Here is a 144,179-nt window from a genome sequence, read left to right as displayed (position 1 = left end):
CGAAAGATGGCAAGGCTTTCCATATACAAGTCTATAAGTAGACATGCCAATAGGAGTCTTATATGTCATCCGGTAAGCCCAAAAAGCATCATTTAACTTCCATAACCAATCTTTCCGGGTGGTGTTAACCGTTTTCTCAAGATATGCTTAATTTCCCAGTTAGACACTTCTACTTGCCCACTTGTTTGAGGATGGTAAGGAGTGGCCACTTTATGAGTAACGGAGTACTTAAGAAATAAATGCCTTAAGAATTGGTTACAAAAATGCTTTCCTCCATCACTTATCATAGCCCTAGGCATACCAAAACGAGCAAAGATATTGGATTTGATGAATTGAATAACCACGGAATGGTCATTTGTTTTGGTAGCACACGCTTCCACCCACTTGGAAATATAATCAACGGTAAGGAGAATATATTGAAAACCATAGGACATAGGAAATGGACCCATAAAATCAATGCCCCATATGTCAAAGATTTCTATAACAAGGATATTGGTTAAAGGCATCATATCTCTTCTTGACATTGATCCCATCTTTTGACATCTCTCACACAACTTACAAAAGTTGTAAGCATCTTTATGGATAGTCGGCTAAAAGAGCCCACTTTGAAGAACCTTCAAGGCGGTCTTCTTTGCACTAAAATGCCCACCGTATGCAAGCGTATGACAAAACACAAGAACACTTGGAATTTCGATCTCCGGAATGCATACAAGACAGGGTCTTCCTAATAATAATTCCGGATGTTGGCAAAGAAAAAATTCTTTTAGTTCTTTGACCAAGAAGTTGGAAGCTTGCCAATTGCCAAATAATTCCCAATGTCAGCAAACCAAGGCATTTGCCTATTGGAGATTTGAAAGAGTTGTTCATCCGGAAAAGAGTCATGAATAGGTGGGCTAGGGGAAGGTTCTATCAATAACCTTGAAAGATGATCGGCAACCATATTTTCGGTGCCTTTCTTGTCCTTGATTTCAAAATCGAATTCCTGAAGAAGTAAAATCCATCTAATCAATCTAGGTTTTGTTTCCTTCTTTGTCAAAAGATGTCTCAAGGCAACATGATTAGAATAGACAACAACCTTATACCCTAAGAGATAGGACCGAAATTTATCAAGGGCATATACTACGACAAGTAACTCTTTCTCGGTAGTAGAGTAGTTCAATTGAGCTCCCGAGAAAGTATTGCTTGCATAGTATATGGCATATGGAAGTTTTCCTACTCTTTGTCCCAAAACTGCTCCCATGGCATAATCTGAAGCATCAGACATTATTTCAAACAGTAATGACTAATTGGGAGGCTGCATAATAGGAGCGGATGATAACATGTCACGCAATTTATGGAAAACGTCAAGGCATGCTTGATCAAAGACAAAAGGAGTTTCCTTGGCGAGAAGATTGCACAAGGGTCTAGCAATTTTGCTAAAATCTTTGATGAAACGGAGAGAGAAACTGGCATGACCTAGAAAGGAGCGAACTTCTCTCACCGTAGAAGGTAGAGGTAATTCATAAATGAGCTCAACTTTCGCTTTATCTACCTCAATTCCCCTTTTTGAGATGACGTGACACAAAATAACATCTTCTTAAACCATGAAATGGCTCTTTTCCCAACTAAGAACAATGTTTGTTTCACGACATCTTTTAAGTACCAAGTTTAAATTCTTGAGGCATGTATCAAATGAAGACCCAAAGACAGAAAAATCGTCCATAAAGACCTCTAGATACTCTTCCACCATGTCCGAGAAAATTAACATTATACACCTTTGAAATGTGGCAGGGGCATTGCACAAACCAAATGGCATCTGTCTATAAGCAAATGTGCAAAAAGGACAAGTAAATGTGGTTTTCTCTTAGTCTAAGGGGTCAATGGCGACTTGATTGTAACCCGAATAGCTATCAAGAAAGCAATAGAATTGTTGCCCGACCAATCTCTCTAGGATTTGATCAATAAATGGCAAGGGGAAGTGATCTTTCCTAGTGGCGGCATTCAATTTTTGGTAATCAATGCATACTCGCCATGAATTGGCGGTACGCTTAGAAATTGCCTCACCTTTTGCATTTTCAACCACTATAATTCCTGATTTCTTGGGAACTACTTGAGTTGGACTCACCCATTTGCTATCAAAGATTGGATAAATAATATCGACATCTAAGAGCTTAACTACCTCTTTCTTAACCACTTCTTTCATGTTTGGATTAAGTCTCCTTTGGGCATCCCTAAAAGGTTTTGCATCCTCTTCCATAAGTATGCGATGCATGCAAATAGAAGGGTTAATTCCCTTAAGATCCATCACACTCCATCCTATGGCTTCTTTGTTCTCTGTAAGCACATTTAAGAGTGTATCTTCTTGGTTCTTTTCAAGACTTAAAGAGATGATGACCGGAAGAGTGTCTTTTGGGCCTAGAAATGCATACTTGAGATTGGAAGGTAGAGTTTTAAGCTCAAGAGTTGGTGGAGAGACTAGAGATGGGACTGGTGGAGTGCTAGAGAGTGGAGGAAGAGGTTCTATTGGAGTTTTCCAAGGTGGAAAATCCAAACTTGCAACAGATTCCATGAGATTGCTTACTTCATTCATTGATTTTTCATCATCAAACCTACAATTGCAATACATTTCAAGAAGATAAGAAGCAAGAGGATCATCGGATAGGAGAGATGAAAGGTTATCCTTGATTGGTTGTTTCATAACCATGGTTAGAATTGACTCTTCAACAACCTCATCCAACACATCTATAAGACAACACTCGTCTTCATCTATGGGATGTCCACTTGCATTGAAAACATTAAGCTTGACTATCATATTACCAAAAGAAAGGTCCATAACCCCGGATCTACAATTAATGGCTACATTTGCGGTGGCAAGAAATGGCCTTCCCAAGATAATTGGGATGTGGTTGGTAGGATTGGCAGCCGATTCAATGTCAAGAACTACAAAATTAACCGGGAAGTAGAGCTTATCAACTTTGATGAGAATATCCTTAACCATGCCCCTAGGTGTTTTGAAGGATCTATCAGCCAATTGAAGCACCACCGAAGTTGGTGTCAACTTATTCAAACCTAGTTGGACATTAATGAAGTAAGGAATCAAATTAACACTCGCTCCTAAGTCAAGAAGAGCTCTACGAACTTCATGGTTTCCAATCACACAAGAAATGGTCGGAGCACCGAGATCTTTGAACTTAGGTGGAGTGTTATGTTGAATGATAGAGCTTACTTACTCTGTGAGAAACACTTTTTTAGGGCCTTGTCCCTTGCTCTTCCTCTTTTGTGTGCAAAGATCTTTCAAAATTTTTGCATAAGGCAGAATTTACCTAATTGCATCCAAGAGAGGAAGATTTATGTTGACTTGCTTAAAAACTTCCATCATGTCATAAATTTTTCTTTCTTGCCTCCCAAAAGGCGAAGTATCTTTTAAAGCGTAAGGGAAGGGAGCTTTTGGCTCGTAAGATCTTGCAACTAGAGGAATTGATGAAGAAGATTGAGAATTCCGATTAGGGACATTTTCATCCAAATAAGTAAGAGTAGGATTAGAAACAACGGGTGACAACTTTTGGTTGCACCGGTTCACTATCTTCCTTTGGTTATTCAACCCTATTGTCAACTTGTCTACCACTTCTCAAAGTGGTAATGGCTTGCACTTGTGCCTGGGAAGAACACCCCGAGGTAGGGTTTACTTCTACACAAAATTGGGATTTTGGATTCGTCTCGGGTTGACTAGGTAATTTACCCACTTCTCTTGCATTTAATGCATTAGCTATAGTCCCAATTTGGGATTCAAGCTTTGATATGGATTGAGAATGAGAATACAACAAATTGGTGTTCATTTCTAAACTGCCCAAAGCCACCAAAACCTTATCTTCGAATGTAGGATTGTTAGAAGGTGCATGAGGATAATGAGAACAAACTTGGGAATCATACATTTGAGGATATGAGACGTGATTCATTCTTTGGTGATGAGAAGAAGAAACAAATCCTTGGGAACCTCCATTCCTTTTTTGAGGTGGAATGTATTTGCTTCGAAAATTTTTAGCTTGATAAGGACTTGAGTTTTCATTGCACATTGGAACATATGCACTTGAATAAGGATGAGCAAATGTATCATTGACTTGTTCAAAATGTTCATTAAACACATATCCATGGGGACAATTGGAAGTAGTATATAGAAAACTTGACCATGTCATGCAAGGCTCAGAAGGATGAGAAACATGATGAAGAGGAGATGATTTGATAGCCGGTCTTTGACTCAACAAGAATTGATCAAGTTTTTTAGAAAGAGTCTTAACCTCGGCTACAATTTCCTTTGATTCTTCAATTTGACACACTTTTGCATTTTTCTCCTTTTTATTAGAATCATGATCAAACCTAGAAGTGTAATATTTGTGCAAAGAGTTTTCACTCATTTTCTTAAAAAAGGTGCCAAATATCATCTTCATGTTTTCTAAAATATGAACCTCCACATGATGTATCAACTATGTCCTTATGCATGTCGGATAAGCTTTCATAGAAATATTAGACAACTTGCCATTTTGGAATACCATGATGTGGACATTTTCTTAGAGAGTCATTCAATCTCTTCCAAGCCTCATGCAACAACTCCCCTTCCCTTTAAGAGAATTCTCTAATCGAAGCTCGCATTACATTGGTCAAGCTTACAGGGTAAAAAAATTTTAAAAACTCATTTTGCATTTGCATCCAGGATGTTATTGAATTTGCCCCCAAAGTGTTGAACCAATACTTTGCTTTGTTTTTTAGTGTGAAAGGGAAGAGAAGTAGTCTAAGAACTTCTTCCGAGACATTCATGTACTTCACGGTGGAGCATATTTCGAGAAATTCATTGAGATATTTATATGGCTCCTCACTATCTAAGCCATAAAATAGTGGACACATTTGAATGGTCTCGGGCTTAATTTCATATTGATTGGCCTCAAAATTAGGAAGCATGATGCAAGTTGGTGCATGGTATTCATGAAGATTATAATGATCACGAAGGATCATTAGAGGAACTGGAGCTCGAACTCTGGGAGGAAATTGATTGAAAGGAGGATGTTCCATGAAGTTTAGGTCTAAATAACCAAGATGACCCTCTAGATTTTCTATTGGTTATGATGGAATTGGTTAAGACCGCATGAAATTCAAGGAACAAAATAATAAAATCAACTAAGCAAACACTTCGCCCCCGCAACAAATCAATCAACAAACCTCCACATACAATGATCTCATAATCCCATGCTTAAACACCATGCAAAGATTAATAAAATTGCCTCCACGTGGGCTCACGATTTATCTAAGAATTGAAATACAAGCCTTCACGCGGACCGACGATTTCACTAAAGATTGAGTTAAGAAAGAGCTCACAAAGGGTCCTTTAGCACTTCAATTCAATTTTCAATTTTAGCCTTGCAAAATTTTTTTAGATTTTAGCTTTTTCCTTGCTTTTGCTTAGCTCCTTGCTTGAAATGCTCCTTTGCTCACCTTCTAGCTCAATGCACCTAGTCAAACAAGAACCAACACAATAAGTAACCAAAATGAAAATGAAAACAAAGTAAAGACACGATTAAAAGAGTACTAATTCTTAATTGATTCCACAAATACGACGTTGCCTTCAATCAATCCCCGGCAACGGCGCCAAAAACTTGGTGGTTTGTTATCGCCCACCCAAAGTTTGTGCAAAATAGAGTGTTGGACTATGGTAAGTGTGGCCAAGTTTTACATTTATAATTTGCCACTACTACCTTTCACTAAAAATATAGTTAGGGCGAGTAGGGATCGTCCCAAGGGATTTGTAGGTCGTATTAGGTTGTGGAATCGAGATCAGGGTTAGTAGGTCAAGTGATCAAAAGATTAGTTGGTGGTTGAATTATACTAAGATGCAATTTAAACTAAAGTAAACAATTAAATGTAATGGAGAGAAAATAAGAGAAAGATCTTGGGGTTTAGAGATCACCACTAAGCATAACTTTTCTACACCCTTAATGAATGATTAATGAGGGGAAAAACATGTATTGCAACATAGTGTGTGTGTGTGGTTGTTTCAACAAGCATGGATGACAAATGAAGCATATATTGTCTAAGCAACATGGTAGATAACACAATATATCAAACTAAGCCATTAATCCTTTCTTTAAGCTCACAATCCAAACACTTCACAAGATTAGAGACATATGCTACTTGCTTTCATAAGTATGGAACATCAAACAACAAGCATAGATTGTCCTCCTTTTTAACATCTAAACTATAACTACACTACAATTAAGCTAATGACATGAAATTAAACTAATTAAACTAAGCGAGAGGAACAATCCATCAAGAAATGAGTATGAACCATCAAATAAACCACAAGAGCATTCTATTAAACAGTATGTCTTGACAATCTCTAGATCTATAGTATTAATACACATAGACATGCATCAATAACACAAACTCTAGAGACAAACACATGAACATCTATTCTAGCATACATAGACATATGGATAGAATAAAATAATCAATTGGAAGCATTAAACCACACAAATCATTGAATAAACAAGATATATATATATATAAGTGTATCATAATACAAATCCCTTCAAAAATACATAAATTAAGATGTAGAAAGCATGCTTAGGGCTAACTCTAGCCCCAAGAGGATGTCTAGCCACTCATGGATGGTGTTCTCTAACCCTCAAGGGCTAACTCCATGGTAGAGATTGCTCCTCTTCTTGGTTGATGGAAGAACTCCAAGCTTGTGTCTCTAGCCTCCTCTTTTCTTTTCTTCCTCTCTAAGAATATGGAAAATGTGTCTCTAGTGTATGTATCTATATCTTTTAATATATGGCTCATATTCCTTATATAGGTAGGTTAAATATTACCCCCAATGAGCTGGGCTCATACACCAACATTCCCCCCAATGATTAGATATGAGACAACTTTTAATGAGCTGGAAATTGGATTTTCTTGCGCTTTGGGAAGTTCGATTGATCGAACTTGTGGTGAGATCGATCGAACATGGCTGAGATCTATTGAACTTAAGCTGGATCGATCCTCAATGGCGGCACCTTTTTGGATAAAGACAAATCTAAGATTTTAAAGATATTTTTGGGAAAGAGACAAATGTGGTAGGTAGGGTGATACAACTGGATAAGATGGAATCTTTTCGATCGATCAGAAAAAAGTTGGATCGATTGAACTTTGTGGGATCTTTGGATAAGGACAAAAGAGCTTGGATCCATCTAGAAATGCTGAGATCGATGAACTTTCGATCGATCAAATATTTTATGAGATCGATCAAACTTGTTGAAGTTCCACCACTTGCTTCCTTTTGCTCCCACTTTGCTCCTTTCTTTGATTCATCTCAAGATTGCTTCAATTATGCTCTTATTTAGCTGAGTTAGCTTATTTTGGGGATAAGTACCTGAAAATGGAAATAATACAAAATCAATCTAAAGCGAGAAAATAAGATAGATAAAGGTTCTAGAATACCTAAGCTTAAGGGGTTTAAATGTGTAATTTTCAGCACTCATCAAAGATAGTGATGCTAAGATTGAGGAAATTCTGGAAGAATGTGAAAGACTTGCAGTGAAGTGGAATCAACAGAAGTCTTAAATTAGAAAGCTGAATTCAAAACTACTAAAGTCAAAACAATTCTCATCTAACACTTCAAACCAAAGCTGTCAACCTTATGTTCAATCTCTCTTATCTTTCTAGGTCTGCTTAAGTCTCAGGTTAACACTCAGTTGTCTACTAAAAGGTGCAGAGAAGAGCTGCCTCTTATACTTGAAGAAAGGTCTTTGAAGAAGGCTGAAATTTGGAAGCAATCTACCAAGCAAATTGGGAAGACTGGAATTGGTTATGTGTGTGATATAGTAGCAAAGATCAAACAAAATCATTCTATTTTTGTTAAGGCTACAACAGGTGAAGTGTATGCCAAGTTTCCTATCATAAAAACCCTGAGATCCAGGCTTGATCTTCTTGACAACAATTTAAGTTTCAATCAAAGAGATTTTGTCACCTCAGCCATAAGAAACTACAAAGTTACTAAAATGTATGTGAAGAAGTTTGACTTAACTCTAGTTCAGAAAGCCAAGGATAATGGGTCAATTGTAAAGTCTAAAATGATGTGGATCCCTAAGAAGTTGAATTATGTGAGTCTTTTTGTGTACACAGGTTTTAAAGCTTGTAATTCACAAGATAAATGGTATGTTGATAGTGGATGCTCAAGACACATGACTGGTGATAATTCAAAGTTTAATTCTCTAAAGTAGTTTGATGGTGGAAATGTAATATTTGGAGACAATCAAAAAGCTAAAATTGTGGGTATTGGTACTGTGACCAAGACTGAAGAATTACCTAAAATGCAAGAAGTTTTACTGGTTGAAGGACTTAAACATAATCTTCTCAGTGTGAGTCAATTGTGTGACAGTGGAAAGAAAGTATGTTTCAATAAAGAAAGATGCAATGTAGTTGATCTTAAATCAAAACAAGTTCTATTCTCAACATGTAGATTTTCAGGGAATGTGTATACTGTCACTGATGATAGTCTACCCACTCAATGCAACTTAACAACTTATGATGAAGCTAAACTGTGGCATAAAAGGCTAGGACATCTTCACTCAAAAAACCTGTCCAAGATTCTGAAGCTGAAAGCTATCAAAGGGTTGCCTGAGGTGAGTTTCAAGAATGATCATCTCTGCAAGGCATGTCAGCAAGGAAAGCAAACCAAAGTTTCATTTCCTTCTAAAGAGATTAACACCTCAAAGGCTCTTGATTTGATACACATGGATCTGTGTGGTCCTACCAGAACTACTAGTATTGGTGGAAGTAAGTATTTCATGTTTCTCATTGATAATTTCAGCAAAATGGTGTGGGTTTATTTTTTAAAAGAAAAGTCTGAGGCAATTACTCATTTCATCAAGTTTGTCAATCTTGTGGAGAATGAAAGAAACTATACTGTGAAGAAACTCAGGTCTAATTTTGGCTCAGAGTTTACTATGAAAGAGTTTAAACATTATTGTGATGACAAGGGAATCAAGAAGGAATTCTCTGTTATAGCCACACCTCAACAGAATGGAGTTGTGGAGAGAAAGAATAGGACAGTACAAGAAATGGGTAAAACAATGTTACTTGAAAAAGGTTTGGCAAAGGGATTTTGGACAGAAGCTGTAAACACTGCTGTATACATTATAAACAGAGTTCTTCTTAGACCAAATTCAATAAAGACACCTTTTGAGCTGTGGTATGGAAGGCCTGCAACAGTACACTATTTCAGGATATTTGGCAGTAAGTGTTATCAAGGGCGGAGCCAATTAAGGCCCAGAGGAGCACGTGCCCCCCCTCCCTTTGCTCTAACCTACTATACATAGGTATATATTTTTGGTATATATATATATATACTTACATGATAATTTTATATAGTGCCTCCCCTCAAATTTTCAAATTCTTTTAATTTCCTTTTGAAAAAAAAAAAAATTACATATATCCCTTCTTCAAATATACAATATATTTTTCCTTTTCTAATTTTTGTTTTCTTTTTCAAAAAATTTCTTTTTTCACTTATGTATAATTATGTATTTTTCTATTTTTTTAAATTACTTCTTTTTATCGATGACATTTGTGATTGTATTTAATCAAAATATTATTAATTAATATTTTGATTCTTATATTTGTAACTATATTTTTTTACAGTATTTATTTAGTATATTATTTTACAACTATTTTTTTCTTTTAAAAAATTATATTGTCATATTTATTAATTTTTTTTTTTTTAACAAGTGCATTGTGCTCCCTCTGAAATAAAATCCTAACTCCGTCCCTAAGTGTTATGTACTTAATCACATTGATAGCCCAAGGAAGTTTAACTTAAAGGCTGATGAAGATATATTTTTGGGTTACTCTACAAAAAGCAAAGCCTACAGATGCTATAATCTTAGGTCTTCTAAAGTGGTTGAGTCAATCCATGTGAAATTTGATGAGAATCCTCAACTGACTATATCTGAGGACAGTTGCAATGTAATTGGCCCAAGTGAAACCAGCTCCTCTGTAACTCACCCTAAGGATTTAAAGGAAGTTACTTATCCAGTGTTGCAGAAGCAAGTTCAAGCTGAAAACATAATTGGTTCACCAAAGGCTGGAGTTCAAACAAGAAATAAAAAGTAACTAACTGAGTTAGAAGCTGAAGATGGTAAAAAATACAGTCACTTTGCAATGTTATCTTGTATTGAACCTAAATCCTACCTTGAAGCTCAGAAGATTGAGGATTGGGTTGTAGCTATGCAAGAAGAACTTGATCAGATTAACAGAAATGATGCTTTGACACTTGTTCCTAGGCCTATAGATGAGAATGTAATTGGCACTAAATGGATTTATAGAAACAAGTTAAATGAAAAAGGATATATTATTAGGAATAAAGCAAAGTTGGTGTGTAAAGGCTATTCACAGCAAGCTGGTATTGACTATGATGAAACCTTTGCTCCTATAGCTAGAATGGAGTCTATAAGAATGCTACTGTCCTTTGCATGTCACAAACAAGTCAAAGTGTACCAAATGGATGTCAAATCTGCTTTTTTAAATGGAGATCTAAATGAAGAAGTTTATCTAGAGCAGCCTGAAGGTTTTGAAGATTCTAGATACCCTTCACTTGTATTCAAACTGAGTAAGGCCTTGTATAGCCTCAAACAAGCTCCTAGGGCCTGGTATGAAAAACTTCATTAGTTCTTAATTGAACAAGGCTTTCATAGAGGCAAGGTTGATAACACATTGTATGTCAGAATTCATCAAGAACAGTTTCTGATTCTACAAATCTATGTAGATGATATCATGTTTTATGGATCAAACACTTCTTTAGCATCAGAATTTGCCAATCTTATAAAGACAAGTTTGAAATGTCACTCTTGGGTACTCTCAGGTATTTCTTAGGGCTGCAAATTGCTCAAACATTCAAAGGGATCTTTATTTCACAACAGAAATATGCCTCGGAGTTACTTAAGAAATTTAACATGAGTGATAACAAGTCTGTTTCAACACCATTATGTCCCAATACCAAGCTGTCACTTGATTATACTTCAGAAGTAGTTCCTCCAACACTATACAGGTCTATCATTGGGAGTCGACTGTATCTCACAGCCTCAAAACCTGATATAATGTACTCAGTGGGATTAGTAGCAAGGTTTCAAAGTAATCCAAAAATGTCTCATCTTCAAGCTGCCAAACGAATTCTCAGATATATTAAGGGCACAATCTCTTATGGCTTACACTACATTTGCTCACCTACAATGTCTATAGCTGCCTTTTCGTATACTAATTGGGGTGGATCCTTACCAGATAGAAAAAGTACATCTGGTTGCTGTTACATTCTTGGTTCTAATGTTGTCTCTTGGCTCAGTAAAAAACAAGACACAGTCTCTCTATCTACTTCAGAAGCTAGGTATATAACTATTTCTCAGGCTGGCTCACAATTATTTTGGATGCAGTCTACCTTGACAGACCTTGGACTTCACTTCTCTATGCCTCCCAAGCTCTTTTGTGATAATCAAAGTGGTATTGCCATCAGTAAAAACCCCACCTTGCATTGGAAGAGCAAGCATATAGATATCAGGTATCATTTTCTCAGAGATAAAGTTCAAAAAGGCCTACTTGATATAACTTATCTTCCCACTGAGGATTAAATTGCAGACATCATGACCAAACCTCTTCTTCCTCACAGATTTTTAACCCTTAGAGCTCTTCTTAGGGTTGTTCCCCCACCTCTTTGAACCTAATATTGTTGGTCCTACTCCCCTTTTCACCTTCAATGTCAAAATGGGGGAGAAAATGACTGAAATAAGGATAGTATTAGGCTATTCTTATCATTTAATGAGTGTTTGGTTGTATTATGTTTGTTATCTGACTCTCTATGGTCGAGGTCTTATTTTACATCAAAGTTTTTGTCATTAAAGGCAAAAGGGGGAGATTGTTGAACCTAAGGTTCTCTAAAGACCTGTTTGCCTGTTAATGCCAAAAAGAAATAAAAAGGTGTTGGTTCAGTGAGTTTAAGTGCCTTGTCCATCTACATTGTGGCTTAATATATGTTCTGGGGCAACAGTGTCATTTACATGGTAGTGGCAGATCTTTCTCATTGATTTAGCTAAATTGTCATTTACATGGTAGTGCCTGTACACTTGATTTAGCTAAATTAGATGATTTCAGTAGAATTCAGTATATAAGGATCTTGCTACAGGTGTTTACAGGGGTATTTTAGTACTTTCTCAGATGTATTTTATGAAATCTCGTATGCCTATCTAGCTGTATTGCACTGAAGAGCAGTATCTTGGACTACATTGTGACTAATACAGCTTCAGCAAATGTATTATACTGAATGTTATATACAACTATTGCATGGGTGGTTTTTAAGCTTCTCTGGTATACTCAAGAGTGTGACATGTGGTTGTGATCCATAAATATAGTCCTCCAATGATGCTGCAGAGCTTAGAGGCTAAGCAAAGAAATGTACTTCAGTGTACCTCACCTGTATAGTGTATTTCTGCTGGTGCACAAGGTGTCACTTTATGGTAAGAAATCAAAGGCAATAATGTCCTTTTGCCGAGAGAATGTCAGAATTGCTCATGTATAATCATTGGTTGAAAGGTGATAGTAAGAGATGAGATGAAAAGTAGCCAATGATTTGCATTGTTCTATATATATGCTGTTATAAGAGTCTCTAGGGTTGAAAAAAAAAAGCCTAAATAAACATACTGAGATTGACATTGCAACTAAGAACTCTCGAGAAAAAATGTTGAACAATTTTTTCTGAGCTAATTGATGATGATTCCAAGCTAGGAAAATTGATTGACTCATCTCCTGTGTGAATTCCTCTTGCTATAATATTACTGCTGTTGAAATTGCTGATGGAAGGGCTGGTCTGAGTAGTGAGATTTTGTCCCCTATTTTTGAAGACTGTTACAGGTATAATTAAGCTTTTCACACTTGCTAACTACCTGTTTTTGAACTGAAACATGCTGAAATGGTTTTTGGATTCTTAGATCAGTTATTAAGCTTGATTTTTTGATATTTGTTGTGATTCAAGTACAAAATGATTAAGGCCAGCTATTTTATGGACTATCTATGTGCTACCAAGTTTATTTTGATGAATCTCAGCTGTTGAAATTGACTATGATGCAAAACTTAGGCAGTGCCTGATTGTGACCTTGCAAAACTCCTTGAACAGTATAGTGGTGTGTTGTTCAAGACCTGAGATTGAACTTTGATATATATATATATATATATATATATATATATATATATATATATATTCATGCTATGATTGATTGTTTAAAGTTATAAACATGAATAATTCAGTGAGACAAGACTGTGGAAGCTACTGGTGAATTAATCTTGAAGAGAAATTCCAATTTTACCCCTCAAATCCTAACTGCAGCAGTTGAGTGTCTTTGAGGCAGTAACTTGGTGTTTTGTGCTAAATGATTTGTTTTCACTTGTAGAAGGAAGCTAAACATTGTGTTTACAACTTGTAAAGATGTATGAGATGAGTTGAAAGAGCTTTGTTGGTCCAAGTAAGGGTGCTTAGGACAAGGGGAGTGTGTGTGTGCACTGATATCAACTAGTGTGTGTATTGGTTGTGAAAACTAGCTTTCATTCTTGTGCTTGGGTGTATGCAAAGGGTGAGACAGCTAAGTGTGTAACAAAATACATACAGCTAGTAGTGGACTTTATTGGTTAAAGCCAAAAATCAAGGTTTTTTCATTATTGGAAGGGTTTCCTTGTAAATCTTGTTTCAATGCTAAAAGTTTTTTTTGGGAATCAATGATGATACTAATCATTGATTGTTTAACCCTCTCTCTTTAATAATGAAATAATAAAAATAAATAAATACTAGAACTATATCGGCTTTCTATTTTAATATTTTTCTTGTTCAATTAGTTGATTGATCATTTCATACTCCGTCTTATCCATATCTACTTCCATAGTACGGGACACTGTTCAAATAATTTAAATACAGATGCATAGATACACACACTTTTTGTTGCTAAAATAATACAAACGTCCCTTTGATAGATTTGAGTGGACATGTTGTTTGGTCTGATGGATTAAAATAATCAGAAACTATCGGTCAACGCGCTAACATGTGACAATGCCAACTTTTCTTCGTTGCTCGGCTACTGCTTGTTATGTGTCTTTTATATATGTGTGTCTAAATATATATATATATTTTTTAATTCAATTTTCATGCCATGGTAGGTATTTTTTTAATTATTTTTTTGTTATTGATTTGAAAAAAAAAAAAAAAAAAAAATTTGGTGTGTTTGTTGATTAAGACACTGCATCTAATTTCATGAACCAATCAAACAAAGGACTAACAAACAAGAATAAAATGAAAGGACAAGTGTGTGGTCCTTCACTTTTAATTTTTGGCACAAAATTTTTGAGAAAAAAAAAAAGGCACAAACCCACTAATTATCAGATTAATGCAAAGTGATGTGATAATGACTAAAATGTCCCGAATAGATTCAAGATAATTTGATAGTCTTTTGTAAAACTTAATTCATAACGGATTAAGTATTTATTAATTAAGTTTTTTTATTATAATACAACATAGGACAAATTGTATAAAATTCTCCTTCACTTTTAATTTTTGGCACAAAATTTTTGAAAAAAAAAGGCACAAACCCCTGAACTATCCTATTATTGCAAAGTGATGTGATAGTGACTAAAATGTCCCTTTATATATTACTTTAAAATGTTAGTTCCATTTAAAATGAGATAAAATTTTAAGTATTCGATAGAAATTTCACTCATAAAAAATATATTAAAAAATTAATCTTAATTTTATTACCGTTTAAAAATTTTAGTACTTTAGGGCTCCGTTTGTTTGGATGTAAAATATTTTTTAAAAAATATTTTTTAATTTTGTGGTGTTTGGTTGTAGTAAAATATTTACGAAGAAAAAAAAAATTTAAAAATTTAACAAAAATAATTTACGTATCAATTTTCAGTAAATTATTTTACATTCCCCGCCCAATTAACTTATCTTTAATCTTGGCCTAAACCTTTATCAAACACCAAAAAAAATAAATAAATAAATAAAATATTTTACTTAAAAAAAAAAAAACTATTTTTTAAAAAAAATATTTTATATCGAAACAAACACGCCTGAATGTCATTCATATTATCCCCTTTTTCTTTTTTTGTCATCCATCTCTCACAATTTTGCAATATTGAGAGTGAGTGTGATACATAACCGCAACTAACACCCAAACATGTAGACAATTTTCACCTTATCCATTTCTAGTAGCTAGCCATTAATACTCACGCGCGGGAAAACCACCGGTCCAAGTCAACCTTCTCTTCCTTCATAACAGATAACAAACTATTTTGCCCTATTATATATGTCCACCACCACTGCTCATATCTAACCCACTCTCTCTCTCTCCTTTCCCCCGTTCTCTCTCTCTCTCTCTCTCTAATATAGCTACTATGAGGAAACCTTGCTGTGAGAAGCAAGACACCAACAAAGGAGCTTGGTCCAAGCAAGAAGACCAAAAGCTCGTCGAGTACATTCAGACTCACGGCGAGGGTTGTTGGCGCACACTACCTCAAGCTGCAGGTTTTGTAACTCAATCCAAAAAAGTCATTAAGAGAAACAAAGAATTGGGAATCAAAATACATTTGGAAAGATGTTTGTCCGTTTAGAAAACTATTTTCTGAAAACTGATCGAGTTTAATTAATAAGTAAATTTTAAAATAACATTTTTCTTTTCTGCTTTCATAATCCTTCAACCTTATTCAAGAAGCTAAGGGAAACAAGCACACGAGTTCATCATTTTAGAAGATTAATAATTCTCTAAGAACTTCGAAGAAAAAGTGATATATGAACATTTTATTGTTTTCTTTTGAATCTTCTTGCAATTTTCTTACTAATTATTTTTCATTTTCATGTTGATCGATCAGGTCTACTTCGTTGCGGTAAAAGTTGTAGGCTGAGATGGATAAACTATCTAAGGCCAGACCTTAAAAGAGGCAACTTTGCTGAAGATGAAGAAGACCTCATCATCAAACTCCATGCACTCCTAGGCAACCGGTGCGATAACCTTAACATTAACCCTCTCCTTCTACAATTTTTCCTTAATTTGCAACCCTAATTCAAAAAATTAAATTAGTATATACTATATATATATAGATACAATTGAACCATAATTAGTGTAACTAGATCTAATTTAATATAGTACAAAAATAGGTGCCTACAAACTAAATTCACTTCCTAGTATTCCTATTATTGTTACACATATACATATATTACATATAATATTGTAACACTTTTTGTACAAAGTGTTGAATTTGCCAAATTTGTTCTCAGGTGGTCACTGATTGCTGGGAGATTGCCAGGACGGACCGATAATGAAGTGAAGAACTATTGGAACTCTCACTTGAGAAGAAAGCTTGTGAAAATGGGCATTGATCCAAATAATCATCGCCTGAGCCACAATCACCACCGCCTTCCAAATGCCGGTACTGCCTCTGGTAGCGCGACAACGTCTGCTTCAAGAAGCCATGCATCACATCCACCAGAGAAAATCCAAGGCGAAAATGATCAGGCGTTGTCCGATGCTGGAAGTTGTCTAGAGGCCGAGAACCATCGCGCCATGGTAGATTTGAACCTTGATCTCTCTATTACCATTCCTTCTCCTCAAACTGCTGCCATTGTTGATGAAGAGGAGAGAAGACAAAATGAATACACTATATCAAGGGAGCTCGAATTTGCCCCATCGTCCACACTTCTCCTCTTTATGTGATAAAATTAATGTACCTTCTTCTTCATTTTTTTTTTTTTTTTTTTGTTGTCTAGTTGTATTCACACACACATGCCTCCACCGAGGTTCGAACCATTTACCTCCCTTTAAAAAGTAGGAGCCTGGTACCGTTAGGCTACTATTCCGTTGGTGTGATAAAATTAATGTATATGGATCATAAGAAATATTTTAGGGGTGTTAGAGAGTTTGGTTGATTCGGACTCACTTTTTTGATGTTATTGTCCATGATTAATCTTTGGAATTAAGTTTATGGCATTCCAATTAATTCGTGGGAAGTCAATCAAAAAAATAAAAAAATAAAAAAAAATTCTGATGAATTTGAACCTCCAAATTCATAAGATTAGAGCTATATATACTTAATTCATTATGAAATTCTTTTATTATAATTCACAAGGAAGTGGTATAGATACTCAATTTATTGTGAAATTATTGGCATAGACACTCAATTTATTGTGAAATTATTGGCATAATAGATACTCAATTGATAAAATAGATGTATTATAATTAGTTGTCTATATTGTGTTAATCGATCTGTATGTGTGTGTGTATATATATTAACTTTTAAAATCTATATGTTCTCTACTGCTATTGTTGCGACAAAAAAAGAAGTGAATGAAAAATTGCGTTACATGAACAGCTGGATTTGCGTACTTGTGTGGGTTTCTTGTCTTCGAATGTGTAAAATTTCGAAATAAAAAGGTACATAAACGCTTCTACGTGTTTATATTATTTAATATTTTATTTTATTTTTAAATAAAATAATATCTTTAGATAACATAATATTTAATATTTATATTTTATTCATTTTGAAACAATAATATAATAAAATTAAGTTACTCGACATTATTTTTAACCACAAGTGCATGTAGGGTATATATCTCATACTCAGATCTTAACTATGTGTTGGACACAATAGGTTAAAGACCATTATTGAAGAGTCAGGTAACATAACAACCAAATGCGTTGTCACTGAAAAAATGTATATATGTATATATATATGTAGATAAATATGCACACATATATTGTCGTGCATGTGTAGGAAGACTAGCTAGATTACCGTGGGGGCATTTGAATACCCCTTTTAGCAGAATATAGGCCAGCCATATATATTTTATTGCATATTATCAATACTTAATTATCTAGCAGATAGGGGTAAAAAAAAAAAACCCCTAGATTCTGTTTTGAATTAGTATAGTTTTGAATTATCTAGAAGAGTCTGAGGCTGCCCACTTGAAGAATTTTAAGGTAATGCCGTCACTTTCCTTGTTTGGTTTATGGAAATTATATCAACAACCAAACATTCAGAGGAAAACTCATGTATGGGGTGTGCGTGCGTGTGTGTGTGTGTGTGTGTGTGTGTGTAGCTACATGTGAATCAAGCTGCCAACTAATACACAAAAATCACGAGACGCATTACATTATTAGATAGAAATTTTCATTTCTTGTCTTTTGCTTCTACTGACAACTTACAAGATCAAAATCTGACCGTTTCTTCTCCACCAGCAAATACTTAACGTGTTTACTACTAATAATAATAGTTTTGTGCTATCGAAAAAAGTTTTTTCCATTAAAAGATCAACGCCAAACGGAACCTTAACCTTTGAAAACTCGAAGAAACACCATTAAATGGCTAGCTACTACATATAGCAGAACTTTGAACACATTTATACCCATCTGAACTTATTGTTTTGAAATTTTATCATTTCTTTCTCGTAAACTAAATTATATAGAAAAAGAAGAACAAAAAAAAAAAAAAGGAAAAAAAAAAAAGGGAAACAAACGCCTATTGAAGCTACAAAACAACAAAAAAGAAGAAAACAAAAGTGAAATTCAGTAGTAAGGAACCAGTCTTTGAAGAAAACTAACAGGGTGGAAGGTTTCAACTTAAGGACATTTGAGTAATTTTGCTGATAGCAAACCATGTTAATTTAATTTTCTATTTTCATTATTTAGATTTTATTTAAGAACTCAAAAGATAATGGCAATGCTCAACTGGACAAGTGTTACGGTGAGGAACCTGTCTCTCATTGGATCCAAATTGAAAAATATATGAATATAAATGGGTTGGTATGCAGCACTATTCGATATTTTAAATTTTTTGAATAAATGGTCAAGCTTGGTATCAAAGGTAAATTCAGTTCTTAATTCGATGTCATGCCAAACGTCTAGACTCACAAGGTGTGCGGGTGAGACACCTGAGTAAGCAGAGTGACCCGATCACAACAAAAACATTACGAATTCAAGTGTAAATGAGTAGGTATGAAACGTGACAAAATTTCAAGTTGAAGATTAAAATTGCAGTCAAAGGTGAAGAAAATTGGCAAGAACTAGATTATTTTGTAAAGCAATTTATTTGATTGAAAGCTCAAGTCTCGATTCCCAAAAGACTTTGGGACCCACAAACAACTTTTTATGTTTTTTTGGCAAAACAAAGCACCATTGACGACCCACAAAAAAAATGAATCACACAATTTTGAGGTCTCTAGTGCCATTGACTTGCCCCTTGAACCAAGTTGATTAACATTATAAGGGTATAATTGTCAATGAAAAGGTTAGAAATCACATTGGCCTTGAAAAATCTTATAAATCTTATTTTAAGGAGTTTTAGCCGCCTAAAAGATGTGTTGTGCACGCCTTAATGTGTGTATTCCAGTAACTAAACCAAATCTTGAAAAGTTGAAGCCTAAAGCATGACTTGTAGATGTCTAGTTGTGATTTCAAGTATCTAAGTCCAAGTCCAGATTTAGGCGGCTAAAACAAATTTTATAGACGTTTAGTTGTGAGTTCCACTAGCGTAGGCTAAAGTCTCAAAAGTCGTTTTGGACATCCATATGGATCTTCTATACACTTAAATTATAATTATTGTAATTAATTGATTAAGATAGAATTATAAAATAAATCATTAATTTTTTATTTAATTGGATTAGGATAAGGAAACTTTTTGATCCTTATGCACCAATGCCTTGGCAATACAAAATATTCTGAGAGACAAAGAGTCTAATAGAGAGTTTTCACAAGCCAGGCCATCTATTGAAGGAACTGTAATGGGTAGCGAAAATAATCACAAACCAAATACAAGATTTACGTTGGTTCACCTAAAATTTGAGCCACGTGCATAGAGATATTAAAACATTGGAGAATTTTTAACAGCAGGATCATGTACACAAACTCTTCATCTAGAGTTCTTCTCTAAGTACTTAACAAGACTCCCTCTCGTTAACGTATTCCCTAGTCAAGTTACATGTCTCTTCTTCTGATCCTTATGTACCAATGCCTTAGCAATACAAAATATTCTGAGAGACAATGAGTCTGATAGAGAGTTTTCACAAGCCAAGCCATCTATTGAAGGAACTGTAATGGGTAGCGAAAATAATCACAAACCAAATACAAGATTTACGTGGTTCACCTAAAATTTGAGTCACGTGCATAGAGATATTAAAACATTGGAGAATATTTAACAGCAGGATTATGTACACAAACTCTTCACCTAGAGTTCTTCTCCAAGTACTTCATAAGACTCCCTCTCGTTAACGTCTTCCCTACTCAAGTTACATGTCTCTTCTTCTCATAACTCTCAATAATAACTTAGGTAATTATTTGTTAGACAAGATTTACAATTCCTTGGAACAAGTCTTGTCTTAAAAAAGCAACCAATGTAAGCATCAAAGACAGACTAGCATTGGCACGACCACAAACTCAGAGAAAGTTTTAATTACATGTAAGAAGACGAGGCATGACCTTCGATCAACAGTAAGACATTTGAAGAGACTTACAGAGCTGGAAAACAATTTCAGGAAGAAGTCTAGTAAAATGGTAGAGGCGGTAATTTTGCAAGTAAACTGGTGATTGTTGCATGGTGGGGCTTTTAGCTAGTTTAATGTTGAAGGGGAAAAAAGATAAAACAAAAATTGTAAAGTTGAACATAGATGAAATTTTCAATCATGAATTATGAAGATGCTAGAAAGTAGGAGTTCTTCCTGATCAATCATGAATTATTAAGATGCTAGAAAGTATTAATAGCCTTAAATTGAATTGGTTACTTGGGTTATTTGGTTAACCAAAATATTACTTGTGTCATTGTGTGAAACTAGAGAGATCAATAATGACATTCATAAGTATTTAGTAATTTGTGTATTATCAAGTTCTTGTTACTAAGGTCAAATACATGAATTTTCTTGGAGCAACATTGAGAAGAAACTAAGAGAGATGAATAGGAATAAACCACCCAACCATCTTAAACTGCCCTTCCACCACACCCCAACCTACGGAAACCACCATTCCCCTACCCACTTTCACCTAAAACTCGCTCTCATGTCCCACCTCCACACAAATGCTTAGCTCGCAAGCCTCCTACATACCCTCTGAAGGTCCATAATGATTCAGCCACACCCAGATCAAAGAGTACGGAGATATGGCATCCATATGGAGCTTAGCCTGTCAAGCATGGAAGATCACTGAAATCTATAGGTATTCATGTACAATTCACTATGTTCTCACCCACACAAGTTGATGTGCAGCAGGACAACACCACACCAGCCGTTACTTCTCCTAACAAGAGTAGACTCTATGAAAACAGTGTTAACGCTGGGTGCAGAAGTTAATAGTTGATTTTAATTATGATTAACTCCTTTAATGACTTAGATCTGATTATTAGGTCAACTTGCTCAATTTATGATTGATTAAATTATATGATCAATTTAAACATCCACAATCACAAATATAACTATTGTAAAGTAAAGCAAGTTAAGGTTAGAGAGATTGCACCAGGATTTTTTGCGAGGAAATCCCAGTTGATAAAATACATCAACTGTTTGCATGGAAAAAATCTCGTGGACTATACAATCTAAAGTAAACCGATCCACTATATTTGAAACAAAGTACACTGAACTTTGACTCTAACTCACACCCTATCGTTCTCCCAAACACCAATTGCTAACAATCTTCTAGTTTTACGACGTCTTGTCCGACAGCAACATGACCTCAGGCTTATGCTTAATCTTTGTAGAAGAGTAGCCGGTAGATCAAACAACACTCCAAAAATGCTTTGAACCTTTCAAAGTGTGATCACTTTTGCTTCTATTCTTCAATATCTGAACTCGATGTTGAAGAATTAAATCCTGTTTTTTCTTTGGAATCTCTGAATCTTCAATATAGTTCCAATTCTAATGAGATAGAGAACAATACTATTAAATCACTCGTGAATATATGTGTGTGCTCTCAAAAATATATTCAGAATAATCAGATTTGATTTTTTGAATTTTCTCTCTAAAGGCTTTCTCAAAATATATAATTGATGTTCCTTAAAGCCATGAATAAGCCTAAATGACTAACAAGGTTTATATAGACTTTAGTATGCCCTAATCCCTTTGAAATATAGAAAATTTCGTGCATAGGACTTGGAAGGAAGTTTGGTTCAAAAAGGAAATAATCAGAATAAGGAAACTGAAAGTTGGAAAGTAGTCTGGACTTCTTGAACTGGTTCAAGGGTGTTGAACTGGTTCAAGATTGGCAGACAAAAATTTCGACCAATCTTAAAGTCTTTGAATCGGTTCAAGTCTTGCAGACTTGAATCTTTAAGGCTATGAAGACTGAAACACTGATTTTGGTATGTCTGAAACATATACCAAGTGTAGAATGTGTCCTATCCTTTTTAGATTCCTTCCTAAAATGTTATTCTTACCTTTTCTTGAATGATCTCATTTATGGTAACTTTGAACAACCTTCCAATTCAGCAGTCGCTGTCAATCCCGATATAATAATTTGAATTATAACTCGACTAGGACTTGTTTTGTTTTCGATAATTGCCAATTACAAAATAATATCTCACAATCTCCCCCTTTGGCAATTTCATGACAAAACCCTCAAAACAAATGTATAATCTACCTAAGCAGAAAAAGAAGATTACAATCTGTTAAAGGAAATAAACCGCGGATTTTTTCTTGAATCTCATGAATCTTCAACACATGTAGCAACCTATAATCTGCACATTATTTCAAACACAATTACCCGTGAAGCTTAATCAAGAAAATAAACACAAGCATAAAATAGAAAAAATTTAGTGCGTGAAAATCAACGCAATGTAAATGCAATGATCAATGGTTCTCCCCCTCAGTGCAAAAAGTTCTCCCCCTTAATGCAAAAGTATCTCTCCCCCTGAATGATAAGACTCTAAACTCTCACCCCCTTTTGTCACAAATTAACGAGGGCATTAAGGAAGAAATATCCTAGAAGTAGGAAACAACCAACTATGTAAATTTTGTAAATTGAAACCAATGAGAATGTAGACTCCACAAGACTATATATATCAACACAAATAACCAAAATCAATTCAATGAAGTTCCACAAACTCAGTAAGTGTAGTAAAATCACCACCAAGTTCTAAAAACATACGATCTATCAACTGTTCAGATTTCAGATAATAAATCAATGATATCACATATCCTTAGAAATCAAACAATCAACATGTGTAAAAGAAAATTTTTAATTTTTTTTTATTTCCCTCTTTGTGTTATATTTTTCTTTTTGCACATTGGCAACTTTTACACTTGAGGGCAGCGAGCTCTTTCCCTTATTCCCATTTGTTTTGAGTTAAGGTAGCTTCGGACAATTTCCAAAGGTAACTTTTCCATCTCACCTTTTTCTTTTTCAAAATAGCAATTTTATTTTTTTTTTCACTCCAAGCTGTTTTTCAATTTTCTTTTCTTTTTACTCTTTTGGTCTAAAACACATAAAGGAAGTTTAAATTCTAAGAGAATGATTAATCATATCAACATTATCATTGACCAAAACAATGACATCAAACACAAGTAAATGTACTATCTATGATCCATTTACTATACGAATTAAGTAAACAAAACCAATTTTCATCAATTCATAGCCATAGTAGGTTTTACAATCCATGTGTCATTTAACTCCTTGTGTTCAATATACTCATTCAATATGCTTTGCTTAACTTCCCAAAAACATAATTTAGACACTCAAGATATGCATGAAAATCCTTTCTAGACATGTATTTGCAATGCATCTAATCAATACAAACAACGCCTATAGATTTCTTAAGATGAGAAACTTAGGAGCATCTAATGGCTTAGCGAGAATATCAGCTAAATTCTTATCAATATGCACTTTTTCCAAAGATGCGACATTTTGTTCAACAAGTTCCCTAAGAAAGTGATGTCGAATGTCAATGTGCTTGGTCTTAGAATGCAAAACTGAATTCTTTGAAAAATTTATTGTACTAATATTATCACAAAAGATAGCAATAGTACCTTGATCAACTCCATAATCCAGAAACATATATATCATCCAAAACAATTGTGTGCAATAACTTCCAGCAGCAATGTATTCAGCCTTACAAGATGATAAAGATATGCAATTTTGCTTTTTTCTGTACCATGAAACAAGATTAGTACCAACATAGAAACAACCACATGATTAGCATCAGTATAGCCTGCAATCTCAGAGTTACATTCAAAAGAATAACATAATCCATAATTCAATATACTATTGACATAACAAATAATGTACTTGATTGCAAGAACGTGTTGTTCTCTAGGATTAGCTTGATACCTAGCACAAACACCTACACTAAATAAAATATCTGGCCTACTTGTTGCCAAATACAACAAGCTACCAATCATACTCCTATACAAGAAAGGATCAACCTTGTTAGGATCAAAGTCTCTATCCAATTTGGATGAAGTAATCATAGGAGTTTGCACATGCTTTGAATCTTTCATACCAAATTTCTTAACTAACTCCTAATTGCATATTTTGATTGAGATATGAAAATTCCATCATCAAGTTATTTCACTTAGAGACCTAGAAAGAAAGTCAATTCACCAACTATGCTCATTTCAAAAGTATTACTTATATCCTTAGCAAAAATATAAATAAGTTTATCATAAGTAGCACCAAAAATAATATCTGATGAGCGCTAAAAAGTAAGCAGTTAAACCCCTTAAGCTTAGGTATTCTAGAACCTTTATCTATCTTACTTTCCCGTTTTAGACTAATTTCATGTTATTGCCCTTTTCAGGCACTTATCCCAAAAATAAGTTAATTCAGCCAAATAAAAGCATGAAAGAAGCTAACTCAAGTTGGATGGAAGAAAGGAGCAAAGTGGAAGCAGAATGAAGCAAAGTGTGGAAATCAGCATGTTCGATCGATTTCAGAAATCCTTCGATCGATCGAAGCAACATCGATCTGGACACTTCAAGATGGATCCAAGCCCTTGTCCTTATCCAAAAGAATCCACAATGTTCAATCGATCCAACTTCTCTTAGATCGATCGAAAATATTCGATCTTATCCACACCTACCACCCCATTTACCACTTTTGTCTCTTTCCCAAAATATCGCAAAATATCTCAGAGATTTGTCTTTATTCAAAAAGGCGCTGCCAAGGATGGATCGATCTCTACAGTATTCGATAGATCTCAGCACAGTTCAATCGATCTCATAATAGTTCGATCGATCGAACCTCCTCAAGTCCGAAAAATAATAAGTTCCAGCTCATTAAAAGTTGGTTCATGGTGCAATCATTGCAAGGACCCTAGTGCATGAATCCAGACCATTAGGTGTGACACTTGACCTACCTATATAAAGATTTTGAGCCTCTTTTGCATATATCTCATATATCATCTCATAGAAATGAGAAAAAACATTCTTAGAGAGGAAGAAAATAGAGGAGGAGAGGCTAGAGATACATTCTTGGGAGTTCTTCCATTCTTCTAGGGTTTCCATCAAGAAGGAGGTCATTCCTACCATGGAGATAGCCCTTGAGGGTTGGATGACTACTTCAATGAGTGGCTAAACATCTTCTTGTGGCTAGATTTAGCCTTAAGCATGCCTTCTAGACTCTAATGCTTTATATTTTGAGGGGATTTGTGTTGTAATCTTGTCTTGACACTTATTTTATATATGAATCTTATTTATTCAATGATTTATGTGGTTTAATTCTTCCAATTGATTATTTCATTTTATCCATATGTCTATATATATTATAATAGATGTTCATGTGTTTATCTCTAGTTTTTGTGTTATTGATACATGTCTATGTGTGTTGATGTTATGGATCTAGAGATTGTCAAGGTGTAGTGCTTAATAGAATACTATTGTGGTTTATTTGATGATTCCTACTCATGTCTTGATGGATTGTGCATCTCCCTTAGTTTGTTAATTTAATTTTCATGCCCTTAGCTTAGCTGTAGTGTAGTTTCCTTAGTTGTTAGATGGGAAGACAATCTATACTTATTGTTTGATGTTCCATACTTATGAATGCAAGTAGTGTTATTCTCTAACCATGTGATGTGTTTGGATTGTGAGCTTAAAGGAAGGAATAATAGCTTAGTTTGATATATTGTGCTATTCGCTAAGTTGCTTAGACAATATATACTTAATTGGTCATCCATACTTGTTGAAACAATCAATCACACACTCTCAAATTGCAACACATGTTTCCCCTCATTAATTATACATTGAATGTCTAGAATGGTGATGTTTCGTGGTGATCTCTATACCCCAAGATCTCACTCTCTTGTTTTCTCTAAATTTCATTTAAGTTGTTTATTTTACATCGAACTTGTTTAGTTTAATTTGTAGTCTAATAAACCAACCAATCCACTTTTGATCACTCGACCTACTAACCCTATACATTTTTTCCATTGCTAGTGCACCCATAATCCCTTGGGACGATCCCTACTCACCCTATTTATATTTTTAGTTAGTGGTAGTAGTGGCATTTATAAATTTAAAACTTGGCCACATTGCACACTCACACTCTTTTGCACATCTTTAAACGTTGGTGCAACGACAACACCAATATCATCTACATATATTTGAGCAACAAGAAAATCTTTTCCTTTCCTAAAAATAAACAGTGTTTTATCTGTTCCTCCTCTTCTGAAGCCCTTATGCATTAAATAAGAAATTAACTTCTCATACCATGCTCTAGGTGCTTGCTCTAAACCATAAAGAGCCTTTTTAAGATGAAACACAAAATCAGGATTATATGGATCAATAAAACCTTTTGGTTGTTCTACATAAACTTCTTCCTATAAAATACCATTTAGAAAAGTACTTTTAACATCCATTTGAAACAATTTGAATTTAAAATGACATTGAAAAGCAAAAAAAAATCTCGAATAGACTCAAGTCTAGCAACAGGTACAAAAGTTTCATCAAAATCAATTACTTCAACTTGAGTATATCCTTGTGCAACCAATCTAGCTTTATTTCTCATCACAAGACCATGTTCATCAAGTTTACTTTTAAAGATCCATTTGGTCCCTATGATATTAACATCACTAGGTCAAGACACTAATTCCCAAACATCATTTTTCATAAATTAAAGCAATTCTTCTTGCATAACCATAAGCCAATCAGAACTTTGAAGAGCTTCATTAACATTCTTTGGTTCAAACTAAGCCATGTGACATGAATGTCCTATGTCATCTAAAATGCATGAGTGTCTTAGCTAAGTGATTTTTGACTGTACTCCTAGTACTTGGCTTATCCCATAGACCTATCACATTATCAACTGGATGACTCAATTGAATCCTAGAACTACTAGATGTGGGAATATCTAGAGACGGTGCAGGAATTCCTATAGGTTCATCAGTGGTGACCTCTAATTCCTCATCATCATCCTCTTCAACCTCTTTATCTTCTCCACCTAAATTTTTAACTCTTTCTTCCTCATGAATTATAAGTTCTTTTTTTTCTTCTACAATTTCAAAATTAGTTTCTTCTACAATTTCAAAATTAGTTTCTTCCTCATCAAGTTGAGAGGGATATCTTAGATTTTGTATCATCAAATACAACATTTATAGACTCCATGACCACTTTGGTTATAAGATTAAAAAATCCTATAAGCCCGAATTTTTTGTGAACAACCCAAAAACACACCTCCATCACTTCTAGAGTCAAATTTTCCCAAGTGTTCCCTATCTCTAAGGATATAACATTTACTTCCAAGGACTCTAAAGTATTTAATAGTGGGCTTTCTATCAAACCATAATTCATATGAAGTCTTTTTAGTTCCAAGCCTAAGATAAACTCTATGTAGGATATGACAAGTAGTATGTACCGATTCAGGCCAAAAATGAGTAGCAATTTTATTCTCATGAAGCATATTACGAGCCAATCATGTTATTGTCCTATTTTTGCTTTCCACTAGACCATTCTATTGTGGTGTTTTAGGTGAAGAAAATTCATGCTTAATGCCATACTTATCACAATATTCAATAAACTCCTTAGGTTCGAATTTACCTCTATTGTCGCTCCTAATCCGATTAATTTGATATCCCTTCTCATTTTGAATAAGTTGGCAAATAGACCTGAAATTCACAAAAGTATCAGCTTTTTCTCTCAAATATGCAACAAAAATAAATCTAGAAAAATCATCAACCATAACAAGCATATATCTTTTTCCTGCAATGTTATCTGGTGTTATGCGACCCATTAAATCCGTACGAATCAATTCTAAAGGTTGAGAAGTGACTTTATGAATAAGTTTCTTATGTAACACTTTAGTTTGTTTTCCTAATTGACATGAACCACATATTTCATTCTTAGGCATTTTCAATTTAGACAAACCTCGAACAAGATCATTGTTAAACAAATTCACTAAATCATTAAAATTTACATGTCCAAGTCTTTTATGCCATAAAACTGCTTCATCAGTAATTGCAAAAAAACACATTAGTGAAGGATCTGAAAACACAACATAGCAATTATTAGAAGTTCTAGTTCCTTTCGATACATATTCACCTTTTTCATTAGTTACAAAACACCCTTGTTGAGTAAAATTGACTTGAAACTCTTCATCATAGATTTAACTAATACTCAACAAATTAGCAGTTAAACCTTTAATATATAGAACATTTTTTAACTTCCCAATTCCTGAAAATTTGATCTTACCTTACCATTTACTGTAGAAGCATTACCATCACCAAAAGTAACAGTACCAACTGAGCATTCCTTTAAAGTGGTAAATAATGTTCTATCCCCTATCATATGCCTAGAGCAACCACTATCGAAGTACCAAGCACATGGACCAAGTGCTCTAAGTGCAGTGTGCATGGCAAGGCATTTAAATTTTTTTTTCTTTACCCAAACAATTTTAGATTCATTATGCAATGATTTACTTATTGTGCTAAGCAAAGTGTCACAAGACTCGGAAATCATAATCCTCTTCTTTTTCAAATTTGAACTCTCTAGATTTTTCAATTTCTTCCCAAGTTCAAATTTTCTTTTTTGACACTTATATTTGATATGCCTTTTTTCACCATAAAAAGGACATGTTGAAATAAGTTTGTGAGAACTAGAGATAACACAAGTTTTGGATTCAACTTTCACCAATATATCTTTAGATTTTTTAAAATACAAATCCTTTGAAGTTGATGCCAATTCTTTGTTACTACTAATATTCTCAACTATTTTCAACTTATCAATTTTGCAAGTGTCAATATCAACTTTCTTAAAAGACTGTTTTGATTTAACAAATTCACTACTCAAATTCTCAATTTTTAGTTCAAGTGATTTATTAGACAAATTTACCTTCGTAAGTTCATTTTCCAGAAAATCAACCTTTTGAAGAAGATTCAAATTTTTATGGCCAATTTCTTCCAAATTTTTATTAGAGATAGAAACTTCTAACTTATAAATATCTCTATCAAGTTCTGCAAGATTCAATTTCTCTAAAAAAATTTTAAAATCCTTTTTAAACTTAAACCACTCAATTTGAATACTTGTGACAGAATAAAAAAACAAGAGTTAAAGACAACACATCAACAAAAGCTGAATTTTCAGACATGATGCAAAAATCAACAATAAATTAACAAATTTAATCTACTCAGTATATCGAGTATCCCGCTGTGATACCAAATGTGAAAACAGTGTTAACGCGGGGTGCGGAAGCTAATAGTTGATTTTAATTGTAATTAATTCCTTTAATGATATAGATCTAATTATTAGGTCAATTTGCTCAATTTATGATTGATTAAATTATATGATCAATTTAAACATCCACAATCACAAATATAACTATTGTAAAGTAAAACAAGTTAAGGTTAGAGAGACTGCACCAGGATTTTTAGCGAAGAAACCCCAGTTGATAAAATACGTCAACTGTTTGCATGGGAAAAACCTCATGGACTATGCAGTCCAAAGTAAACCGATCCATTATGTTTGAAACAAAGTACGTACATTGAACTTTAACTCTGACTCACACTCTATCATTCTACTAAACACCAATTGCTGACAATCCTCTGGCTTTGAGACATCCCATCCAACAGAAACTTGACCTTAGGCTTATGCTTGATCTTTGTAGAAAAGTAGCAAGTAGATCAAACAACACTCCAAGAATGCTTTGACCCTTTCAAAGTGTGATCATTTTTACTTCTGTTCTACAAGATCTAAACTTGTTGTAGAAGAATTAAATCCTGTTTTTTCTTCAGAATCTCTGAATCTTCAATATAGTTCCAATTCTAATAAGATAAAGAACAATCCTACTAAATCACTCATGAATATGTGTGTGTGCTCTCAAAAATACATTCAGAATAATCAGATTTGATTTTCTGAATTTTCTCTCTCTAAAGATCTAATTGTTGTTCCTTAAAGCCATGAATAAACCTAAATGACTAACATGGTTTATATAGAGTTTAGAATGTCCTAATCCTTCTAAAAATATAGAAAATTTCATGTATAGGACTTGGAACAAAGTTTAGTTCAAAAAGGAAATAATTAAAATAAGGAAACTGAAAGTTGGAAAACAGTCAGGACTTCTTAAACCGGTTCAAGGGTGCTAAACCGGTTCAAGATTGGCAGACAAAATTTTTGACCATTCTTGATGGCCTTGAATCAGTTCAAGGATGCTGAACCGGTTCAAGTCTTGCATACTTGAATCTTTAAGGCTCTAAAGACTGAAACAGTGATTTTGGTATGTCTGAAACATATACCAAGTATAGAATGTATCTTATCCTTTTTAGATTCCTTCCTAAAGTGTTGTTCTTACCTTTTCTTGAATGATCTCATTTATGGTAACTTTGAAGAACCTTCTAATTCCACAGTCCCTGTCGATTCTGATATAGTAACTTGAATTACAACTCGACTAGGACTTGTTTTGTTTCCGATAATTTCCAATTATAAAATAATATCTCACAGACTCAAACCAAGAGCCCCCACCATCATTGGCTTCACTAAAGCAAAGGTTATGAATGCACTTCAGCAGGACAAAGTCCTTAACCCTTCTAACATGGCCATTGATGATGTTGTGTACCTTCCTGATGGCATTGATTCCTCCATTATGGATGCCTCAAAGTTTGAACTCATTGAAGAGGTGGAAAAGTTAAAGAATGTGATTAAATGCATGGAAAAAGAGCTCAGAGCATCTAATTCCATATTCTCTCTCTTTACTTCACTCTCATCTGACCTGATCTCTCTCAATGGCATTTTTGAAAGATTGGATGCTTCTATTGGACACGCACCACCAGGTTGCAATGCAGGAGGACAAAATGATGCCCATGTACCACCAGATTTCAGTAGGGTATTGTGGGTACCATACCAACAGCTCTAAATTCAAATTCAAATTGTATGCTAGAGCCATCCCCATATTTGGGGGATTTGACTAACATTTTACCTACTATTATAGTGCACCCTAACCAAGGTACTGATGTATCTTACCCATCTAACAGCCCATCCTTCTCCTTCCATCCCAACCAGATGTGTACCACGCCCCAACCAGTCTAACTAGATGAGCCAGCTCAAGTTATGTCAAAGGACAGTGAATATGCCCACATGTTACCTAACTAAGCTACTGAGCTTACCAGAGGCAATGACACAGATGATAAAATGAATAACTCTAAGAGCTAATCCTCTGTGGCACAGGCACCACATGACAAATGGGACTTATAGTTTTTTGAGCCTGTTACCATGAATAATGATTTGTAGGTGGATCCACCCGAGGATGTCTGTGATGATGGAGCTTCTTACTGGAGTAGGTGCCTGTTGGGCACATTTCAAAAGAGGATTCCTTTTAAACATACTTCTCACCTGGCACATAAATTTTGGGATAGTAAAAGGCTTCAGAAGGTGGTGGTCAATAAGGAAGGGGTGTTTTTCTTCACATTGGACACTAAGGAGAGGTGCAAAGCTATGCTTGCAGGTAGGCAATGGTTTCTTGCTGAGAAGGCCATCAATTTGAGGCTCTGGAAGAAGGATCCTCCTAGCTCATTTTTTAATACTTTTCATCCTACATCCTCTAATGCAATCTCATTTTGGATCAAGCTGCTTAATGTACCTTTTGAATTGTGTTCTCTAAGAGGTTTAAGTTATATGGCCAGTGCTATAGGAAAACCTTTATTTGTAGATGCCAACACATAAAATAAAAGCAGACTTGATTATGTTATGGTTTGTGTGGAAATTAATACAACCTTTCCACTACCGAAATACTTCTTGACCAGGCTTAAAGGTGGCAATCTTGTTTCAATTAGTGTCAAGTATTCTTGACACCCTTTTTTTTTTTTTTTTTTTTTTTTTTGTACAAAGTGTAGTGAATTTGGTCATAATGATGAAAGCTGTAGAAGAATTAGCTCCAGTAAGGTTAATGTTGCTAATGACAGTAGGGTTCAGGGGTATTGAGAACTACCTTATAATCAGTGGCAGCTTGTTATAAGGAAGAAGAAGGGCATCAAGGATGCCTTGTGATACCCCTCGATTCTAGAGCCACGGGTGATCAAGTCCGAGTACAAATCCGAGGGATACCAACTGTTAATATATAAACAAGCAGGAATAAAACTGATTTAAGATTAAAATAATAATGCGCAAAAAGAAAACTAAAATGAAAATCCTCAAACCTTAAATAATAAATTAATATACTTTAAATTCGTACAACTCAGGAATCCACCTAGTGGACCCCTAATCCCAAATATTTAAAATAAATTTACAGACTTAAAATCCAAAACCAAAATAGAAACGAAATCCTATGTAACCGGAAGAGTGAGTGTCTGTATCTGCACCAACATGATCAAGCTCTAAGCCTGGTACTGACGAACACCTGAAAAATAAGAAAGGGTCAGACCCATATGCAAGTTCCAATCTACTACAATCCGTACATAAACCCGATATGCAGATACATCCTAGATAGCTCGGCAATATCTAAACATAGTCCATATATATATATACACACTATAGGATACTCACTAACCATAGTCATCACACCTGAGTAGAAGGTAACACGCAAAACGCCGTCGCGTCGTCATGCACACCCAGACCTACTAAGGAACGTCTTTAGGTCCAGTTATCCCTCCATGTGATATACGCACCCTAACCATAATCAGGAGACTCAAGCTCGTACCACGGTACCATAAGTATATATATAAATTCCTCATAATACTGAAAAGTAAAGCAAACATCCGTCATGTCGTTCAACTGTCTTAGTTGACAAGACATGCATCCATGTAGGATTTAATTATTTTAGTTAATCCATTCCATATGTATGAATGGGTAGGAATTAGCATTGTGACCTAATCCATCCCTCCGTATGACACCATCCCATACCGGTGCATACATGCAAATGATCCGTAAATAATGCAACATTATAAACAATACATCAAATAAAGTCCACATTATCCATATAGTTGGTAAACACAGAATTTAAGCAAGTCGTCAACTAAAAATCCAAAATCCATCCATGTAATTAAACGAGACAAAGTTTACTAATTCGTCAAGTTAAATTCTAGGGTCCATCCAGGTAATTGACAGAAAATATATATTTAATTCTTCAATTAATTCCAAGCCAACGTCCAATTAGATTGATAGAACCTAAGTACTAGTTCAGCAATTTAAGTCCAAACTCTAATCCAAATAATTGCAGTGTAATGCTTAAAATTACCGCAATTAAAATTCTAAGCTTAAGTCCATGCATTGCAGAAAAGTACTTAGTATTTTAACAATTAACATCCAGGATATGCATAGCTCACACTTGTTAATTAAATGATCCTAGCATGCACCTACAACCAGATTTCTAAATATATACATACTCTATTAAATTGCTAAAACTAAATTAGGTAATTAAACTTCTTCCATCCGTTAACAACCTGCACTGCTGTATCCCCTCCTATAGTTAAATCCCTGAGTACAAAGACATTAATTTATTAAAAGTGGCTCTAGTGTAGCATGATATAATGTTTGGAATCCATGTTCCAACTCTTTTTAATTTACAGACCCAGTTTGCACAATTAAATCATTTCGGTCAGCTAAGTCCGTAAATTGCCTGCGACTTGCCTTAGACTTTCCTACAGTTTAAAACATTAGCCTATAAATAAATTAATGCATCCTAGGGCTTTAATACTCCATGAAATTAGTGTTACAAACCATCCCAGTAGCCTAAACACACTTCCGAAACCCACAGTTGAACCAAACAAGGCCCAAACTGCTCCAGAACACATATAGGATCATAGAGCCTGCTCTTAGAAATAAAAAGCAGGCTCTAACCTGCCTAGAGCCAGATCCTATAACCTTAGATCTGGCTCTAATAGAGTGGGAGCCGGCTCTTTGCTTCCTAGAGCCTGCTCTCCCTCTTTGAGAGCCTTCTCTACTTCCTATGCTTTGTCCGGTTGTCGTCTGTGATTCCGGCGAAATCCAGTGTCCTATTCCAGACCTTTTTAAGATTATTAGGGTTCAATTAAAGTTCTTAAACCCCTAGAGACTCCTCCTATTCCAGTGTGAACCGATTGACAAAAAGCTTAAACTACACACAACAATTTATGCAAGAAATACCAAATTCAGTTTAACTAAGCATACGACTAGTTTAAAGTCTGAAACATGTATCAACAAATCGTTTTAAAGTTTTCAGTGTTAGATTATAGTCCAAACCATCCTAGAAACTCCTTGAATTCCCTTACAAACTAATTTACAGAAGTTTAAAACCATACTCAACACAGTTTTATGCAAGAACCAAATTTCAGTGATCTAAGCCATAAATAGATTACAGTCTGATACATTATGCATCAACCATTAATTTTTAAAAGTTTAATTTGTCCCTGGAGACTATAAAGAATGCACAGAACACAAGTTTACAGGAAGGAGAGAATGAAACTTGCCTCTAAGTTTCAGTTTGAAACCTTTCGTCGTCTCTAAATTACAGAATTTCTAAGACTGTATTTTCTCCTCTGATTACCGTTCCCTTCCTCTACTGCTTCATGGTTTCATCCAGAAGTAACTCTTTAATAAATCTCTCAAGACCCTCACTGTGTATCTCTCTTTACATCCTAGAGCCTCTGTTTTCCTCACAGGTTAATATTATGTGAATTTTGAACCCTAGGAGACCATACTGTCTTATATATATATATAGGTTCCTTCTAAACCCTAATCCAAATTCCATGACTCAGTAACAGTCGGCTACCCTAATTATAAAATAAATGTTAAACTTAATTATACTAAACCAATGAGCACAACTGTAGATAGAATTTAAAAAAAAAAAAAATACCATTAAAACAAACACATAAAGTCACGCAAATAATAATTACATTTAAAATAAATACAAATAAATAATATCAAACCAATACATAATTATAAATTAACAAATCATGCAAAACAAATAAATAATTAATTTACATAAAACCATAATTAAACAATTAGCAACTACACACATAAGTCCAATTCCCATTAGTAAAACAAAAAGCACATAAATTAAATTCAAATTCCCATTTTATCCCTTTTGAAAACTAGGGGTATTACATGCCTCTACATGTCACCCCATGCCAAATCCTTTCACTTCTAGTATCTTTATTGGTTCTGCAGCTCAAACATCCACTCGAACCATTTCAAAAAAGGTGGTATGTTACCAAAGGCCATTGATAACTCCAGAAGTTAATGATTCATGTCCCAACTCAATATTAGTCTAGATCGAATCAATTCCAATTGTTTTTACCAGCTCCTTCCAATGAGACAATCTCAACTCATCAAGAGAAAAGGAAGGTCATTACTCTAGTAGTAGATTTATCCCCTCACAAGAAGTTGACAACTCCTAAAACAACACCTAAATCTCCACTCCTCTCTGCTATGAACTCTGCAACTCCAGTGCCTCATATCTCCAAGTGTGTGGCCCCACTTGTTTTTGTTCAGGAAAGGGGGATGAAAATAATTCCTCCTACATCAGAATTTGACTCGGAAGAAGAAGAGGACCTATCCAGATCCTCACATGATCCCTCTTACTCACTTGTTATGAATAAGGCTCTCAAGCTTAGAAAGCCAAAACATACAAAACATGCTAAGGTGGATAAGAGGGGTAAGAATGGGAAGTCTAAAGTCAACAATGCAGCAAATGCATCTGAAGGGGTTTAGAGGGTTGTGTAGCCTCACATCATTATCATCCCAATGAATTGGGTAGCATGGAACATTAGAGGGTTGAACTCTCCCCTCAAGCAAGTAAAGGTGAAAAATCTTATTAGGGATTCAAGGTTATGTTCGGTAGCTCTATTGGAGACTAAGGTTGGCTTTGAGAATGTAAATGATATTCATTGGGCCATTGCACCTTCCTGGTTGATCACATGTAATTATGGTTCCTCTATAATGGGTAGGGTTTGGATTTTAAGGAATCCTATTAAAGTTTCATTGGTATTAATCTCTGAAACTAACCAGGTAATTCATTGTTCCATTGTGCTCATTGATTTTAAGGTCAAATGCTTGGCCGCTTTTGTGTATACATTCAACACTGCAGTGGATAGAAGGTTGACGAGCCCCTTTCTATGTGATAGAAAACTGACTTTTTATGCGAGAGGTCACTTCACAAGGCCAATATATGATTGTGGCTTCGAAAGCCTTTATAAGTCAAATTTACATTTATAAAACCACTACTACAACTAATAAAGTATAACGAGTAGGGATCGTCCGCAGAGATTATATGTGTTGGAATTTAATTTCGACTCTAATGTACCAAATGATTGCAAATGAGGGTTGGTTGTTTGATTACAATAAGATGCAATTAATTAAAATGCAATAAAATTAAGCTAAAGTGAGATATGAATTTAAGAGATGAGAAGAGAGCCTTAGGGCGTCAGAATCACCACCAAACCCATTCACTAATCCACTTCCTTCAACTAATTGGGGAAAAACATTCTTGTGAACAAAATACGACTACCAATTGCGATAATAAGCATGGACCATTAAAAAAAAGTATGAATTGCCTACCTAATCGATAAATAAACTAAGTGTAGTACAACCCATCAATTCTAAGCATAACCCATTAAAGTAGTCAACAATTGTAACACACATCAATCTAGAGAATTATGGAATTTGTAACAATAAGCCGTGGAATATCAAATCAAGCATAGATTGTCTACCTACCTACAAGTATGAATTAAATTGTAGAACAACCCATCAAGCCTAAGTATAATCTATCAAATTAATTGACAAACACATTCAATGAATACCATGCATAGCCATCACTAGATCCTTAATTAATCACACATAGACATGCAACCAATATAGAGAAACTAGTGTAGAGATCAATTCCCAAATAATCACACATAAGACAACATGTAATCACAAAGAGAATCAATAAGAAAAATTAAACCATATGAATCATATGAGATATAATTCCCAATTTAATCACACATAGACATGTAAATAAACTAGAGAATTAATAGGAATAATTAAACCATAGAAATTATATAAATAAACCAAGATTTATTTTATTCACAAGGCTATAACACTAATCACAAGATAAATTTCCCAAAAAGTCAAGAGAACTGATTTAGTTTACAAGCTTGGTGCTTATCCAAGCCCCAAGGAGAAGTCTAGCCAATCATGGAGGAGATGGGTGTAGTCATGAAGCCCTTAAAGGCAAGCTCCAAACATGGCTCCATTTTCTTCTTCTTTTTCTTTAAAGCTCTAGAGATAGAGAGTATGTGGATCTAGAGATGTATTCTTGAGATGTGACTCCACTTTCCTCTTTTCTTCTAACCCTAATCTCTACCTTTCTAGAGAGAGAAAATTACAACAATATAGAAATTACAATATAAAAATATGAATCTCTCTTCAAAAATGGTTCAATCTCTCATATATACAAGGCTTTTTTAGCACAAAAATGTGAGAACTCGGCCCTAGGATCTCCCCTTTCAAGTACAGCCTGAGTTGGTTCCAAATAAGCTTTAGATCTGCTTTTTAGTAGCTTCAGCGAACAGTTCGATCGATCATAGCAATAATGTGATCATTTCAAAGTTATGGTTCGATCGTTCAAAGGTATGGTTCGATAGTTCAGACGATCGTTCATAGTGTGATACCCCCGGATATCCGGATGCGGGTTGGCCAGGCCCATGCCCGATTACCCGAGGATATCAAACCAATTGGCAATAATCGAACACAGAACATAATTAAGATAAACATGAGTAAATAAAATTCGCTGGAAAGAAACTAAATGAAAATCCTTTATTAAAAACTTCAGAATAAATCTTATAAATAAGAACTAGTCTGTTACATCCAAATTCTCTATTTCTAATACAACTCGGGAATCCATCTGGTGGACCCCTAATAAAATCATCACTGAGAAATGAACCACCGAAAAAGAATTCAATGCTAAATCATACAGGAACCGCCTACGTCATCGGAAGAATGAGAAGACGTCTCTGCTCAGCACGAACAAGCTCTAAAACCTGGAACCGTCCGTTACCTAAAAAATAATAGTGGGTCAGGCCCACAAACAAGTTCTATCCTAACTACAATCCAAACAGAGACCCGATACGCAGATACATCCTAGATGTCTCAACCATATCTATATAGTCTGTAAATAGATAAATATATATCCACACTACAAGACTCCCACTAACTATGCTGAGGGTCTCAACCTGAATAGAAGGTAACATGCAATACGCACCTGAGTGGGCATGATTACCTAAGCCTAACAGGGTATACCTCAACCAACATAGCTAGCTACGCATCCTACTGCATATACGCACCCTAACCGTCGACTGTGAGACTCAAGCTCAAATCGCGGTACCATAATTTATATATATAAATTCCCATCTAAACCAATGTAGTGCCGCTCAACTGATTCGTTGCCATGACACGACATAAAATTAGGATTTAAGTGTTTTAATCAAATCCCTACTCCAATTATATATATAAGTTCCTTCCAAATAAAATGTTGAGCCAGTCAACTATTCGTTGCCAAAACACAACATATAATTAGGATTTAAATATTTTAATTAAATCCCTATCCTTCCTATTAACAGAAAATATAAACAACCATCCAATATGTCGTTCAACTATTTTAGTTGACAGGACATGAAACCATGTAGGATTTAACTGTTTTAGTTAATCCATTTCGTATGTATGAATGGGTTGGAATTAGTGTTTTGATCTAATCCGTCCCTCCGTATGTCACCGTCCCATACCGGTACATACCATGCATATGATCCGTAAATGATGCAACATTTTATGCAGTACATCAAACACATCCATATATTCCAAATAGATAATAAGCAAAATTTAAATAGTTCATCATCTATAATCCAGAATCCATCCACGTAACTAACAAGACAAGGTTTAATAGTTCATCAAATTTATTATCCAGCATCCATCCAAGTAATTGACAGAAAATATATATAATTAATTCTTCAATTAATTCTAGGCCAACATCCAATTAGATTAACAGAACCTAAGTATTAGTTCAGCAATCTAAGTCCAAACTATAACCCAAATAATTGCAGAAAGATGTCTAAAGGTTCAGCAATTTAAATCCAAGAGTTAAACCGTGTATTGTTTAACAATTCAACGACTAACATCCAGAGCATGAATATATCAGTTTTAATAAATCAATAACTCTATCATGCATATAACTAAGTTTTAAAATCATAATATTGTCCAAGAAATTGCTAAAATTAATTCTAGCTATTCAGTTCCTTTTATCCATCAATTGCATGCTAGGTTGCATCTTTGCATACTATTTTATTGTTTTAGCACCGAACCATAAACTATGCTACAAGTCCAATTTGTTAATTAAAAGACTCCCTCATACATCTAAAATTTAATTTAGAATCATATTATAGCACCCTAAATTGTCAAATTAAAATTAGACAATTTAACTTCCTTCCAGCAGTTAACCGCGCACAAGTTGTTAAATAACGCATTGTTAATTCCATTAATACAAAGAGGGTATTTTATGCAATACAAGACCTTAATTACATCCTAAATTAATTATTGAAACCCCAATTAAAGTTTTAAAACTGTTCAGAAACCCCAAGAGCCTAAATAGTTTCTGAAAACTTACAGTACGCATCAAAATTGAAAGAGCCTGCTCTAAAAAAAAATAGAGCAGGCTCAAACCAACATTGAGCCGGCTCCAAAAACTTTTGGAGCAGGCTCAAAGTGTTTGGAGCCGCCTCCAAAACATTTTGGAGCCGCCTCCAAAAAGGGGGAGCCCACTGTTCCGCTTCTTTCTTCGTTTCCGATGATCTGCTTCGACCCCGGCCACTTTTTACTCTTCAGTTGGTTTCTAAAACTAATCCTAAGGGTCTTATTAATACCAAATAGCATCCCAATGGTTTGGTTCGACAATTGAAATTTATTATAGTGATTTAAAACCTCTACCGATTCCTTATGCGTTAACATACAACTTGATCTTCGATTTGCAGACATAACTACAGGTAATACTAGAACATATACAGATAATCAAAACTGATCTTAACCATCCTATATATATTCCTTGACATCCTGATCCCTTGTTTATAATAATATGAATTAAATTATTCATTAAAACTGAACCAATCTGTAAGCTTAAAATAAACCAAACACACAAGTCATTCAAGAATTGTTTTAAACAACCATATATATACTGATAATCAACTTGACATATATTTCGCATGCCAGATTAGATTAAAATTCAATTAAAATCCTAGAGACATCTAGGTATGCACAGAACACAGGACAAAGGGATAGAGAGAGAATAAAACTTGCCTGTGATTTCAATTATGAAATCTCGGCGTCATGTCCACTGTTCTGGCAACACAAACCTCTGTAAAGCCTCCTAGTGCTCTGGAATAGTCCACCAAAATCCCACCTTGATCCCCTCTGTTCTTTTCTTTGCCACCCATACAGTGTTCTATTCTTTCTACCCTCTGTTTTTACAGAATTATCTCCCCGTTTTTGTGCTATGAGGTATGAGCGTAAACCCTAGACTACAGCATAATGGTTGTATTTATAAACTTAAATTCTAAAATCCTAATCCTTGTAATAATAGAGACAGAGCCCTAATGTTACCCCAAGTCAGCCCATAAAGCAACCAAGATGTATCCATATCGGTTAAACACACTGTCTTCCTAGAGACCCTAGTTAACTAAAGTAATAACCAAAAACTCATTTAACTTATTTATTTCAAGATTAATAATTACTAAATTAATCCATTTAAACACACAAGCCAATTAATTTAATTAAAAAAAATACAAGTAAAGAAAATAATCTATTTAAATCAACCAATAAAATAAAACCAACAATTAATTAAAATAAAATCAAACAAATAACCAATTTGACACATAAGCACATAGCCACAAAAATCAATTCAAAAATGCATATTAAACACTAAAAAAAAATAAACAAAATTCCAATTATATCCTTTTTAAATTTAGGGGTATTACACATAGTTGGTTCGATCATTCACAAGATCGTTCCAACTAGGCAGTTTTCAGCATCAGCCTCCTTTTACTCCAGATCAGCCTCCTTTTGCTCCAGATTCTCACCAAAACTTAGTTTGACTCCAAAAAGGCCTTAATGGACCGAAATTAGCCCGTTTGAACCTTATTGACCTAAAAATGGACAAAAACATAAATTAGTACTAAAACGAGAAAATAAGATAGAATAAGGTCCTAGAACACTCAAGATTAAGTGGTTTAAATGCGCACTTTTCAGCTCTTATCAAAGGTCCTTGTGGAGAAGTCTTAATCTGCAAAGGGACACAACTATACAATGGATTCTAATATGGGATTTCAATGTTCTTCTTCATATCAATAAGTCTTTTGGGAATGCCCTAAGATGGACTATTCGAATGCATGAGTTCACAGAATGCCTTCATAGGAATGAATGGAAGACCTAAAGTTTACTGGAATTTACTTCACTTAGTCGAATGGCAGTCTTGGATGTGTTAACATCTCAAGAAAGCTTAATAGGGTTCTGGTCAACCATATATGGATGAATCAATTTCCTCAAGGAGAATGCAATTTCCTTCCACATGGCATCTCTGATCACTCACTAATGGTGGTAAAGTTTGGTGTTCTCTCCCCTCATAAGGAACATCCCTTTTAGGTTATTCAACTTCTGGACTTTAAATTCAAATTTTATGGATATTGTGTCACAGGGTTGGCAATTGGAGGTGACAGGTACTAAGAAGTTTTGTGTTATCAAATGACTAAGGGCACTTAAACAGCCATTTATACTTTTGAACAAGAATGATTATAAAGCCATCTCATCTAGGGTGGAGGTCTGTAGGGAATAGCTCTACCAATGTCAACAATGCCTTGATCCCAATCCTGTGGATGGCCAACTAAGGGTGAATGAGAAGGAACTTGCTGCTAAATTCTCTAAACTATACCTTATAGAGAAGATGTTTTTCAAGTAAAAAATACAAATTCATTAGCTTAAGGAGGGTGATCAGAATATATCATATTTCGTGAGTGTTTCTCATCTAAAGCTAATAAAATAAGGGTCTAATCACTAGAAGATCCACTTGGTAATGTGATCCAAGCCAGGAACTTCATAATGCACTACTCAACCACTTTCAGGGATTGCTGGGTCAAAGCTATTCTGATTTTCCAGGTATGACTTCCTTCTCTAATCTTATTTCCAAGTTTGTTCCCTCTCACCTCCTACCTTCTCTCATGTCCATCCCTTCAGACTTGGAAACTAAAATTGCATCATTTTTTTTCATCCCTTCAAAAGCCCTGGACCTAATGGTTTCAATGCATGTTTCTTCACACATTCTTGGACTATTATTGGGCATGATATCATTGCTACTATAAGGGATTTTTTCACATCTGGAAGGATGCTTTTTGAAGTCAATTGTTCCTACATTACTTATGTACCCAAAAAACCTAATCCCATCTACTGTCAATGATTTCGAACCAATTTCTTGTAGTAATATCCTCTATAAATGTATCTCAAAACTATTAGCATACAAAGTTAGCCTGGTGTTACCTTCACTAATTAGCAACTCTCAGAATGCCTTTGTTAAGGGAAGGAATATGTCAGAAAATATCATTTTGGCATATGAGCTTTTGAATGGCTACTATAGATCAAACCACACTCCTAATTGTGCCATTAAGGTGGACCTCAAGAAGGCATTTGACTCTATTCACTGGAAATTCATCTTGGATACAATGTTGCTATTTGGATTTCTAGAAGAGTATGTGCATTGGATTTCACAATGTATTACAACGCCATCTTACTCAATTTCACTGAATGGGGAAATGTTTGGTTTCTTCAAAGGCAAGAGGGGCCTTAGGCAAGGTGATCCCTTATCACCAATGTTGTTTGTACTTGCCATAGAGGTCCTTACATTGTCCATTAACAATGCTATCCAACAGAATCCCAACTTTGTTTATCACTGGAGATGCGGTAAACTGTCACTAACCCATCTAATTTTTGCGGATGATATATTCTTGTTCTCTCGTGGGAGCCTAAGTTCTGTGTAAGTCCTCTCCATAGCTCTTGACAGATTCTTCTTATACTCATGGTTATCAATCAATTGCTCAAAAAGTTGGGTTTTCTTCACAGGGGTTAACAGTCAAGCCAAGGCCTCAATACTCTCTCTGTTGCATTGCGAATCTGGTTCACTTCCAGTTACATATCTTGAGCTCCCTCTCTCATCTTTTTCAATTAATGCTAGGGATTGTCAAACCCTTGTTCAAAAAATTACAGCAAGAATCAGTATGTGGACTTCTAGATTTTTATCTTATGCTGGAAGGGTTGTGCTCATCAAAGCAATACTTAGCTCAATGTAGGCTTTCTGGTCTTAAGTTTTTGTTTTACCAAAAGGGGTCATTGATTAAATTAATCAAATTATTAGATCATTTTTCTGGTCTGGAATTGAGCTAAAGAAGGGGGGTGCAAAAGTTGCTTGGGCTGCAGTCTGTAGGCCTAGGTGTCATGGTGGATTAGGGTTCCTTGATATTGGAATGGTTAACTTAATCTCTAACCTTAAACACATTTGGAAGATGTGCTCTGGAAAGGACAGTTTTTGGGTTGCATGGACTAAGAGGTACCTTATTAAAGCCAACTCCTTATAGACTATCAAACCTACTGCCCTAAGCTAAGGGTTTTGGAGAAGATTATTGAAGCTGAGAGGGATGTCAAAAGGACTCATCAACCACAGAGTTGGAAATGGCATTGACACTAGTTTGTGGCTGGATTACTGGCTTCCAAATGGCCCCTTATGTTATCAACTACACATTACTGATATTGAAATTCTTCAACTTAATCCAAGTATCCAAGTTGATAGCCTAATTCCACTAATCAGTTGTAATACCCCGTAATTTTAAAGAATGTATTTAAATTAATTTTGTGTTAGGTTAATTAATTTTATTTATTTGTGCATACTACATTATTTTATTAAATTCATTTAATTGTGCATGTAAATTAATTGTGTATGTTAAAATAGTAAATTTATTCATTTAATTGTGCATGTATTATTTTAATTACTTTTATTTGTTGATTATGTTTAATTAAGCAATATTAGTTAATTAGAGTATTATATTTGTGTTATAAAGTATTATGATGATATAATATATTATTTTGTAATAACAATAATAATAATTATATTAGTTTAATAATAATAATAATAAGAATATAATAATAATAATAATAATAAAAGTTTATTAATAATAATATTAGTAATAATAATAATAATAGTTATAATAATAATAATAGTATTAAACCAAAGTCATGATGAAATTAGAGATTAGGATAGGATTGCATCAATGGTTATGGTTGGAATTGAAGCCATATGGTTGGGAGGATGGTTAGTTGATGAAAAAATAAGATATTTGTAATATTTATATTATATATTTTGTATATAAATTAACTAGCTTGCCTTAGAAGAAAATAAAAGGGAGTTAGAAGCAAAGTATAAATTCTAGAGAGCTATTTTATAAGAGTGAAAGGAAAAGAGAGAGAGAAAGAAGCTTGGACCGGTGTAGGCGATTTTACCCGACTACGCGCAGACCGGCGGATTTATTTTAAATCCAAAAAGGCAAGTTATTATCTACTTTTCCCCTTTGAATTAATAAATTAATTGTTTAGTTTAGTTTTATGCATAGAGCCAAGGTTTAGAGGTTAATAAATTATTAATTTTATTTTATTCAATTAATGGAATTTTAATTATATAGGATGGTATATATTTATTTAATGTCCTATGAAATTTATAATGGCTAAAAATAATTAAATAAGACTTTAGGGATTTTTCTAGAATTTTCTAGATTTTTCCGGGCATTTTCTGCAATTTCCGGCGACCTTCCGGCGAGTTTTCCGGTCGCCGGCAGTGGGGGAGACGACCGGAGTGATCCGGTGCGACGCGGCGCACCATAGGAGGGTGTACGCGCGCATCCTGGCCATTAGTGGAGTCTGATTGATCCGGTGCATCGCGGTCCATGATACCGCGGTACACCCGGATCCGTGGACGTTGGATGGAGGAGATGTAGATGGATTGATCCGGTGTGGCGCGCACGTACGAAATCTGATGCAACCGACCAACCAGCACACGCCGCGTCAGCAAGGCACCCCTAGTGCGCGCGTGGCAGCGCGTGGCAGCGCGTGCGCGCGCGTGGGACTCTCCAGACGCGCGTGGGAGCGCGTGGCTGATGCCAGACGCGCGTGGAGGCGCGTGGGAGAGTGGGGAAGGTTGGGCTGCGCGTGGGGAGGCTCTGTGGGGTCCCTACAGCTGCTGGAAATTACCAGAATACCCCTAGGGCCTGTTTTGTAAATTCCAGAACCTTAAACTTGGATTTTTAGGTACTGTGTTGGTAATTACGGGTTTAACGGGCCATGAAATTATTATTTTAACACCCGTTACTTATTCTTATGGCCGATTAATCTTTTCTAAGCATTTATTGGCTCGTTCGCAGTACGGATACTAATGTGATTTATTTAACGACATTGTTAAATATAAATAGTGTTATTATCGTATTTAATGGTATCAAACATTACTGTTAAATTAAATAAGGCCATGGTTTTAGTCAGATAAATTATCCATGATATCTTATAGGATGTTTATACTGTTAATTGATATATAAACCATGATTATTATGCTGTGTGCATTTCAGGAAATAAATGGACTGTTTAATTATGTCGCATTTATATTATATGGATGTGTTGCCATATAGAACCATATGAGCTGGCTAATAAGTTTAGACTCATTTATACCTTATGCATTCGTTGCGATAGACAGATGTGTGGCTGTCGGGGTATGTGGTTTAATATTATTGGCATGTGTTGCCTAATTGACATACTCGGTATATTTATTAATATTGTTGGCATGTGTTGCCTAATTGATATGCTCAGTATATTCATCAGTACTTTGCGAGGTGTTATCACTGTGTAGTTCGTTATAGTCTGTGTTGTCAGTACCGTGCACCATGTATAATAGCTGATTTCCCGGGTAGGGAAAGGCGACACTTGACCACCTAGTGTGAGTCTAAGTGATCACCGTCTATTCTGGTTGAGGTCATGTTATACATTGGATAGTTCCCATAGGATGTATACAGATATAGTACTCATCCGATTCATAATGATTAATTTATTTGATTCTCTGATTTGGGTCATAGTAGAGAGGACTTGCTCGTGGGGTTGACCCACCATTGTTGTTATTTCAGGATACGGTCAGTATCCGTTTCAAGGCTGAGGTTAGCAGTGTGGGACCATCATCCGAACTCATCTACTCCTACAATCCAGTGCAGGGTAGAAGTTTTATGTAGTATTTCAGTTTCAGTTTTCATTTACTTTTGACGTTGAACTCTCAGGGTTATATTTAGGGATCCCTGACGTAGGATTTCCAAGTTGTAACGAAGTACTGTATTAAATAAAGGATGGATGGATGTTGTATTATTTAATGTTTCTTTCCTGTCTAAATTCTTTTATTTCCATCATTTTGTATTCCATGCTTGTATATTGCCAATTGTTTTTGATATCCCTCGTTTTTCGTGTATAAGCCTGATCAACTTATGCGTGGGAAATGTGGGGGTGTTACAGTTGGTATCAGAGCATTCCAGGTTCGAGTGTCTTAGGGATCTGTGATTACTATACTTCCGCGTTGTGTATTCTGATAATTAGAGCCTAAATATTAGGGTTCTTTGTATTCTTTTAGTCGGTCCATTGTAATGTACTGACGTTAGATTTTTCTGAATTTAAAAGAAGGATGTCTCGGCGTGGGACAAGGAATGCGAACCGTCATCGCAGTATTTCCCCAACTCAAAATGAGAATCAGGAATTTTCTCCTCAAGTTGCTGATATCATTGCACGAGCGGTGGCAGCAGGAGTAGCATCTGCTCTACGAAACCAGCAACCTCCTCCGATAGTACCTGTTCCTGAACCAGTGGCACAGCCAATGTCATGGGACAAAGTTCGTCACTCGTTCATCCGGGGAAATCCACCGACATTTGCAGGGTCCACAGATGTCCTGTTAGCATATCAGTGGAAACAGGAGAGCGAGCGTCATCTTCGGATGGTAATCTGTACCGAAGTGCAGAAACAGATGCTGGCTACGTTTATGCTGATAGGCAATGCATTGCAGTGGTGGGAGTCTATTACTACTGTCGATGAGAGGACCAGATTGACGTATGCTGAATTTCAGACTCGCTTTGACGACAAGTATTTTCCTATGTCAGTAAGATCAGCGATGAAGACTGAATTTCTGGATCTGCAACAGGAAGATATGACTGTGGCTGAGTATGAACAGAAGTTCATTAATTTGTCATTATTCGCACCAGAGGAGGTCAATACGGAAGAAAAGAAGCGAGACCGCTTTGTGAAGGGGTTGATATGGCTGATTAAAGTGGTGATCATAGGTAGTCCTGCATATACTACTTATATCCAGGTGGTTAATGCCGCCTTACAGCACTGCCAGATGAGGAGTGATTACCGGAAGTCCAAGGGAGATAAGCGGACTAACCGAGACTACCAGACAGTGGAGAAAGGAAGCAACAGTGGTGCCAAGTCCAATGATCGGGGCAGATTTCAAGGACATCAACCTTGGAAGAAAAACAAAGGAAACCTAGATGTGCAGAGGGATGGAGTCCCTAATCAGGGTAGACAAGGTGGGATACCTCAGACCGGACAGGAACAGTGGTCGGGAAATCAACAGAGAAGGCAGGCAGGTCCTTTTACGGGACGTTGTTATCACTGTAGAGAGATTGGGCATCCGGCCAAGATGTGTCCCAAAACTAAGCAGGGACAGTATGGGCAGCCGAGACCTAATCAGCCGTTAACTCTACCGGCCCCACCGATGCCACGTGGGCAAGTTCAAAATGTTCCGGCACTTCCAGCACCACCATTTCCTCTGGGACAACCTCCACAGCAGTTACATCATGGCAGAGTTTATAACTTCATGCCACATAATGCGCAGGCTCCTCAGGCCATTGAGGGTATGTTTTCTATACATGGTAGAACTGCTCGTATACTGTTTGACACTGGTGCATCACATTCTTTTGTCTCTAGATCTTTTGTTATCTTATCTGGTATGATGACTCAGTTATGTGACCAACCTCTTAATATTTATACACCATTGGGAGTTGGCGCAATTTTACGAGAGTATAGCGGTGATATCCTTATAGATATGGGCCGGCTTCGATTTCTTGCAAATTTGTTAGTGTTAGATATGCATTCGTATGATGTTATACTTGGGATGGACTGGTTATCTCAGTACCATGCTCAGGTTAACTGTTACGAAAAGTCTATTGTATTTTCTATACCAGGACAGGAGATGTATCTTCTCGTTGTACCATAACCTGATAGAGGGCCTAGCACTTATTTATTCGTTCTTGAGGAGGACTCACAGGAAGCGACTGCGGTATCTCTTGACAGCATCCCGGTAGTACAGGAATTCCAGGATGTATTCCAGGAAATTCCAGGCTTGCCACCGAGTCGAGAGATAGATTTCGTTATTGATTTAGCTCCAGGCACTACGCCTATTGCTAAGGCGCCGTACCGAATGGCACCAGTGGAGATGCGAGAGTTGAAAGATCAAATTCAACAGTTGCTCAGCCAGGGATTTATTCGCAGAAGTACTTCACCATGGGGAGCACCAGTACTGTTTGTAAAGAAGAAGGATGGATCTCTTCGTCTTTGTATTGATTACAGAGAACTGAACAAGGTCACTATTCGCAACAAGTACCCGTTGCCCAGAATTGATGACCTGTTTGATCAGTTGAAGGGAGCTACTTACTTCTCAAAGATCGATTTGAGGTCTGGTTATCATCAGCTACGAGTCAGAGAACAAGATGTTCCAAAGACAGCATTCCTCACAAGGTACGGATCTTATGAGTTTCGTGTTATGCCTTTCGGTTTGACGAACGCTCCAGCTGTCTTTATGGACTTGATGAATAGAGTATTCAGAGAATACTTAGATCAGTTTGTCATTGTTTTCATTGATGATATTCTGGTTTACTCTAAGTCGGAGAAGGACCATGCCAGACATTTACGCACAGTATTGCAGACACTTCGAGAACATCAGTTGTTTGCGAAGTTTGAGAAGTGTGAATTTTGGCAGAAAGAGGTCAAATTTCTGGGTCATGTAGTGTCAGAAGAAGGGTTAGCAGTAGATCCAGCCAAGGTTGCGGCCGTTATGGAGTGGGGACAGCCTACCTCACCGACAGAGATCCGCAGTTTTCTGGGATTGGCAGGGTATTATCGCCGGTTCATCCAGGGATTTTCCAAAATTGCGGGTCCACTTACTCATTTGACTAAGAAGAATGTACCATTTGTATGGGATGATTCTTGTCAGACTGCTTTTGCTGAATTGAAGAGTAAGTTAACTTCTGCACCTGTCTTAGCCACACCTCAGAGTGGAATCGAGTATTTAGTATTTACCGACGCTTCTCTGAAGGGTTTGGGTTGTGTGTTGATGCAAGAAGAGCGACCAGTTTCTTATGGGTCTAGGAAGCTTAAGCCTCATGAGCTTAATTACCCGACTCACGATCTAGAGCTCGCCGCAGTGGTTTTTGCCTTGCTTATTTGGAGACATTATCTTTTGGGGGAGACTTTTCGATTGTTTAGCGATCATAAGAGTCTACAGTATTTGTTCACACAGAGGGAACTGAATATGAGACAGCGCAGATGGTTGGAATTCGTGAAAGATTATCACTTCTCTATTCAGTATCATCCAGGGAAAGCGAATGTTGTAGCAGACGCACTCAGCCGCCGACCCTATGTCAGCCTTTCAGCTTTGTTTACAACAGAGTGGGATGCTTTGAAGACTGTTGATGAGTTAGCAGACGCTTTTATGGCATGTGTGGTAGTAACTCCTTCTATCATTCATCAGGTCATTCAAGCGCAACTCTCAGATCAACAGTGTATTGATCGGGTTTCGGAGTTAGCCTCCGGAGATGTTCCTTTTTATTCTATAGGGACTGATGGAGGATTGAGGTACAAGGGACGTTTAATTGTGCCTTCAGCTGATAATTTGAGAAATGTTGTGATGAGAGAGACACACACTTCTCAGTTCTCTGTACATCCAGGGGGAGACAAGATGTATCAGGACATGAAACGCCAGTTTTGGTGGGCCGGCATGAAAAGAGATATAGCTATCTTTGTCTCTAAATGTAGCACCTGTCAGATGATTAAGATTGATCATCAGAGACCGCCAGGATCGTTACAGCCACTTCCCATACCAGAGTGGAAATGGGAGAGTATTTCCATGGACTTTATAGAGGGATTACCTACTTCACAGCATAATCACAACTCTATTTGGGTCATTGTTGATAGATTGACCAAGTCCGCTCACTTTCTGCCTGTTCGTTCAAACTTTACGTCAGAACAGTATGCTAAGCTGTATATTGCAGAAATGGTGAAACTTCATGGTGTACCATTGTCCATCGTATCAGATAGAGATCCGAAGTTTGTATCAGGATTTTGGAGGAGCTTTCAGCAGGCTTTGGGTACAGAACTATATCTTAGCACTGCTTATCATCCTCAAACAGATGGACAGACTGAGCGAGTTAATCAGATTTTAGAAGACATGTTGCGGGCATGTGTTCTTGATTTTAAGGGCAATTGGGAGGAATATTTGCCGCTTTCAGAGTTTGCTTATAACAATAGTTATCAGAAAACTATTGGTATGGCACCATTTGAGGCTTTGTACGGCAGACCGTGTAGGTCTCCTGTCTGTTGGCTTGGAGTTGGTGAGAACAGCTTTCTGGGTCCTGAATTTATTAAGGACACGTCAGAAAAGATCGCTATCATTAGGGATCGGATGCGTACAGCTCAAAGCAAACAGAAAAGTTATGCTGACCGTCGAACTCGTGCTTTGGAGTTTAAGGTTGGTGATCAGGTTTTGCTTAAGGTTTCTCCCATGAAGGGAGTAATGCGGTTTGGGTCAAAGGGTAAGTTATCGCCTCGTTTTGTGGGTCCTTTTATGATTACAGATCGGATTGGGGCAGTAGCTTATCGTCTGGCTCTACCAGATAATCTTCATAGGGTACATAATGTTTTTCATGTATCTATGCTGCGAAAATTTCTACGGGATGAAGATCGATACCAACACATTGATGTGGGTGAGATTGAGTTGCAACCCGATGCAACCTATTTGGAACAACCTTACTGTATTCTCGATCGTAGGAATCAGATACTGCGCACGAAGACTATTCCATTAGTACGTGTACAGTGGAGTCATCATAGTGCTACAGAGTCTACTTGGGAACGGGAAGATATTATCCGTGCCAAGTATCCAGAACTTTTTAAGACAGGTATGTAGTGAATTTCGGGGACGAAATTCCTTTATTAGGGGGGGAGAATGTAATACCCCGTAATTTTAAAGAATGTATTTAAATTAATTTTGTGTTAGGTTAATTAATTTTATTTATTTGTGCATACTACATTATTTTATTAAATTCATTTAATTGTGCATGTAAATTAATTGTGTATGTTAAAATAGTAAATTTATTCATTTAATTGTGCATGTATTATTTTAATTACTTTTATTTGTTGATTATGTTTAATTAAGCAATATTAGTTAATTAGAGTATTATATTTGTGTTATAAAGTATTATGATGATATAATATATTATTTTGTAATAACAATAATAATAATTATATTAGTTTAATAATAATAATAATAAGAATATAATAATAATAATAATAATAAAAGTTTATTAATAATAATATTAGTAATAATAATAATAATAGTTATAATAATAATAATAGTATTAAACCAAAGTCATGATGAAATTAGAGATTAGGATAGGATTGCATCAATGGTTATGGTTGGAATTGAAGCCATATGGTTGGGAGGATGGTTAGTTGATGAAAAAATAAGATATTTGTAATATTTATATTATATATTTTGTATATAAATTAACTAGCTTGCCTTAGAAGAAAATAAAAGGGAGTTAGAAGCAAAGTATAAATTCTAGAGAGCTATTTTATAAGAGTGAAAGGAAAAGAGAGAGAGAAAGAAGCTTGGACCGGTGTAGGCGATTTTACCCCACTACGCGCAGACCGGCGGATTTATTTTAAATCCAAAAAGGCAAGTTATTATCTACTTTTCCCCTTTGAATTAATAAATTAATTGTTTAGTTTAGTTTTATGCATAGAGCCAAGGTTTAGAGGTTAATAAATTATTAATTTTATTTTATTCAATTAATGGAATTTTAATTATATAGGATGGTATATATTTATTTAATGTCCTATGAAATTTATAATGGCTAAAAATAATTAAATAAGACTTTAGGGATTTTTCTAGAATTTTCTAGATTTTTCCGGGCATTTTCTGCAATTTCCGGCGACCTTCCGGCGAGTTTTCCGGTCGCCGGCAGTGGGGGAGACGACCGGAGTGATCCGGTGCGACGCGGCGCACCATAGGAGGGTGTACGCGCGCATCCTGGCCATTAGTGGAGTCTGATTGATCCGGTGCATCGCGGTCCATGATACCGCGGTACACCCGGATCCGTGGACGTTGGATGGAGGAGATGTAGATGGATTGATCCGGTGTGGCGCGCACGTAGGAAATCTGATGCAACCGACCAACCAGCACACGCCGCGTCAGCAAGGCACCCCTAGTGCGCGCGTGGCAGCGCGTGGCAGCGCGTGCGCGCGCGTGGGACTCTCCAGACGCGCGTGGGAGCGCGTGGCTGATGCCAGACGCGCGTGGAGGCGCGTGGGAGAGTGGGGAAGGTTGGGCTGCGCGTGGGGAGGCTCTGGGAGGCGCGTGAGGGCGCGTGTGGGGTCCCTACAGCTGCTGGAAATTACCAGAATACCCCTAGGGCCTGTTTTGTAAATTCCAGAACCTTAAACTTGGATTTTTAGGTACTGTGTTGGTAATTACGGGTTTAACGGGCCACGAAATTATTATTTTAACACCCGTTACTTATTCTTATGGCCGATTAATCTTTTCTAAGCATTTATTGGCTCGTTCGCAGTACGGATACTAATGTGATTTATTTAACGACATTGTTAAATATAAATAGTGTTATTATCGTATTTAATGGTATCAAACATTACTGTTAAATTAAATAAGGCCATGGTTTTAGTCAGATAAATTATCCATGATATCTTATAGGATGTTTATACTGTTAATTGATATATAAACCATGATTATTATGCTGTGTGCATTTCAGGAAATAAATGGACTGTTTAATTATGTCGCATTTATATTATATGGATGTGTTGCCATATAGAACCATATGAGCTGGCTAATAAGTTTAGACTCATTTATACCTTATGCATTCGTTGCGATAGACAGATGTGTGGCTGTCGGGGTATGTGGTTTAATATTATTGGCATGTGTTGCCTAATTGACATACTCGGTATATTTATTAATATTGTTGGCATGTGTTGCCTAATTGATATGCTCAGTATATTCATCAGTACTTTGCGAGGTGTTATCACTGTGTAGTTCGTTATAGTCTGTGTTGTCAGTACCGTGCACCATGTATAATAGCTGATTTCCTGGGTAGGGAAAGGCGACACTTGACCACCTAGTGTGAGTCTAAGTGATCACCGTCTATTCTGGTTGAGGTCATGTTATACATTGGATAGTTCCCATAGGATGTATACAGATATAGTACTCATCCGATTCATAATGATTAATTTATTTGATTCTCTGATTTGGGTCATAGTAGAGAGGACTTGCTCGTGGGGTTGACCCACCATTGTTGTTATTTCAGGATACGGTCAGTATCCGTTTCAAGGCTGAGGTTAGCAGTGTGGGACCATCATCCGAACTCATCTACTCCTACAATCCAGTGCAGGGTAGAAGTTTTATGTAGTATTTCAGTTTCAGTTTTCATTTACTTTTGACGTTGAACTCTCAGGGTTATATTTAGGGATCCCTGACGTAGGATTTCCAAGTTGTAACGAAGTACTGTATTAAATAAAAGATGGATGGATGTTGTATTATTTAATGTTTCTTTCCTGTCTAAATTCTTTTATTTCCATCATTTTGTATTCCATGCTTGTATATTGCCAATTGTTTTTGATATCCCTCGTTTTTCGTGTATAAGCCTGATCAACTTATGCGTGGGAAATGTGGGGGTGTTACATCAGTGGGTGGTTCCACCTGATTTACAACACTTACAGTTCTTCCATTCAAATGTGTACACATCCCAGTTGTATGACATTCCTTTACCCATCTTAGAGAATGACAGTATTGTTTGGGTACCAGGGCCTACAAACCAGTTTTCCCTCTCCCATACAATCAAATACTTGACTGCACCATCAATTTTCTTTACTTAGTCTCCCCTACATACTTTGGTTTAAGATCAACATTCTAAAGCATAGTTGTATTACGTGGCTTGCTTGTAGAGGCAAACTATTTATATTGGACTCTAAGGCAATGAGGAAGAAGTACTACACCAATGCATGCTACCTGTGCCTCTCTGGATATGATTCACTTGATCCTATTTTCTTTAAATGCAATTTCAGTGCACAAATTTGGAGGTTCATTCAGCATATTGCTGGATTTTATATTGTGCCCAATAGTTGGATGGAGCTCATCAGCTGGTGCTCTGTTACATGGAATACAGGATAGTTCAATGTTCATAAGCTTCTCTTCAATGCTGCAATTTACTTCATATGGTTGGAAAGAAATGCAAGGGCATTTAGGAACAACGCAGCATCACCACAACATATCATCAGCCTCATCAAAGGTTGTATTAGGGCCAAACTTGCATCCCTGAAATTGAGAAGGGGTGTTGAAGTTAGGCTTATGGGAGAACAGGAGGATTTATTGCAGTTATTCCTGACGACGGCCGTTCCAATATGCCAAACTGAATGTAGTGAATGTGTGGTTCAAGAAAAGCCTTTTATGTCAAATTTAAATTTATAAAAACCACTACCAACACTACTACTAACGTAGCAAGAGTGAGTAGGGATCGTCCCAAGGGATTATACGTGTTGGAATTTCAACTTCGACTCTAGCGTACCAAATGATTGCAAAAGAGAATTGGGTTGGTTGATTACTTCTAGAAAAGAATTAATTAAAATACAATAAAATAAAGAGTAAGTAAGAAGGAAAGGTCTTGGGGTGTAGAGATCACCACCAAACAATATTATTCCAAACCATAATCAAGTGACTAATGAGGGAAATGAATGTGTTGCAACAATGTTGTGTGTGTAAAAGACATTCAATTGGTAAGGGTGACTCAACAAGTGCAAATTGTCTCAATCAACATGTGTGAGGCCACAATACATCTATTGGTAAAGGAATATATTGTCTAGACATCATGTGAAGAGAACAAAATATCAAATCAAGTCATTGAACCTTTCATTAAGCTCATAGTCCAAGCAATCCATAAGGATAACTTAGTTAAACATGCATTATCTAAACATCATGTGAGAGGTACAAAATATCTATTGGGAGAGGAATAAATTGTCTAAACACATGTGAAAGATACAACATATCATAACTAGTCATTAATCCTTCATTAAACTCACAATCTACATACAACACAATATTAGAGGAATATGCCATTTGGACTCACAAGCATGGAACATCAAACATCAAGAGTAGATTGTCCTCCCATCTAGCATTACACTACCACTACACTAAATCTACACTACTAGTATGAAAATAAAGCTATCTAGACTAGGGGAGAGGCACAAACCATCAAGAATAGGCATAAACCATCAAATGAACCAAAATAGCATTCATTAAGCATATCATCTTGATAATCTCTAGATCTATAGCATCAATACACATAGACATGCATCAAAAACACTAAATCTAGAGATAAGCACATGAATATCCTACTCTAGCATACATAGACATATGGATAGAATAGAATAGTCAATTGGAAGCATTAAACCATACAAACCATGAAATAATCAAGATTTATATATACATGAATATCAAGATGTATCATACAACACTGATCCCTCAATAATACACAAGATTAGAGTATAGAAAGCATGCTTGGGGCTAACTCTAGCCCCAAGAGGATGTCTAGACACTCATGGTAGTGATGATCCAACCCTCAAGGGCTAACTCCATGGCTGCTCCTTGTTGATGAAGATCTCCTCCAATGATTGCTCTAGCTTCCTCCCTTCTTCCTCTCCAAGATGATTTTCAATGTGTGACAAGAGACTCTAGACTCCTCTCCAAAAAGTGTATCATATTCCTTATATAGGTAGGTCAAATACACCCTATGATGAGCTGTGGTCGTGCAAGGAATATTCTCCAATGATTGGGTGAAGGACGGAATAAATGAGCTGGACTTTAACTTTTTCTCGCTGGAGGAAGTTCGATCGATCGAACCTTAACTTGGATCGATCGAAGATGGGTTCGATTGATCGAACTGCATCTTGGATCGATCGAAGTGGTCTGACTCCTCCGGATAAGGACAAGGCTGAGATATTTCGAAGATATTTATGGGGAAAAGGACAAAAGTGGTTGGTAGGCGTACAATTGTGGATAAGATCAATCATTTGAATAGGACAAAATAGGGTTCGATCGATCGAAGGTGATGTTGGATCGATCGAACTTGGAATTTCAGCAAAGGCCAAGGTTGGATCTATCGAGAAGTACTGCGATCGATCATAGATGTTCGATCGATCGAACTCTAAGTTGGATCGATCGAACTTTTCAGCTGCACAACTTAATTCCTTTTTGCTCCTTTCTTTCTCCACTTTGCTCCCTCCTTTGGTTTATCTCAGGATTGCTTCAATTAAGCTCTTATTTGGCTGAGTTAGCTCAATTTTGGGATTAGTGCCTGAAAATATAAATAACACGTAATAAGTCTAAAACGGCAAAGTAAGATAGATAAAGGTACTAGAATGCTTAAGCTTAACGGGTTTAAATGCGCACTTTTCAGTGCTCATCAATTCCTATATGATTGTGCTTTTGCAGGAAACCAAACCTGGTGTGCAACTACCTTTTCATGACCTTCAAGAGTTCAGGTGTAGCAGACAAAAATGTTGGATGGATGTATGATTCCAAAATTTGGTTATGTCTAATTATGTTAGGTTGGATTAATCTGGAAAGTTAGGGTGTTGGTGTTATGCGTATATTTTGGGTTTGGCCTTGTGCTTGTTTAGTCCTTTGTGGACTCTTTCCTTTATACATTCTTCTTTTTATTTTTATAAAGCTTACCTTTTAACCCAAAAAAAATAAAAAATGCCTTGTCTAACATCAAATTGCCTAATAAAATGCTATGCTAATATAACCTAGTTAGACTATAATTTGACAGACAATTTTTAACAATCTCCACATTATCATCATTTTCCACGGCAATTGAGTCGGACCACTCATGCGGCTTCAATCCTGCACAATTCTAAATTGTCCCTATGTTACTTGAACAATCAACCAACTAGGCCCCACCTTAATTACTTGAGCTCCATGCCATATAACACATCACAGCTTCTAACCATCGTGGTCAAAAAAGCAGACTTACATACTCTACTTGCAACTGAAACCCTGTTTTTTTTCTAGACCTTCGTCGAATAAAAGCTAAACGTTTCAAGATGAATCAACTCTGATACCACTCATTGGATAGAGAATGCGAAACAACAAAGACCATCACAAATTAAAAACTGAATTTATGTGGTTCACGTTACTCAAAACTTGAGTAATGTCTATGGGCGAGAAAAGAATCACTATAATTGATGAAAAATCATATGATAAAGATTGAGAAATTTCTTGAATTGCTTTTGTTTTTCTTTTACCTTGTACCTTATTAGATGCCTGTTTCTAAAGTAAACAAAACAACAATATTAATAATAATAATAATAAGTTTATTTCACTTGTTATTATTAGCTTGATGTAAAAGAGGGTATCCTATGCACTAAATGTTTTTATTCATTAATGGAATCAACCTCATTTAAGAAAAGAAAAAAAAATGTAAAATAAGTGAACCAGCTGATAATTTTTTTTGGTTTGGAGCTGCATCATACACGTAGGCATTACATGCATCACATGTCTTTATTTCTTCAAGGTCAAAAATAGTCCATGAATATCTTTATTATTATTTTATTTTTTCATTATTATTTTTAGGGAGAAGAAACGCATTTACATTCACTTATTTTTTTTCCTCCTCTTGAAAGATTGTAAATTAAATTATATTTCATCTGTTCTAAAAAAATATCTTTTTTGAGAAGTATTACACTTTAAGAGTATAATTTTTTATTTATTAATAAAAAAAAAAAGTAAACACTTTTTATGAGATTATCATTCCACTAAATATTCCTTAGAATAACATTTTTATTACTCCAAAAACATCGATTATAAATGAAATATATTGTAATTTATAACATGGCTGATCCACCAGACAAAGAAGCCTAATCGTCATTATAACATGACTGATCGATCCTCCAGACAAAAGAAACCTACTCATTACCTACCTTAGTGCACAATCTTTCAAATCTTGCATTAATGTTTCTCAACCTTACGAATACTTACAACAAGTTCTCATTCTTATAATTTGGTAGACAACCTTATTTTTAAATTGGATGTTAAATAAATACTCTCTTTTTTACTGTATGTGTAGGTGACTAAAATCAAGTAGGTGGTCGATCTATCGCTACACTTTTTCGTTACCTAGTTAGTTGACATGACAGTTGAGAGAAAGGGCATAAGAATCATAAGATATATATATATATATATCAATGGACGGTGAACTTTTTTATTAGATTCCTCAAAGAAGGGCCCTTAAAGAAGTAAGGAGTATATACAGAATGATAGATATAGTCTTCGAAATTATCTGTATACACAATGCTAGCTGTTGAACTCACCTTCTCCCACTAGCTCTTGCTACTCAAACTTTAAAGAAAAAATTACCACTAAATCCTGGTTTTTTTGTAAAAGACAAATAAATTGTACATATTTTCATCAAACTAATAAGTTATACTTTTGAAATTCTTTGTCATTTAATTTCTAAGTCACTCAACTTTTCACTGGTACCCTTACCAAATTAGATCTAAAATTTTTTAATTATAATTTATACCAATTATGTAAGCCAATTTTTTCTATTTGATTATTTAAACATGTTTAAAATTTGTCTATTAGCGACTGAATCTTTTTCATATTTACTTTTTTATTTTTAAAATAACTAGTCTATTTTTCAAAAGGATAAAATTTTATTCAAATTGCTATAAATAAACAAATAAAAATTATAATATTTCATTAACTTTTTTACCTAAATTTTAAATTTTTTGTATATTAAAAATTATTAAGGTAAAATCTAAAAATATTTTGGGAATCAAACGTCAATTAGATTAATTATAATTTAAATTATAATATACTATTCATTAATTAGCTAAAACTTAAAAGAACATAGAAAAAATAAAATAAAAATCATTACTTATCAAATTTAGAATAGAAACTATAATTGAAAAACTTAATTTACTTTATGATGTAAGGTTATAAATGAATTTTTAAGTTGTTTATTAGACCTTAAATTGAAAAGGATTTTAAAAGTAGGACTCATTGATCCTATGAAAAAAATGTCAGAATTATTTGTGTTTTTACAGAAAAGAAGTACGACTTAGTAGTAATTTTTCTAAACTTTTAATGACCCCTGGAAAGGGTATTTGTCAATATATATATATAATAGTCCTGAAAGTAAAGTTATATATATATATAAAAATATAAGCAAAAGGATACAGCCAGGCCTATAGTTTCCTTTAGCTCCATCAAAATGATGCATTGTTGAGTTGACAGGCTATGAAGAACTCATTGTGCAAATAGCTTGGACAAAACATAAACAAATGAAATGCAATTCACTTGCGCAACCTACTCTATACGGAGACCCGAACCTTAACTTTTTTTAAAAAAGTAGAGCATAATACCGCTGACGTTAAAACCATACAAATTTTTTCAAGAATAAGAGCTTTCATTTGGTGATAAGCATGCATGCGGTGGTTAACTCTGTGTGAACAGGACATTTTTACCCTCCTGAACTACAAGTCTTCAACTGAGGAATACTTGTTGTTTGGTGGGGTTTGAAGCACCTGTGAAGCTTCACAAAGACCATTTATATCTGCAAAAAGATCCCAACCCAAATAATTTGGACCTTAGCTGGATCGCCATTAATGAACTTTGGATGCTAGATTGGAATGAGTTTCACCTGTCGGCAATGGCCCAATGGGGGGTCATTTGAATGCCGTCTGGTGTTGTGTTTGATAGAGGTTTTTTTTCCAATTTTTCTCATGATAAGGACAAGTGAAACTCCATCAACCACATAGGTAGAAGATTAACATTTTTATCTATGTGCGCCTCGAGTTGGGTGGGTCATGGGCTCACCTAACCCAAGAAATCCTAACTCGACATGAATGCTTTGCAGGATTGGATAACATTTTTAGGTTTTAGGATTTGGATCAGGTTGAAATTTAAGACCCCAAATTTATTTTCATGGATTTTATTGCAAACTTTTTAATGTTGTTCATCTTAATTATGATAAATAGTCTGGTTAATTGATTTTATCACAAGTTAATATGACATATAGTATGAACACTTCTGGTGGAAGTTATATGGATACAATTCTAATATTCATACATAATTAAATAATGTTTTTTTCTCTTATGTTTATCGGCGGGTTGGTTAAATTGTTGTGAAGAGTCAAAGACATTTTTGTCCGTATGATCGAAAAGACAATTATACCCTTAACTCACGGCATTTTCTTCAATCTAATTTATTTTGTTGGGAGTATTTAATATTTGCATTTGGACTTCTAACTAATGTCTAGCTTGAATAACTTGTTCCCCGACCAGTCCAAAGCAATTCTAGTTCCGAGTCTTGATAATCTTCTTCACATTCCTGAGTTTCTTTAACAACCTATGCAAAGCAGTACCATGTACCTGTATTTCCCAATCTTGTTGAACCAATGGAAGGACTAAATCCTGCATGCACCAAACCTTCAACAGTTTGAAAGGTTTTGGTCCAGTTGCAAAATGTTGAGCAAAATTCTCTAAAACCCCATAATGGTCAGAACATCCAGCAACTGAGTAAGACAACTTGGTACCCGGGAGTTCATCCAAACAATTTGCATTAATAAACACTCTATCTAATTTAGCATATAGTCTCTTGAAACTCTCTGTCTATTGCACCAGGACCATTCACCATTAGTGGAAGTTAACTCTAAAAGCCCAGCCTAATGAAGAGTATCATTAAACTTGTCTGATAACCTTTGAGGAACGTCCCTACAACCACCCCTTTTGTCCCTGTGAAATCTTGTGGCATTCCAATCCCCCAGAGTTATCCATGAACCATTAACCAAACCAGAATAATAATTGATACAATCCCACAACAGTAACCTATTAGAATGAGCATCTACATCATAAACAGGTGAACAATAAAACATTTTCCCTGATTGTACAATAGTAAATTGGAGCAGCATACAATATTGATCACCCTCCTCCATGACAGTGACATCAAACATGAGAGGGTTCCACCACACCCAAATCCTACCCAGGCAATGAGAAGCATAATTATTAACTCAATATCAATTCGTACAAATTTTATTAGAAATAACAGCAAACTTACCAACCTTAACCATTGTCTCAATCAAACAAGCAAAGAGTAAGGAATTTTCTTAAATCCATTTCCTCACTTCCTTTTGCCTTGTGGGCTTATTTAAGCCCCTAACATTCCAACAGCTTAACATCAGATATTAGGAGGGTGGGCCTGAACCCCTACATGACTCCTAATAACCCTGTTAGCGGTGACAACTTTAGTTTTTAATTTTTTTTTTCCACCGAGAGATCTCCTTGCCCTTATGCTTACCCACAGCTAACCCTTTGGTCTTCCCATGGTCAACAGACTGAGACCCAACACCAGTACCTCCATCAGGACTTAGAGGGACACATTTCGATCCCCTCAACAATAACATCTATAGTAGCATTAGGGCCAACAATATTGACAACAGAAGTAGTATTTCCAGCAATTAAATCCTCATTCATCTCAACAGTAACCTCTACAATACCTGTGTCATCATAAACCCCAGTAGTTGTCACTGCCTCATCCTCCACAACAACATCCAATGAAACAACAGTGTCATCGACCATCACATCCTTACCACCCTCTCCATTGTAAGGAACACCTTCTACAACAACACTAAGCAATGTAAAGGAATTGGAAGTCTCGAAACCAGTCAAAATACCATGAGTAATACATTACACATTCGGTTCACGCACACTATTAACCACATTATCTACATTATCACAATCAACCAGCTTCCCCTTCTGTTTGACTACCCATCGATCAATTGTTTTCTTAGGTTTAGCTTGCAATATCTTTTTCGAACATCTTTCCTCTTGATGGTCCACCCGTTTAAATAGAGAACACAATTTTGGATTCCATTCATATTCAGAGTTGAGGCAACAGATTTCACCATGAATGTCAATCTCCAAAGAATCTGGAAGATCATCTTTAATGCCTATCTCCACCATAACCCTAACAAACCCTACTTTATCTCAATGAAGAGTAGGGTCATCCATATATATAGGTTTTGAAAAGGAGGATCATACCTTGGAAATCACCACAGCCTTATGACAGTAGACTGGTGGTAAGTCATGGATACGAAGCCAAACCGAAATGGTTTCCAAAACATCCTTCTCATGATACATGTTCTTGCACCACTTCCTGAGTATGATCGGCTGACTTTCAAAGGTATGAACCCTAGACAAAACTTTCTTAACATCCTCCTCGGCCTGAAAACGCACAATGAAGAATCCTTCCTTTACATACACCACCGTAGCACTTTTTTCCCACAACCGTTCCAAGTAAGTTTTAAAGCAATGGTATTAAGGTCTCATACCCATAACATAACCCACCATAGATGTATTCCAAAACTCGATTTCATCAGCAACATCCTCCACTGAGATTGAAACCGTCAACCCACGGCTGTCACTATGGAACTGCAAGTTTGTGAACTGTTTCATAGTGTTACCAAAACAACTTCGCCATGATGGCCTTTGATGAGTGCTCAACTGTAATGCATCTTAGCACCTAAGTTAGAGTATTTTAGTCCATTCATCTATCTTTATTTTTTCGTTTTAGTACTAATTTATGTTTTTGTCTATTTTAAGGTCAATAAGGTTCAAACGAACTAAAAATGGTCCATTATAGCTTTTTTGGAGTCAAACAAAAGTTCCGAGAAGATTCCAGAAAAATCTGAAAAAATGTCAAAAATGCATAATTTCACCACCAGTGGGTTTGGATCGATCGCAGATTTCTTCGATCGATCAAAGATACGCTAGCAGCCAGCTGTTTATTCCTGCGCGCCCGAACTCCACCTACCACATAACTGCGGGATTAGATATTTTAAAGACTTATTTTCTAACTTGTTCACTACTCCAAGGACCTTGTATTTAAATGGAATTGAATCATTTTGTAAAATATCTTTTGTATTCAATTTATTTTACATTTATATTGTAATAGTTAGTTTCTTTCTCCAGAAAAGTTAGAGATTAGAGTTAGAAGAAAAGAGAAGAGTGGAAGCACCAAGAACATATCTCAAGATTTACACACCCTCTCTCTCTAAAACTCAACAAAGAAGAAAAAGAAGAAAATGGAGTCATGTTTGGGGATTGCCCTTAAGGATTCCAAAATCACACCCACTTCCTCCATGATTTACTGGACTTCTCCTTGGGACTTGGATGAGCCCCAAGTTTGTAAATCTAAACATCAATCTCTTTCATACTTTTTGGAGAATAATATCTTGTAATTAGTGTTTTAGCCTTGTGAATTTAATGAATCTTAGATTATCCTTTGATTTTTATGGATTAATTCTTTCTATTGATTCTCTATGTGATTACATATTGTCTTATATGTGATTATTTGGGAACTGTTCTCTATACTAGTTTTTCTATATTAAATTCATGTTTATGTGTGGTTGATTGAGAATCTAGTGATGGCTCGACATGGTTTTTATTAGATGGGTTTGTCAATTAATTTAATGGATTATGTTTATACTTGATGGGTTGTTCAACAATTTAATTTATGCTTATAGGTAGGTAGACAACCTATACTTGATTTGATATTCCATGGCTCATTATTGCAAATTACATGATTCTCTAGATTGATGTGTGATACAATTGTGACTAGTTTAATGGGTCAAGCTTAGAATTGATGGGTTATGCTACACTTAGTTTAATTGTTGGTTAGGTACACAATTCATTCTTGAATTTGATGGTCCATGCTTAATATTGAAATTGGTACACAATTCATTCTTGAATTTATTCACAAGAAGGTTTTCCCCAAATTATTTTCAAGTGTGTGGTTTGGTGAACAAGCTTGGTAGCGATTCCTATGTCCCAAGACCTCACTTCTCATCTCTTAAATCCCTATCTCACTTTAGCTTGATTTTATTGCATTTTAATTAATTGCATCTTAGTGTAATCAAATAACCAACACTCCTTTGCAATCATTTGGTACATTAGAGTCGAAATTAAATTCCAACACGTATAATCTCTTGGGATAATCCCTTTTCACTCATACTACATAGTATAGGTATTAAGCGGTTTATAAATTTAAAGTATGATACGCACTTGACACTAATTTCTAAACTCAAAGTGTTGTGCATTATTTTGTGCATATGCTCGGGTCGCATCAGCCTTGAAAGGGGTTCATTGTGGTCTAAAGAAATCACTAACGGATGTGAGGAGGAGGTTTTGACCCTACTCCATGAGGAAATCAGTCCCAGTCCCAGGCAACACTATGCATGCAAAATCCTAACCCGAGGTCACCAGTATCGCCTTTCGAGATAGGAAAAAAAAAAAAAAATCAATCAAGTAATCATGTAAACACATAATTTTCAAAAAACTTGTCAAATCCATATTTCTCCTTTTTTCAATTCATTGCACACTTAATTGTGGAATTTGATTACATTCTAACAATCTCTTAGACTTATACGGATTCACTTATGCCGACTGGCTGGATGCCCTATCACGCATAGCTTGACTACAGGTTTTTGTATCTACTTGGGTGGTAAATGTATCTCTTGGTCCGCAAAAAAGCAAGTTATAGTTGTAATAAAGTGTCGAAGCTGAATAGGGCCTATACCTCTATAGTTGCTGGAGTTACATGACTTTCCTTTATTTTGAGAGACATCATAATCCCTCTGCACTAACCACCAACAATATTTTGTGATAACATGTCAGCACTCTACATGAAATTTAATCGAGTGTTTCATGCCCGGACAAAACACATTAAAGTTGATTATCATTATGTCTGCAATAAGGTTGCAATTAACTCATTGATCAGTTGCTATGTTTTGTTCTACCAAGCAAGTTGTTGATATTTTCACCGAGGGTTTACCATGACTAGGACTGCAAATGAGTCGAGCCATTAATTCGAGTTCTTTTATTTAATGAGCAAACCGAGCTTGAGCTGAATTATGAGGCTTGATTTATAAATGAGCTGAGTCGAACATCAATAGAGTTAGCTCGTTTGCTCATGAGCCGTTCATGAACTAAACTCTATAATGCGTTCATGAAAATTTTCAATTATAAAGCATTTACATATATATATATAATTTAATATAATACATACAAAAGTATCTAAAAATTTTAACCTCTCTGGTACCACCTACATGATCCACCCAGCAAAAAGCTTTTCTTTCACTCTTTCAACCCATGTGACACGGAAAACAAAATTAAAACCAACAAAAGTCTTTCTTTGTCATCATAATCTACGTATCCTAGCCTCTAATTTTGACACTACCCATGTGACATACACAGCAAAATTGAAAATTTTCACCCACTCTTCAGTTATCACTCCTTAATATCATCTTGATCTTGATCTTGCTTTGCACTCTAATACTCTCTCTACTCACAATGGTCAAGCCCATCATATAAACCCTTTCACTCTCTCACCCGAATTCCATCCCCAACCTTAGGAAGCATTTTTTTGTTTAGACCAAAGCACTACTGACAATCTACTCTTCAACACCCGTAATGGTCGCATACTTCATCATGCCCAAAATACTTGGTTATCCCTATCCTTCTTTATCTCTGTCATATATCAGGCGATATTGCACCTCTCAATTTCTCCATTTGGACAATGAATTGGAAGTGAATATTTAAGTAACAATCAAATTTGGATGAAGGATACAAGAAAGAATATATACTTGTGTTTGTGTGTGTGTGTATATATATATATAGTGACTGTGAGATAACAAATTTGTTTGTACCGTGTTTATATATAGTGAATATACGCTCTATGATCTATTCGTACTTCATTTGTATCGTCTATATATATATACAAATGTATTGTAAACACAGTTTATCAAATTGAGCTGTCGAACCTAGCTCAAACTTTTTTGAACATGATCAAGCCGAGCTCGAATGCTGATGTAGAAGCTTGAACCGAGCTTGAGCACCATTGGTACATGATTAAGCCGAGCTCGAACTAACCCCTAACCGGCTCGACTCGGCTTAAATTAATTGCAGCCCTAACAACGACAGGCATTTATTCGTTTATGTGTCAAACTAAGTGAGTCTTTTGAATTATTTACATCCCAGTTTGAGGAGTAGTAAAGACATAATCACGGATTTGAATAATTTCAAATCATAATTGAAACCCAGTTGTGCAGAGATAACTTGAATCTCTCTCCATGATTTTCTCTAGGCTACATTCATGAATACGTTTTTCTCCTAAAATTAAGTGTAACGATTGTACACATTGTTATATATAGTAAAACAGTCACACACATTTCCAAGCAAGAAGAATTGGGATCGGGACTTCCACATATCTCTTTTCTAAAACCTTCATCATGATCCAACCCTCCCCAAGGTCCACCCTTACCTTAAGTTGTGAGCTCGTAGTTGTTGGATTTTGTCAAGGATTGGGTTAGGGACCAATCTCATGGGTGCATTACTGAGTATATGTTCGTCCAGTCTATGCAGGATCTTAAAAGGATGTATAAAGTAAAATTTGACCCAACTTTAAAATTACATATGCAAGTATCAATCAAAATAGCAATAGATTTATGTAGATCAGAATTTTCCAAGGACCTCCTATTCTTGTGCATAGGTTTTACGGAAATCATGGTGATTTATTTTTGTTGATCCTAGGGTCATTTTGAGGTTTGCTCTTTTAATGTCAAAAACTTGTTCTTGCATGTTTAAGTCTTCTATTATGATCAAGGGGCATTACAGTCATTTCCTCAGTATGGTAGGCTCGTTACAAGAGTACTACATTCACGGCAGTCTCAACAAAGAAGGTTCATTGTGCTGTCAAGGCTTGTCACGGGCTAAGAAAGCTTAGTTTGCTGGTTCACCACTCATGGCCTAATTATATTCACTCTCAGGGGTAGGTTTGTCGTTATACATATAAGTGTGAACTTATTTTATATGCTTGAGATACTATATTATTCCACAAAAGTCAATTTTAGGATCAAAGTACATATATACATGCTGCTGTAAACAGGTTTTTGGTCTAAGTGACATGTGGTCTCATAAATGGTATTTTAGTAACCTTATCTACATCCTCAAGGGTATTTCGGTCAATTTAGTTGGAAGAGATAAAGGTACATTGTAACAATGGTCCTTGTTTTCTTGTTGAACGTTGCTAATTCTCCTATATGCACAACAAGTGTCAATCTAAGGGTAATTCTGGAAGTTCATGTACAATTCTGTTGATGAGAATGTACAATGCCTTTCCCACTGACACGTGTATATAGTGGTCCTTGTGAGAGAGTATGGTAACAGCCTTGCTTTATCCTTAGGCTCAAGTTTACATAAATATTTTCTGATGTGTATATATGTGAGCTCTGAAATGAGAGTGCACTTGAAGACAAATTGTGTGTTGTTCAAGGGGTATTGTGGTCCTTTTATCACTAAAAATATTTGAGTATTTCTTATTAAATGATTGGTTGATAATGTCTCACACTTATCCATTCTAGGGCAATAAGATTACAGTATAAATATACTGTTATAGCAGCTGCAAAAAGTGTGTATAAATATTAAGCCTCTTAAGCTATATGTGAGCTATTGTACTTCAGGGTATTCTAGGGCAAAGAATGAGGGAGGTTCTCTGAGGTTTTGAATGATAATTTGAGCAGAGATTCAACTTTGAATTTAGTAATAAGAGTATATGCCACATATGTTCAAGAAGAGAGCTAATTTGAGACAATTTTCTGGTGCAAATGAAGGGTTGAGGAGGTTCAAAATTGCCGCGGTCATTTCTGGAGCTGGAGCAAGGTTTGAGAAAGTGTATTTGTCTATTTTAGAACTGCAGAAGGTACCTTAATGTTCAGAAGTGAGCTGTAGTAAATTTTCATGTCTTAAACCTACTAAAACTTGATTTTTTGGTTTATGACTTTGAATCTATGCTTATCATGTTAGAATCATGCTATACATTGACTGTCTATCATTTGAGCATGTTTGATTCAACGATTTGAAGCTCATCAAGTTGAGACTTGACTAAGAAAGTGACCGTTTCAATTTCAGGTATTGTGAACTTTTAAGGTTGAGAGCCTAATTTTGTGATTTGTGAACTGAACCTTATAAATCATGTTTACATCATTGTGCTTGACATCTGAGAATCAGTATAATGATGATTCAAGACTATGAGAGCATTGTTCAGGCCTGAGACATTGTAGAATTCCATTTATACCCTCGAACCTGTGACATTTCAGTTGCAGCTTGTATGTTATTATTTACTATTTTGAGCTACATTATATCATACTTCCTTGTGTATCTTGACTATTCATCTGAGAAAGTGTAATTCATTGATTTGAAGTTATGGGAGTCATTGGTTGAGGAGAATTTGAAGTGTTCCAAAGCTGTGTTAGTTGTACCTTGTAAAGCTAGGGTTTATCCTTTGTATTGCTGATTTGCACATTAAATGTTTATATCTTTCTATACTTATTTTTACTATCTATTGAGTAAGATTTTCTAATTGTATCAAGACTGTGGGAACCATATTCAACTTAAGTTTCAAGTGAAATTCTAGTTTTACCCTATTGTGCCTGAAAGTAGGGTTTTTGGTATAATACAAGGTTGTTAAGTTCTTATAATGTTATACCTTGATAAATTTAGTATGAGTTACATTTGTGCAAGTGTATCTTGGCTATTGAAGACTGTGGAATTGAAATTTTGGTTCTCTTTGTAGTTACATTAGAGAATGACAACTTGATCCTTTGAAACCTAAGGTTTATTAATGTTAAGCTTTTTCAATGGTTATATTGTTATACTTTGCTATTTGAATTGTCGGCATCGAGTAATTGTACTTTGGTGGTACAAGGCTGTGGAAGTCAATTGCAGGTCTGAACTGAAGCTGCATTGTGATGTGACTAATCTACCCTCACATTTGGGGTTTAAGCAAGTTGAGTACTTACACTATGCTACCTTGCTCATCTAATTGTGTACAATTCATTCAAGCAAGTGTATATGGTTATGACAAGGGTGCTTAGGATAATGGGAGTGCTTGTGAGCACTGTGTTGAGCTAGTGCATGTGTAGAGGCTGTGAAAACTAGAGTTTCAACTTGTGTATGGGTGTGTGTATGGGTGTGTGCATGGGTGTGAAACAGCTGAGTGTGTAACTACTTGCTTACAATTAGTGGAGATTACATTGGTTGAGGCCAAGAACCAATATTTTTCCTTATTAAAAGGAGTTTTCCTTATAAACTTTGTGTAATTGTGGTTTGACTATTCTTATGTTCTTAAGTGTGCTTTGAATTGATAAGATTGATCAAGAAAAGTGGATTGGAATTCACTTAGACCAAAATACCCCTCCCCCTCTTGGTCTAACAATTTTCTTTTTCTTGAAACTATGATGATTTCAAGAGCAACCTTATACACTTAAGTTGCACTCTTTTGGTGTGTTCTAATGGGTTGCCAAATGCTCCAAATACAAGAGAATTTGATGCGGAGCTCCAAGACATTTTTTTTAATGAATAATTAGCCCACTCGCTAGCCATTTGAACTCTTAAGTTCATATGATAATTACTTTTTTATTATTATTATATACAGGTTAAAAGGTTAAATCTTTACAATTACTATGAAAAGAAAAAATTCTCTCCATTTTCAATTTAATTGTCCATTTTTTATATTATTATTTTTTTTAGAGTACATACATTTAATGCATATATTGTCTCATTTAAAGTTTATATTATCAACCAGATTTTTATTTTTATTTTAATTTTTTTGAAAACTTCAACAGTATTTATAAAAGATGCATTTATCTTACTTTGACTTCAAATGAGAAAAGTATAATGGAACCGTCTCAAAATTAATAATCAATAAAAAATAATAAATGGACTCTTAAATTGAAAGATGGCACTTCTCCACCGAAATCCATGTCCTGTTGAGAGTATACATTATGATAGGTGGAGATAGATTTTAGATGTTAATGCTATATTTGGCGGTATCGAATCGATGTTTTAGATTTGGGATTAAATCAAATTTAGAATAAATTTTGAATTAAACTTTCTCTGATTTCAAATTCAATACACGAATTCCATGCTGCCAAACATAACATGAAGGAATGTATTTGTTGTGGATGTTCTATATATCCTTCCTTGCTTGGCAGATTAAAAATAATAATTAATTGATACGTAAATAAATAAATATGCAAGTGAAGGATGGTGAAAGTAATAATTGGGCCACTAAGCTCTTGATTTTGCCAAAGCCTTGGAAAAAAATGTTCATATATGGGCCTAAACTTACATATTCTTTAGACAAGCTTTTAACAATCGATACAAGCAACCCATCACTACTGCCCATAGGACCAGAAACATGTGGGCTCACCTTCCAAAAAACAATTATTTGTTCTTCAACAACAGTTAGCCCAAACTCTTTCTTACTACCCCTATTTTCTGTTTGCAACTAGAATACTTTAATCAAATGGGCAATAGTTCAATTGGTACAAACTCACTTTTACACGAGTTCAAGCCTCAAGACTCATTTTGAGTTTTGGGTTATAGGAGGCTTCAGTCAGTCAGCTTTATTTGTTCAAGGACGGGCACATGGGTTTTGGTTCCATTCGAATTAAGTTTTAATTTTTTTTTTTCATAAATATTATACGATAATTAAACACTAAAAAATAAAAAAAATATTTATTAAAAAGTATTTTACTTCCAAACAAACAAAGACTTTGTCAGCATAACAGATCAATATCATGCATCTAATTAAGTAAATCTTTGAAAAAATAAAACTTTGAACATCATATAAGAAAGTTTCGCAATGGAATTCACGTGGAATCTTGGGAAAAATAAAACTTTGAACATTATATAAGAAAGTTTCACAATTGAATTCACGTGGGACTTAATGGATGCAATCAATTTGTGGATTACTTCAATAAAATAAAATTAAAATTAAAATTAAAAAATAGACACTGCCGAATGAATGGCCGTCAGAGAACCAAATAAACTACTAGTCGTTGAGACCACGTCAGGGAATACATATCCTTATAAAGGATTGAGGATGTCAATTTTGGACTTGGGTATTTTGGAAAATCATAATATTTGATGCTTTTCTTGGCAGGCAAAGACTCTATGTTTGTGTGTGTGTAAAATATATATATATATAATCGGACATATCGGTACTCAAACGTACTTATATAATATATATATATATATACACACACATAATATATACTAGTAATATATATGTATATAATGTGAAACAGAGAAAGGTTAGCTCCAAGTTAAATTAAGTACATTTTTAACATTTTACTATATTGACTTTACCTTAATTTTGGGTAATTTCTCTTTGTTTTGATCTATTGGCCTGTTCAGATTTTGTTTGTTTAAATCAAATGGGTTAAAAATCTGAAACTACAACAATTACTTATGGACAAGGACAGTAGTCTTACGAAATAATACAAAGTTTTTTTTTTAAAAGAAAAAAAAAAAAAAAAAAAAAAAACAAGCAACTGAATAAAATAATCCAAAGTTCAAATGCAGTAAGAGAGCAATAGGAGAAAACAATGCAAAACAGTTTTGTTTATAATCCTACTGTAGGAAAATGAGTGATGAATTTGAAATGAATGTTTGGTTTATGAGGTATATAAATAATTGACGACACTAAAATTGATTCATGCATGAATTTTATAATATTAATATGAGATTATTTATTTAGTAATTTTGATTTTGTTTTTTTTGGTTATTTTTTGGAAGGTGGGGTTTCTGGCAAATAAATTGTGCAGTACTAACTTGAACCCTCTATCTTTTCCTTTGAAAGAAGATGAGATACTACTAAGCATGAAATGAATGAGTCTTCTGCTTCTAAATTTGTGCAAAAAACTGCACTAAAACTAAACAACCCCCTACACTAAAAAAAAAAAAGCTATCAAGTTACCCCAAAACTGATTACTAAGTTGTAAAATGGCAAAATGAACCTTATTATTTAATGTTAAGTTAAAAACTAATAATTATAATTTTAAATTACTAAACTACCCCTTTTAGTGAGTCGTCTTCCTCTTCACCCACCAAATCATAGATTAGGATTTGAAACCCGCACCCGTGAATGGTCTTCCACATTAATACGTACCATTATTATCGCAATCATGAATTATGTCCTTCAACTTTGTACACCCCAAATCCAAATAGAAAACCGATCACGATCACCAGGACAGAGCCAATTAAGGACCAGGAGGGGCACGTGCCCCCCTAGATTTTCTCCCTCTCTTATATTCTATATATATTTTATAATATATATATATATATATATATATATATATATATATATATTAATGAAAATATGGAAAATGGCCCCTCTGAATTTTCTCATTCTCCATAGAATTCTATATATGTTTCATATTTTTTTATTCTAAATTGTTTCCTTAATCCTTATATTTTATATCTATAAATTAATTTCATTCTAAAAATATCATTATCTCTTTCTATATATATATATATACTCATAAATATTGACTTATATACATATACATTATATTATAAATATATGGTATGGTATACAATACCATAATGTGCCCCCCCTGAAATTTTTTTCTGGCTCTGTTCCTGACGATCACCATTCACCACGAGTATCAAAGGTGTGCATAACATGCAAATCTTGGTCCCACAACACATTTTAATTGTCTCTCTCACTCTTATATATATATATATATATATATGGACTCTATTTGTGAAATCAAATGACCACCGGAGAGAAGACGTTGTCGGTTTGACGGTACCGAAAGACGTAGAGGTTATCGCAGGGGCAGTAAAGGACGGCCCACCCTAAGAACTCATGGGTCTTAAAGGATCCGATTAGAGTGGGAAGAAAAGAGTGTGTCGGGATAAATGAGACAGAACGGAGAGTTCCCATCAAGCACGACGATTAGCGTCGAGCTTGGTGTCGAGGCTAGATTTTTCAACAACCTTGAGGGTGAAGGGGCAGTAAGCAGGGGTATAACAATCATGGATTGATTATTTCACCATATTAATCGATGACAAAACCTTCCGATCGCACCCGGCCTAGCCAGTAGATGATAGAGCTCGAACACTGAGTTCATCGCCATTGCCTCCACCTCGCTCGGTCAAAATTTGAATCCCCATACTTTAAATTCTATATCAATACGAACAGGGTCGGTCCTAAGATTGAAAAAATCTTGAGAGGCTTTAGGCGAACTTTAAAAATGAGGCCCTCTATATAGAAATTTTTTTTTTTTTTTAGGCCCCTTAAATGACTTGCTGCATTTGGTTACAAATTTTTCTTTTTTTTTTTTGGTGGCCCATCATTCATGAGCCTATAAATTTTGGGGGCCCTTGCATTTGGTTACAATTTTGTTTTGTGGCCCATCATTTATGGGCTATAAATTTTGAGGCCCCTTAAATTCTGAAGCCCTAGGTGACCGCCTTGGTCACCTTGGATCAGGGTCGGCCCTGCTGAATACGAACTAAAAAGTACATCAATTTCAGTGAGATGGAACGCTAGAAGGGCTTCGATACGTAATGTGAGAGCTTCCATCAACGTCGGCCACTGCATCCCCTGTTTTAAGCTGAAATCGATGTTGTGAACCCTATTCGCTCCTGCAAATGCTTCGAGGATAGCTTGATTCGCTGTGAAATGAGCGAATTTAAGGTATGAACAAGTTTCGTAGAAGTACATCTGAAGCAAATGGTCACTAAACAGCAACCAAAGATCTATGTTCCATTACCAGCAAGGTCGCTGGTAAACGACCACTGAGGTCGTCACCTACTACTGTGAAGATGACAGGTCGCGTGCCGATCATTGAATCATTTAATTACTCGCCCGTTATTTTTATTTTATTATTTATGTACAACATGTATAGACATGCGATAACCCTCAAATCTAAAGCCACGGGTGATCAAGTCCGAGCACAGATCTGAGGGATACCAAACAATTAAGTATATAAATAAATATAAAATACAAAACGAATAATAAGAAATGATTAAATGTAATACCCCTTATTTTACAAAGGATAGTCCTAAAATTTCATTAATTATTAATTGCAATTTTTTTTTTAAAATGATCAATTGTTTAATTGCTTTGATGGTTGTTATTTTATGTACTTGTTTTAATTATTGATTTAGTTGTCGTAAATTTTATTTAATTGCGTTACTGTTTTACTTATTGATTTAATTGTATTAATTATTTAATTGTTATTTAATTATTTGGTGGTACTTCGTTGTTTTAATTATTGCTTCAATGTTATGTTTTAATTATCTTTAATCAGTTTATCGTGACTGTAGGATTGGTTGTATATAGGTTAGCCGACATTGAATTTAACGTAGTTTTCTATAGGCCGAGTATTTCAATTAGGGTTTAAGGGAGCCTAAGATTAGTGTGGCCTATAAATATTCACCTATGGTGTCTACCTAGGGTTTTAGAAATATATTACGCCATAGTAAGACACAGGAAGTTTGGAGACGTCTGGGAAAACAATCAAGTGAAGAAACAGAGGTTTCGCCGGAAATTTGAGACAAACGTCGGTGTAAGGCAAGTTCTATCCTTACTCTCTCCCTTAGGTCTTATGTTCTTTGCATTCCTAAATAATTCTAGGAATAAATTGAATCAATTAAAACAAAAGATGTTTTCTGTTCGTGCTAAAAACTGAAACATATCAGTATGTGTTGTGTGCAGGAAAACCTGTTAAAACATGAATTTTACTTGCATGTTTGGCTATTTAAATTCATGTTGGTGATGTAATAAGGACTTAAACACAGACTAGGAATGTTTAGAGGTTTAGTTTCAACCTCTGGAAACCATAGTAGAAGGATATAAAGGGTGCAGAAGCCATCGGGATCGGAGAAGACAAGGCAGAGAGGGAGAGAGCCGGCTCCCTTTTGATGTGGAGGCGGCTCCAAAGAGTGGAGCTAGCTCCAAGGTCTAAAGGAGGCCGCTCCAATTTTTGGAGACGTCTCCTTGCTGTAAATTTTTTTTTTTTTTTTTTTCGTTTCTAGACAGTTTTTCATGCAGTGGATGGTTTTAGAATTTTTCAGATGAGTTTAGGACTGAATATGGAAGGTTTAGAAGAGGCTCAGGTCTAGGTTAAGGTTCCAGAAGGAGTGTTAATTAATCTATTCACTTAGCATAGCTTGGACAAAAGTGGACTTGAACAGATAATTACACTGTATTGGAGTTGGATACTTGCAGTGTTTAGTTCTCTGCATTGTAATGTTCTGAGTTGGACAATAGAATCAAAACATGCTTCACCCAATACCATGGTCATGTGTCTGAATTATACATGAGTAAGATGTGTTAGTGTCGAATGAAATTAAACTTTAAATTTAACATTAACTGGATTTTGTGATTTAATCTGAACAAGCATGTCTATATACATACTAAAAATTCTATTTTGATGCTTGCACTATTTACTGTTAGTGTCAACTGTTGGCGGTATGGACTTCGTTGATGGTTACTCTAAATGTCTGTAATATCAACTGCTGAGTATTGAATGCTAGTTTGAATTAATCTTGTCACTATATCAGTTTTTATGGAAGAACCTAAATTGTGTAGGTTTATGTATATACTGTGATTATGTGAATTAATGCTTACATTAAAATTGTTAGTATCAGTAATGGATAAAGCTGGACATGATTATATATATAGTTGACTGTGTTCCTAGATGCTTACACTATGATTTTAGTATCTGTGATGGAGAAATGGATACAGTTGAGGTCTACTTTAATTGTTAGTATTATCAACTGTTGGATGATGGGATGGTATAAACCGGTATGGGACGGTGGTATACTAGGGACGGTTTGGTTCCAAAATACCAAAACCTACCTACTCTGGATTGAGAATTTGGATTAACTAAAAGTTAAGTCCTATTGAATGTAGTGTCATGGCAACAACTAGTTGAGCGACACTACTAGGATTCAGGATGGATTTTAAATATATTGTTATGGTACCTCGATATGAGCTTGAGTCTCAGGATCGATGGTTAGGGAGCGTATATGCATTGGGATGCATAGCTGGATACGATGGTTAGAGGTGTACCCTGTTTAGGCTTAGGTACACATGCCCACTTCGTGTGCGTTTTAACATGTTACCTTTATTCAGGTTGAGACCGGCCTGTAGTCCAGTGAGAGTCCTTTAGTGTGACTATATATATATATTTACGGACTATTAGCTATTGTTGAATTGCTTAGAGTGTACATGCGTATCGGGCCTCTGTTTGGATTGTAGTAGTATAGAACTTGCGCGTGGGCCTGACCCACTTTTATTTTTCAGGTACACAACATTTCCAGACTTAGACGTGTTCGTGCTGAGCATAGGTTTCTATTCACTCTACCGACGATGTAGGACTTCTTTCCAGATGTTAAATTTGGATTCTATCTTTAGTTTTACTTTCATACAGTTTAAAGTTTATTAGGGGTCCACTAGAGATGGATTCCCGAGTTGTTAAAATATAGAGTTTTGGATTACCGAATTTAAGTATTTAATTATTAAAGGATTTTTTTATATTTTAGTTTCTTTCAGCTTTAACTTTAATTCTTATTTCATTTTGTAATCTGTGTTCATTATAACATATTAATTGGTTGATATCCCTCGGGTTTGGGCCTGGGCCTGATCAACCCATGTCTAGGATCCGAGGAGTATCACAGTTGGTATCAGAGCTCTCCAGATTCAAGTGTCTCTAGGATGTTTCGTATTAAGTCTTCCGCATAGCGTTTTCTCTTTATTAAAGCTTAAGCTAGGATTCATTGTATTCCTTACAGTTCGTATAGAAATGGTACTAATGTCTGTCTTTTCATGTTAACAGATGGTTAACGCTAGAAACGGACAGATCATGCAAGGAACTAGGAAGGAAAGGAGAGTGGCACGTAGGTAACAATATCTCCTATGGCGTCAGCAAATGGAGGAAGAACAGCAAAGGCTTGGGTTTCAGGATGACATGGGTCAGTTTCAGGAGGAACAGGAGACTGTTCAGTAGACTTTGGACCAGGGTTTGGGCCTGGGCCTGATCAACCCGTGTCTCGGATCCAAGGGGTATCACATTAAATAAGCTGAAAAGAATTCTAAATAATAATAATCCTTAAAAATGCTAATTAAATAATCCTCCAACAGAATCTATAAAATCCTCCAATAAAAGAACAACTCGGGAATCCATCGAGTCCCTAATAAAAATCCCAACTGAAAATAACTGAACTAAATAATAAATCCAAAACTAAACATAAATAGCAGGCCTACGCAGTCGGAAGAATGAGTGACTGTCTCTGCTCGGCACGAACAAATTCTAAGATTGGAACCGTCTAATACCTGAAAAAATAATAGTAGATCAGGCCCACGAACAAGTTCTATTCTAATTACAATCCTAACAGAGACCCGATACGCAGATACATCCTAGATAACTCAACAATATCTATCTAATCCATACATAGATTTAACCATACCAAGGAACTCTCACTGGACTACAAAGGGGGTCTCAACCTGAATAGAATGTAACATGCAAAACGCACTTGAGGTGGGCATGAGTACTTAAACCTAACAGGGTACACCTCAACCATCATAGCCAGCTATGCATCCCAATGCATATACGCTCCCTAACTATCGATCTTGAGACTCAAGCTCATATCGTGATACCATAAATATATATTTATAACCCATCTATAACCAAAGTAGTGCCGCTCAACTGTTCGTTGCCTTGACACGATATATAAGTAGGATGTAACATTATTGTTAATCCATTCCCTTATTCCAGAGTAGGTAGGACTTAGTATTTTGAACTAATCCGTCCCTAATATGCCACCGTCTCATACCGGTGCATACAATCCGTAGCATCCATGTAATTGACAGAACAGATTTTAATGGTTCATCAATTTAAAATCCAGAATAAGCATAATAAAGATCTGATATGTATATAACCATATTATGCATCCAAAACAAGATTTAAAAATCATGTCACAGTCCGTTAAATTGCTGAAATAAAATGAAGCAATTAAATCCTTTATATCCGTTAACAGCATGCAAAATTATTTAAACTTTCATACTGTTCAAATCATTAACATATAGATTAAACCATGCATTATGGGGTTTTAATATACCATGAAATAATATTTAGAACCCTCATTATTAACCCAGAACAGTTCGGGAAACCCAAATCAACCAAACAGTGTCCAAAACCACCTCCAGTATGCATCAAAACAAGAGAGTCTGCTCTCAAATATTAGGAGCAGGCTCAACCACACATGGAGTCAGCTCCCTACACCTTGGACCCATCTCTATACATGAGAGAGCCAGCTCCCTAAACCATAGCACTTGAGGGAGCCGGCTCTCACTTCCATGGAGCCGGCTCTCTCCCCCTCTGAGAGCCCTGAACCCGTTTTACCTTTCTGCCTCGTCTTTGGCAAGTTCCAACCCTTCTGAACCTTTTTGTTACAGTTACTAGGATCCAATCCATGTCTAAAACCAACCCAATAACTCATTAAAACTACAGTATGCATCAATACAACAATTAACACATATAATGAAACAATTGATACAATAAATAAATTTCAATTGAACAACATACAATCTAGTTTAATCGTTGAATAAACATGCTTACAAGATTAATTTTAACGTCCGATTAAGTCCTAGAGGTTCTCTAGGCATGCACATAACACAAGTCAAAAGGAAGGAGCAAGAAATAGAACTTGCCTTTGAGATTTCAGAATAAAATCTCGGTGTAGTCTTCCTAGCTTTTCCGGCAATCCTTCACTGCTCTAACTCCTCTGTTGCCCCTTGGTTCAACCCACGAGCAACACTCTTTCCTTCTCTCCTTGATTTAGCCTTAGTCTTAGCCAAACCCTAGTCTTCTTCTCTCTATATCTCTCCACCATTATGTTTCGTGAATAGGGTTCTAAAACCCTCGGCAGACTTATACAAGTATATTTATAGGCCAATTAACTTTACCCTAATTCTAATCTTGTGACGAGACGGAACAGAAAATAGAAATAAAATATTAAATAAAGTCGGCAATTTCATACGTATAAAACCCTAAATTAAAAACATTTAATTCAACACTTAATTTAAACAAAGAAAACAATTTTAAAGCTGATATTCAATTAAACAAATAAAGAAGCAATTTACACAATTAATACACTGTCACATAAGCATATCATTAATGAAAACAAATAATTAAAACAAATAATTCAATTAAATAAAAATAATTAAACAATTAGGCAAATAAGCAAATAAGCAAACAATCAAATAAAAATATAATAAAATAATTAATTAAAATACCGAGACTATCCTTTTAAAATTAGGGGTATTACAAGACACCTTATTTTTTCCCTCCCTCTTTATCATAACAATCATAGTAATTTCCGCAACATGGAAACATGGAACACATTGTGCACCCGATCCAAATGATCCGGAAGTGCCAACCGAGAAGCTACAGCTCCAACTCGATCCATAATCATGAATGGACCGATAAACCGCGGTGACAACTTCCCTTTCTTACCAATGTGCATTACTCCTTTCATAAGAGACACTTTGAGGAGAACTTGATCCCCCAACCTGAGACTCCAATGCACGAGTACGACGATCTGTATAACTCTTCTGCCTACTCTGAACAGTACGCATGTGATCCCGAATAAGAGCGATCTTTTCGGAGTTATCCTTAATGAACTCAGGATCCAAAAATCTGCTCTCGCCAACCTCCATCCAATAAACAGGAGATCGGCTTGGTCGGCCATACAATGCCTCAAACGGTGCCATACCAATAGTCTTCTGGAAGCTATTATTATATGTAAACTCGATGAGTGGAAAGTAATTCTCCCAGTGGCCCTTGAGTTCAAGAACACAAGAACGAAGTATATCCTCCATAATCTGATTAACCCTCTCGGTCTGACCATCTGTCTGAGGATGATAAGCAATACTAAGATGTAACTCTGTACTCAAAACCTGCTGAAAACTCTTCCAAAATCCTGACACAAAGCTCGAATCCCTGTCCGATATAATAGATAACAGAATGCCATGTAGTTTCACAATCTCTGTAATGTAAAGTCTCGCCAACTGCTCCGAAGTGAAGTCAGTGCGAATAGGCAAGAAATGAGCTGATTTAGTCAATCTGTCAACGATGACCCAAATGGAATTGTGATCCTTGAATGAATTAGGCAATCCCTCCACAAAATCCATAGAAATGCTCTCCAATTTCCACTCCGGTATAAGTAGTGGCTGTAGAGCTCCTGGCGGCCTCTGATGATCAATCTTAACCATTTGACAAGTACTACATTGAGAGCCAAAAATAGCAATGTCATTTTTCATACCTGACCACCAAAACTGTCGCTTCATATCCTGATACATTGTGTCTCCTCCTTGATGAACAGAAAACTCTGAATAATGAGTCTTAGTCATCACATCCTTCCTTAAATTATCAGGAGAAGGTAATACTAAATGCCCTTTGTACCTCAACCCTCCATCAGTCCCAATATAGTAAAATGGAACCTGTCCAGAAACTATCTCTGCAACTTTATCAATGCACTGCTGATCCGTGAGTTGTGCCTTCAAGACCTTGTGAATAATGGAAGATATAACTACCATGTAAGCCATAAAAGCATCAGACAACTCATCAACTATCTTCAAATCATTCCACTCAGTGGTGAACAAAGCAGAAAGACTCGCATAGGGTCCACGACTGAGTGTATCAGCCACCATATTCGCTTTCCCTGTATCGTACTGTATAGAGAAATGATGGTCTTTCACGAACTCCAACCATCGGCGCAGTCTCATATTCAGCTTCCGTTGAGTGAACAAATACTGCAGACTCTTGTGATCACTAAATAATCTGAAGGATTCCCCCAACAGATAATGCCTCCATATACGTAAAACAAATACCACAGCTGCCAACTACAAATCATGTGTTAGATAATTAAGCTCATGAGGCTTACGCTTACGAGATCCATACGAAATTGGTCCTTCCTCCTGCATCAAAACACACCCAAGACCTTGCCAAGATGCATCTGTGTAGACAAGGTACTATATCCCGCTCTGTGGAGTAAACAGAACCGGTGCAAAAATCAATTTGCTCTTTAGCTCCTCAAAAGCTTTCTGACAGTGTTCATCCTACACGAACCGTACACCCTTCTTAGTTAAGGGAGTGAGTGGTCCCGCTATCTTTGAGAACCCCTTAATGAACCTACGGTAATATCCTGCCAATCCGAGGAAACTCCGAATCTCGGTAGGTGATGTAGGCTGTCCCCACTCTACTACTGCTGAAACTTTAGCTGGATCTACCGCTATTCCCCTTTCTGACACTGCATGACCTAGAAACTTTACTTCCCTCTGCCAAAATTCACATTTCTCGAACTTGGCATATAACTGGTGTTCACGAAGCGTCTGCAACACTATACAAAGATGTCTAGCATGATCGTCCTCCAACTTAGAATAAATCAAAATATCATCAATGAAGACTATGACAAATTGATCTAAGTAAGCCCTGAAAACTCTGTTTATTAAATCTAGGAAGACTACTGGTGCGTTAGTCAATCAGAAAGGTATGACACAAAACTCATAAGAACCATATCTAGTGAGAAACACGGTTCTAGGAACATCCTGCTCCCTAACCCAAAGTTGATGATATCCAGTATGAAAATCAATCTAAGAGAAGTATGTAGCTCTCCTCAACTGATCAAAAAGATCATCAATCATGGGTAAAGGATACTTGTTCCGAATAGTTACCTTGTTCAACTCCCTGTAATCTATACACAGGCGAAGTGAACCATCCTTCTTCTTTACAAATAAAACTGGTGCTCCCAGGGGTGAAGTACTCCTGCGAATAAAACCCTAACTAAGCAATTGCTGAATCTGATCCCTCAACTCTCGCATCTCCACTGGTGCCATCTTATATGGTGCTCTAGCAATAGGCGTAGTGCCTGGAGCTAAGTCAATCACAAAGTATATCTCTCGACTTGGTGGCAATCTTGGGATCTCCTGAAAAACATCTGGAAATTCCTGTACAATTGGTATGCTATCCAATGACACAATAATCTCCTCCTCCGTATCCTCCTCCACATAGAACAAATAAGTGCTAGCAACCCCGTTAGAACGTGGCATGGCGACGACGTACATATCCTGACCAAGTATGGTAAAAACAACAGACCTATCATAACAATTAATTTGGGCATGATAGTGAGATAACCAATCCATCCCAAGTATCACATCATAAGTGTACATCTCCAAGACCAATAAATTGGCTAGTAATCTTAGTCTACCAATATCTAGTGTCACATGCCCGTCATTCTCACATAAAATGGCAGTATCGCCTAAAGGTGTAGAAATACCATGAGGTCTATCGCAAACTCGCGTCGTCATGCCAGATAATGCAACAAAAGATCTAGATACAAATGAGTGTGTAGTACCCGTATCAAACAAAACATGACCCTATGTACCATGAATAGGAAACATAGCACCTGTATCAAACAAAACATGACCCTGTGTACCATGAATAGGAAACATACCCTCAACAGCCTGAGGTGCCTGAATATCATGTGGCATGGGGTTGTACACCCTGTCATAATGCAACTGCTGCGGTACTTATCCCTGAGGTTGTGGCGGTGCTGGTAAAGCCAGATATGTCTGTCCTTGAATCTGTGGAACCTGTAGAGCGGGTAAAGGTACCGGTGCCCTTTGTCCCTGCTACACATGTTGTCCCTGTCCCTGTCCTGCTTTAGGACACTACCTGGAAGTATAACCAAACTCTCCACAAGTATAGCAACCACCCTGGAAAGGGCCAAATGGCCTCCTCTGTTGGTTAGCTTGTGGTTGACCCTGTCCTGCCTGTGGTCCCCCATCCTGCTGCCTCTGAACAGGTGCCCTATTCCTATGAACATCATAACTACCCTTATGCTTCTTCTAAGACTGCTGTCCCTGGAATTTGCCCTTGTCATTGTGTCGATATCATTTGTCATTTTCTTTCTCAGCTGACTAATTAGCAGAGTCTCTGTCACCCTGCTTCTCACCCTTAGCCTGTCTGAAGTCCACGGTCAACTGAAACTGCTGTAGAGCGGCGTCTACTACCTGAACATAAGTAGTGTAGGCTGGCCTACCTGTAATAGCTCGCTTAATAGACCACATAAGTCCCTTAACGAAACTATTACATTTCTTTTCCTCTGTATCCACCTCCTCTGGTGCAAAAAGAGACAAGCGTGTAAATTGCTGCTTATACTCTACCACCGTCATGTTCCCCTGATCAAGATTAAGGAACTCTATCTTCATAGCTGTCCTCAATGCATATGGAAAGTATTTCTCATCGAAGCGAGTACTAAACTGATTGTAAGTCAATGAAGTCCTCTCCTCTGCGATGGCAACTGACTCCCACCACTGTAGTGCATCTCCGACTAGCTTAAAGGTAGCAAGCATTTGCTTTTGAACCTCTGTACACTAAACCATTCAAAGATGTCGCTCGATATCCTTCTTCTACTAATGAGTTATTTTCGTATTGGTGGAACCTGTGAACTCGGGTGGGCTCCCCTTTGTGAAAGAACTCCTAGCCTTTTCCCAAGGATTAGTCGGAACCACTGGTGCTGGTACAGGGGCCTGTTGAACCTGTGGATGATTCTGAAGTGCAGTTGTTACTCCTGCTTTTATAGCCCGAGCAATGGGGTCATTGAGATGAGGAGGATATTCTGGATCACTTCCCTGACCCTGAATCTGCTGAACTTCCTCCTGCTCTTCGTGAAACTGACCATTATCATCCTGAAACCCAGGTAATTGCTGCTCCTCGTCCATTTGTTGACACTGTAGGAGATATTGCTGCCTACGTGTCACTCTCCTTTGCCGCCTATTTCCTTGGAAATTCTGTCCTCTTCTAGCGTTAACCATTTTGTTAACATAGAAAGACAGACATCAGTACTATTTTAAACAGACCCTAAAGGATTACAACGAATCCTAAACTTCAGCTCTAAACAAGAGAATACGCTTCGCGGAAGTCTTAATATGAAATACCCTAGAGACACTGAACCAGGAGTGCTCTGATACCAACTGCGATACCACTCAAATCTAGAGCAACGGGTGACCAAGTCCGAGCACAGATCCAAGGGATACCAAACAATTAAGTATATAAATGAACACGGAATACAAAACGAATAATAAGAAATAATTAAATAAGCTAAAAAGAATTCTAAATAATAATAATCCTTAAAAATGCTAATTAAATAATCCTCCAACAAAATTCATAAAATTCTATAATAAAAGAACAACTCGGGAATCCATCGAGCGGACCCCTAATAAAAATCCCAACTGAAAATAACTGAACTAAAGAAGAAATCCAAAACTAAACATAAATAGCAAGCCTACGTAGTCAAAAGAATGAGTGGTCGTCTCTGCTCAGCACGAACAAGTTCTAAGGCTAGAACCGTCTGATACCTGAAAAAATAATAGTGGGTCAGGCCCACGAACAAATTCTATTCTAACTACAATCCAAACAAAGACCCGATAAGCAGATACATCTGAGATAACTCAATAATATCTATCTAGTCCATACATAGATATAACCACACTAAGGGACTCTTACTGGACTACAAAGGGGGTCTCAACCTAAATAGAAGGCAACATGCAAAACGCACCTGAGATGGGCATGAGTACCTAGACCTAACAGAGTACACCTCAACCAACATAGCCAGCTATGCATCCCAATGCATATACGCTCCCTAACCATCGATCCTGAGACTCAAACTCATATCGTGATACCATAAATATATATTTATAACCCATCCATAACCAAAGTAGTGTCGCTCAACTGTTCGTTGCCTTGACACGATATATAAGTATGATGTAACATTATTGTTAATCCATTCCCTTATTCCAGAGTAGGTAGGACTTAGTATTTTGAACTAATACGTCCCTAGTATGCCACCGTCCCATACCGATGCATACAATCCGTAGCATCCATGTAATTAACAAAACAAATTTTAATGGTTCATCAATTAAAGTCCAGAATAAGCATAATAAAGATCTGATATGTATATAACCATATTATGCATCCAAAATAAGATTTAAAAATCATGTCACAGTCCGTTAAATTGCTGAAATAAAATGAAGCAATTAAATCATTTATATCCGTTAACAGCATGCAAAATTATTTAAACTTTCATACTGTTCAAATCATTAACATATAGATTAAACCATGCATTATAGGGTTTTAATATACCATGAAATAATATTTAGAACCCTCATTATTAACCCAGAACAGTTCGGGAAACCCAAATCAACCAAACAGTGTCCAAAACCACCTCCAGTAAGCATTAAAACACTGCTCTCAAAAATTGGAAGCAAGCTTAACCACACATGGAGCCGGCTCCCTATACCTTGGAGCCGGCTCTATACATGAGGGAGCTGGCTCCCTAACCCATGGAGCCAGCTCTTCACTTGAGGGAGCCGGCTCCCACTTCCATGGAGCCGGCTCTCTCCCCCTTTAAGAGCCTTGAACCCGTTTTACCCTTCTGCCTCGTCTCTGGCAAGTTCTAACCCTTTTGAACCTCTCTGTTACAGTTACTAGGATCTAATCCATGTCTAAAACCAACCCAGAAACTCATTAAAACTACAATATGCATCAACACAACAATTAACACACATAATGAAACAATTGATACAATAAATAAATTTTAATTTAATAACATACAATCCAGTTTAATCAATGAATAAACATGCATACAAGATTAATTTTAACGTCCGATTAAGTCCTGGATGTTCTCTAGGCATGCACAGAACACAAGTCAAATGAAAGGAGTAAGAAACAGAACTTGCCTTTGAGATTTCAGAATAAAATCTCGACGTCGTCTTCCTAGCTTTTCCGGCAATCCTTCACTGCTCTAACTCCTCTGTTGCCCCTTGGTTCAACCCACGAGTAACACTCCTTCCTTCTCTCCTTCATTCAGCCTTAGTCTTAGCCAAACCCTAGTCTTCCTCTCTCCATTTTCTCTCAGACCTCTCTGTATCTCTCCACCACTATGCTTCGTGAATAGGGCTCTAAAACCCTCGGCAGACTTATACAAGTATATTTATAGGCCAATTAACTTTACCCTAATTATAATCTTGTGACTAGATGGAACAGAAAACAAAAATATAATATTAAATAAAGTCGGCAATTTCATACGTATAAAACCCTAAATTAAAAAATTTTAATTCAACACTTAATTTAAACAAAGAAAACAATTTTAAACCTAATATTCAATTAAACAAAGAAAGAAGCAATTTACACAATTAATACACTGCCACATAAGCATATCATTAATGAAAACAAATAATTAAAACAAATAATTCAATTAAATAAAAACAATTATACAATTAGGCACATAAGCAAATAATCAAATAAAAATGCAACAAAATAATTAATTAAAATACCGAGATTATCCTTTTAAAATTAGGGGTATTACAAGGCACCTCATTTTTTCCCTCCCTCTTTATCCTAACAATCATATAAACCTTGAAGAAGGAACGACATTTCCATCTCCCGAGACCGGTTCATCGGTAGGGCTTACTTACGGTAAAAAACTAAGAATTGAGAACCAGACCATCCGATCAGTTATCAAACTTCACCATCTCACTTAGAACATTACGAAACCATAGGAAATACTTCAATCGACCACATCACACACTTCCCGGCACCCAATCACCAATTTCCCGAAAATGGCAAAATTAGAATTTTACATTGCATCTATGTCATCTAATTTCAATAAAGACAAACGAACTTCACCATTGACTTTAGAGCACCCAAAAACACTAGGGTACACCTCCCTTCGAAGTCTCTATCCTTTTCCACCACCTACTTTGACCAAATCCTTCGGCGGGGCCCAAACAGTCAACCTCGAGTTTGACATTTCACACCGATGGTCAAACTCACCCATAGACCTCACCATTATGCTTAGAAGTTCCAAAAACCTTAAAAAAACACTGTAATATTCCCTACCTTCCAGCCCGGGCCCACTTTTGATTAAGTTTCTACGACAGAAGCCAAACAATCAACTTTAAGGTTTGACTTTTCAAAATAAGAGTCAAACGAACATCACCAATGGATTCATAGGGTCCAAAAACCTTAGAAACCGTTATATATTGGCTATGTTCCAGTATGGGGCCCATTTGACCTAAATACTACTCCCAATGGCAAATCAGTCAATTCACCACTGTGTAGATGATTTTCAGCCCACACAAAAGGATAAAATATTCCACATCAGATGTGTGATGTTAGAGTGAGGTCAAAAATCCTAAAAAATGATCATAAATTGCATAATGGCACCAAAATGTAATTTTTTGAACTACAGGGGCATTTATGGGATTTCACAGCATGATTTTTCAAAAAGTAAAAGAGGTGGTTGCGTGAATTCACACAACCCTCCACCCCCCCCCCCCCCCCCGGGCCCCTATTTTTTTTGAAAATTGTGCTCCACCCTTGATGCCATCCTCATCATGGAATACTTTATCTCCACTCTTTGATCATTTTGTACCTTTTTTGAATTACACTTTAATCCATGGAAATTGCACTTTGGTCCTCTTGGAATTACTTTTTAGTCCCCTTGAAAATTAGAGTTTAACCCCTCTTTTGTCTAGAAATAGGACCTATTTTCTTCATGTTTTAGGGTTCACAATTTACACTTTAGTAGAAACTCTTTCTTTCTAAAATTACTCTATAAATATATATGCACGCACACACACACACACACACCAAGAGCACACACTAAATCTATACACATTTCTCTCACACTACTACACACACCTTTCTTTATCTTCTTCCTTTTTCTCTCTCTCTCTCTCTCTACACTTTGGAGAGAGAGATCTCTTGATCATCAAAATCTTGAAGAAAGGAACAAGAAACGCAAACAAAGGAGCAAGCTAAAACAAAGTGGGGTAAAAAGTCACTTTCTCTTCTATTTTCCATTTATTTTGCTTACTTTTTACATTCTTGTTCATTTTTTCTCTCTTTGTTATAATCTTGTTATCTTTGTCCATGGTTATATGATTGAAGCCCCCATCTCTACGGGAATGGTTTCTAAAAGGATGGTATACGGGGATCCGATATCGCTCCTCTAGAAACCAAGATCGTAGAAATGGGTATACTTTGTCTCTATGATGGAAATGGGGGAGAAATATGGGGTACGGTATTGTATGTCATATAGTTACTCATGAAATGCCTTGATACAAAGTATTCTTTGCGTTTTTCAATTTCCAACCATTTTTATGTGTTTTAGTGTTCATTACTTTACTTTTGTAATAAAAAGGGACACATACACACGAGGACATGCGTGTTTATTTCAGCAGGATGACTTTCTTGTCAAATCGTCGTTATAATCGGCATTATACATGCAAAAGATAGTTTACGTGAGGTTACTACAATCTTTCAGAAGCTAACCAAAGTAATTTCCCTTTACGGGATGCACCGATAGCTTTTCCAGTTTTGGGACAACCACCGTTGGCTATTTCACACATAACACATGCACTAATCATAATCTTAGGCATTCCCAACATTTCCTTCATTAAACAATCATCTCGCTCACTTTCTACCACTTTCGCCTCAAAATTGACTCCTTCAAAATGGTCGTTTTATTTAAAAGAGGTCGTTTTTTTCATTTTTGACACTTTTAAAACCTATTTTTGCTAAAATGATCATTTTTGTCATTTCCAACACTTTTTCATTAAAATGGGCATTCACCTTTGACACTTTACAAACCCACTTTTAGTTAAGTGGTCATTTTTGCCCCTTTGGCATCCAAAAATATCTTATATATCAAATTAGTCTTTTTTTTTTCATTTTTGACACCAAATCATCTTTCACATCAAGGTGGTCATTTTGGTCACTTTTAACACCAAATTATTTTTCACTTCAAAGTGTTAATTTTTGGTCATTTTTTATACCAAAACATTTTGCAAAACAAAGTGACCATTTTGGTTACATTTCGAGTCATTAAAAATCACTTCAAGTGAAGTGTGCATTTTTCGATTCTTAGAAAACTATGAGTCATTAAAAATCACTTCAAGTGAAGTGTGCATTTTTCGATTCTTAGAACACTATCTCTAAAGAAAGCGACCATTTTCGAGTCCAAATTCACTTTGCCTCTCTTCTGAAATATTCGTTTTAAAACAATCCAAATCAAATATACCATTAAAATAAACTAATGCATCCTTCAAAAATAAATCACAAGCACTCACACACATGCACTTCCCGAGAGCACATAAGTTCTCAAAATCATTCCTTATTTGAAGTTACTCGGTGAGAATGAATCATTGTCAATCAATGCATCTTATAACACTGTAATGTCTAGTTAAGTTCTATCAATCGGCTTACGGGCCTATTGTTTATGGTTTTTAAGTGGGACCAATGTGACTCCTCCATCTACCTGGGAGTTTTTCTAGTCGTAAATTATTGAAACTTTAATTGATAATTTAGAAATGTCCCTTCAAAGTACCTTCAAACCCCCAAATATATCAAATCATGAATCATCATTTTCTAAACATAGAAGTTCACTCCGATAGCAGATCATCGTTACCACCGATGAATGTTTTAACTCGCACAATATCTAGGAAAATGTTCTGTAAAAAATAGGTGATTACGTCATCTAGGGAGTTTAGGTCTTAAGCAAGATTATAATGATCTCGCCCATCCTTTCCGAGAACACTCTTGGTTGTGCGCTAAAGGGATCGCAGTTGGTAATTTGGAAACATCCTCTGAGTAAATGAACTTTCAGTTTAGGATCAAATGAACCCAAACTTCTATCACCCCTTCATCAATCATCACACAAACCTAAAACATATCATAGGCTACACTCGGTCCACTTAATCTCGAATCTAAGGGTAAAGACCCTATAATACTCAACCATAAGCACCATAACACTCATATTCTTTTTATGTCCATCCTCGTACATCTTTTTGGGTGAAGACCCGATAATACTCAGTTATGAGCACCATAACGCTCATGTTTCCATCATCTTCCTTTCATCTTCCAGGGGTGAAGACCCTATAATACTCATTCATGGACACCATTGTAACGACCCAGGTTTTTCAACCTGGTGCGTCAGTAATGACCCGTAAGTTAACCCGATAACGGATTCAAAATGCGGAAACAAAGATGAAACTAAAGTCTCTTGAGATATAAATCATCTCTAAGACACCAACGTGATATTCCATGAAGCCACGGAAGTTAAAGAAAGCAAAAAGGGAACTGAAAGTCAAAACGGGCAAAATTCGTCAATCAAGGGCAAAATGGTTAATTTACAATTGAGAAGGGAAATTTGACTCTAAACAAGTCAAACAAGGTTAATACAACCTAATCTAATCATTTCACAATATTCCAAGAGGTTCCAAGAACTTTGGACAAAAATCCCACAAAACGCCCTTTCCCGGTTTAAGCGAAAACTGACACTATCCCACTAAAACATTAATAACTCCCACTGTGATTTGAATCTTAGAATTATATTTATATCATTGGAAAGATAACTCAAAATCCTTGAGTTTAGGCTCAAGAATCACCCCATTTGGGTTAGAAATGAAGAAGTTATGGCCTTTCGAAGTTGGACCATCAGTGTTGGAACAAAATTTGGAAGACAGGCGCAGAGGGGGACTTTCGGTAGACCGAAATAAAGGTTCAGACGACCGAACTGGACAGAATACTTTCTGAAGACATTTTTTACTGTTCATTTGGTTTAGTAAACCGATTTGAGGCCAACGGTAGACCAAAATAGAGTTTCGGTCGATCGAAACTTCTCGAAAAGCTGCTGAAAGGTCTATTGCAAGCCCAAGGTATTAAGGTTCAACCTATACTTTGATTCCCATGATGATTTGGTTCAAAATTGAATGTTTAAAACTGATTTTCATGAAGATTCTAGAATGTGAGTATGTGTAATACCCCTAGTTTTCAAAAGGACAAAATGGGAATTTAATTTTGCATTTTGGTTTTTATTTCATTTTTATTTGATTATATGACTTAGTTGTTTGAATTGATTGTTTTATTTGGGAAATTTATTTTATGTGTATTTGCTTAGTTGCTTAATTATTAGTTGTGTGTATTTAATTTAAATTGCTTAATTACTGTTATGTGTGATTTAATTTAATTATTTTATTAGTATGATTTAATTGACGTGTCTTGTTGGTTAGTTTATATAATTTATTTGTTAATTGTTTATTTAATTTTTTTTTTTGCTTTATTTACAGTTATGCTTAGGTGACTCATTTGGTTTATATTTTAAATGGTCGTGGATATAGATTAGGGTTAGGGTTTTCTTTTACGGGGAGTATTTAGCCGACTTGTAAATTAGTCAAAATTTAAAAGTAGGTTAAATATAGAATGAAGGCCTATATATATTGAACAAAATAAGTCTACTAGGGTTAGAAAACCCTATGCACGTATTAGTTTTGAGAAGGCAAAACAGAGGAAAAAGGGGCAGTGACCAAAGGAGGAAGGGAATGTATTAGGTTTGCCGGAATTTGCAGACGAAGGTTGAAGGTTTCAAACTGAAACCTAGAGGCAAGTCTCTGTTCTATTATTTCCCCTTAATTCGTGTTCTGTGTATGCCTGGTTAGACTTTAGGGTTTTAATAAAAGATAAAACGGATTGACACAAACATAATAACATGTTTTCCATGCAGATATGAATTTATTTGATCTCAGTGAGTTAACTGTTTTGCATATTGGTTGATTTTATGCTATCTGTGTCTTTTACGTTTAAGCCTGTTTTAGTGAGATTAGTAATATGATTGGATGCCTTACAATTATTCTGAGAATGAGTTTAATCCCTAGAACAAGATTTTAGAACAGTATTTAATTGCATCAAATTAATCTGAACTAAATCTATCGCAGCTTGCTTAAAATTGGTTAACAGAGGTGTTGTAGTTGTTACTTTAGAACTTGTGTTCCTACACATGTTAGGGTTGGATCTCAGTGGTTTAAACTTGTTTAGGACTAATATTGAACCTAGAATAAGAATTAAAACATACCACAGAAGCTCTGTAATCACCGGAGTTGGAGAAGAAGACGCAAAAACAGACGACGGCATCTAAGAGAGGAAGAGCAGGCTCCTCCTACTCTTAGAGCCGGCTTCCAAGGATGGGGGAGCCGGCTCTTACAGCCCTAAAGCCGGCTCTTGGAGCCTAGAGCCGGCTCTCCCTTTAAATAGAGCAGGCTCTCAAATTTTGGAGCCTGCTCTTGCCCAGAAATTACATTACTGTGTGATTTTGTGCGTGGTTTTGACTGTGCAGTGTATTAGGACTTCGTTTAAATTATTTTAAACATTGTATGGAGCTATTTTAAACCTAAACTTAGTCTTTAGGAACATTAGTTTAAACTGGGATTAATTGAGGGAGAAATACAAAGTCTAAATGAAACTTAGTGTAGTGTACACTGTTGTATCCACTAGAACTTAATAAGTCGTATGGATGATTTAATTGGGTAAAATTGTATTTTTCCACAATGTTAAGTATGGTGAATTAATTAGAAATCAACTATACTTAGGTTGGGTTTAATTAATACTCAAATTTCTATTAACTGTATTAATTCATGGATTATATTGGAGGATTTGGTAGGTTTATATACCGGAGCTTGGCAAGGTTGTTATGTATGATTTAAATATACATATAAATCATATTTCTATAGTATTTGAAGTATTGGAAATTAACTAATTTTCCTTATGCTTAATTTGGATTTATTTTATACTTAAATGGTACTAAATTGTATCAATTCATGGATTATGTTGGAGAATGTAAATGTGTGCAAATTATGTATCAATTTACATTATTGGAGTTGGATTTTGGGCTCTGCATTAAATGTCTAATATTTATGTACATGAATTAACTTGTCTTGTGCATATTATGGATAATGGTTAATGGTTATTTAATATTGATTTATCAACTATGTTAGCTGGAGGATTGTATGTACCGGTATGGGACGGTGACATACTAGGTAAGGATTAGTTCAAGCACTAAGTCCTACCTAATTTGGAATGAGTTGAATTAACCATAAAAAGGTTAAGTCCCACTTATATGGATGTAAATGAACCGGTATGGGATGGTGTCATATTAGGGATGGCTTAGTTCAAAACACTAAGACCTACCTATATTGGGAATGGATTAGTTCAAAATACTAAGTCCGACCCAATTTGGATTCAGGTATGGATTAACCATATAGGTTAAGTCCATCACCTACATGTGTCATATCAATTGTGAATTGAATGATTTACTATGGTTTCAGGATGGATTTATTATACAGATATCAGACCACTACACAGATGGATGATATTCTATATTAGGAGGAGTACGGACTTTATATATTTATTATATGTGCCATGGTATGAGCCTGAGTCTCAGGACCATGGTTAGGGCGCGTATATCGCCTAGGATGGATAACTGGACATAGGTGTTGTCCCCTGGTAGGTCTAAGTACTCATGCCCACTTTAGGGTGCGTATTTGCATGTTACCTTCTATTCAGGCTGAGACAGACCTACTGGACTAGCGAGCGTCCTATAGTGTGTACTATATATACATATATGGACTACTCTAGATATTGTTGAGTCTTTCTAGGATGTATCTGTCTATCGGATTACTGTTTGGATCGTAGTAGATCAGGACTTGCATGTGGGCCTGACCCACTCTATTATTTTTCAGGTGTTCGACAGTACCAGTCTTAGAGCTGGATCGTGTTGATGCAGATACAGACACTCACTCTTCTGGTTACATAGGATTTCCTTTCTATTTTAAATTTTGGATTTTAATTCTGTAAATTTATTCAAGGATTTGGGATTAGGGGTCCACTAGGTGGATTCTCGAGTTGTACGGTTTTAAATCTTATTAATTTATTTATTTCAAGTTTGAGGATTCTTATGTTAGATTTCTTTCAGCGTATTATTAATTTGTTCTTAATTCAGTTTTATTTCTGCTTGTTTACATATTAATTGTCTGATATCCCTCGGATCTGTGCTCGGACTTGATCACCCGTGGCTCTAGAATCGAGGGGTATCACAGTATGCCAACAACCTTAATATGAATGAATGAATGTAAAAATAATGGCTCATGGCCTCATACTCTTCATTTATAAGATTCTCATATGCTAAACTTCCAAAGTTAGTTAAAGTATGCTTTTAAGGCAAACTAATATACCAAGTGTATACAAGTGCTAAAGTAAACATGTTTGGCCCTTGGTCTCATTACAAACACATCCATAGAGTATCAAAAGGTGCACTTAAGTGCACATTACATGGTTTGAATAATAAATACATATTTTGTCGTAATAAGCAAAATGAAACTAAATATGCTAACAAGTGCATATTCTAACATAGCAAAAATACTCCAAGTAGTCTAGCAAGTCTAAGATTGTTGTACATCCCACAATATTGCTTCTTTACCTGAAAAACACCCAGTAACTTCAGGGTGAATAAACAAGTTTATTCGTAGGGAATGAGCATGCATATGCTTAATTTATCACAAGGTTTACAATTCAATATAATGCAATCCATGCCATTAAAGTACATTAGAACTTTCGACATAGCATAATGAGATACAATTTCACAAAGTTATCATCTTAGAAATCAAAGTGCGAAATCAAACCAAAGTGGATACTTGGATATTGCCCGGATTAAAACCGTACTCTTGAGATCACTTTAGGGCTACTAACCCACAGGTACCTTTCCCCTAGTGCACGCTATAATGTAGGAGGACAATCCCCCGTACTAGAACCAAGTCCTAGCCTAGTCAAGTTCTTGATAAAATCCCAAGTTTCCAAAATCAACAAGTTGAGTAACAAGTCATGACATGTGATACAAACACAATAAAGCTCCATGAACTATGACTAAATCATTAAATCAGTAAAGTAGAAATTAAGTAGGCTAACTAGTTAATTTCTCTAGATTTCAAGAGTTGTTCAAATGATTCCAATTTAATATATAACAAGAAGTAAATTATGGCCATGACATGTATCAAGTCCAAATTAAAATACAAGCATGGTACAAATAAGTAGAATTTAAATCAACTTAAATTAATTAATTCTCTAGATTTAAAAGATCATTTAAATCCTATCAAATTAATATACAACAAGATTCAAGTCATGGCCATGCCATATATCAAGTCCAAAGTGAATTATAAGCAAGCTACCATTAGTCATTTATTTCTTAATTTAACATATGTCATGCATATAACTTGTATATTATTACAAGAACAATGTATTCACTTAGAAAAAATAAAGTAAAACACCCCCTACCTCAATAGAGAATTGAATCTCTATAATCTAATGCAACAAAGCTTAAAATGGAAAACCAAGCTAGGGTTTTATAGAGGATAGTGAGATGAAAATAAAGTATTCCAAGTTCAAAACTCTAAGGTGAGTGAAAGGGCTCCAAAATGAAGTTTAAAGCTTTAAACCAAGCTTAGCTTCAATGGTAGTTTTCTTAGGGTTCTTGAGAGGAAAATGGTGAATGAATTAAAGTAGAATGGAAACCCTAAGTTAAAAGTGGTGGGGATCTCCACTCACTAGGTGTTCTTGCACTACCTTTCACACACATACTAATGCAAGACCAATTGTGAAGCCTACACTTGTCAACATCCTATGTAAATTTCCAAGATTAAGTATCCAACCTACACTTGTCAACCATCCATGCCAACAAGTGCTCCAATCCTAGGCCAACAAATGGGTGAATCTTCACCCTCCATGTGTCATCAAACAAGGCTTCCAAGTGGTTTCACCACAAAATCCACAAGTGGCACCTTAGGAATGTGACACTTGTCACATTTTTCAAAAATTACAAAAAGATCCTTTTTGAAAATATCTTCCAAATTAAATTGTAAAATAGTAAGATAAAAAATAATTACTTTATTTAATTACACAAAACCCCTCAAGTTTAGGGTAATTACCAAAAGTTATACATTCATGCCCTTTACAAGAAAAGTAAACATTCAACATACTTTTCTACAAAAGTGAAAATGTAGATATCATAGAATTTAAATATCATGGATGTATGCAAAGTCGGAATCAAATCCGAGCACAAAAAGTGAGGTTATGTAAGGAAAAATGAAAAACGACTAAAGGACGAAATAGAGAAAAGACAAAAAAAAAAAAAAAAAAAAAAAAATCCACCGAAAAAAGAAAAGAAGGGAAATGACCTGGTTATTACAGCCATAATGTCTATATTTATCCTCATTTCGCTCTTTGTGGGTGGAGACCCTAGAATACTCATTCATGGGCGCCATAATACCCATGCCTATCCTTAATCCACTCTCTGTGGGTGGAGACCTTAGAATACTCATCCATGGGCGTCATAATGCCCATGTAAATCTTTAGTCCACCCTTTGTGTGTGGAGACCCTAGAATACTCATTCATGGGCGCCATAATACCCATATCTATCTTCAGTCCACCCTTTGTGTGTGGAGATCCTATAATACTCATTCATAGCGCCATAATGCCCATGTCTATCTTCAGTCCACCCTTTGTGGGTAGAGACTGTAATACCCCTATATTTTAAAGGCTTATTTAATTTAATTTAATTGCATTATTTGTGTTGTTTGTTTTATTTGATTTAATTGGTTAATTTAAATTGTTTTATCATTTGTTTAATTTAAATATATTATTTAACTTATGCATATGTGTTTAATTGCTTGAGGTGTAATTACTTGGTTTATTTAATTATTTGTCTTATTTTAATTTAGTATGGATTGGGCTTAGAGTTAGTAGAACCCAAAGTAATGGGTTTGGGCTAGTTGGAAGAGGCCTAGGTATATTGAGAAGGATTTGGGCCACAAGGAATGTGTTAGTTATATATAGAGAAAGAGAGATTCTCATGATATATATATATATATATATATATATATTTATTTATTTATTTAACTATTATTTTATTTAAATTAAATTATCATATATGTCATGATATATATATATTTGTATATTTGTATGTTTGTGTGTGTGTGTGTGTGTGTATATATACATATATATATATTAGAGGTATGATTATTATTATTATTATGTTAATTGGATTTCGGTTAGAATTTGTGGATAGCTTATATATGTGTGTAATAGTTAGAGAAGAGGGTTTTTAGTTTCTACATGAGTTTTAAGAGAAGAATAAAAGAGGACTTGGCATAAGAGGAAAGAGAAAAGGAAGAAGGTGACTGGAATTATTGCCGAAGTTGAGTAAGACGATCGGAGAAGTTGTAATTGATTTTTTATCTGAAAATGAAAGAAATAAGTTCTATGTTCTACTACTCCCCTTAGTTCTTATAAATTATATACATTATACTTGACTTTAGGGTTTAACTATAATTAAATGATTAATCTGTTCTATACAATTATTAAGAAATAATCTTTAGACGATGCAAGTCGTAATTTTGAACAGTAGTTCGATAAATATGTTTTCGAGTGGATAGTAGTGTTTTTTGGGTGGAAACAATAGATTGAGAAAACCCCACTTACTCAAGCTTGTGGCCCATATAAGTTTATAGCCAAAAACCATCTTTTAGGGTTTCGAAATCGCGTTTTGTAATTGTTATAAGGCATCGTAGTATTTTTGCAATTTTGTTGGAGGTTGAAATGAAGTCTGATTGTCCTTATATTTTAAATTTGGTTGTTTTTATTGATTATGTTTCTTAGTCAAGTTTTCCAGAATATTTAGAGAAATTTGATTTTTAGGCTTATTTTCGGAATTGCGTTCGTCGCACTAAAACTAGGTAAATTTTAAATGATGAGTTAAATATATGGTGTATGTTTGATAAATAATATTAATCATATTGAAAATATACTGAGTATTGTATTAAAAGATAATAATCATTGTTGGAGTACATGGTGCAATGTGATAAACGCTATTAAGCGTAATTATTTACTCTCGTTGATAAATGATATTTATTATACCATTGTTATTATTGGATATTTGATAAGTAATATTGATCATATTTTAAATTATGTTAATCATAATGTGATTTATGATATTAATTATATTATAAATAAAATTTATCATAATCGGATTTAAAGGGATTTATGATATTAATCATGTTACTTATAATGATTAATCATAATGAGATTGTAGTTTTGTTTATGATACAAATCATATTGGAGTACTATGAGATATTGTAACAAATGATGCTAATCATGCATTTCTATTCTTAAATGATGATTATCATATTAATGATTTATACTATGCACAAGGACGAGCTTGTTTAACTTATAAGTTGTAAATGATTATAATCATTCATATATGAGTTGTGTACATTGTGGAGAGCATGTGGGTTGACTAATAAATATAGACTCGTTTTTATTATCTGGTTTGATTGATTGTTCTATTGGAGCCATTGTCAGGATATGACTATGTTATATTGATGAGTTTAAGTGAACTGGCTAATAGGTTAGATCCATTATATTTTATGTCATTGTCAGGATATGGATATGTGATATGTGTTGTCGGGTGAGCTGACTAATAAGTTTAGACTCACTCTATGTTGTGTCATTGTCAAGATATAGTTATGACATTTATTGTGCCATTGTCAGGATATGGTTATGATATTTTATATAATTGTTCGTGACATTGTCAAGATATGGCTACGATATTTTATATATTTGGTGTGTCATTGTTGGAATATGGCCATACTATATATTTATATAAATGCCCTGATACACGGTTGAGGTCTCAGGATTTGTGGTTAGGACTGAGGCGTATATTGTCGGTTGAGATCGGTACTTGGATATAGGAGATGTGTGTGCCCTGGTAAAGGGGGACTCTAGACCACTTTGTGTGCGATTTTTCTTGAGATACCCAATATCTGGTTGAGTTTGCCCTATAGTCCAATGAGAGTCTTTATTGTGCGTGTGTGTGTGTATATATATCTATCGACTATGTAGTTATAGCATGAGTTTGGCTAAGGGCGTATCGTTTATCGGTTCTCTAATTGGGTTATAGTAGAAAGAATTTTTTTATTACTCTGACCCACTATTTATTTTTCAGATCCACGTCAGTTCCAAACTTAGAGTTCGTTTGTGCTAATCAGAGAGCATTCATATTCACTCTTCCGGATTGTCAATATAGGACATTACCCTATATTTCATTTATTGTTTAGACTTTATTAGTATTTCAATTTTGGGATTTATTTAGGGGTCCTGTATTTATTGATTCTCGAGTTGTATTTTAGAGGATTTTTATTTATGGTTATTTATGGTGATTCATTATCATGGGATTATTTCTTGGAGATTATTATCAGAGGAGTTTATTTATTTATTATTTAGTTTCCCTTTCAGCGATTATTTATTTATTTTTATTTATCTCTTGTATTTTATGTTCGTTTATTACTAATTGTTTTGATATCCCCAGTTCTTCAGGTGCAGACCTGATCAACCAGCGTTCAGAAATTGGGAGATATCACAGAGACCTTAGAATACTCATTCATGGGATCCATAACGCCCATGTCTATCCTCAATACATCTTTCATGGGTGAAGACCCTATAATACTCAACCATGAGCGTTATAACATTCATATTCCTTTAACTCCTCTCATTTCACCCTATGTTGTTGGAGATCCCAAAATACTCAAAAATAGGTGCCATAATGCATGTGTCTATCTTCAGTTCAACCCTCATGGGGGAGGCCCTAAAACTCAATTCAAACCACATAAGATTCACATCATCCTTTTTCCATGGACGGAGGTCCCTAAACTCATTTATAGTTACATACAACTTATTCCCTTTCATCTCCTTTAAGCGGAGTCCCTAAAACTCAAATCGATTCCATCGCGATGCACCTTTCTCATCGAATCCACCGTGATTCAGTCTTCTCATCGAATCCACCGCGATTCACCCTTCAAATCGAATCCATCGTGGTTCACCCTTTTCTAGTGGACGGAGGTCCTTAAACTCATTTCCTATTCTAAACTACGTTCTAACTTTATTCCCATGCCATGGGATACGTACGCAGCTTAAGCCAACCTTGAGCTCAGTCAAGTCCCTCATCACTCTTCTCATTCCTCTATTGGGACCATCTTTCGCCACATCATCATCATTTCTCCTCCATATCATCACCATCGCCATATAAATGTAAATAATAAACACGACATCATCGCTAATAAGTCAAAATAAACACAATAATAAAATATGTTTTCTCTACACTAACAATATAAATGATACTTCTGGCCGTGAGTAAGAAATTTATCTACACCAACAATAGTAACAGTTGGATATGATTACTATGTCTTTTTAGTAACTATCTCTTTTGATCACATTTCTTACTAATATTTATGTGGATATTACATTTTCCTAATTTACTCACTACTATATTTTCACTCCTAAACTACCGAAATCAACACAATATCACATCTGTACTCAGCTCATTCTTTCAGACCAAATACAATATTTCCAACTTAAGTAACCCCCAAATGTCATCTTTTATCATTTTTCATGCATAAATTATAGGGTAAAAAGAAGAAAAAAGAATTTCCTAAATTATTGGTAAACTTGCAACAAACCCCATGAACTATAAAAATTGTAAAAAAAACCCCATGTACTATACATTTTGTTGCAGATAACTCCATCCGTCAATGCTCTGACACATATGCTATCATGTGACCAACGTTTTAAAATTAAAAGACCATGGTGCCCTTATGAACATTAAAAGACAATAATACCCTTATTTAAACACAGACCCAAACACCTTATAACACACATAAACACCCCCTAACCATACATAACCCAATTGCTTACTTCACTGTCTATGCCTAAATTGCTACGTCACTTTTTCCTCTCCTTAGCCATGGCAGTGTTCGCATTGCCACCACCCCACCACTTACACCACCACCACCTTCCCTCAAAGTCAATCAATTCAACCACCACCATCTCAATTAAACCATACATAGTCAAACCCAATGAACCCCAAAACCCACTGAATCTAGCCATCGCCATCACCCACCACTTCTACAACCACCATCACCACCATCATAACGCCAACCAATCGAGCCACAAACTTCTTTCTCCATCATCTTGAGAACTTAGATAATTATTTAATCAAACCCTACAAACCCACTGCAACCACCGTCATCATCGAAGCAATTGAACCACAATTTTTTGGAAATTCAAATAATTCATACTGAACCACCCCAACCACTACAATCACCGTCACCATAACGTCAACTAATCGAGCCACACATTTCTCTCAAATAATTACCCAATCGAATCCTACAAACCCACCATCACCACCATCATCACCGAACCAATTCAAAAAATTCATATTGAACAACCCCAGCCACTGCCATCATTGCCACCATAACGTCAACTAATCGAGCCACAAAGTTCTCTCAAACATTTACCCAATTGAATCTTACAAACCCACCGTCCCCACCATCATCGACAAACCAATTGAACCATAAATTTTTGGAAACTCAAATAATTCATACCAAACCACCCCATCCACCATATTCAATACTGTCATAATGTTAATCAATCGAGTCACAAACTTCTCTAAAACAATTACCTAATCGAACCCTACAAATCCACTATGACCACCATCATCATCAAACCAATTTAACCATAAATTTTTGGAAACTCAAATATCAAACTGAACCACCCGAGCCACTACCATCACCCACCACTTCTGCAATCACCATCACCACCACCATGACTTCATCGCTGGAAAAAATGGTGAATCAGTTCTAGGGTTTGGATTTATTTTCTACGTGTGATTAAGTATTTCCTTTTACGATGATTCATTATGTTGGAGGAGTTCGCTGAAAGAGATTGTTTTTTGGAAGGTGATATATGAAATAAAGAATATGGCAGTGATGAAGTTGGATGTGTTGGTGAAATTCCATTGGTAGTTGAGATTTCAGTAGCCATGTCTGCAACTTAAGACTCTAAGGATTAAAGCTACGTCATTTTATAGTAAGGGCCAAATGGTCTTTTGCCTTTTCCAGTGACCTGATGGGGTGAATTGCAACAAAATCATAATTCCATTGGTTGCTGAGATTTCAGTAGCCATGTCTACAGCTTAAGAGTCTAAGGATTAAAACTAAGGGCAAAATGGTCTTTTGCCTTTTTCGATGACCTAATAGGATAAATTGCAACAAAATCATAATTCAAAAGGGTTTCTTGTAGTTCAAGGGGTTTCTTGCAAAACCTCAATAGTTGAAGGGGGTGTTTTTTGCATTTTACCTAAAATATATGACTGGTTTCACAAGTCAAGGACTAATTGGGCATTATGCTGACAAACAAGGATAAAACAGTATTTTACATGGCGCCCATTGGTATGGGAATTCCGTAACAGAAAAACCAACGACTTTTCATTATATATATATATACAATATAATTGTGTGTGTACATATATATAATATAATATAATATACAACTTTGTAATAATTGGACATTGCCAATAAAATGCAAGGTATGGGTCATTAGATAGCTCTTTACAGCCCAAAAAACCTTATAGCTACTTAAAAAAATAAAAAAAGAAAAAGAAAAAGGGCGTGAGTTGTTATGTTATCCAATTCACAATATTCCAAATCCAACTGTATTACTTTGTTTTCTTCTCTCTTTCATTTTTTAATTTATGCTAATGTATACTTTTCTTACATCGTTTCGAGCATCTCGCTTTCTTTCCTTCCCCCTTCCCCCTTCCCCCTTCCCCCTCTCTCTAAAAGCACTCTTTCTCTCTCTACAATTACTATATATTTTACACATATATATATATATATATATCAATAAATCAATAAATAGTAACTTATTTATCCAAGTCTCAAATTATTTATGAAAGTCTCAACGTCTTATTTAGCCCAGTCCTCCATTTAGAGTAGAGATATACACACATATATAGATATAGAGAGAGAAAGTACCACCACCAGCCATGGCGGACGGAGACGCCAATGTCGGCGGCGAGGTGACTCGAGCACCACTCCGCCTCGTCCGGGAAGTCGTAGGGATGTCCAGCGGCGGATTTGGCGGTGCCTTCAAGAGGGACTGTACGGATCTCTCGCGGAGGGTCGCGCTTCTAGCTCACCTGCTCGAAGAGATCAGGGATTTCTTTGGAGATCTCAGGCCGCTCGATGCTTCCACCTCTTCGTCGTCTAGATCTACTTCCCTTTCTGATCTCACGGTGGCGCTTCAGGCCGCTAAGCGACTCCTCTCCGCCGCCGGCAACTTCAATTCCCAGATCTCATCTGTAAGTCTCATAAGCATATATATGTATATGTGTGTATGGATATTTACATTTTTGTTCCTGAATTTGAAGGACATAGATTAATTGGTTACTTTATATTGTGAAATTATTGATACTAATATCGTTAGTTTGTAATAATTCTATGACAATTAGTATATGACTAACACAATTAGTTCATTGAATATGATGAGAATAGGTTTTAGGTGTAGTTTTGACATTGTCATTCTCAATTTAATTGCAATGTGCAAGTTGTTGGGATTGTTTGATTGGGTAATTGATGATCTTATCCACTGTTCTTAATTTAGTTCAACATTGTAACACACTAACACCTCAATTGTTATTCATTAAGATCAATTGTTTCTGGTTGTGGAAAAAGAGTCCATAAACCATTTATTCATGTATTTTTATGTTGGGGTCGATTGGTGTAGAAATCATGATTTTTCTAGCTAGGCTTCGTCTTCAATCTTCTCTATGTAAGTTGGATGAGAAAAGAACTGGTTGTTATGCAGATTGGAGTTTAGTTTTAACCTAGGGATTTGTTGAAAATGACCCATTACAACCTGATCATTCATCAAGAAGCAGTGTTGTTGGGATAGGTTGGATCATTTCACAATACCATAGACTTTGTTAATGATTAGTTATGATAAAGGTCTTAAATTATATGTTAACCGGGACCCCAACAACATATTAACTTGATTTTTCTCAAATCAACAAGCCATTCTCAATTCTACTTGGGTTTCGCTATTGGGATTTATTTTATCTTGTTAGTTGACTTAGTTCTTTGTAAATCCATGTCCTTGTTTAAGCCCAAAGGATCCTTGTCCCTTTTCACAATCTCAACTCATATTCCTTTTGTCTTTCTTCTATGAAATGTACCTTCAGCTCGAATCAAATTAATCATAACCACTGATGCATTAGCTGATTTATATTGAATATGACAAAACTATCCCAACAGACTTGTTATAATCTTATGATAAGTACATTGTGCAATACACATCTTTTTTTTCTGAGGAAGAAAAATATTTTATGAACCAGCAATAAATATCTGAATGCCTCCTGCAGTACTTCTTAGGCCATGGCTGTGCCAACAGGATAATTAATGGCACTGTGATTTTTGACAATCAGTTGAATAAAGTTCAATGTTTGGGTTTTTGTGAACAAAAAGTATGTTTGTTTGGCAGGCATATAGTTTGTTCTGTTGAAGCATTTTCAATCATCATCTTAAAGATGTATGCCTCTTGTTTATCATTAAATGTTGCATTTTGGTACTATTCAAATGTTAACAGATGCTACATTAATAGAAAATTTACGCTCCTACCTTGGAGAGAGTGATGTAGGTATACCGTCTAGTTTTTTGTCTAGTTGTTACCCTCGAACAACATACGCTTCAATTGTCATGTTAATCATAAACTAAAGTAACTATTGATAAAATTCATCGTGCTCATTCTCAAAGAATTCCTAATTCTTGTTTTAAGGATGGAGCTGCCAAGAAAATCGCCTTTCAATTTCAATGTGTGACATGGAAGTTAGAGAAAGCATTGGGAAGCTTACCATATGACCATTTTAACATCTCAGAGGAAGTTCAGGAACAGGTAGGATTTGAGTTGCATCATGTGTGTTGTGTTCTTGACTTGACTTAATTTGCCCACATTATTCTCTTTTTCCTTCCCAGGTTGAACTGGTAAGGGCACAGTTGAGAAGAGCCACAGAAAAATATGGTGGGCCTCTTAGTTCAACAATACTATCACGTGCCTTATCTCAGCCACTGGACAAAGAAATTGATCTGGCACAATCTGGCAGTAGGATGATCGGAAGCTTGCATATAGAGAATGCAGGTATTATTGACCATGAAGTTAAAGTAATGGTGGACACTATTCCAAAAGGCAATGCTTCGACTGGTGATTGTGTTGATCAGATGATTAATGAATCAGAAAGGCCGAGAAATGTTGATGCTGGCAGAGTAATTTCAGCCAGCAATGGTCTAGATGAGAATAAGAAACCTGATTCTCCTGTAATTCCTGTTGATTTTCTCTGCCCTATATCTCTAGAACTTATGAGGGATCCTGTTATTGTGGCAACAGGACAGGTATCCTCCGACATTCATATGCAATTTAATATTTTTATCATCTCTTTCTGGTATCTCAAAATCCTTACATTATTCTTGACTTCATTATCTTTCTGTTGATTCTGCAGACTTATGAGAGATCTTACATTCAGAGATGGATAGATTGCGATAATACAACATGCCCCAAAACTCAGCAAAGACTCCAAAATCTCACTTTGACCCCAAACTATGTGTTGAGAAGTCTAATTTCCCAGTGGTGTGCAATACACAATATTGAGCAACCAATGGCATTAACAAATGGAAGGATAAAAAAGACTGACGGATCACTCTGTGATGTTAGTGGGGACGTAGCAACCATTGAGGCACTTGTCCGGAAGCTCTCAAGCCCATCCGTTGAGGAACGCAGGGCTGCCGTGGCTGAAATTCGATCATTATCCAAAAGAAGTACAGATAATAGGATACTAATAGCAGAAGCAGGTGCTATTCCAATTCTGGTTCATCTATTAACAGCAGATGATGGTTTAACCCAAGAAAATGCCGTCACCTCCATTCTCAATCTCTCAATATTCGAAAATAACAAGGGTCTCATCATGCTTGCTGGTGCTGTTCCTTCTATTGTGCAAGTGCTCAGGGTTGGAAGCATGGAAGCAAGAGAAAATGCGGCAGCAACCTTTTTTAGCTTGTCACTTGCAGATGAAAACAAAATAATAATTGGTGCATCAGGCGCCATCCCGGCTTTGGTAGATTTGCTTCAGAATGGAAGCGCGAGAGGGAAGAAGGATGCTGCGACAGCACTGTTCAATTTGTGTATTTATCAGGGAAACAAGGGCCGGGCTGTGAGGGCCGGGATTATTTCAGCATTATTGGAGATGCTCACAGATTCAAGCAGTGTTATGGTGGATGAAGCTCTGACTATACTGTCAGTTCTTGCCAGCCACCAAGAGGCTAAGATCGTGATTGTAAAAGCTAGCACAATACCAGTCTTAATAGATCTTGTGAGGACCGGTCTTCCCCGCAACAAAGAAAATGCTGCTGCCATTTTACTTTCCTTGTGCAAGAGAAACACTGAGAATCTTGCTTGTATAAGTAGGCTTGGTGCCGTTATACCCCTGATGGAACTTGCTAAAAGTGGCACGGAGAGAGCCAAGAGGAAGGCTACGTCCTTGCTGGAGCTTCTGCGAAATCTGCAGCAACTCTAATTGGTTGCAGCATTGAAGAATTCATCATTTGCTTCTTTGATTTTTATCTCACAATTAATTTTACACGATTTTTTTTGCGCCTGAGAACTGAGGATATAAGCGTGAGAAAACAAAGTCATTCTCACCGCTTTCTCTCCATTTATTCCTTCTTTATTAGTGTGCAAAAAATTCATTTGATCTGGCTTTTGTTGAACTAGCTTTCCTGTTTGATATATTTGTTGCATGAAATGTATATATATTATCAAAATGTTTGACACATATTGAAAAGCAAGAGAACTTACTCATACCATTACTTCCCTGTTTGATATATTTGTTGTGTCAATCTCTATATGCTTAAGGTCTGAGAATGATGTATACAAAAAGCTTCTTTTACTGGTGGTGGTGAAGTTTTCATGGGAAAATTTTGGTCCTTGTGGTTGGCTATTCAAAAAATTTATAGGGAGTAATGGGATGCTCATTATATTTTCTTTTTGGCTATTGCTCAGTGTTGTTTGTTAAGAGTGTTAGGCTCAATAAAGGGTATTTAGGTCTTTTGGCCATTTTGCTTCGATCTTACTGTGAGAATTCTATCAAAATTTTGAAGTGTAATGATTCGATAAAAGTAAAGAAATGAACATACACCAATTAGAGCTGATATGAAATTAAAGAGAAGTAACATTTAATTAAAGTAGAGAAAAGCTACACTAAGGGCCTGTTTATTAACAGGAATCATTCCTGTTTTAAAAATATAAAGTAAAAGTACAAATTATGTTTATCAAGATGATTTTACTTTTCAGCTTTTAGAAAGTACTTTCACATTTAATGAAGGAAAGAGAAAGTAAAGATTTGTTACTTTCTCTATTCTCTCCACTGTACACAGAAATACTTTATGTTACTGTAGCATTCATTGACCCAGCCAAGCATCACCCATCATCCTCTCCTCTCCCTCTCCCTCTGTATCATCATCATTTCATCCCACCAACCGGCAACAATGGAAGACACTAACCACCGACGACGATGGAAGACACCACCCAGCCACCACACTCTCTCTCTATCAGTATCGCTCTCTGTCTATCTGGACGAAGACGACGATGCCGAAGAAGACGATGATGTAGCTTCAGTTTCTCTGTATTCGATATTGGATCAAGCCCCAATCACTCTTTCTCTGTATTCAAAATTGGATTGAAGCACCAATCTCTCCTCTCTCATACACACCATCAACAATATAATACCCAAATCCATCAACCAGTCACAGAAGAAGAAGAAAAAAAAAAAAAAAAAAAAATTCCCTAAAGGGCAGACCCTCGCCGTCGACAACCACCACCACCATTGCCATGGCCGACAACCACCTCCACCATCGCCACATCCGAAATCTTCTTTGGTTTATGTTAGAACGCCTCCCTCCTATGTCTCTCTTTCTCTCTCTACAAACACTTGCAAAACCCACCATCAATTGCAAGGCAATTCAGGCTTCAATTGCAAGGCAATTCTTCAGTCCAGAATTTCTTCCCATGCCTGGTGGTGGTCCATTCCGGCGTCAATTGCAAGGCAATTCTTCAGTCCAGAATGAAGACTTATGAAAGAGAATTTTCGAAAGGGTTGAAATAGTCTCTATTGACCAGAGAGACTTGGGCCAGACAATTGACAAAGATTGGAGCATAGATAGACCCAAAAAGAGGGAGAGAGACCTATGTCTATAAAGGCGAGACGCAGGTTTAGAAACCAAATACTCTTAATTTGTATAACCCTAGGATTGGAAAGCAATTCTTCATGAACTTTCAAGTTTCCAGAATAGAGAGGTACGGCATGATATTTGACCGATCAAGAAATCCCGATCAAGAAACCCTAGGATTGCAGCAATGATGATGATGATGATGATATATATATATATATATATATATATATATATATATATATATATATATATAACATTAATGGTTAAATAGAAAGCAAAATCAAAATTATATAATTATTAAACTTACTTTTTAATTTCTTACTTTAAAAATATTGAAAGCATAACGAATTAATAAACATAATTTTACTTTATATTTCAACTTTAGAAGTGAAAAGTATAATTTTACTTTTGAAGAAAGTAAAAGTAAGAAAGTGAAAGCGTTAGTAAACGGGCCCTAAGTGTAACAAGTTTGAAAATGAACTGACATGAAATTAAGCTAAATCTAAAGATAAGAAAATAAAGCTAAAGCCTAAAAGCAAAGTGTTGGATTCTGGTTGTTGCAAAAACACTTTCTCCATTTTGGCGAATTGAAGTCCATGCTTGGATGAGCGCCACGTGTAAGGTAGTGATGGGAACCTAGTCGAGCCAGAATATTCGGCTTCTCTTGTGAGGATGTGACACAGTAGGTCGGGCTATTCTTCGATGTGAGAGGAATGAATCTTACCTGAACTATCATCTTGTTAGTATTGGGAAACGTGCTAGTTTTAAAACTTTTCAAGGGATTTTCATTCACAGATCTTGATTCATCACATAGAGACAAGTTTTATGCAAAAATAAAACATGATGTATCATTCAATTAACAGATTAAATCCTTACATCAAATGTCTGAGTAAATCTTTAAATCTTTCCTCTAAAGTGAATGTTCTCACTTATTATAAACCCCTTAGTAAGATGCCTTCTCCTTGGATCTCCATCTTCTTGGTAATTGTTTTGCCTTTAGGAATCACTCATAAGCCTCCATGAATGACCTTGGAAAACTAGGCTTGTGGGAGCCTCCATTAGATGAGAACATTAACCCTAATTTTCTAGAGAGAGAAAATATATTCATTTTTCCTTCTACTAAAAATCACCCCTAAAATATACATAAACCATGTATATATATAGGCAACATAAAGATAAAGAAAATGAAACAATAAATCATTTTCAATCTTTAATTCACATGTCTCAAATCTAATAGGATTCCAATATCAAGTTGGGTTATGAGTGAGAATCATTTGGGCTTATTATTTTATTGGCTACAATGAATTAATAATTGGCCCGATCCTTAGACCCAATTCAATTAATTCATAAATTAATTTCTACTCCACTAAAATAAATTAATTGAACTCCAATTAAATAATAAATAACCTCTAAGTCAATATTGCACTTTGACCCCTCTATGCATAATTAGTTATCGGATAAATAAAGCTATCAATCCGACTACTTAATTAATATATTTATTTTGATACCATTGATTATTTCTGGCTTGATCACAATAAAACATTTGTTTGACAAAAATAATAATTTAGATACATAAATATATAATAAATCATTTTGTCTAAAAACACACGAAGGCCTTCGAATTTACTTTGTGATCGACCATAATCAATACAAAATAAATGCAAGTAGCAATGATGCAAATATTGAAAATACAACCCTCTAACTATTAATTACATAATTACCCAAAGTGTCGGTCTAAGGATTCCGAAAATTCCGCCGAACAAATCAAAGTAATTACTAATTAATAAAAGAGTCTATACTTCTCTCACGCTTAAGAGTCAAATGCCATGACGGTGATAGGGAGCAATTGTATATGACGGCTCTCGCAATATATCTCAACCTAACACGGATCCAGTTCAAGTCTTAATTAATTATGAGTCCATCCATAATTACCGACTATGAACAATTTATGATAACTATTTATATTCATGTATTGATCGCCATCACATACATATATAAATATCTCTTGTAATCAAGTGGACACTATCAATTCTATAATGAATCGAAACATAATACATTGAATTTACCAATTGTATAATGCATAAATATTTCAGAAATATCATAAACATATGTCACTATAATCCAAATAAAAATTTGCTATGCCAGGGCATATAAATCCCTCCCATCACCTATTATATGGAAAATGTAATAAACGCTTCACCAATTAGGAGAATACATTAATAACGTATCACATTCCACATCATTACATTAGAATGTTGCATTCTTGACATAATGTTATTGTAACTATTTCATTCCCAATGTAATAGATGTTACATGTGACATGCATATTATATATATATATATATATATTGCCATTAGTAGTGGTATTTGTCGTCTAGAATATGTCCCTTTAATTTGGTGTTGATCAATGTATAAGACATGACCTCAAGGTTCATGCCACTATTGACTGATCAGTCCAACTGAATTATAATTAATTTTTTGAAAACGGAGCCTTCTAACTACGAAATTTTTGGACTTAAGATTGTAAAGTAATAAATTTTGGATACATGCAATTACTCGTCGATTATATATATCATTTGTATAATGTGAATCGAACTCAGGACATTCGAGTTTACGATTCGCCCTCTGAAACCTCTTAACGACTGGGTCACCCGAACGTACAGATTAACATTATAACTTCAACCTTTTCTTTCAATTTTCATAGGTTTAAGTACTTACTTTCCATTGCTTTGTGAATTTTGCATGCTCAAAACAAAATTTCCCATTGAAACTCAGCCAAGCTAATACAGAAACTTGGTTGGTAAGCAGTGTCGCAAGTTAGTGCAGTCCGATTTGTGAAAAGAAAGAAAAGAGAAGCTGTTTCAAGGAAACACCATGACAATCACAACCCGAAACCATGATGTGTTTGTTTGGATATAAAATATTTTTTATTTTCTATCGTTTGATTGTTATAAAATATTTACAAAAATATATATATTAAAATCTAACAAAAATAGCTTACCCATCAATTTTCGACAAGTTATTTTTGCACGTTCTGCCTAATAAACTCGACCTCTACCTCAACCTCAACCTCAACCTCAACCTTGACCTTTGCTAAATACGGAAAAAGTAAAAATAAAAAAATATTTTTACCTAAAAAAGGAAAAAAAATTCCAAAAAAATTATTTTACATCGAAACAAACAGGAGCGTTAGTTCCAAAAATTTTCAATGTGTTCTTAACTTGGTTACAAGATAGGGTTGCTTGGAGAAAGGGAATGAGTTTTCCAGAAAAAATGATCATCTTCAACAGGAAAGAATCTTCCCGAAAATATGAGCAGAGCAAATGGGAATCCATATCACAGTTTGTATTGCAGTAGAATGTGAAGTGGAATATGTGCAGCCTTTTTTGTAACTCGGTGGTGGTGACAGTGGCAGTGGCAGTGGCAGTGGCAGTGGCAGTGGCAGTGGCGGTGGAGATGACAATGGTGGTAGTGGAAGACAATAGAAGGCGGCTGTAGTGGTGTGGTGGTGGAAGGCCGCGATAGTGGTGGCGGTGGCAGTGACAAGGGTGGTGGTGGAAGTGGCAGTGGTGGAAGGCAATGAAGGTGGAAAGCTATGGTGGTGGCGGAAATGAAAACGGTGGTGATGGCGGAAATGAAGACGGTGGTGGTGGCAATTACGGTGGTGTAAGGCCGTAGAGGTGGCAATGGTCGAAGGTGGCAGTGGTGAAAAACAATGGCAGTGATGGAAGACGGTGGTGGTGGAGGCGACGACGGTGTGGTGGTTGAAGGCGGCAACAGTGCTAGGAATGGCAATGACGGTTGCAGAAGGTAATGGAGATGGCGGTGGTGGTTTTTGAACTTGAAACATAAGGATTTTTTAAAAACTTAATTTTTATTAAAAGAAATTAAAAAAAAAAATTTATTTGGGAATCAAATGGTAATTTCATACATTTACTTGTGAAATGGATTTTTATTCTTTGAAATAAATTTTCTTTCTAATGAAATAGCCATCTCAACTTAAAATTGCATACCAAACAAAAAAAAAAATAATTAAAATAATTATTTCATTCGGTTATATTCATGCAAGTCAATCGCAACATAAAACTTTATAAACTATTTGGCATATCAAAAATAATTTTCATGTCACCGTGAAATCTGATCATTTCCAATTTTAACGTCAAAGTCAAATCTCCCACGTGATCGTGAATGGAATATATGTGTTCACAAGTTTTGAATTCACACCGTGATTATCGCATGTCATTTTCATATATAGAAAATACAGACAAGTAATTTAATCTGATTAATGTAATCATGCCTCTCACATATCACAAAACTTTGAAGAGCTTGAAACAATCATGGTCCCCACCTTAACAACACAATATGTCAAAAATTGAAGAAAAACAACAGGTTTGGTTAGTTTAGATTGATATGGCAAAAGAAAAACAAAACAAAAAAGACAACTCCTCTATCCCCACAAACGTTTAGAAACCCCCGCCCCGTTCACGCTCAAAATTGTTTAAACGGTAGATCTTTTCACCTCATTCCCAAACCCGGGACGAGTACCCGTCCCCATGGGACAAATTGTCATCCCTACCCGTGAGTATGTCATCTGTATTGACTACTGATATGGTCTAATCACAAATACAAAAATAGTTCGTAATTACAAAATTTGAAAAGTAATAAATAAAGATAATAATTTATTTTTTAGAATAAATGCAACAACCCTCTCTTGTTTTTTTAAAAAATAATAATAAATAAAAAACAAAAATTTTGTTTAGATTGATAATGAGAGAGCTAGGGTCACATACTTTTCTCTTTTGTCAAAGAGGGAGCCAATTTTCAAATTCACAGTCTTTCTTTGACCCCAAACAACAACTACCCATAAACTGTATCTCTAATTGAACTTGTACCTACCATGTCATGTGAACTCATACTGAATATTAACCAAGAAGAGATCATTTTGTTTCTTGCCAAAATACAGCACAAGAAACCCTAATGGGCAACACTTTAGGAGGGAAAAAGAGTGCAAAAGTGATGAAGATAACCGGCGAGACGTTCAAGTTGAAGACTCCCGTCCAAGCCGGGGAGGTGGTGAAGGACTACCCGGGCCACGTCCTGTTAGAATCAGAGGCAGTTAAGCATTTTGGTGTTAGGGCAATGCCATTAGAGGCTCACCAAGAGCTCAAGCCCAAAAGGCTCTATTTCTTGGTGGAGCTGCCAAAGTTTCCGGAGGAGAAGGCTCCAAGAAGAGTCCGGTCCGGGATAAATATGAGCGCCAAGGACCGGCTCGAGAGCCTGATGCTGTCTCGGAGATCGGCTTCGGACCTCTCGGTCATGAGACCGAGCGGCATTGTGGTGGGGGAGTCGAAAGAGAGGGCGACGAGGGTGAAAATGAGACTGCCGAAGGCGGAGGTGGCTAAGTTAATGATGCAGAGCAAAGACGAGGGCGAGGCAGCCGAGAAGATTATGGAGCTTTGTGTGGCGAATAGGAGGGCGGCGGCGGCTGGGGGTGTGAGTGGTGGTGCACCACCCGATGGTGGTGAGTTGGGCTCGTTGTTGCACCAACAAGTGCGTTGGAAGGCTGGTCATGGAGGGGTTAGGGATGGTTTTAAGGCGCGTGAGGTATGTAATTCTTTCTTGTGAGACACTCATCCAATTTTTGTGCCATGTCTCGTGAGTTTGACTTTTTTTTTTGAGAAAATTACATATAAATGGAGTCAAAATTTCATATTTACTTAGAGGCTGAGTCAAAGTTTCATATTTCTCTAAAATGGATTACTGAGGTGGCACATAGTTTTTTACTGTTTAGAAATTGTGGTGCCTAAAATACCCTTCCGCGAAGGTATTATTTTTTCTTCGAAGGTACTACTTTTTTGAACTGAAAGTACTACTTTTTGGTATCCAGGTACCATGTTTTTTAAACACCCGCGAAGGTACTACTTTTTCTCCGAAGATACTATTTTTTTGAACTGAAGGTACTACTTTTTTGCACTGAAGGTACTACTTTTTTGTTAGAGAAGGGCATTTTAGGCACCACAATTTTCTAAACAGTAAAAAACCATGTGCCACCTCAGTAATCCATTTTAGAGAAATATGGAACTTTGACTCAGTCTCTAAGTAAATATGGAACTTTGACTCCATTTATATGTAATTTTTCCTTTTTTTATTATTATTATTTTAATAATAATGTGGATGGAAGACATTGCGGTACGTTGGTGGACCAAAAAATGGGTAGCAGACATTGCGGTAAGTTGGTGGGCTGAAAAATGGGTAGCTTTAATGAATCTAACATTGACTTTTAATAAAGCGTAAGTACTCGTGAATACTACGAGTGCAGTTTAGTTGTGGAAAACTTGTACAATATGGGGATATTTATTATGGAATATCCTTTAAAAAAAAAAAAAAATTTGAAGCGTGAGATATAAAATAATATAGTGGAGGGTTACAGATAGGCAAGTGGCCTAACGGTACAAGGCTTTTATTTTTTAAAAGAAAATTAGAAATTCGAACTTCAATGGAGACAGTGTGTAAGTACCAATTAAAAATATATATATATAGTGGAGAACACGCCTCATGAAGCAGAGGTTATTGAATTGGCTTCCTTTCTTAAGGCGGACCGGCTTTTAAAAATTACTTTTTTTTTTTATTCTTTTCCTTTTAAAAAAATAATAAAAAAGATTGATTGGTCCTGTTAGGATTGATTTGTTCCTGAATCCAAACACCTAACCCAATTAGACTAGACGAAGCTTTTGACTTTAGAACAGATATTGCAGTGCAATTCCCAGTACCTATTGTGTACATCCTCCGTCAAAGACCTCTCCTACCTCACTATCCACTTTTATATACAGAGAAGGCAAACCTAGTGCACAGAATCCGTCATTGCGACGTAATTTAGAGATAATAAAATGCACGCAGTATTTTCTGTGCATGTAAAAAATCGATTTCTTTATTTCGAATCAATGACTCTGAGATAAATTTTTAAAAACAAACTCTTGTAAAATTTTCGTAAGACAAAAGTGTCTTACACAATAAATGTAGTTTCTTTTAGTATTATAAATTTACTTTGATTTTCTTTCTTTTGTTGATTTTATTATATGCAGAAGCGAGGGGATTTTCTACCAACCAACGATGGAGAGATCCAGTTAGCTTTGGCCTCATAACAGCAAATAGAGAAATCAAGTTCTCACTCAGTCACTCTCTACATTTTACCATATTGAATTAGTTCTTAGCAATTGATGTGCTTTTAGTCACATTTGTACATGTAGTAGAAATAGAGCTAGGTTGAACCCAGAGAACAATAAATGTGCAACAATTCCTTTTTCATCCTTCAAAATAAAAAATAAGAGTTCATTTCACCTTCCCATGATTTGGATAGTGTCCTTTTTCCCCCTTAAAGCAACCTCCCTTTTATTTATACTTTCTCCTCTTCACAACAATATATATATATATATATATATATATATATATATATATATATATATATATAATTTAATAGTAACCTTAATGGAGAAGAAAAATAAAATTAATATTAATAATAGTAAATGTCTATTTGTAGTCCAAGCGACTCAAAGAAACTACTTCTTTCCAAGGAAAGCTTGTGTACATGTACAAAAAGTACAAAGGAATTTCCCAAGGAACTTCGTTCCCTCCTTTTTATATAAACCTCTTCTCCCCCAATAACCATGTACAAAATAATTGAGAAAGGGATATCTTATATAGCTCCCCATTTCTCTCTTCTATATTTTCCTCCCTTTTCCTTATTAATTAACAATGTTCGGGGAAAAAAATGCAACAATGCAGGTTCAAAATGTCCATTGATCGGGTACCGTAAGAAAATAGGTTGTCATCGCTTTTCGGAATCTTCTCTTGTATTGTTTTGGAGAAATAATGGTTGGGGGAGCATTCTTCCGACCGCCAAGTATGCCAGAAGCCTTCACCCATGTCTCCAAATGCTTGTCCCAAGTGTATTGTCTCATGAAATCAATGATCCCCAACACTAGCTCCTTGCGCTCCTCATCCACCCCGACCAACAAAGAATAGTCCATTACATCAACAGACTGCACAAAAGCAAGAAAGATTAACAGTGATCATTAAGAATCAGAAGACCACAGTCCTCGGCAATCCTACGTAAATTTATCAAATACAAAAATACAGAGTAATAAATTTTGTAGGTCTACTAAGTGGGGGGAGCCTCGTGCACTGGGCTAGCCCTTAAGACCTCCTAAGTGGGTTTGGGCTTTCAGGAATGAAGTTGGATTCAAAATCTTGATGCAATGATTAGATTGCTAAAACAACTTACTGCTAAAAAGGATGTATCATTCCAAACAGCTCTCTCTAGGCTTCTCTTTGCCTTGCTTCCAAGAAATATGGGATCTGTTCGTAGTGCTTCTAAAAGATTCATATCAAGCAGTACTTTGTTTGCCCCTGTAGTATCCGAGTTGTAGCGAGATCGTGAAGAGCCCTTAAGATCATAAACCCTTGAGATATTTCTTTTGAAGAATAGATTCTCCATGATCATCAAATCCATTTTTGTTTCCTTGCCACCTTTCAGGTGCTTGACAGTGACCTGACAATTAACCAATATATTATTAGACAAGATCACAAGAATACATTATATTTTCATTCAACATTCGACACCTTATCCCTCCCCAGCCAAAATATATTTTCATTCAACACATTCGCTGACGCATACAAAAAAGGCATTACACACAAGGCTGTATAAAAGAGCTCTAACCTGATAAATACCGAGAATTTTAGCAAGACACGTTGGACTTCCTGAACCAAGTGAATCTGTCAAATATTTGAAGTACTCAGGTGCAAATTCCTCAAAAGATTCCAACTCAGTCTTTGTCACTTGTTTTATAATGAATCTCTCATCCAATGACTTGGCAAAATACACATTGCTCTTTCCACCTTGTGCACTCCATCTCCGGCAACGGCTTAAGGAACATACAAAATCCACTTTGCTAGGGCAGCATTTCTTTCTAAGTGCATCAAAGTGCTTTGCAAAATAACAGGTGACAGACAACTTCACTTTGCTCCCAGCAGTTGATGAGTCATCTTCAAAAGTTATTCTTGGATGAGGAGAGTTCTTGGGATCTGCAAACACTGTTCCAGTTGTTGAAGAAGCATCTTCATATCCATAACTTCTGTAGTGGACATAATCCAAGTCCATGGACCCAAAAGACTGACATGATGAAAAGCTAGAAGCTACAGAAGAGCCTTTGTTGGCACCAGCATTCCAGCCTCCATGCCTACTGAGCTTACCAGTAACGTACTCCTCGTATTCCTTGCAACTTAGGGCATAAGATATAATGCTGGTGGGTTCACTGTCATAAACAGCAATGACCAAACTATTTTGACCTGCCTGTGGAAGCAGCAATCGTGCCCCTTCAGGCACAAGAGATGCAGAGGAGATAAATGACGGTGAATTGAGCGAAAAATTTAATTTTTGAGCCTCACATGTCGACATTTGAGAATAAGACCTCTGTACTGGATCTCTAACCATGCTCCTGTAGTCTCCAGAAGCATGAAAAGATCTGAGAGTCGATAAATGCAAGGAAGAGGGGGGCAATCCTTTCTTAATTCTTTCCTGAAGTCTTACTGCAGAATCGAAGGAATACACTCTAGTCGGTGACAGTAGCCTTTTAAAAGGTGGACTATCATTTTGATTCATTTCTCTTCCAGAACCAGCTTCAGGTCCATCCAACTGCAGTTTTCGAAGAAACTGAGCCTTCAAGGAAGGTTGATTAGTACCTGTCCACGCAGAATCTATTTTATCTGACAGATTGGATGCAGCAGAGGGGATCCTTTCCAAGGATGTCTTGTTGACTGTAATATCCCCATCAGAGTATAATTCCTCCTCTCTGGAACGATGGCTTAAGGTTAACATGGAGTCTTCCGGAACAACAGACTCGGAAGGTGACAAGTTAGGGTTCTCCTTCTGCTCTAATTGCATATCATTCCTGGGAAACTCGTGACTGAAGTCAAAGCTGCCATCCTTAAGTAATGGATCACTTTTCCACTCTTTCAGCTCAGCATCAGATAAAGCAACCGGCGTAAACTTGGAATTAGAACAGCTTGTTTTGAGGAGAGAGTCCAATGAATAAATGCGACGATCCCAAACATGCGAACCTATTAGTAGGGAGTGTCTCAAGCGATTAAGTTCAAGAATGTCGACTGCTGTCTGACCCAATTGTGGTCTCTCTTCCCTACCTGGTTGAAGCAAATCCTGTTCAAAATGATGGAAATTGTTCAGAACTATATGGACGCATTACTTGAAAAAATGATAACAAAAACACAACCTTCTAAAAAAATATATCACTATTTTTTCGGAAAATTAAAGATAAAAAATTATAAGTACAATGTGCCATACCAATCAAGAACTGTATTCAAACAATTAAATATGGAAATCGGCTCGAGTATCAAGTTGAGGCTTACATTGTAATCATTTCTCTCTTTTACAAGCAGGTCTTTCAACTCCACAATGTGGCTATGTAACTCACTTGTATCAGATGGTTCATGGCCAAAAGATGTACATTTCTGTTCAATGCCATCTAGTACATCTGATATCTCCGCATACAAGGCCTCCGTCTTAGTCAGCAGCTGAGTGAAAGGTAGAACGTTACTACATGGTTATTCGCAGAAGTTATCTAGATAATTTATATAAATATATATATATATATATATATATAGGACTGTTGACCTACTCACTGGTGTGCAAGGAATTTATACACGAATTAAATCATCACCGTTGGATATAAAAACATAAACTACCTTTTTAACTGCCAAATAGAATCTAACGGTTACTACTTCAGGTGTGCATACATTTTCTTGCACACCAGGGAGCAAGAGAACAATTCTGTATATATATATATAAGGATAATCTGTGCTAAACATGAATCCAAGATTGCAGAGAATGGCAATTTTAAATATTATATAGTACCTCTGATGCCTCTTTTCTTATCCACTTCTGTTGAAGATGGCCATTGAACTCGAGCACCGAAGGAGGCAAATGAACAGAAAGAATCTCAATGGGAGAATAGCGGAAGAACGCAACCATACTCCCAAACCTGTTAAGGCAAATACACACACACACACACACACACAATGATCGCCATCGTCACAATTCATAGTTAGAATTTTTTCAATTAATCATCATTATTGCATGCAACAATAAGAAATTGAAAGAAGATCCCAAGAATAGCATGTACCCATAATAACGGAGACAATCCCTTTGCAGAGAATGGCCACAACTTGCAACACGATTAGCAGTTGCATGATTTGAAAAACTAAGTTCCAAAAACTTTCCAAAAGAAAGTCCCCAAGCAGCATCAGACATGACTACTCTACGGGTTGCTGGAGGAACTCCATCTATATGCGCACACCTGAGGCATCGGTGCCACATCCAGATCTTTCCATCACGCTCCCCAGGTAGTTTCACCGAGGGAATGCGTCTAACATTTATTGTGAGATTTCCCTGCTGGTGGGTATAGCATAGGACATGGGCTTCAGCTGGCTCTTTACAAGACCGACAAGAAGATGTCTGGCAATATAACATGCAATTAAATTCATCAAACCCATTTTCTATAAAAGCAATCTAAAGAACAGAACAAAAGAAAACCAAAAGAAGTTACCTCATCAAACAGGTCATCGCGAAGATACCTCCCGAGTGGCTTATCAAAACTGCCATAAAACTTGATGCGCAGAAGACGAGAGCGTTCACATACAGATCCATTTAGCACACAACGGCTAGAAAAGGATACCAATATGCTCTGGTGACTGTCCGTAGCTGAATAATATTCACTGGATGCTTCCATTTCATCAATCCTTTCAGGCTTTATTTTTGTATAACTTTCCCCTGGTAGCCTCTCTTCTTGACCCAGGGTTTCCCGCACTTCATGCTGGGATTCATTGCTTATCTCAGAATGAAGTACAGTGGATACACTTAAATCCTCTAGAGCCAGATTAGCTACTAAATGATCATTGTATGATGCATCAGAGAGTACATTTTCACCTCTATACTTCATTGAGTCATGAGAAGAACAATGACCAGGATTCTGATAATCACACAATGATTCCTGTTCACCAAGTTTTAAATTGAACACCGCAGGTCCTTCGTTAATATCCGACATGTAACCTGCTGCTTGGTAATTGTTGGGAGAAACAGAACCAAGGATAACTGAAATGGCATCACAACCAGCTGTTCTCTCTGGTATAGCAATTGAAGGTTTCACTTTCATTTTAGGAAGACTAGCACCCTCATCGGCGAGGAAAGATGTCTCCAGGGATAAATGATGGGCTGCAAACACTGCATATTGAACAACATGTTTAACTTTCTTTAGTTCTTCACGACATGAGCCCTTCAGCAGGACCTACAAAAAGATCAGACCAATAAAAGTTTCTTTAGATGTCTTCTAGCCTCTAGGGTTTCTCCAGGATACATTAAAGTATGTTGACAATAATGCAATAGGTAAAGAAACCCAAATAATAAACGAAAACACCATGCAATTAAGATTAAAAAAACACAACACTATCTAGAACCCAATAACCGGCTGTAGTTCTAAAACAGATACTCATAGAAACTAACCTTTTTCCTTTTTTTATTTACTTCCTTTTTCTTTCTTTCTTTTTTTGGGAGGGGGGTTCGCATCATTAAAAGATATTGACAATCCCTTCACATTGTTAACAAACTTTGTAGATAAATGACAAGTATGATAATAATTCTTGACAATGATCTTCTCTTTCTTTGGGAAAGGGGAAGCACACATCGAGTATCCAAAGATAAGAATGAAAAATGCCATGAGTTTAAGAAGGAAAGGGGGAAAAAAATACGCAAGCAAACAAATCAGCAGTCAGTTTGTAATTAGACAAAAACCATTATGAGAACATAGCATCAAAATTTGACCAAAATCAACCAATACGTAGACAAAGAAAGGTCTAAAATATACTGCTCTCATTTTTTGTAACACTTCCAAAAAGGATATATAACATAACATATACATTTATTAGGTAAAATGTTTGTGTCCTGGGCAATTTAGTATAGCCCACTAGAATGACATGATTAACACCCAAATGGCCTTCAAGACAGATAACAGATTCTGCATGGAGAACTGAAACAATAACTAGAAAATACTTCAAAAAAGAAATGAAAGGATTTCAGATTTCATAAAATATGATGCACCAACATCATAGATTATAGACTTGTATGAAGAAGATCAATGAGTGCAGCATATAGCAAATAAAATGGGTGCAGCAATGAATGAAGGCACATATCATAAGAGTGGTAAATAAACAGGCCACAGGCATGAGAATGCCATTAATAGATTTATCCAATTTAAACGGTGAGCATATTATCTGGGATGAGAAACTGGAGAAAGATAATAGCTTAAACGTATGGGAATCACAAGTAATGATTATATGAATGCCTATGAATTGCAGAATGGCCAAAACCAACCAAAATATATTATTTGGTTTATCCATAACATTAACAACATCCTGCTCTACATTTCTATGGCAAAGGCTCCAGACATATCTAAATGTCCACTTATACATCCTTGTTAAAGGAAATTCTACAAAAGACCAAAGAAGTCAATTCCAATGCAAGCATCAAACATGATGGATGCATGGCAACCATGTCATCAATCCTTGTGGAACATACTTTTCAGAACCTCAGATATATTCAATTTCAAATACAACCGGAATAAATAATAGGTTATTAAAGAATACGAAGAAGATAAATAATAATAATAATTAATAAATAAATAAATAATAAAAAATAAAAGAAAGAAAAGAAAAAAGCATTACCGTGCAACCCAAACGTCTGGGGCAACCTTCAAAAAACATCAAGGTTTTGGATGGCTTCTTCTTGCACTGAGTCTCAAGGTCTTCAGTCATTCTCTCTAAGCGGAAGAGCTCACAGTGCCCCAGCCGTGTCGTAGAAATATGATCAATTGATGGAGTTATAAGAGCACCAGTGCACCTGGCTATACGTTCCAATAATGGCCTCTTAACATTCAACACTAAAGAGATCTCTTTTGCCAATAGATACTCTTGGGCATATGAAGATACACTTTTTTCTACTAGCAGCACGTTTGTGTGGTGGGTTTCTATCTTTGACACAATCATCTTCAGATGATCTATTTCCTGTTCAGGAAGCAGAATTCAGAAACTCATTCCACCAATCTGATTTTATAATAAAGATGAACAAGTAAAACAGTTAAAAAGAAACCTGCTGCAGTAATGTATCAAAAGATGACAGCTGATTAGGAACTCTCTGGTACTCGAGTGCTCCTCCTAACAGAAGTAATCTAGGGTTTTTGTATTGTGATGTCATGCGCTTGTGTTTTATATTCTTTGTACAAACTACTCCTTTTATGAGTGTGCTGCAAACACAACAAACACCCAACTTTAAGACTTGTGATATGGAAGCATAGTAGCATACAGTACACAAGAAAGAAACATGGTATAAATGAATATGGAGCACCTCAATAAAGGGGGAAATTGAACATATTGTACCTCTCACTAGGATTGCCTGATGCTATACACTTGATCTTTACATAATCACCAGGATCCATGCTACCTCCTCTGCTAGTATCTGGTTTCACAAAATTGGCAGCTTGCCAAGCTATTGTTGTAATTATGTCAAGCCATTCTTCCACACTGTTTTCTTTACCCACCTTTATACCCTCCCCTTGCAGCAGCTGTGATACAAGAGCCCTAAAATGGCCCTGCACCACAGCTCTCAGCGGTTCCTTGTGCCCCTCACTCTGTTTCTCCTTTGCAGGGAAGATGCTTGGAAGGCTGATACTGGAAGAAAACATTGAACATGACTCTCCAATATCATCATCCTCATCATCGGATGCAAAGAAATTGCTTTCTATTTCATCATCTTCATCACCAGGTGGTGGAGGAAACCAAATGAGCCCATTGTTTTCAAAATCCAATGGCTTTTGCAACTTATCACAATGATCCCGAAATATTGACAAATCATCAGCGCAATCATCAGTAGTATCTGGATCCTCAGTCCCTATCTCTGGCCTTCTAAAAACAGCCATAGCTTCTTGATCAAAGGGACCATCGTTCGGAGATATCGGTCTTCCCCCTTGCTCCTTCTGTACAGAATGCCCAACTCTATTGGAAGTAATATGAATCCTAGAGGGGCTGTCTGAAGGACTTGATCCAACTGACTTAAAACTATAGAACTCATGTCTAGCACTAACACTACTGGAATCTATATCTGAAGTGTCATGACAGTATTCACTAGATGGGCTGAAAAAGTGCTTCATGGAATCCTCTCCATCTTCCTCATCACTCCTACAAATGTAAACATATTGTTAGTTGTTAGTGCCTCATCCACTCAAGAAAACAGGTTCTCGTTACACTAATGGAGCTTTTCCAGATCATGTGAAAATTAAAAGATTCCTCTAAGTTGGAACCGGTATGGAAATGATTCTAACTTGTGAGCTCAAACGAGGTGGAAGAAACAAATAGGTGATTTATGAACAATGATATAACAGTCTCCAAAATCACCCCAGCGACATTAAGAAGATAAAAATGAAGTTACTTAATCGAACTGAAAAGAATTTAGTAAATCTAAATGCCAAAAATAAACCAAAACAAAACAGAATTTAATTCAAATGCACGCAAACCAGAATGGTTTCACTTTCATATGATTTCTGAACACTTGAATGAAGATAAAGACACAAGAATTCAGTAACTAACAGCTTCATACTATCATTCTATTGTATAAAAGATAGAGATCTAGCAACCTAGGGAAATCATAACTCCAAACTACCTTACTACATACCTGTTGAAAGAGCAGTGGATCGACGATACTGGAGAAGGGTGAACTGCAAATGAGGTAATACCGCTTCTGGTAGCATGGGGAGAGTAACTATCAAATCTTTCGCCACTGAAACTCGAAGAGGGTGGTTCGGGGCTTTGTCGGGGAGACTCAGATGGGTAGATTTTATCACTATATTTCTTCCCAAGGGAACAAAACCGGCAAGACTTTATACGAATCCCAATCTCTGTCATGCTTCCCATATCTCCTGATGCATCGATCACCGAAGAGCCATAGCCCCTCGCACAATTCCTACACAACATTCGACCACAGCTTTGGCAGTAATACCTGAGGCAAGTAACTGTAAAGTTCATCTCACACTCACAACACGCTTTGCAAATGTTGTCATCCATATGGAGTTTCTCAGACAAAGAAGACAGATCGCTTGCTCCCCAATAAATCCAAGACCAAACTCTTTCAATCAAATCTATGAGTGACCTATCAGGTATTCCCATAGAAAGCAATGACCCACCAAGTTAAACCACCAAATTCCTTCTCCTCAACACAAAAATTTTGTCAATCTTCTTCTCCTCCTAATTATAACTAAAATAACAAAAAACTACTGCTTTGAAATTCTCCGACTTGCTGGTATTCAAAGACCCAATTAAAAAAATTGAAATTACAAAACCCACAAGAAAAATGGTGGGTCTCGGATTCGAAACTCAAACGGGTGATTTTGAGCTTGGTTTTTCTTTTTTTTCCCTCTTTTTTTTTTCTTTTTGGTAAACAAATAAAACAGGAAATGAAATTCCTCCTCCAATACAAACTATGGCAAAAAAAGGAAACCGATTGCTACCACTAAAATTACGCACAAAATGGATTTTATTTACATAGAATCGTATAATTATAAAAAGACATGGAAACACAATGAATCTAAACAACAACAATAAAGGAACAGTGTATTTTTTTTCCCTTTTTTCCCTGATGAATCTATCACAGCAATTAAAAAACAGCTCGAGACTCTCAAACCCTAAACCCAGCTAACCGATCCCAGAATCATCAACATCAGCTAATTTAGATCCCAAGGTCGATTCGAGCATCAGAAAAACAAGATCCAGAGTTTGAAACCTAGAAGAACACCAACAACTAAACCCAGTTCTGATACGATTCACCTCAAATCAAACAGTACAAGCTCTAACAGCAAACGAAACCCTAAAACCCAGTACCACCACCAACAAGAACAACTAATTGTCCGATTTGGGACAAATTAAACCGGAAAATGGTTACAGAAAAACCCTAGATCAACGAAATTCACTGATTAAATATATAAGTTTGTGTTTCTGTCTATATATATATGTATGTGTATAGAGAAGGAAATCAAAGAACGAAGAGAATGAGAATGTAAAGGAGGAAAAGGAAGAGTACAGAGAAGGTTCCTTCCCTATTGGACTCAGTGGCTCGCATCTCCATAGACACCACTTCCTTCTTCTTCAAACACAACACCACCACCTTCTCACTCTTTCCCGTCTTTGCCGGCAATGCTTTCATTTTCACCCCTCCCCTCTCTCTCTCTAGCTATATTAAAATCTTCTCTCTCTCTCTAGCTTGCTTCTCTCTCTCTCTCTCTCTCTCTCTCTCTAACTTTCTTTTTACTTTTCCGTTTTTTTTTTTTTCTGTCTTCCTTTCTCTCTCTAGAAGTAGGGTTTTATGTCATGAGTCATGAGTCATGAGGGAGTTTCTTTTCCTTTCTCTTGAATTGAAGATAGTAGTATTTTAATTTTGATGATTCTCTTTTATACAATACCAGTGTTTAATTTAGTTAGATTAATTAATTAATAATTAGTCTATTTTATTCTTTTTACTTTTCTTTTCGTTTTTTTTCTGAATTTTCTAACAGAGGTTTTAAGCTATTGGTCACAATCTGGGTGTGGAATAAAGTATTTTTGGCTGCGGCTCAGTCAGCACCCATGGATATATGGAATTGGTATGGGATTCGGAGGCACGAGTTTTTTCAGGAGTAAAGTCTAACATGCGTTAGACCTTATTGTAGTTTCCCATGAAACTTCTCTGGGGACATAGAAAGTCTACAATACCCCCAAAATAGCGTATCCACGAGATTTTCAGCCGTTAAATGAAATGATGGAATCCACTTGTTAATCTCAAAAGTTATGTTGGCTAAGAAAATTTTTTGTTGGGTAAGTGGAGTCCCCTTGTGTCTATTCTCTTATACTCCGTTTGATAGAAAGGAAGAAAAAATCAAACTTTCATCGTTTGGTAAAAATAATGTAAGAAGAGAAAAGAAAATATAATCGATGAGTCATCATTCCCTTTTTACAAATTTTTATCCCTTCAAATATGGTCCGAAAACGCGAAGGAAGAAAGATAAGGTTGCTATAAAAGTTTTTAAATTACAAATTTTATTTTATAATTAACACTCTCTTCTCTCTTCTCTTCTCTCCTAACAAACAAAATAAAGTATTATTACATATTTTTCTCTTTCATTCAACCAAACAAAGAGAAGGAATAATACAATATATTCGATGTCTCATTCATCTCTTCTTCTCTCCCTTCTATTCATTTTTCTTCTTTTCTACCAAATGAAGCATTAGACGGTACTTAGAGAGTTATCTTAGGTTAATTCAAGTTGTATATTAATTTTTGTAACCATGCATTAATTTTCGTAATCTAAAACTGATATATCCTTCAAAGTTTGAGATATGATAATCTCTGTGATAGTTAATTAAAGAGGGAATGATGCAATATCTTCTTTAAAAATGTCTCATTAATCTTTTCTTCCCTCCCTTTCATTCAATTTTCTTCTTTCCTATCAAATAGAGCATTAGACGGTAATTAGAGAGTTATCGATTAATTCAAGTTGTATATTAATTTTTGTAATCATGCATTAATTTTTGTAATCTAATAATGATATATCATTCAAAGTCTGAGATATGATAATTAGTTTTAGCGAAATTTGATATCACTCAGCACCCATGGATTCCGAATTAGCAAAGGATTTTATAGGCACGAGCTTTTTCAAGAGTAAACTCTAACTTGTTAGACCTTATTATAGTTTCCATGAACTCTTTGCAGATGCAATTTCAAAGATAATGTTGGTCCAGAATGAGTAATGTTACTAAGAGAGTCAATATTCTTGAGACCAATCAAAAGTCAAATGAACTATTTAATACCTCTATTTAATTTACTTGTCCAAAAACTATGTTAGGTAAGCTGAATTAGCTTGTGCCTAGTACTTACTCTCTTATAAAAACTAGAGAATAAGAATGGGTAACCAATTATTTTATGAAAAAAAATTGTAGAAAGTTAAATGAATCATTTAATATATTTTTTCAATACAGTGATAAAATATGAGAGCTGGTGGCTCTTATCACGGGACGTTTTCTTAATAGTATTACTTATTCAAAAATTATACACCTTTGTCACAAATGAGTACTTTGTAATTAGTGCACTTCTTAATAGTATTACTTATTCAAAAATTATACACCTTTGTCACAAATGAGTACTTTGTAATTAGTGCACTCGTTTAACCAAGTCAATGTTAAAAGGGTACTTTGAAAATATTATAAAAAATTTAGAATGAAATGTATATTTTGAGACATCCTAGAATAGAAAAATAGACAAGAATTTTGTAACACATGAGTATTGCAGCTTAGTTGACTTGCCATAGTAGGTCAACTTAACTTTTGTATTAATTTTGATAATCCTATATTAATTTTCATAATCTAATAACACACTTACATCATTTAAAGCCTGAGAGATGACAATCTCCATGATTTATGAATGACATAATAACCATGGATTTGGGTCATTTAATGACTGAGATGTGATAATTGGAGTATATTAAATTAATTGTTATATTAAATTAAACAATTACTAGTAATTAAATGGTTTAAGTCTCATCACAATCGGATTTACTTCATTGAACAAGTGAGAGATTATAGTTGTTGTCATCACTTCAATGGGAAAATGGAGGTGATAAATGCACTCAATTTATTTTTTATTTTTTTTTCTTATTCTTGAAATAAATAATACAAATCTTTTATACTTGATTCTCATTAATTGAATTAAGAATAATAATGTCTATCATTTATCACATCCCATGAGAAAATAATAAATATGAGAATAATGTGTATCAACTATTCATTGAATTTTAGCCATTTTTTATCATTTACAAGATCATCTATAGTGTTCAGATATGTGTACATCACAAGAGAGCCTAATGGATGGTTTACATGAGGTTGCACGCATGATAGTTCTGCTCTTTTTTATTATTAAAAAAAAAAAAAAGAAAAAAAAAAAAGAAAAGTAAGAGAAAAAGTACTCTTGTGGTAAAATTTAAACCACGCGTAGGCAGAGCCCGTGATATACGCGCTACGTGAGCTTCATTTGGAGGTAAGGTGAGCGTGAATTCCATCAGACCTCGTCTCTACTCTCGGGCGAGCATTACCCACGCCCGAATTATTCGGGTTTTTATTCGGGTGGGTCTATGACTATATGTATTTGCCACATATAGGGCCTTAAGTATCAATTCACCAAGATATATATATATATATATTTTTAATACCTAATTGACCATATTAGGGAGAATGATCCTCAACCTGAAATTGATCATCGAACTGCAAAGGTAAAAAGAGAATTTTTTTTGCAAATTCATTGGTTAAGTAAGGATGAAAGTGTAACTAATTATCAAGAATAATGAGAAGCCATATTGTTTAGGGGTACACAAGAAACTGTTAGAACCAACAAATCGGTATCGATCCAAGCTTCATTTCAATTCTTTTATAATTCAGTTCCGATTCCAAAATTAGAAACTGTTATTTTACCGTTTCGGTTCTAATCCATTAAGACCAAATCAGACATAAAACAAACATATGATTATAATATTAATGAAGAGAACCGTGATTGAAGCGAGTTTGTTTCCCTATATATATATTTAAAAATTAAACAAATTGTTTCAACAATATTATCAAAAGCGAACAATTAATCAGAACCAAACTGAACCATTCTTTCTCCATTTTCGTACTGAACTTTAGACCTAATTCTTTACAAAATACCAGGGTCAAATTATTTATCTATTTGAGCCAATCCCTTAAGATTGTGCACCCTTAATATTGTTTCTAGGTTCATAAATATTTTAACGAGTTCAAACCCAATCATTTTCGAATAATCTTTTGACTCTATAAAAAATAAAAAGAATGATCACTATTTGAGACTTTTTCAACATAGTTGTATCCAAAAACAATGGACCCAAGTAGTTGAATTCTATTCTATAGAAATGGACTGTGATTGGCCCTTGTTCATGGATGAATAGGTGAGAGGGAGAATGTTTGGTAGCTTTTTTTTTTTTTTTTTCTTTCTATAGTTTGGTTTTGAGTTTGGTGGAAGGGCAACATCTTTCAATATGCGTGTGCTGCCAAGAGTATGCCGAAAGACACAATAACTTTATTTATTTCTTTCTTTCTCCATATATATATATTTCCAATTGAAACCTGCCGTATACTTTTATCTTCTTGGCTTCTTCTTTGGTTTAACAACTATACAAAATGTCTCAATGTCTCTTAATTTCTGAAAATTCTATGTGACCCACTAATTGGAATTTCTTATTTAGTCCAATATGTAACCCACTTTAGTAAAGGTTACATCATTTTCTTCACACATCTAGTCACAATGGGATAAGAGTATTAGTGTTTTGTGAGCCGCCCCAATACCATATTTCTCCTTCATCATCATTCATGACTCATATCCATGTGACAATATATATATATTTTTATTATTATTATTATTTTATTTTGTGTGTGTGTGTGTGTTTTGAGGAATCCATTCCTCACCCTTTCATTTCACAAGTGATATTTGTTTAATTTTGGGGTTACAATGGGGCCTACATGTGCATCCTTTCAATGCCCCCTCATAAAACCCCTATCCAAACCCTACTAAAACCCCCACCCTTGGATTTTCTTTTTACCCATTTTAAAAATCCAACTTCCCAATATATGGTCATTGAATTTTCATTTTACCCATTCAAAACCCCCCGAAGTTTCCAACGGTCTCTTCTTTTTGCCTTTCATCTTGTTCTTCATCCCCTTCCTCTTCCTCTTCCTCCTTTTAACCAAACTAGTAGCAGTAAAGCACACCTGCGATGCATGTGTTATTATATATACATATATATATAATAATTTTTTTTATTATTGAATTTTAGTAATTTAGTTTTTAAATATTATATATTTTCTTTTCTAATTAAATTTTCTACTGCTATATTATTATTAATATTTTCTACTACTATATTATTAAATAAGTTTTTTAATATTATATATTTTTTCTCTAATTAGATTTTCTACTAGTATAATATTATTATTATTATTTTCTACTACTATATTATTAGATAAGTTTTTAAATATTATATATTTTCTTCTCTAATTAGATTTTCACTTATTGAATTTTAATATTTTCTACTACTATATTATTATTGTTAGTAGTATTTCATTCTCGATCTAGTTAGATTTCATTTTATTGAATTAAATAAATAAGTATTTTAATATTATATATTTTCTTTTCGAATTATATTTCCTTTTATTGAATTTCAGTAGTGTAATTCTTTAATATAATATATTTTCTTTTATAATTAGATTTCCTTTTATTGAATTAAATAAATAAGTTCTTTAAAATTATATATTTTCTTCTCGAATTAGATTTTATTTTATTGAATTTCAATAGTTTAATTTTTTAATATTATATATTTTCTTCTTTAATTAGATATTTTTTTATGTAATTTTATTATTTCCTACTACTACATTATTGTTATTAGTATTTCCTTTTATTATAGTTTTATTATAAAATAATGTACTAAAACACACAACAATGTATTAAAACTCTTTGTACTTTTTGTACACACAAATTTCGTCTTCGAAAATTTAGGAACAAAAATGAGCAACAAATTAAATTTTATTAAATATAAAAAAGAGGTACAATATAGAATACTCAAATACTCAAATAGAATACTCAAATAAATTTTGAGTTCTTTAAGGTTGAAGAATACTCAAATAGATTTCCGAACAAAGGCCGCTGAGACTTGATCTCGAACAGTGAGTTAAAGGCCTTCGAAGAAGAACAACGTAGGTGTGACATGCTTGTTGCCCTTCGTCTTCAGAAACTTCAGAGTATTTGTCGAGTTAGAGATTTGACAGAGCTTTGGTATTATGTTCATTTCTCCGTGTGTGTGTTGAATGTGTAGGATAACACCTCGTATTTATATACCAAAGAGGGGGGTGTTTCATTTGGAAACACTCCATTAATTGTGCTAATTCTTATAAAAAGAGAAAATTATGTCTTTTTTTATATGAAAATAAAATTTGAATTTCTCGCACTTTCTTTAAAGAATTGAACCTCAAGGATTTTGACACATCTCCATATAAGACCCGTATTCATGGAATTTAATTGACTAAGAGTGTTTGACTTCTTGACTGCTCAGACGGTGATTAGACCATCATAAAATTTAAGTATTTACACTTTTAATAATAATATATAGATATATGAATTCCTTATTTTTCTAATTTGTCTTTCTCATTTAGGTGAAAATAAATTCTCTCTACAAGGATGTTAAAATAAAAAATTTGGAAATAAATCATAATTATCGTAGTTCTAATATCAAAATACGTTTTGAACAACCACAAAATTGAAAAATTGGAAATAAATCATAATTCTAGTAGTTCTAATATCAAAATATGTTTTGAACTACTATTACATTAAGGCAGTAGCCTAGGTACTTTTTCACCTCCGAAAGTGAAAAGTAGATGGTTTAATGTTGTGTTTGATATGTTGGAATGGATTGAAATGCAAGTGGGAATAGAATGAGAATGAGAATATAATGGAATAGTTATTCTCATTCTATTGTTTAGTTGCAAATATGAAATGTGTTGGAATGAAATGATAATAACATTCTAGTGTTTGGTTGGATCAATTTAAATTTTAGAGTGGAATGAATTTCAAATTGAATTATCCGAAATACCCTTCTTATTGATAAATTAATTAAATTAAAAAAATAACATTTTTCTATAATTTTTAAAAAATAAATGGCAGCAATGGTGGATGGCGGTGATAATGGTGGTAGAGGTGGAAAGTGGTAGTAGTGTTGGAAGGCAACGATGGCGGAATGCGACAGTGGTGGTGGCAGAAAACAGAAGGTAGAAGGTAGTGGCGATGGTAGAAGGCAGTGGCGATGGTGGAAGCAATGATGTAACACCCCCAACATTTTCCACGCATAAGTTGATCAGGCTTATACACGAAAAACGAGGGATATCAAAAAACAATTGGCAATATACAAGCATGGAATACAAAATGATGGAAATAAAAGAATTTAGACAGGAAAGAAACATTAAATAATATAACATCCATCCATCCTTTATTTAAATACAGTCCTCCATTACAACTTGGAAATCCTATGTCAAGGATCCCTAAATATAAACCTGAGAGTTCGACGTCAAAAGTAAATAAAAACTGAAACTGAAGTAATACGTAAAACTTCTACCCTGGACTGGATCGTAACAGTAGATGAGTTCGGATGGTGGTCCCACACTGCTAACCTCAACCTTGAAACGGATACTGACCGTATCCTGAAATAACAACAATGGTGGGTCAACCCCACGAGCAAGTCCTCTCTACTATGACCAAAATCAGAGAATCAAATAAATTAATCATTATGAATCGGATGAGTACTATATCTGTATACATCCTACGCGAACTATCCGATGTATAACATGACCTCAACCAGAATAGACGGTGATCACTTAGACTCACACTAGGTGGTTAAGTGTCGCTTTTCCCTACCCGGGAAATCAGCTATTATACATGGTGCACGGTACTGACAACACAGACTATAACGAACTACACAGTGATAACACCTCGCAAAGTACTGATGAATATACTGAGCATATAAATTAGGCAACACATGCCAACAATATTAATAAATATACCGAGTATGTCAATTAGGCAACACATGCCAATAATATTAAACCACATACCCCGACAGCCACACATCTGTCTATCGCAACGAATACATAAGGTATAAATAAGTCTAAACTTATTAGCCAGCTCATATGGTTCTATATGGCAACACATCCATATAATATAAATGCGACATAATTAAACAGTCCATTTATTTCCTGAAATGCACACAGCATAATGATCATGGTTTATATATCAATTAACAGTATAAACATCCCATAAGATATCATGGATAATTTATCTGACTACAACCATGGCCTTATTTAATTTATCAGTAATGGTTGATACCATTTAATAAGATAATAACACTATTTATATTTAACAATGTCGTTAAATAAATCACATTAGTAACTGTACTGTGAACGAGCCAATAAATGCTTAGAAAAGATTAATCGGCCATAAGAATAAGTAACGGGTATTAAAATAATAATTTCGTGGCCCGTTAAACCCGTAAATACCAACTCAGTACCTAAAAATCCAAGTTTAAGGTTCTGGAATTTACAAAACAGGCCCTAGGGGTATTCTGGTAATTTCCAGTAGCTGTAGAGACCCCACACGCGCCCTCACGCACCTCCCAGAGCCTCCCCACGCGCAGCCCAACCTTCCCCACTCTCCCACGCGCCTCCACGCGCGTCTGGCATCAGCCACGCGCGCGCACGCGCTCCCACGCGCGTCTGGAGAGTTCCACGCGCGCGCATGCGCTGCCACGCGCGCACCAATGGTACCTTGCTGACGCGGCGGCTCCTGATTCGGTGGTTGCATCATCCTACTATGGGTGCGCTACACTGAATCATCTCACCCTCTCATCACTCAATCCTGTGCTCATAGATTCGGGTGTACCGCGGTAGCATGGACCGCGATGCACCGGATCAATCAGACCCTACCAATGGCCAGGATGCACGCACGCACTAACCTACCATGCGCCGCATCACACCGGATCACTCCGGTCATCTTCTTCACTGTCGGTGGCCGGAATCCTCGCCGGAGGTTCGCCGGAAATTGCAGAAAAGCCCCGGAAAAATCTAGAAAATTCTAGAAAAATCCCTAAAGCCTTATTTAATTATTTTCGGCCATTATTAATTTCATAGGATATTAAATAAATATATACCATCCTATATAATTAAAATTTCATTAATTTAATAAACTAAAATCCCTAATTTATTTAACTCCTTACATGGTCTCTATGCTCTAAAATAATATCAATAAACTAAACAATTAATTTATTAATTCAAAGGGGAAAAATAGATAATAACTTGCCTTTTTGGATTTAAAATAAATCCGTCGGTCTGCGCGTAGTCGGGTAAAATCGCCTACACCGGTCCAAGCTTCTTTCTCTTTCTCTTTTCCTTTCACTCTTATAAAATAGCTCACTAGAATTTATACTTTGCTTCTAACTCCCTTTCTTTTCTTCTAAGGTAAGCTAGTTAATTTATATACAAAATATATAATATAAATATTACAAATATCTAATTTTTTTCATCTACTAACCATCTTCCCAACCATAAGGCTTCAATTCCATCCATAAACATTGATGCAATCCTATCCTAATCTCTAATTTCATCATGACATTGGTTTAATACTATTATTATTATTATAACTATTATTATTATTATTACTAATATTATTATTAATAAACTTTTATAATTATTATTATTATATTAATATTATTATTATATTATTAAACTATTATTATTATAATTATAATTTTACATAAGAATACATTATATCATCATAATACTTTATAACACAAATATAATACTTTAATTAACTAATAATGCTTAATTAAACATAATCAACAAATAAAATTAATTATAATAATACATGCACAATTAAATGAATAAATTTATTATTTTAACATACACAATTAATTTACATGCACCATTAAATGAACTTAATATAACAATGCAGTATGCACAATAATAGGTAAAGGAATCCACACATAATTGAATTTAAATAACTAAACTCTTTAATAAATTACGGGGTATTACAAATGATGTAGGTGATAATGGTGGAAGGCAGTGGCAGTGGTAGTAATATGGTGGTAGAAAGAGATAGTGGTGTAGGTGTGGTTATGTGGAAGGTAGTGGAGGTGGTGGTGGTGTTGGTGAAAAGCGGTTATTCTATATTTTTTAAAAAACAAATGGCGGCAATGGTGGGTGGCGGTGATAATGGTGGTAGAGGTGGAAAACGGCAATGTTGTAAGTGGTGGTGTTGGAAGGCGGTGGTGGTGGTGGCGGAATGCGGTAGTGGTGGTGGTGATGATGGAAGCAATAGTGTAGGTGATAATGGTGGAAGGTAGTGGCGTAATGTGGTGGTGGTGATGGAAGGAGATAGTGGTGTAGGTGGTAGAAGGTAGTGGAGGTGGCGATGGTGGTGATGGAATTAAGGTGGTGGTGAAAGTCGGTGGTGGCAATGGTAGTGGTGGTGGCAATGGTAGTGGTGGTGGAAGGCGATAACAATGGTGAAATTCGGTGGTGGCGGTGGTGGTGGTAGTGGAAGGTAGTGGAGGTGGTGTTGGTGGTAGAAGGCGGTGGCGATGGTGAAAGTCATTGGTGACGGGTGGTGGTGGAAGGTGATGGTAGTAGAAGGTGGTGGTGGTGGAAGGCGGAGAGAGTGGTGAAAATCAGTAGCAGTGGTGGAAGGTATTGGAGCTGGCGATGATGGTGGGGGTGGAAAACAGTAGAGGTGGTACTGGTGGTGGAAGGCGATGGCGGTGGAGAAAGTCAGTGACGGAAGTGGTGGTGGTTGAAGGCGGTGGCGAAAGTCATTGGCAGGGGTGGTGGTCGTGGCGGTGGCAGAAGTTAGTGGTAGTGGCAGTGGTGGAAGGCAGCGGAGGTGGTAATGACGGTGGCGATGGAGGTGGTGGTGGAAGCTAGTGGAGGTGGTGGCAGTTTGGTGGTGGTAAAAAACAGTGACAGTGGTGGCGATGACAGTGACGATGGTGGAAGTGGTTGAAGGTGGTATTGGTATAGGTAGTGGTGGTGGTGGAAGGTAGTGGTGGTGATGATGGTGGTGGTGGAAGGTAGAGGGTGTGATGATGGTGGTGGTGGTAATGGTGATGGTGGTGGTGGTGGTGATGGTCGAAGGTGATAATGGCAGTGGTGGCGATAGTGGAAGTGGCAGTGGCAATGGTGGTTGTGGTGAAAGGTGGTGGAATGCAATGGAGTTGATGGCAATGGTGGTGGTGGTTCTTGGACTTTGAACATGCGAGTTTTTTTTGGGGAAGTTGATTTTTTTTTTTTTTTTAAAAAAAAAAATTGCTTTGGAATGAAATAGTCATTCTATAGGTTTAGTTGTGAAATGGATTTTTATTCCAATGGAATAACCATTCCTATTTTAAATTGTATACCAAATAAATAAATAGTTAGAATGGATATTTCATTTTATTCTATTCCTGCAAATTTCTTCTTAGGATGAATAAATCTCAAATAAATAAAAAATAAAAATTGTTTTGAATCTTAGAAATATCTATAGGAATGATTAAGAAATTAAAGGCAACTCCATAGTCCATATTATTCAACCTATAAATCATCACAATGAATCTATAAATCATCACTATGAATCTTTTTTTTTTAGGTAAATTCACTATGAATCTTTTGTCGGCAACTACAATTCAATATCATTTTTATGTACTCAAAACTTGCAAAAAAAAAATAAAAAAAAGAAAGGAAAAATGGAAAAAATTATTGATCCTACAGCAAACAAGGACAAAAGGCCAAAGGTTCTCTGCACAAGTTTGTAAAGTCCACTTTTCAGGTCTGGATTATTTTGTTAGCATCTGCAAGTGTGCATGTAATATACAAATGTTTTAATTAAGTAATTACTTGTTATCATTCTTTTACTTTAATTTCTCATTAATTGTTTTTATTTGATTTTTTGTCCAATTTCTATAGCATGCTTATAGAATGTATAACTCTTATACATTTTAAAACATTCTCAACATTTACGTTTTTGAGAGCGGACGAGAACTTAAATGCTTAAAAGACTACAATGTCTTTCTACAACTGATCGAATAGAAAAAAAAAGGTAATAAAAAAATTAATTTTGATATGACTAAAGTGTTTTATTTTTTTTCCTTCTTCTTTACCGTCGGCAACATGCACAACTAAATTTGTAACAAAATTGAGACTTCAAATCTTTCTTTGATAATTTTTTTTAAACATAACACACTTATATATCCCAAAATAACATTAGAAGTGATATTTGTCTTAAATTTAAATATTATGGGTGTTTTTCTCATTTTGTCCTTTAAAATATGTCATTGATAGTTTGTTCAACTTGATCTTAATACCACCATGCATAATGCAACAGCTATCTAGTAATTAATGAACTATTTTGTGCATGATTAAGATTGGAATCCTATGCATGTTTTGTTGCAATTGGTGATTATGCTATTGCAACCACATTTAAGGCATCGTTTGTTTCAAACATAAAATATATATATTTAAAATTATTATTATTTTTAGATAAAATATATATATTTTATTTTTATTTTTTGGTATTTAGTAAAGATTTAAGTCGAAATTGAGATTGAGTGGGACATGTAAAATAACTTGTCAAAAATTAATGAGTAAATTATTTTTATTAAGTTTTATTTTTTTTTCTTATTAAATATTTTAGGACAACCAAATATCAAAAAATAAAAAAAATATTTTTTTCAAAATATTTTACACCCTAACAAATCATTAATTTTAAATTATGTCCAAATAAATTAAAAAGAAAAAAAAGAAAAAGAAAAGAGAAAAGAGAATTCATTAAAATTACTTGACACTGTCCAACCAATATGCTTGGGATTAGTCGGTTGAATTTTGCTTATTTGAACGCAAATGTTTTTAAACACACACTTATTTCATCCCTAGAACAAATATTAATCATGATTATTTTTTCAATTTAAAAAAAAAAAATATTAAATTCATATATTATTCAAGTTCAACCTTTGAATCTTGCGATTCTCACAGTGAAATTCATATATTAAAGACTGAGATGGTAGAATTTGCAATTGTAATTAGCATCTCTTATTCTGAACAAGATTACTTAGAATAAGTGAAATGTTTACTATAATCTTTGATTGCAATACTGATCCGGTCATCTATTTAGATAATGTGAATTTTTTTGTTAAAAATTTATTTAATCCAATAAAAGAGAGGATGAATCCAACAGAATCTTGTTTCTATTAAGGACTTTTAAGGATATATATATATATATATATATATATATATATATTTGTGTGCTACTGATGTGACTTTGGCATGGAATCCCATTAACGTTAGTGTCATGTCAACTTTTGTAATTTTCTCTCTAATTAGTCGGTAAATCTCTCAATCGCTGTGATGGAAGTGCAGATGCAAGGCGTGGATTAGTTGTATTTATCAATTATATCATAGATTTACTCAAGGCTCTAATCAGAGGGTTTGAATAGACAAAGATAAGGTTTAAGTCATTGATTTTGCTGCCTATTCATAGATCCTGTCAAGGTTAAGTCATTGATTTTAATTCTTATTCAGAGACTAAAGGTTATTACCTTCGTTTCATTTTAGGCGTCGATTTCGAAAAATGTGATTCATAATTTTGTGAGTAATATTTTTTGAAATTGACATCTAAAATGAGACGGAGGAAGTAATTTTTCGAAATCGACATTTAAAATGGGACAGAAGGAATATAAAATAGGAGGAATCATAGATCCTCCAAAATTTATATATTCTACTCTGATGTGTAGCTTAAATTGAGAACCAAACAATTTTTTTTATTTATTTTTTCCTTCTTATTTTCATCACAAAATTTTTCCATCACAAGATAAATATGGTGCATGTATCATTGAAGTACATATATGTGTTATATCAATATTACACTGACATTATATCTTTAATGTAATATATTACATCCTCAACGTAATACTATTGCATTTTCAATTTAAACGCACAACAAAGTACAATAATAAAAGAAAGTTTGAATGGATAAAGAGTGACAAAGTTTTGAAGAATGCACATGTGATTTACTAAAGGATCTAATGAGTGGGTTTGAATAGACCAAGATGAGGTTAAGTCATTGATTTTACTACCTATTTATAGACTAAAAAGGCCGTAATGGGAGGGTATCATAGATCCTCTCAAGGTTAAGTCATTGATTTTACTTCCTATTGATAGACTAAAAGCTATAATAGGAGGAATCCTAGATCCTCCATGAATTATTATCCTTAAATTGAGAACCAAACAAATTTTAATTTTTTTTTTCTTCCTATTTTCCTAACAAAATTATTGCATTAATATGATGTATCATGAATGTACATGTGTTATGTAAATATTACATTGACATTCTACATTCTATTTTTAATGTAATATATTACAGTCTCAATGTAATATCATTCCATTTTAATGTAATATATTACCGTCTGAATGTAATATTATTACATTTTCAATTTAAACGCACGACAAAGTACAATAATGAAGGAAAGTTTGAATGAATAAAGAGTGAGGAATGCACTTGTGTTTTGGAAAGGTTCTCCTATCTTTTTGCCTGGGGGTTTTAAAAATATTTTCGTAACTTTTTTTTTTTTTTTTTTTTCAATGACATCTTCTACTTAAATAACAAGAACATTTCCTCTCATTTTAGTAATAACACAGACATTTCATGTCAGGTTATTCCATTTGAAGCCCTTAACAGTTCATGTAAATGACATTTCAATCCTTCACTTGTTTTAATATTTTTTTTAATCCAAAACTACCTAAATTGTGATGGATCGTCTAGTAGTATGTGTCTTCACATTAAAGATTCAATACAATGAGAGAGCGAGAGTATTCCCATAACTTAGGACAAAGATGTTTCAGTTCATTTGCCAATGGAACCAGATCCTCTCAATATATATTTGTCAATTGTACTTTACTTACACTTAAATAAATCGAGATTAATGCAACTCCAACATTAAATTGATGATGTAACAATGATGAAAAAGTGTTGCATGGGTGTTGCATCTTCGAGTAGTTTGTTATATACTTAGTGCACAATAAACTCACTCATGCTTAGCATTAACATGGTTGTCGACCTAAAGATTTTAACCTAAGGGCAATCTAATAATTTTCATAATTACAAATCATTAATGGTATTTAGGCACTAATATCTATATTGTATAATGTGCTAGATATGATCACATGTTCAAGAATGTCTTCAATGAAGCAAAAATGAGCAAAGTTACATTGTGAGTTGTGCAGCGGAAGATTACTTGTGTGAAAAGTTTTAGATTTAAAAAACAGATCCGTGTCTTTTCTATTTTAATAAACTTTACTTATTTTAGCAATTAATCAATCAATCTCATGCAAGATAAAACAAAGTAAAGTAAATAGAGTTAATGATGACACCATGATTTTTAGCGAGGAAATCCCATTTGGTAGAATAGACCAACTGTTGCGGGAAAAACCTCGTGAACTGTGCAGTTCAAATTAAATCGATTTACTATTTTTGAAATAAAGTACAATGGACTTTGGCTCAGACTTACACCCTATCGTTACCAAACACCAATCGCTGACAATCTTTTGGCTTTGCGATGTCCCGTCCAACAGCTCTTGACCTCAGGCTTACTCTTAATTTCTGTAGAAGAATTGCTGATAGACCAAATAACACTCCTCGAATGTTTTGACCCTTTTAAAGTGTGATCCCTTCACCCCTATTCTTCAAGATCTTAATTTGATGTAGAAGAAGTAAATTTGCTTTCTCTGATCGTTGTAGATGCAATATTCAATAATACTTTAATCACGATCAGGATTTGAACAACTGTCCAAACTCACTCTTGTGTTTATGTGTGGCTAAAGTTTTATCGAAGAAAGCATTTGATTCTTGAACCGGTTCCAAAAAGCTTGAATCGGTTCAAGATGGCTAGTCTTGAACTATAAGGCTTGACACTTGGTAAAAATTCTGTTTTGGTAAGTTGGAATAAGTTACCAAGTATAAAAAGTGTCCTAACCTCAAAACTAATCTTCCTAAAGTATCGTTCATTCCTTTTTCGTAGATCTCAGTATATCAAATTAGAATAACTTTTCAATTCCGCAGTCGATTTCGATCTTGAATTTTGAACTTGAAATTACAACTCGATCAGACTTGTTTTGACATCGAAATTAGCTAATTACAAAAAATTTATCTCACAATCTCCCCCTTTGGCAATTTCGTGACAAAACCCTAAAAACAATATGTAATCTATTCAAGCAGAAAAAATAAATTACAATTTTGTCAAAGGACATGGAATTTCCAGAATTTCTTATTCTCTGTTTTCTTCACTTATTGGATAAAATATTTTACCTGATTTCTTGCACAAAGATCAAGCAAAACTACTAGTGAAAGTTTAATATATTACAATTTATAAAACTCCCCCTGACTCCCCCTTAAGAATTTATCCAGTTTTCTCCCCCTTTTTTGGTACAACTTGAAAAAGCTATGAATTTCAGAGTAGAGAAAATAGAGAGAAATAATCAATGCAGTTAAACATGTCATTCATCCAAAAAATAATAATATCCAAAGAATAATGACAATGTTAACAAAATATGATGTCATGAATGCATGATTAGAGACAAAATATCAAGCATCAACATCTCCCAGAAATAAAGTCAGAAGAACATCAATAATCTCCACCATTATCCTTATCACCACCATCATCACCATCATCATCATACTTCTCATCATCTTCCTCAGCCACCAAAGATGGATATGAAGGAGTAGGTCTGTAGACATCCTTTAAAGAACCACTTGTCTACTAACCTCTAATCTGCCTCATCTCAATTTTGAGATCTCGTATCTCATTCATCATTTTATCAAACAAGGTATTCTGATTTTGAAGAAGAAAAGAGTACATTAGGTTTGCATCTTCTCTAGTAAAATTTCCTTTGGGAGGAATAGCTGTGTAATATTTGGAATCTGTGACGATGTCTCTTCGGATCCTCTCTGTGCTTTCCTAGTATTCTCTCTTTCTTGGACTTGTTTAGAGCACGGAGATCCAGTTCAGTCATGATAGTCTGATGGTAAGCCCTGGGAGGAATCAAGATCTTATGTTTCTTATAGAAATTCATAATGATAATGGGAAACGGAGATGAATAACGATGAAAGTTTTTCTTGTAGTGAACCATCATCAATTGCACAATAGATGGTGCAAGCTGAATGTGTTCACTTGTAGCAAAAAAAAATATAGCACTTGTGCTAGCTCTAAGGTGATCTCATCATTCTTCCCAAAGTAGCCCAGATTAGCCATCGCAAACAGATTAAAAAATGCCGCTTCATCTATGAGAAAACGAGCAGGAATATAGTGATCATTCCTTGAAGATCTAGGAACACAAGGTGCATTAGCAATTTGAGGCAATTCCGGACCCAAACCTTCCAAAGGTAAAACCTTTCTAGGAATTGGATCTCTATCCGGGATATGCAAGTTTGCTTGTATTTCTTTTTCATCAACCATGTAGTCTGTCCCAAAAATAGACACGATAAAATGCATCTCAAAGAGTTCTCAGATATTGGAATAGAAGTAATGAACTATATCCAGAGAAAAAGCACCCTTAAGCTTTGTGAAGAACATCCACTTGTTTGTCTCAATGTAGGTAACAAGCTTCTTCCCAACACTGTTTCGAAGCTTTTTCAGATTCACATTCCACTCGATTTTAATGGGACCGGCTTTGTAGACATCATTATACGCTTTCCAAGCAAGAGCATTATAGAAGTGATCTTCTATAAACTTGACCTTCCCAGTAGCAGAAACTGAAGGATACCCAGCTGGTATTGCTTATGATGGAGAATCAGTCGCCATAGGAGTAGAAGATGTGTCCACTAGAGCATTAGAACCTCCCTGGGGTTCTCGAATGACAATTCCAGTTCTAGATCTCTTAGGAGATTTCGGAACTTCAATTCCTTTACCCTTAGCTTCTTTAGATATTCTCGGTGCCATTTGAATCACAGAAAATTTTGGTTTGAGGCTTCAAACTTCTTTGAGGAATTTTATCAAACACTTGGTGTGCAACCCAAAAAGTGTTCTTGAGAAGGCTTTATTTTAATCTTTAAAACTGCACAAAAATCAACAATAGTGCAAGATTGTAACCTTAATCACAACTAGAAGCTTCAATTATCTTCAACAACCCAATAATCAATCAATTAACCAATCCTCTAAGTTTTCAAATCCCAAACTCCCAATTCAATTTCGACTTCACAATTTCAAATCTTTGTTTTCAATCTTCAATGATTTCAAAATTCCAATCATGCAATTGAACAATTATAGAGATGGAATGATGAACAAATAATGTATGAAGTGATATATGATGATATATATGAATATATGAGAGTATATGAGAGAGGAGAGGCAAAAATCGCAACAAGTGAGGGTTAAGAATGACCCTTCGGCGCTCAAAAGGTAGACCTTAAGTGTCCATGAGCGCAGGCTTGAACCGGTTCAAGAAATGTGGAACCGGTTCAAGTCTGGTAATTCCTTTTGGAAGGAACGAAAAACATCTTGAACCGGTTCAGTAATTTTGGAACCGGTTCAAGTCAGATAGTTTCAATTTTATTGAAACCTTTCATTTTTGAACCGGTTCAAGGAATGTGGAAGTGGTTCAAGTACTCCAGACTTGAATCCATAGAC

The 144,179-nt window shown here is 35.5% G+C and overlaps 4 protein-coding genes across 4 annotated transcripts; 3 read left to right on the top strand and 1 right to left on the bottom strand.

The window, feature by feature from the left end:
- Positions 1 to 15,364: 15,364 nt before the first annotated feature.
- Positions 15,365 to 16,798, top strand: LOC132295366 (myb-related protein 308-like). The gene is made up of 3 exons (XM_059793598.1): positions 15,365 to 15,565; positions 15,910 to 16,039; positions 16,316 to 16,798. The coding sequence occupies exons 1-3, from the start codon at positions 15,436 to 15,438 to the stop codon at positions 16,749 to 16,751; spliced, it is 696 nt and encodes a 231-aa protein (XP_059649581.1). The 5' UTR covers positions 15,365 to 15,435; the 3' UTR covers positions 16,752 to 16,798.
- An 86,533-nt stretch (positions 16,799 to 103,331) lies between these two features.
- LOC132295365 (U-box domain-containing protein 11-like) lies at positions 103,332 to 107,433 on the top strand. Its single transcript, XM_059793597.1, has 4 exons — positions 103,332 to 103,880; positions 105,353 to 105,469; positions 105,550 to 105,963; positions 106,071 to 107,433. Exons 1-4 carry the CDS (start codon positions 103,566 to 103,568, stop codon positions 107,139 to 107,141), a joined length of 1,917 nt encoding a protein of 638 aa, XP_059649580.1. The 5' UTR covers positions 103,332 to 103,565; the 3' UTR covers positions 107,142 to 107,433.
- A 6,330-nt stretch (positions 107,434 to 113,763) lies between these two features.
- Positions 113,764 to 114,625, top strand: LOC132287834 (uncharacterized protein At1g66480-like). Its single transcript, XM_059789827.1, has one exon. The coding sequence runs from the start codon at positions 113,773 to 113,775 to the stop codon at positions 114,418 to 114,420; it is 648 nt and encodes a 215-aa protein (XP_059645810.1). The 5' UTR covers positions 113,764 to 113,772; the 3' UTR covers positions 114,421 to 114,625.
- A 1,658-nt stretch (positions 114,626 to 116,283) lies between these two features.
- LOC132295364 (putative 1-phosphatidylinositol-3-phosphate 5-kinase FAB1C) lies at positions 116,284 to 126,493 on the bottom strand. The gene is made up of 11 exons (XM_059793596.1): positions 124,586 to 126,493; positions 123,295 to 124,092; positions 123,008 to 123,161; positions 122,584 to 122,922; positions 120,414 to 121,151; positions 119,991 to 120,322; positions 119,723 to 119,849; positions 119,218 to 119,382; positions 117,512 to 119,008; positions 117,077 to 117,343; positions 116,284 to 116,834 (listed from the first exon to the last, which is right to left on the bottom strand). The coding sequence occupies exons 1-11, from the start codon at positions 125,074 to 125,076 to the stop codon at positions 116,580 to 116,582; spliced, it is 5,163 nt and encodes a 1,720-aa protein (XP_059649579.1). The 5' UTR covers positions 125,077 to 126,493; the 3' UTR covers positions 116,284 to 116,579.
- Positions 126,494 to 144,179: the final 17,686 nt, after the last annotated feature.

Source organism: Cornus florida, unplaced genomic scaffold, assembly GCF_030987335.1.
Source record: "Cornus florida cultivar Cherokee Brave unplaced genomic scaffold, ASM3098733v1 CherokeeBrave_3.0.0_Hap2_Chr02, whole genome shotgun sequence".
Classification (NCBI taxonomy): Eukaryota; Viridiplantae; Streptophyta; class Magnoliopsida; order Cornales; family Cornaceae; genus Cornus; species Cornus florida.
Note: the sequence above shows the minus strand (reverse complement) of the source record. Positions and strands in the feature narration are given on the sequence as shown.

Excerpts from the sequence above, each read along its gene's own strand:
- LOC132295364 (XM_059793596.1), bottom strand. The coding sequence starts at position 125,076 with ATGGGAATACCTGATAGGTCACTCATAGATTTGATTGAAAGAGTTTGG. Across the intron at positions 120,323-120,413 it reads GCGATGACCTGTTTGATGAG|ACATCTTCTTGTCGGTCTTG; the intron begins GTAACTTCTTTT and ends TTATATTGCCAG. Across the intron at positions 119,383-119,722 it reads TAAGAAAAGAGGCATCAGAG|CTGCTGACTAAGACGGAGGC; the intron begins GTACTATATAAT and ends CCTTTCACTCAG.
- LOC132287834 (XM_059789827.1), top strand. The coding sequence starts at position 113,773 with ATGGGCAACACTTTAGGAGGGAAAAAGAGTGCAAAAGTGATGAAGATA.
- LOC132295365 (XM_059793597.1), top strand. The coding sequence starts at position 103,566 with ATGGCGGACGGAGACGCCAATGTCGGCGGCGAGGTGACTCGAGCACCA. Across the intron at positions 103,881-105,352 it reads TCAATTCCCAGATCTCATCT|GATGGAGCTGCCAAGAAAAT; the intron begins GTAAGTCTCATA and ends TCTTGTTTTAAG. Across the intron at positions 105,470-105,549 it reads CAGAGGAAGTTCAGGAACAG|GTTGAACTGGTAAGGGCACA; the intron begins GTAGGATTTGAG and ends TTTCCTTCCCAG.
- LOC132295366 (XM_059793598.1), top strand. The coding sequence starts at position 15,436 with ATGAGGAAACCTTGCTGTGAGAAGCAAGACACCAACAAAGGAGCTTGG. Across the intron at positions 15,566-15,909 it reads CACACTACCTCAAGCTGCAG|GTCTACTTCGTTGCGGTAAA; the intron begins GTTTTGTAACTC and ends TTGATCGATCAG. Across the intron at positions 16,040-16,315 it reads CATGCACTCCTAGGCAACCG|GTGGTCACTGATTGCTGGGA; the intron begins GTGCGATAACCT and ends ATTTGTTCTCAG.